At 45.3% G+C, this 144,179-nt stretch overlaps 1 long non-coding RNA gene and 1 pseudogene across 2 annotated transcripts; one reads left to right on the top strand and one right to left on the bottom strand.

Moving 5' to 3' along the window:
- Positions 1 to 21,187: 21,187 nt before the first annotated feature.
- On the bottom strand, positions 21,188 to 34,298 carry LOC128349674 (plasma membrane calcium-transporting ATPase 4-like; annotated as a pseudogene).
- Positions 34,299 to 56,840: 22,542 nt separating this feature from the next.
- Positions 56,841 to 119,640, top strand: LOC128352289 (uncharacterized). 2 transcript variants are annotated; one of them, XR_008320303.1, is made up of 5 exons: positions 56,841 to 56,948; positions 64,082 to 64,169; positions 71,238 to 71,347; positions 115,460 to 115,509; positions 116,421 to 119,640. It is a non-coding gene; the product is annotated as an uncharacterized LOC128352289 (long non-coding RNA). The 2 variants fall into 2 exon arrangements; XR_008320304.1 differs by having other exon boundaries at positions 116,418 to 119,640.
- The last annotated feature ends 24,539 nt before the right edge of the window (positions 119,641 to 144,179 follow it).

Genomic DNA, 144,179 nt, shown 5'->3' with positions numbered 1-144,179 from the left:
TGATGGAGAATCCTGCTTCCTGATCATAGGTGTTTCTAACACAGGGCTTTTAAAGCCCTTTAGCTCACATCTGCACTGGAATGGAAGGTGGGCCTTCACATATTGGGCAGATTTGCCCCAAAGTCCCTTTGAGCTATCAAGGAGCATTTCACACACAATTCAGGTTTTTCACTGCACGTTAGAGTGTAGCCCAATTGATTGATTGATTGATTGATTAAGTGCCGTCAAGTCAATGTTGACTCTTAGCCATCACATAGATAGATTCTCTCCAGGATGATCTGTCTTCAGCTTGGCCTTTAAGGTCTCTCAGTGGTGCATTCATTGCTGTCGTAATTGAGTCCATCTACCTTGCTGCTGGCCGACCTCTTCTTCTCTTTCCTTCAACTTTCCCCAGCACTATGGACTTCTCAAGGGAGCTGGGTTTTAATCTGGGGTTAAAAAATCCACTTTTTGCATCGGTTTTTGGGGACAACTTCGAGTTTGCAGGAAAGCCTCACAGTAAACTCATGGTAAAATATGCTTGTGAAGAACTGCATGGAAATGACCCCCCCCAACACGTTTATGGTGTTTCCCTCTTCAGATGAACGTCACCAAAACCATGAGTAGTGGGGTGAGTGATGGGACAGGACTGTATGTGTGTGTGTGTGTGTGTGTGTGTGTAGTTATAGTTATAGTTATAGTTATAGTTATAGTTATAGTTATAGTTATAATATAATATAATATAATATAATATAATATAATATAATATAATATAATATAATATAATATAACTGCTAATATTATAATGCCCTTATACAAAACAATGGTGCAGCCGCACCTGGAGTTCTGCGTACAATTCTGGTCACCACATCTAAAAAAGGACATTGTAGAACTGGAAAAGGTGCAGAAGAGGGCAACCAAGATGATCAGGGGCCTAGAGCACCTTCCTTATGAGGCAAGGCTACAACACCTGGGGCTTTTTAGTTTAGAAAAATGACAACAGCGGGGAGACATGATAGAGGTCTATAAAATCATGCATGGTGTGGAGAAAGTGGATAAAGACAAATTCTTCTCCCTCTCCCATAACACTAGAACCCGGGGTCATCCCATGAAATTGATTGGCAGGAAATCTAGGTCCAGCAAATGGAAGTACTTTTTCACACAACGCATAATCCACTTGTGGAATTCTCTGCCAGAAGATGTGGTGACAGCCAACAACCTGGATGGCTTTAAGAGGGGTTTGGATGACTTCATGGAGGAGAGGTCTATCAATGGCTACTAGTCAGAGGGCTAAAGGCCACTTCCAGCCTCAAAGGCAGGATGCCTCTGAGTACCAGTTGCAGGGGAGTAACAGCAGGAGAGAGGGCATGCCCTCAACTCCTGCCTGTGGCTTCCAGCGGCATCTGGTGGGCCACTGTGTGAAACAGGACTTTGGACTGGATGGGCCTTGGGCCTGATGTTCGTGTGTGTGTGTGTGTGTGTGTGTGTGTGAACTACTAATAAAGGTGATGAATAAAGCAAGCCCAAAAGAACTTCCCAGCTAGCTGCACCAGGCAGTTATTCGCACATGGCTTTGCTTCATGTTGAGCAAAGCCACTTCGAATCACACTAGTGGCATTAAAGGAAGCAGTCCCTCCCCTCAGCTCTCAGGTTTTGTGTTGATGCAGGAGAGAGAACTTTCTAAAAAAACTACATCTGCATTTCTAAAGAGAGTATCCTTCTTATCATGCTAATGATTCTACATCAGTGCCTCTCCCTATTTGCTCCTGCATTTTCAGAAAAAGTAGCTTTATACCAGCATTTTAAAAATCCGGAAATACACCAAGATAAGCTAGAATTCACAAGACAAAGCCCGATTTGTGTGTGGAGTGGGTTCAAAGATCCTGAAGGGGCAACACACACCGCGCAACACACACACACACATGCATGCACACACATACAACTTTTTGAACATTTTCTGCATCTTGTCATCTTAAATGCAGTAACATTATTGTTGATCTCACCCTGAGTTTTGTCCACTAGTTTATTTTATAGCCCTCCTTTGCTGAATGTTAAGCATTTACTTACTGCACATAAATAAAAAGCCCAGGATACACTAGTCTTTCCTGAGTTCCAGAGTGAACAGCAAAGTCTGTCTTGTCTCTCAGTCATAAACAACCTGCTGTCATCTTAGAATTCAGTATCTGTCTTGTATGGAAAGGGATAGATTCCCTTTGTAAGGGTGTAGGGATGCAGGTGCTGAAAATAATATTTGATAGATCACTGCAACACATTCAGAGCCATGTTCATGTTCATATAGCTTAGTGATGATGGTGACTATTTGCTAATTTCTAGCCTGTCTATTTACCGAAGTACTGAAGGTGGCTTACAACAACAAACTGCAATAACATCAACATGTAAATACACAGTATAAAACTAAAAACACCCTGAAATCCGGTGACAAACAGCACAATCCTAAGCATGTTCCGCCAGAAGTAAATCCCACTGAGTTTCATTGGATTTACTCCCCAGTAAGGGTGATTAGGACTGCAGCCTTAAACCAGGCCTTGACAAATTTTCTTCAGATCTAGGAGCCAGCCCCCAAATTTAGGAGCTGGACCATGGACACTTGGCAAAATTACCAGACTTTAGTGATAGACATTGTGGAGGGGGAGGGTAAATGGAATTCTCTTTTTCCCCTTTAAAAGTAATGTACTTAGAACAGAAACAAGCCTGGGACAAAGAAAGATTTTAATACATAACTCTACTTTGGAATATCCTAGTCTAGTCTCCACAGCGAAATTTCTAGGCACCGTGATTCCCTGGCACCTGGGAGTTGCCAAGTCCTGCTTTAAACAACACATTTAAGCAGTGCACGAACAAAATTCTCACCCTGTCTCAAAGGCCCAAATTCAAACAAAACCGGAAGATGACTGGACAGAGGATCTGGAAAGGTAGAAAGAATCCCAGTAGGCCAATAAAACCAAATTCCAGCAGGGCTGTTATATGGAAACCTCTGCCATTGGATGTGATGATGGCCACCAGTTGGGATGACTTTAAAAAGGGCTTAGAAAGATTCATGGAGGACAGGTCTACCAATGGCTACTAATCTTGATAGCTATAGGCTATCTCCAGGCTCAGAGGCAGGATGCCTCCAAATACCAATTGCATGGGAGCAGAAGTGCCCATCTCTTGTCTGTGGGCTTCCCAGAGGCATCTGGTGGGCCACTCTCAGCAAGAGGATGTTGGACTAGTTAGGCCTTAGGCCCACTCCAGTAGGGCTCTTCTTAAGTTCTTACACAGTAGGCTGTTGCTGCATTGAAGAAACTGGCAGGCACCATGGGGAGAGACTGGCAACCCTGTTTCCCCCAACCAGGTCTCACTAGCATTGTCAACTCTGACTGAAGCTATTCCTGGAGATTCCCCCCACCCCCAAATGTTTCTCATTCATTCATTCATTCATTTGACATATTTATATCCTGCCCACAACGTGCGTCTCTGAGCAGCTCCCAATAAAATACAATTTACAACAAAATAAAAAGGATAAAATCACAATAATTTAAGATTTAAGCAGTGTTAAAGATTATCAAAACAGTATCTAATTAAAAGCCTGGGTGAACAGATGTGTCTTGAATGACTTAAACATTGCCAGAGATGGGGAGGCTCTTATTTTGGCAGGGAGCACATGTCTTTCACAATATCAGGCCATTAAGATCTAGAGAGGATTGCTTTCAGCCATCATCTGGAGTCTGACTGATGCCAATTCCCGGCAACCCCAGGTCTCAGTGATACTCATTAGGCTGGCAACCTCATCCAGAATCAAGTCCTGAGTGGTTGATTTTTTCATTCATCCACCTTGCGTTCATGCGTGACGAGTGGTAAGAGTAAGAGTAAAGAAAGCATGATCATCTGCTAAGCCCCAGCTGGGCAGGATATTTTCTGCTCCTACCACATTCAGAAGCTGAGGATGGAATCTGGCTAGGGCATGCTCTTTCTACCCAGCCAAGGTTTAGCCAGACTATCATGCTCCCTGCCTTCTACCTTGCGTTTTACAAGCACACAATCAAAAATTGGGAGTACGCACAGCTTCTGAAAATGGCTAGGACACTTGAGTGAAAATTGAAAATTGGGGTTGGGGGGAGAGAGGAAATTCAGTGGAAAGAAAAGATATTGCATCGGAAAGACACTAGAGGGCAGTATGGTAACTTTGTAGGACACTCGCATATATCTTTGGAGGAAAAGGACTGCAGAGCAGAGCAAGAAATTTTCCGCTTTCAACCTTCACTTTTGAAGGAAAGCTCAGAGAACAAATAAGACAAGTGAAATTATTAAGAAAAGAAACATATTTGGTAGAGGGCAGTAAAAAGAAACAGCTTCTATTATATCCCCATCTGTCTTGTATCCCCAACCATAACATGGAGAAGTATTTCAAGCACTACACTTCTTACCACCTGGTGAGGAACACATACTGGTACCTTGTCACTCTTAGATATGAGAAAACTTTACCCCAAAGATATTTGAACAAAATCTGTTTTCCCATTTCATCTATGTAAATAAAACTGTTTGGAAATCACAGCCCTTAGAAGGAGAGAATTACTGGTGATATGTGGGACTAATTCATTCTCTCCCGCTCTCTCTCTGCTGTCGCAGCTGATAAATTTGACTATTTGTAAGGCTGGGAGCTCCTTGTATATTGAAGCATGCATCCACCTCTTTGATGCACATAAGAATATCTGGATTCTGCCAAATGAAAATGCAGAGAGCATCCAACTACATGAGCAACTTGGGCACCTTGTTAAAATTGTGATTCTTTTTATTGAGCAGGGGGAGAGCAATTGGCCCTCTCCATCCCCAGCACAGAATCCCTCCAGTGGCTTCTGCTGGTGTTTATCTTTTTCTTTTTTTAGATTGTGAGCCTTTTGGGGACCGGGAGCCATTTTATTTATTGACTAGTTTGATTGTTTATATCAGGGGCGTAGCAAGGTTGGAGGAGGCCCAGAGACAAGATTTTAAAATGGGCCCCTCGCTGATATGCACACACAAACACACTTCACAATATATAGTGCACTCACACTCACATCCCCATTATGAATACGATGAATATCTAGTTCACATTGAATCTAGTTTTTTTACTCTCTGCTCCTGCCGATCTCCAAGAGACTAAACATAATTCATAGGGGGTGCAACATGGGCGGGTGGGGAGTCATGTGATGTGCCTCTGGGGGGCCCCTCGAGGCAGTGGGGCCCCAAGACAACTGCCTCCCCTTGCCTAATGGTAGTTACGCCCCTGGTTTATATCTACAGTATGTAAACCGCTTTGGGAACCTCTGATGAAAAGTGGTATATAAATATTTGTTGTATTCATATTTCTTCATTCCCTAGTGACATGCAGGAAAATGTTCAGTGGTGGTTTCTGGGGGGAAACTGGGGACAGGAGAGAATGGGCAAAGTGCATTTGAGGGGTAAAATTTGTGGAAGGAAGACTTTCAGCTGTTCCTGAGCCCCAAAGTTCTCTTCTCCACCCAAACGCCAGGCCTTCTTCTGCCAACAGCTCATCCGGTGCATTCAGCAGTTTTGCACCAGCTCAGGAAGAGAAGAAGCCATCTTGGACTACTTGGACCATGTGATCAAGGTCAGCCTCTTGCTGCAGAAAATCTGGAAGGCTCAGGTGAACTCCATTCTCCCATCCTTGAAAGAGCTCTTCTCTATTATTTCTTCAACAGAAGAGCAGGAGCCTCCATCGATTGCCTTAGCCAGCGTGGTCCAATATGTCCCACTTGAACTAATGGATGGGATCCTAAGAAACCTTACCAATGAAGACAGCATAACAGATGTACAGATGGTGGTGGCAATTGGCAGGATGACTGAATGGGTTTCTTGGCCCCTGGGGAAGAATACAGACAAATGGGTCACCCAAGTTTTGTCACTAACAGATGCAAGCAGGCTTATAGGAACCTCCCTCCCTCCCTCCCCCTCTCTCTTGCCTGCTCAACCTAGGCCCCCCAGCTGTTTTTGGACTACAACGGCCATAAGCCACAGTGGCCAATAGTCAGGGATTATGGGAGTTGTTGGCCAACATCTGCAGGAGGGCTAAAATTGAACAGCCCTGATCTAGGTGTTACTAAAGAAAGTCATTCTGGGCAGGCCAGCTCCAATTTTGAAGTGGCCTACAAGGTCTCCACTCTGAGGCCCTCTTAGCTGGGTAGAACCCCCCCCCCCCCGCTTCCCTTGGAAGTGGTGCATGCATATTCTATTGATAGATACCTGAGGCATAAGGGAACAAACACGGTGTTTGCCTCCCAGTGCCTGCTGGCTAGAACAGTGTTGTTTCTGCTGCTGAGCCCACAGTACAACCACCTCATTCTTCTACTTGGCAGATGCCCATCATTTTTTGCTCCTTGTTAAGGCCTTAGGGTTATTGCACTGAGGGGGAACAAACGTAGTCGGTGCCTGCTGGCGCCTACGTTTGTTTTCCTGCTGCTTACAGTGTTGACATCTGAATCCCGCTGCCACCAACAAAAGGGTGGGAAGCATCCATCTCGGGGTTGCTGGCTGGGCTCCATCCTTCCTGAAAGGGCCTGGGACCTGTCAGTGATTGCGAACCTGCAACTCTGGGGAAACCATCAGGGGTGGTCTCACACAGGCCTGGGACTCCAGTCTTTGCCTGAGAGTGCCATGTGCTGACCTAAGCCATGACTACTGGGGAGGACCCAAATGAACCTCTGGGCTAGCCAGACATCTAGTTTTCAATGGCCTCACATAAGAACAGCCCTGCTGGATCAGGCCCAAGGCCCATCTAGTCCAGCATCCTATTTCACACAGTGGCCCAACAGTTGCCTCAGAGAAGCCCACAGGCAAGAAGTGACGGCATGCCCTCTCTCTTGCTGTTGCTCCCCTGCAACTGGTATTTAGAGGCATCATGCCTCTGAGGCTGGAGGTGGCCTATAGCCACTAGACTAGTAACCATTGATAGACCTGTGACTGTCCTCCATGAATCTGTCCAAGCCCCTTCTAAAACTATCCAAGCTAGTGGCCATCACCACATTCTGTGGCAGATCATACAAGGAAGACTACAGAACAAGGGGAGGGAAATGAAGACAGAGAGAAACAGAGGAAGAATATGCCACCATTTCATGTACCCTACGCTGCAAGGTCATATGGGGTACAATTGTACTTCTTTTTTATTCACCAGTCTACGTTTTTCAGTTAATCTATCAATAGTTATACACTAGCATGGCAATTTGCAAAATCAGGCCGCTACTCCACTTGCCTTTAACTCTTCGTTCTCCTGGATATTTCATGCCTTTGTGAGCAGGTATTTAGAGGCATCTTGCTTCTGAGGCTGGAGATGGCCCACAACCACCAGACTAGTAGCCATTGATAGACCTGTCCACCATGAATATGTCTAATCCCCTTTTAAAGCCATCCAACTTGGTGGCCATCACCGCATCCCATGGCAAAGAACTCCATAGATTAATTATGCACTGTGTGAAAAAGTACTTCCTCTTGTCGGTCCTAAATTTCCTGACCTGCAGTTTCATGGGATGACCTCTGGTTCTAGAGCTGTGAAAGAGGGACAAAAATTTCTCTCTGTCTGCTCCCTCTACTCCATGCATAATTTTATACACCTCGATCATGTATCCCCTTAGTCACCTCTTTTCCAACCTAAAAAGCCCCAGGTGCTGCAGCCTTGCCTCATAAGGAAGATACTCTGCACCCCTGATCATCTTGGAAATTGACACTTTCAATGAGCTGTCCACCACGACCCCAAGATCTCTCTCCTGGTCAGTCACTGACAGCTCAGACCTCATCAGTGTATATGTGAAGCTGGGTTTTTTTTTTGCCTCAGTGCATCACTTTACACTTGCTTACATTGAACTGAATTTGCCATTTTGTCACCCACTCTCCCAGTTTGGAGAGATCTTTTTGGAGCTCCTCACAATCTGTTTTGGATTTCACTACCTTAAATAGTTTAGTGTCATCTGAGCAGAGGCGGACTTAGCCACAGACCTCGGGGATCAGGTCTGTGGCCTCCTGGGAGGCCTCCCCTGCTACTGCCACGTGCCTGCTGCTGCCTTGTGCCCACCGCTGCCCTGCCGCCCCGTCAATATTTCCCATCTTCACTGCTGGGGTGTGCGTGCTGAGTGGAGCAGGCCACCCCCCGTGGTGGCAGCAGCAGGCGCTACAGCTGGTGGGCTTCTCTGGCCTGCGCGCCTGTGCAGTTTGAGTATGGACGTCACATGCCCTGCTCCACTCGGCTCACCCCCCACCCCACCCCTGCTGGAGAAGATGGGAAATTTTGGTGGTGCGGTGGGGCAGTGGCGGCAGGGCTGTGGCAGGCGAGCAGCAGGGGTGGTGCAGGGCAGCAGCGGCGGGGCAGCAGTGGTGGCAGGGCAGCCCTACAGATCACTTGGAGGCCCCCAAGGAGGTAGGAGCAATGGCAGGGTGAGGGTGTTTTTCAGGACTGGACTGATTTTGGACCTAGGTGTGTCACTGCATCTGAGGCAAGTGAGGCAAGACTTCCCCTTATGGAAGCCATGCTGGTTCTCCTACAGCAAGGCCTGTTCTTCTATATGTTCAACAATTTTTGTCCTTAAGTATGCTTTCCATCAATTTACTTGGCATGAAAGTTAAGCTAACCAGTCTGTCGTTCTTGGATCCCCCCGGATCTCTTTTTGAAAATTGGAGTTACACAATCTGTTTTCCTGTCCTCTGGTACAGAGCCTGATTGTAGGGACAAATTACATATTTTTGCTAGGAGAGCAGCAATTCTGCATCTGGGTTCCTTCAGAACTCCTGGACGGATGCCATCTGGCCCTGGTCATTTGTTAATTTTCAGTTTTTCAAGATAGTTTAGAAAGGGGCAGCATGGTCCCTTTTGGGAGTGAAAAAATGCCCCCTGTGTCTGCCGTCAGATGTGGGTTGTGTGTCTGGGGCTGTGAAGTGTGGTCCCTGGGGGCGGCGGCCCGAGTTCTTTGAACCCATTTGCCCAATTGTGGCTCCACCTGTGTGGAGGCCAGGATGCATTGTCCTGGGTTCCAGAGATCCATGCTGCTACAAGCAGGAACTTGTGGGAGCTTGGTGCAATCGGGAGCTTGGGAGCTTGCAAGAGTGTGGACTGTACTTCCCACCACCTTGCAGGATCATCTGGGGTTAAGGTAGGTTTTGTGCAGCCTTCCCTCTACCTGCCCACCCTACCTCTCTGCCTCCCAGTCATGTGAATAGCCTGATTGATTTAGATTATTCCTGTAGACTTTTACACTACTTCAGTATAAGTAGTTCAAATTGTTTTCAAAAGGTGATATACTCTGGCTTGACTCACTGAAGATAGATGTGGTCTGCCCCCCTTTTTGTTAGGGCCTGCTCTCAACATTCAGGCTGGCTATAGGCCTAATCACAGGGGACCAATAATGGGGGGAAACAAGTAGGGTGAGCTCCTTGACTGGAGGGCACATGGCCCCTCAATTCCATTTTGTGCACCCCATGGACATGTTAATACTAGGCCTATAAGGTCACCTAGGGAAAGCTTCAGGCAAGAACAACATGCTTTCAGACAAGACAATGCCACACCTTTAGCACTGTGGGCTAGTTCAAATGTGGACTAGTTCAAATGTGATGCAAAACCAGGATTGTATCCTGCCTTTGTGCAACAACTCCATGCCTCTGGAGCATGTGCTCCTGCCTCCTTTTCATACATGATGCTTGGAAGAATTTTGCTTCTGATTCTGATTTTTAAAAAGTCAAGTACTTGTCATATCCAAACCAAGCAATCCTGCCTTATCCTAACCAGAGTTCATAAACTTATCCTAACACCCCACCCCACAAAAATCCCCACCCCAAACCAGCCAGAATCTGAACTTGAGACTGTATTCCTCATGTTTATTTATGTTTATTTATTTATTAGAAACATTTAATATACTGCCCACTCTGAAGACTCTGGTCGGTGTACAAAAACATGCAAAGCAAGACAACATTAAAATTACATTCTAAATTAAAAACTAAAGTAACTAACAAAAAAGAAAAAACCAAATAGGTAAACTACAGGGTAAAAGCCTGGCAAAAAAGAAAAGTCTTCAACAGAGATTTAAAAATAAGTAAGGAAGGAGCTAAACGAATCTGAAGGGGAAGGGAGTTTCAGAGAAGTGGGGCAGCAACCGAGAAGGCCCTTTCACACTCACGAAGGCCTTTTCACACTAGCGCCCCAAACCTCTTGGAAATCAGAGACCGACAAAAGGGCCATCTGAGATTATCTGACTGGACAGGATATAACTGGATGGGAGAGGCAGGTCTGTAGGTAGACAGGCACCAAACCCCGCAAAGCTTTGAAGGTCAAAACCAGGATCTTAAATTTAACTCGGAAGCGAATAGGCAACCAGTGCAATGACTGCAGGAGAGATGTTACCCTGACATATTTTCTGGCACCCATGAGTAGGCGAGCCGCTGCATTCTGGACCCATTGTAGCTTCCCGATCGTCCTCAAAGGTAACCCTAGATAGAGAGCGTTACAATAATCTAAGCGGGAGATAACAAGGGCATGGGTCACTGTTGTTAATGCCTGCCGATCAAGGTAAGGGCGTAATTGGCGAACCAGATGAAGCTGGGCAAAAGCACTTCTGGCCTAGGTGGCCAGATTTGGCTTTTAAAAAGCCAAATTCTGGCTTACGGCCCATTTGACTCACAAGTATACCCCTTAGGTTCTGGGTTCTGGCCACAGCCTCCACCTGCTGTTCAAGCAGGAAGCATGAGTCCAAAAGGACCCCCAAATCACGAACAAGCTTCTTTAGGGGCAGTGCCACCCCATCTAAAACAAGGTTCACATCCAGCTGTTGGCCAGTACGAGGGCTGAGTAAGAGTAGTTCAGTCTTGGTGGGATTCAGTCCGAGCTTATTTTGATTCATCCAGACCTTAACAGCTTCCAGGCATCGAGTAAGCACAGAAACAGCATCTCCAGAATGGTCTGGGATGGCAATATACAGCTGAGTATCATCAGCATATTGATGAAATCTCACCCCAAACTGGGAAATTACCTGACCCAGAGGCTCCATATAGCTGTTAAAGAGGACAGGGGCAAGAACTGAACCCTGGGGAACTCCATAAAGGAGTGGCCATGGGTCAGAGCATCTGTCTTCAATGCATACCGACTGGACACACCTGCTAAGGTAAGAATGGAACCACTGTAAGACAGTGCCCTCGATACCCAACCCACACAGACGATCAAGGAGGATAGCATGATCGATAGTGTCAAAAGCTGCTGAGAGATCTAAAAGGACCAAGAGAGGGACACTACCCTCATCAAGGTCCCGAAGAAGGTCATCTACCAGAGTGACCAGTGCTGTCTCTGTGCTATGCCAAGGCCTGAAACCCGACCGATAAGAAAATAACTAGTTTCTTCCAAGACCCTCTCAAGCTGGGCACATACAACCCTCTCTAACACCTTTGCTAAAAAAGGGAGTTTGGAGATTGGTCTATAGTTGTCAAGGACCTCAGGATCCAGGGAGGGTTTCTTCAAGTGAAGGTGAACTATCGCCTCTTTAAGGGCTGCTGGCATGAAACCCTCACATAGTGAGGAGTTAACCAACATGTTGCCTTCTTATCACACTCCATTGTTGCTCTGTCCTCAAATAGCCCCGATTCCAAATTATGACATAAATACTTCATATGCAAAATGTAAGATTCAATTCGGAATTCAGAATTTGGAAATATTTTCTGGTTTATGGGAGGAGAGCTGATCTTGTGATAGCAAGCATGAATTGTCCCCTTTGCTAAGCAGGGCCCACCCTGGTTTGCATTTGAATGGGAGACTGAACGCGAGCACTGTAAGATATTCCCTTTTAAGGATGGAGAATTCTGGGGAAAGCATCTGCATGCTTGCATGCAGAAGGTCCCAAATTTCCTCTCTGGCGTCTCCAAGATACAGCTGAGAAAGACTCCTGCCTGTAACCGTGGAGAAGCCACTGCCAAGCAGTGTAGACAACACTGAACTACCTGTAGATGGTCTGACTCCGTATAAGGCAGCGCCCTACATTCCTATGTTTCTTTCAAAATTTTTAAAATCTTCATCCCAGCCAATATAGAACGAAGGATCGCTTCTGCTAGTTCTTCTCACAGGTATGTGAAGTGTTTGCAAAGGTGCTGGGAGTGTGCTTCCAGCAAAATGAAATGTCTGCTATTGGAAAACACACACACGTAAACCGGTGGTGATCATGGCTGCTCTATGCACAATTAGATGATAAGAATCCATCCTCCCACAATTATTTATTTTCTCCCCCTCAAGTGCGGTGCTGTTGCAAGCCAGATGGGTGCCATTTGTACGGAGAAGGACGCTTTCTCTTGGTATGAAAGAGCTGCATGTTCAGCTGCCCATCTGCTTGCTCTCCATGCGGCTCTGAAATGAAGCGCCCTTTGCATATCTATACCTTTGTTCTGCCTGCTGCTCTACCAGCAACAATCATATGATCACTTGGAATGCAGACTCTTAAAATCAGCTTAGAGAGTGAGGGGGCATTGCATGTCCCTGGTGGATTCTGCCATTAAATGATAGCAAAAATAGTCAAGTGGCAGAATGAGTCTGGGTTAGAAGTCTATTGGGGCCACAAAAGTACTGCATCTTCCAAATCATGCTGCCCCTGCAGAATCCTTAAGTCCCTCACCAGGTTGATTGGGGAGGAGACACTTCCCAGTTTGTTAGAGTCCAGTAATCAGCAAGCAGTGCAACAAAGGAGAGAGACTGGAACTTTGTGACTGGAAGACCAAACCGCTGCTAACTTGGTACCCCTGCTAACTTGGCAAAGAGGCACCTTTTAATGTGGTGATTCTCTTTATTTAGCAGGGGGAGAGTAACTGACCCTACCCACCCCCAGCACAGTACCTCCAGTGACTGTTGCTGGCTTCTATCTTGCATTTCTTTTTAGATTGTGAGCCCTTTGGGGACAGGGATCCATCTTATTTATCATTTCTGTGTAAACCACCCTGAGCCATATTTGGAAGGGCGGTATAGAAATCGAATTAACAACAACAACAACAACAACAGTTTTATTCTTGTAAATTCAGTGTGTGTGTGGGGGGGAGAGAAACTGGGATTTGGCTCTGGGTTGCAGTATGGGGGAGAAAGGTCCAGCCTTTTACCCTGTGCTGTGGCCCTGATTCAGATCACCCCATGAAGCGACTATTTCATAGGGACATAGGAACGTGCCTTATGCCGAATCAGACCCTTGGTTCATCTAGCTCAGTGTTGCCTACACTGACTGGCAGCAGCTTCTCCAAGGTTTCAGGCAGGAGCCTTTCCCAGTCCTACCTGGGAATGCCAAGGAGTGAACCTAAGACTTTCTGCATACAAAGCAGATGTGCTTCCATTGAGCGATGTCCTCATCCCCTATCTCAGATGTAGTGCTCAGATGTAGTTTCCCATCCAGATATAAACCAGGGCAGACCCTGCTTAGCAAAGGGGGCAATTGCTGCTTGCTACCACAAGACCACCTCTCCTTCCCGGGTGGAAAATTTATGAGTGCCATTTCTGTGCCAATATATATAGTTTTACACCATGGTTACACCACCTAGTGATGCACACATCACATATCATGTACTGTACACCATCTAGAGATGCCTTTATCAGGCAGTATAAAAAAATGTCAAACAGGCAGCTTCCTATGTTCTTAAATGGAGGAAGAGAAGTGGGTCCAGGATGGTCACAGGGCCAATGTTCCCTGTTAACAGGAGCCCCAGATGTTGTTGACTGCAACACCCAGCAACCCAGCTGCATTGGCCTTTGGCTGGGGATTATGGGAGGTGAGGTCAACAACATCTGGGACTCTCTGTGGCGGGAGCCGCCAGGAGTGTCAGCCACTGGCCTCACCCTGGGAGCTGGATGTGCCCAGCCACAGCCAAGGCTGCACCTCCCAAAGTCTCAGATTTATGACATCATGGGACATGCACCAGATGCGGCGGACAAACACTCCCTGAGCAGGCCCCAGGAGAAGGCGGTGAGGAAAGGGCTAAGGGGCAGTCTGCTGCATGACCCTGCAGGGTCTGAAGACACTTCTGGCAGAAGGCCTGCCCCATGGGGAGCGTGCCCAGTAGGCCTCAACCCATTTAAGGACTTGATGAGGGCTGGCAGCTGAGGAGGGCAAAAGAGCTTACAGGAGAGACTCTGGAGGCAAGAACTGGCAAGGAGATGGGGAATAAAGTGCTTTCAACTCCCCCCTCCCACAGAGAAACCCTGAGGCCACCTGGAAGCCCAGAACTGGGGTTCAAGTGTAGAATCGAGAGAAAAGAGTTGTGATGTGCAAAGACAAGACAGTGGAGTTGAATCAGGAATATTAACGGTTTAATAAGACAGATATTATTTACAGAGAGTCAAGTGCAGTCTGCCTTCAGTGCTCTTGCTGCTGGCTGTTTTTTAAGCTCCGCCTCTGCTCCAGGACTGGGATAAAAGTAACTAAAGCATCATTCAAAAGCTGGCCTGGATCAAGGAATGGATTAACTCAAAACACCACAACAGGGAACATTGCACAGGGCACCATCCAATAGATATCCTCAACAGGTGGATCTTCCCCACCCATGGTCCTCTGTGGAACCCTTATTTTTAAAGAGCACTCCTTGGAACAGAGAAAGAACATTCATTTACAAAGCAGCAAAACTGTCTCTGCCATGCTCACAGCAGCACATCTGTATGCATCCTCTTCACTGCAACAAAACCTGCCAATTAAATTGGCAGTGCACATTGCCATTGCTGAGTTTTCCATCAGCTTCACTCCGGTCTTCATGTTTGCCTGCCAAGCTGCTAAATATAAAAGTATCTCTTGAGCAAGGATACCAGTGATCAAGATATCCATGAGTTGTGCTCAGCTTTGGTAAGTGCCTGCTGTGATATGCTGAGTCCTTGAAAGTATCTGTTTCAGATTCCCAACTTTAAAATGTTTCTCTACTCTTCTGCATCTTGCCTGTTCCGGACTCTGCTACTGAAGGAGGACGTTGACGGGCTGAAAAGGATGCAGAGGGAGAGCTTTGAGGATTATGGAAGGGTTAGAAGACAAATCACTCTTGATATGTTTAGTTCAGAGAACAGATGAGCGTGGGGAACTATGTTGACAGTTCTGAAATATTTAAAAGGATGTCAGAATGAAGTGATGGAACAAACATTCACACTATCTGTTGAAGACAGGCATAGAAGCCACCAGTTTAAGTACTTGAAACGTTTCTCATAACTTTCAGATCAATCCAGCAAAGGAATGAGGTGCCCAGAAAAGTTTCATTTCCCTCTCTTGGCTGCATTACAGGTACTTATCAATACATACGAATACAGTGAAAACAAAGAAAAATGCATTGACCAAACCCACAAATTAATATAAAATCAAACCAGGGATGGACTCTTTCTCTCCTTGTGTGTCTTGGGGATGTGTATGGAACTGGTTTGTCCTGTTTGGTTCAAATCCAGACCAGATTCAAACCGACCTGGCCTGGCTTCGGGCTTAGATGAACTGGGCCGAACTGGTTCACTGGCCTATTCAAGGGTATACTTGTAAATGGGAATCTGACAAGGATCACCTTTACAAAAGGGGGATTCCCTAACATAAGGTGGGAGGGAGAAGAAGTACCTTTAATTTAAAGCACATTGTGGCAGAGAATCTCTGGAGGAGGCGGCGGCGGTGGTGCTGGAAGCACCTCCAAGCCTGGGCCTACTATGGCCCGGTTTGGACCTCTGCAAATGTGCAGATTCCATTTTTGTGACCTCCACGCATGCGCAGAGGCCATTTGTACCACCACACAGCCAACCTGGGCTGCCATTTGGGAGGCTGGCAGGGGACTAGGAGAAGCCCCTTCCGCCTCTGGAGATTCTCTGCCACTGCCATGGGATTTAAATTAAAGGTAATTTTGCTCACCCCCCTGTCTTATGTTAGGGAATCTTCCTTAACTTGTATTGGGGAATCTTTGGGGGGCAGGGCCAGTTCAAGCTTGGACCACCTGAACCGGGCTGTTTCGATGTCAAGCCCAGCTTGAGTTGAGCTGGCTCGCTCATGCTGTGTGCATGTGTGTGTCCATGAGGCGGGGGGAGAGAGGGAGCGAGGGAGATGGTTAGTTCATAGTGTACTGGGAAGATGTTTAAGGATTTTCCTTTTGAAGCCTTATCATATATAAGTTTGATCAAAACAAAGCTTTTCAGACCATGCAATAGCTAAATTTATGAGGATTATATACATTGCATGTGTTGATGCTTACCTTACTTATCTCACCAGTGTGTCTGCAATGTACTGCTCCATGCACAAAATTTCTACCATAGATCTAGTTAGAGTGGAGAAAAATGATTAATGTTTGGCATAAATGGCTTTGAGTCGGTGCTGCTCATACAATATTTCTACCAGTTACAGCCATGCACTAAATAGTGGGGTAATATCCCCCACCCCCAAAGATACGAATTTGGCTGCCAGGATGCTATCTTTCTTGCATTAGACACAGATCTAATGCACAGACTTCTTTGTTAGCATAATTACATACATATACATGCAAGCTCCTGTGTTATGTCATACTGTAGTGCTACCCTCTAGCATGCCCCCCTGCAAATGGAAACCATATGCAGAGGGAGTGTAGTGAAGTGACAGAGCACCTGCTTTGCATGCAGAAGGTCCCATGTTCAGTCCCTGCCATCTTCAGGTAGGACTAGAAAGAAAGACCCCTCTTTGAAACCCTGGAGAGCTCCTGCCAGTCAATGTACAGCACTAGGCCACTGGTCTGACTCAGTAGAAGACAACTTCATGTGACAGGAAGATGAGGCTACTTCATTTCTCAGTGGTTCATATTACATTTTTAGGGATAAAGGAAATTGCAGAATTTGGAAAGTAGTTGAAATGGGAAAATGCTGACAACTGGGCCCTAGCAACTGTGGTCCCCATGATGCTGCTTTGACTATGCCACATTGGTGTCCTTAAGTGTGCCTGTTTGCTTTGCCCTATGTCAGTGAGTGACCACCCTTTACTTTTTCAGAAGTAAAATTCAGATTTGTTGCATCTGAACTGCCAAATACTGGTTTAGGAGCTGATTTGGAAATGTACATTTTGAAGTGCAAGTTTCCGGAATGGTGATCGGTAGGTCCTTGGATCTCACCGAAATGGCTTTTTTCTCTCTGGTTGCTTCTAACTCCAATTATGTTCACCCAATTTTCATTTAGAAATGCTGGAGGATATTTCAAGACACTGGTTTCTTTTAAAAAAAGGTTGCCCAGCCATATTGAAAGGTACAAGGGGAGTAGATACAGAAGAGGTCAGAGACTGGGAGCATCAAGCTCACAATAGTTTCAGGGGGGAAAATAATAGTAGTTTCGGGGTAGAGGGAACATAGGAACAATAGGAACATAGGAAGCTGTCATATACTGAGCCAGACCATTGGTCTATCTAGCTCAGTATTGTCTTCACAGACTGGCAGCGGCTTCTCCAAGGCTGCAGGCAGGAATCTCTCTAAGCCCTCTCTTGGAGATGCTGCCAGGGAGGGAACTTGGAACCTAGATGCTCTTCCCAGAGTGACTCCATCCCCTAAGGGGAATATCTTACAGTGCTCACACATCGAGTCTCCTATTCATATGTAACCAGAGTGGACCCTGCTTAGCTAAGGGGACAAGTCATGCTTGCTACCACCTGTCCAGCTCTCCTCTGAGGGAAAAGACCTCTGTACAGGCCACTTAACTGGATGGTTAGAATCTGTGGAGAAACTTAAAGGGTTCTTTTATGACCACAGAGAAAGAAGATTTGGGGGCTATTTTTTGTGCAAACATAATGACCTAATTGCCTACTGCAAAGGTTCTCAAACTTGGGTCCCCAGATGTTGTTGGACTACAGCTCCCATCATTTCCAGTCACAATGGCCAAAGGCCTGAGCTCTTTGGAGGAAGGTCATTATGGTTGGGAATGATGGGAGCTGTAGTCCAAGAACATCTGTGGGCCCAAGTTTGAGAACACCTGGTCTACTGTCGTTCTAGCAAAGCTATGAGACAGATCAATGGTGAGAATCCAGAAGGAAGTAAAAGCTATCCAAGATTCCAATACCCAAGGCCAGGTCATTCAGGACCATGGACAGCTCCCAGTGCAAACTCCAAGGAGAGAGGGATGTTGCTTCTACATGGATCTATAAGAACATGAGAACAGCCCTCCTGGATCAGGCCCAAGGCCCATTCGGTCCAACATCCTGTTTTACACAATGACCCACCAGATGCCTCTGAAAAGACCAAGGCAAGAGGTGAGGGCATGCCCTCTCTCTGGCTGTTGCACCCCTGATATGATCTCAGCCCAGCACATCAAAAGCAATTCTGCCACATAATCAGATTTTAACAATGGATCAATGTGAGCAGATTAAGTTCCAAGCACTTAGGCTTCATTTCAGTTGAGTATGATGAAGATTCATCTTGAAAACTGCAGCACGAGAGTCATGTGACAGTACCCAGAGGAACAACGGCTGAGTGGTTGTAGAAAGAAGAGTAACTTACATGTTTGTATTTCAGTAGGCAAGTGGACCTGCTGTTATTATGCTCCACAAATCAAGCACATCTCTCCACAAATCAAATGCAGTCCTGAGAAGAGTTATACTTTTCCTCCCGTCCCACTGGATCAAGCTAGATCAATCATCCACCTGGTATATACTTTATGGTCTTTATATTGCGGAAAATGTTTCAAAAAGTGAAAAGAAATGTCGATCTGTTAGTAAATGCCTGGGATTAAACCTCAACTTATTTTCAAGGTGGATGCTATGAGACAGGAATCGATGTTGGGGATCTTTCTTGCGGCTTCTACTGATTTCAGCCTCCATCCACCCCCCCAGAAAATGTGAGTAGAGGGAGTTTTCACTGTGGTCTGTTCCTATGAATTCCTGAAGAGCAGTGAATATAACACAGAAAGGACAGGGAGACTGTTTGAGTCTTACAAGGTGTTCTTATACCTGCCCTGCACACAAAAGACCACATAAGCATGGAGCACACATTACTGTGACCCTCATACATGACTGAAAATATGTTGTACTCATGATGGCCCAGCCTCCCTGTGACGAAACAGGGGTTTACTCTAGGCTTTCCTGGGATCTACCCTCAGTAAAGAGATTGCTCTGATCCCAGCCTAGGAGCACGCCCCTCCTTCAAGGTAGGCTGCCACCAGTTGAAGACGGATCTAAAGCCACTGACCAGGCTTAGACATGACTTCAACAATCTAGAACTGTATGTTCCAAGCCAGACAGATCTAGATTGTTGAAGTCGTGTCTAAGCCTGGTCAGTGGCTTTAGATCCGTCTTCAACTGGTGGCAGCCTACCTCGAAGGAGGGCCGTGCTCCTAGGTTGGGATCAGAGCAATCTCTCTACTGAGCGTAGATCCCAGGAAAGCCTAGAGTAAACCCCCATTTTATCACACTCCAGTTCATGGAAACACCCTGTAGGGATGTGCATGGAACCAGCGGGGGTCAGTTTGATGGTGGGGGGATAACATTAAGGTCAGGAGAGGGTGCACTTACCCGCCCGCCACATTCCCCCTGCTGGTGCACACTGAAAAACTGGTCTGGTGGGGCAGCAGGGTTCCATTCCACTATTAAAGTGTTCCGGTCTACTCCTTGGACCGGAAGGGACAGGAAGTAGAGTGTGCGCACATTGGCGCGTGCACACACGTCGCACTCACTCGCGCACACGTTGGGCATGCACCCAATGTGTGCACACATGCACATACTACTTCCTGTCACTTCCGGTCCAAGTAGCAGACTGGAACACTATAATAGAAGAATTATATAGAATACAGTATATATACAGTAGGGGTGAAGGTAGAGTCTGTGGTCTAAAGGATTTATTTTTCTATGTATAATTAATTATTATTTTGGTAGATAACTAATTATGCTAAATGTTATCTTGGTAGATTTTTTAAATAATTAGGCAACAATAGTAAAAGGGTTTGTTTTTTTAGCATTTTTATTAAATAATCTTTACTTATAAACAACTATTAACAAGAAAATGCAAATATGTGTAGCCTACTTTATGCCAAATCCACCCCCAGTCCCCTTAGAACTGCAGCCCTGGAGCTAAAGAGCACAAAATATTTAATAGGTGACTGAATGCCTTAAGCACAGCATACACTCACGTAAAATACTATGTACTGTTAATGCCTATAATTCATAGAAGTTTATATACACACACACACACACACACACACACACACTATAATACTATTAATATACTATTAAGAATATATTATATTATACTAATGTTAATAATAATATACATGTTATATAACACACATACACATATACATATACAGGGTATACATATATATCCTGATACAATCAACTTCTATAGTTTATAATAGAACATCACATTTTAATCAATAGATATATATTAAAAAATTGAAGACAAGACTTTTGGCTTCATCTTTCTCACTTTTTCTGAAGACACCTCCTACAAAATGAAATGTAAATGCTCAAGATCCAGTAAAGGTCTACTAACACAATGCTCAGACCCAAACATTAAGATAGTTATATCTATCTATATCTATATCTATATCTATATCTATATCTATATCTATATCTATATCTATATCTATATATGTATGTATTAGCTGGCTTATTATTTTGTTTTTTAATGCTTTTGCCCCTTTATCATCAGTCATTATATTGAGATGCACAAAATGCCTCCACTACCCTACAATGAGTTTGTATTCTGGTCAGGCCCCTGACCCACAGGGGCACCCACTGTGACACAATTCCCATTCACCATGGTTAATAAGGCTGTTCTCATGAGCAGCCTAACCCAGGCTGGGACACCCCAGCCTGAATTAGGCTGCTCGGGTGAAGCACCGGGACTGAAGCCCAGTCCCAGCGCTCCTGTCCAGCCTCATTTTTCTCTTTGCCCCACCTCTTACCCAGGGTTAAGGGCACAAAGGTGCGCTTAACCCCGGTGCCAGGATGGTGTGCGTCCTTGGGCTGCTGCAGCCTGAGCACACACAGAGATGAGTGCCTAGAGCACCTATCTGACAAGGGAATCCCCCAATGCACTGCTCTCATTGTGCGGAGCGGTGTGGGGTACGTGTAGGCCGGGACACATCGTCCCAGCCTCCAGAAAGCTGTGTAGCTCCCAGGAGCACTGCTCGTGTGCATGGCTCAGCCGTGAGGCCAGGCAGGCAAGGGGATCATCTGGGGGAAAGGTAAGTACAGCGCAGCCTTCCCCCTTCCACCCCCACCCGCCTCCCAGTCGTCTGCACAACCTTTCCTCTATTACATCTTCAGCTGGTTCTGCTTCAAAAATTTCCTCTGTTGCTGGCCCCTCACCAGCTTCTTTCAGAAACCATAAATACTTTGGAATACTTACAATCACCTGTTCCCATAATAGTGACCCCATGCCTAGAGAGATTGACATAGTCATAGTGGAGAGGAGAGCTGGTCTTGTGGTAGCAAGCATGAATTGTCCACCTAGCTAAGCAGGGTCTGCCCTGGTTGCATATGAATGGGAGACTTGATGTGTGAGAACTGCAAGATATTCCCCTCAGGGGATGAAGCCACTCTGGGAAGAGCAGAAGGTTTCAAGTTCCCTCCCTGGCTTCTCCAAGATAGGGCTGAGAGAGATTCCTGCCTGCAACCTTGGAGAAGCCACTGCCAGTCTGTGAAGACAATACTGAGCTAGATAGACCAATGGTCTAACTCAGTATATGGCAGTTTCCTATGTTCCTATGTTAGTTCTAGTGTTAGATTTTCTTGTGAGCCTACGAAAGACGTCTATTTTGGGTGGAAAATACATCAAATAAATAACAGATCAGCACAACTAAAGAATTACCCTCCAACTTGAACAATGATGCTCTGTACAATCAATGTTCCCAAAATGACACAACAAAATATTCAATTTGTGAATACCTTTGAAAACATTCCTCATGAACCTTACATGTATTGATTGCATTAAAAAATCTGCATCACAAAGCAATTAAATACAATACAATCATGTAATGCTGTGTTGATGGGCCCTCTAGCAGTGCAGCCTGTCCATTTTCTATATCAAATAACTTTCCACCTGCAAAAACAAGCCTAAAGATAACTACAAGCTGATAAATGGCATGGCCGATAATATTTTTCTGCATTGCACGAGATAGAAGAGGTTTATTTTTACGATAAGGTTTCTGTTTCAACAGAACTTCTGTTGTTTTTTCTGTTGCTAAAGCAAGAAAAGCTAATGTATCCATAATGAGATTGATCCACAGCATCTGAACAGCTTTCAGAGCGGAATTCTGTGTGATACATGCACCTGTAAAGGCAACTATCACTGCTACAAAACTAAGCTGAAACTGAAGGAATTTGGAAATGCTGTCATATACATTCTAACAATGCTTGAGAAATTTGTCATCTGTTAGAATGATATCCAACGCTTCCTTAGCTACATCTGTTCCAGCGATACCCATTGCAAAGCCAACATCAGCTCTTTTAAAAGCAGACCCATCATTCATAACATCGCCAGTTATTGCTACCACTTGCCTTTGTTCGGTGATGTTGCTGTTAACTATTCCTTCTACTAAGCTGTACTTGTCAGTCGGTGAGGACCTTGCAAGCACACAAAGTGTAAGCCAACCCTCACTGAAATGCTCTTCTTTTATCCCCCCTTCTAAATTGCATATTTGTTTATTAAACCTTTCCCCCTCCAGGCATGTAAAAATATCTGCAGGTTGAAGCATGCTACATTTTATGGCTATTGCATGAGCTGTATCCATGTTACCCCTAGTGACCATATGCATAACAGTACCAGCATCCTGACATTTTCTTATTGCATCAGGAACTTCATATCTCACTGGATCTTCAACACCTACAATTGTGATACATGTCAAGTCTTTGATTATAGCATCCTATTGTCCCACTCTGGTTCTGTATCACTCACTGGGAAATTTCTAAAAGTTAGACATATGGCCCGGACTCCCTCGGAGGCCATTGGTTCAATCACATTTGTCATCATGACATCATAGTCTTCTTCTGCAGAAGGTATCGGTTTCCCTGCATCTTTCATTATACAGCAGCACTTTTGGAGGGCTGTTTCAGATCCACATTTGGTGAACATCGGAGAACTATCACCATCATTTTTCAAAACTGTGCTCATAGATTTCCTGTCAGAATTTGTATACTTTAAACAGCTGCTCTTCTGGTATCTTCACCCTTATCACTAGCAATCCTGTTTTAATCCTAGAAGAAAACCCAATAAAATATATTCAGTTTTACTGCCAAATTGACAGGTCAGGCCCCTTTCTTTTTCAGGACGCACTATTTTAGAAGTATACACACAGTTAGTAGCAATACCATTACATAGATAATCCAAAGTAGTTGGATGGATTAAATTAAGTTCAGGAATAACTTTGTGATGTGTGTTACCAATGAAGATTTGGACTCCTGTCATTCTGTTCATGGTTAAGGTTCCTGTTTTATCTGAGCAAATTGTTGTTGCATTACTCACAGTTTCATAGGCATCCAAATGTCTCACTCAGTTATCTCCCATCATTTGCTTCACAGAGTACGCAAGTGAGATGGTGCTTGCAGGTGGAAGGTCCTCTGGCACTGCTGCAACCAGAAATATAACTCCAAAAATAAAGTACTTCATGATATATCGTTAAAGTACTTCATGATATATCGTAGATATAGAGGTTATTCTCACGAATGTAGGAAAGCAGGCAAAGGGAGCCCAGCTTGCTTTCCTGTGGTCGTGGCAACCGCTGGGAGCTACGCAGCTCCCAGCAGTTAGCCTGCTTAAGTCCCCCCTCCCCCCTTTTAAATGAGGTTAGCGGAGCGGGTGCTCTGCTAGCACGATTCTGGCGATTGTGAGTTGCCACAGCGTGGCTCTGCACTGCAGCAATTCATGAAGAGACCCCTGCCAGGAAGCTGTAACATTCCTCAGATACCCACAGGCCCTACCGGCTCCACGACAGAACCAGTAATCATGTGGACAGACGATCTGGGCTCCAGGGGTGCTCGTGTGCAGGGAAAGCGAGCTTGGCCCGCTCTCCCCGCCTGACTCCAGTGTATTCCGTAGTCCAAACATGCTTGTGAATCACAAAATTTGTAATTATAAATCTGCTATAAGTGCAACAACTGTCAACAACAATCGCTTTTTGGCCTTTTGGCTAAGATCAAGTGTAATGTAACAACTGTGAATATAGAGATTGACAGCCCTGCTTTGCCAATCTGAATTGCTAATCTGCTAAATTTTGTTTGTAGAACTGATTTTTCCTTGATTTCTCCTTTTTGTGTGAAGAGTTTATTTATTTATGAGTGAGTTATTTATTTATTTATTTATTTATCATATTTATATACCCCCCTCTCTCCCTTCCTTCCCCAGCTCTCCCTCTCCCTCTATATATACGTATGTATGTATATCTTGTACACAATCCAAATTACAAAACAAACACAAAAACAAACAAAACATTTTCACAGAATAAAAAAAGTTAAACCGTTTAAAATTAATTTTAATTAAAAGCCCGAGACAACAGTTTTTTTGTTTTTCTTCTTCATTTGCTTTGATTTCTGCTTCTTCACCCCCACTTGCCTATATCTACAGAGTCTAAATTATTTTCTGCCTCAGAAGAGACCTTTGTCTTTCTTGGTTTTTTGTCTTTGTCTTTTGTTTTCTCACAGGTCTCCCCAAGTCGAAGTAAACTGAGGAGAATTCCTGTTGGTGATTTTACACCTACAGCTCTGATCACAGTTTCCCCTCCAGAATTGATCTGTGCAACATCCCCAGCCATCAAGTCAGCTACTGGAACCTGGATTACTGTGCTTTGCTGGATGACAATACACCTCTGTTCACTTTCAGTGTGATGCTGCACCCCTGAAATTGTTTTTCTTTACTCCAGTCATTGAAAACGGTTACCAGTACCACACAAACTACTGACAAGAGTATTGCACAACCCTCCACTAGGGATGTGCACGGAACCGCAGAGCAGCGGTCCAACGCTGGTGGAGGTGGCTCTTTAAGGGCGGGCGGGCATGATGTGCAACATGCGCAGTGGGCACATGCGCCAGCGAGCCTACGCGTGCACAGTACTTCCTTATTTCTGGCCAACAACGGGGGAAGGGGCAGCAGGGAGGTACGCTGCTGCCCCATGGATTTTGGGACATTAATGGAGCACCAGTGGGGGGGGAGCAGTGGGAGGGGTAAGTGCACCCTCCCCTGACCTTAAAGAGCCACCCCCACCAGTGTTGGACCGGCAGAACCACAGGTTCTTCAAACCGGTTCAGAGGCCCATAAAGGGCCTCTGGACCGGTTTTGTGCACATCCCTACCCTCCACATCTCCATCTTCTTTATCATCTTCTCCAGAGTCAGTTGAGTGGCATGCTGCGTTGCTTTGTCCTAGTGCCTATACAAAGAATGTCCTAGTTATATGATGGCTGCTAAGGCCATCTAATGGCACAGCAAGGAAGTAACTTGCCTAGGGAGCAAGAGGTTGCTGGTTTGAATCCCTGCTGGTATGTTTCCCAGACTATGGGAAACACGTGTATTGGGCAGCAGCGATATAGGAAGATGCTGAAAGGCATCATCTCATACTGCGTGGGAGATGGCAATGGCAAAGCCCTCCTGTATTCTACCAAAGACAACCACATCGCTCTGTGGTCGCCAGGAGTCAATGCTTACTCGACCGCACAATCTTTCCCTTCCTTTACTCCTAAGAAGCATAATGTCTCATCCTGCAATATTTCTGGTACCAACTCCAGGTATATTACGGTCTGGTTTTTTAGGGTAAGTGAAGGCAAAGTGTGCAGTTGAGTCGATGTCAACTCCTGGCGACCACAGAGCCCTGTAGTTGTCTTTGGTAGAATGTAGAAGGGGTTTACCATTGCCATCTCCCGCGCAGTATGAGATGATGCCTTCCACATCTGTCTATATCGCTGCTGTCTGATATAGGAGTTTTCCATAGTCTGGGAAACATACCAGTGGAGATTCGAACCGGCAACCTCTGGCTTGCTAATCAAGTCATTTCCCTGCTGCACCATTAGGTGGCTGGTTTTTATAGAGGGGATATAGTTTTTCCCAAACACAGCTTTCCCTATATCTAATTCCGGTGAGATACTACATATCCCATCCGTGAGAGAGGATTTCAGCTGTTCACAGCTTTGATTGATGTCACCATAGTTTCCCTGCATTTTCTTCACTGCATCTGTTCTTAATAACTCCATTATGAGCATTACAATTATCCTGCAATGTACTGCACAATGTTCTCAAAAATTAATTGATGAATGCTCATCATAAATTAAAAGTGAAAAAGGACGCAGGGGTCATGGAGGAGGGCACACTCTGTCAGCATGTGTATAGTCATTTTTACAACAGCGCAATTTCTACTTCATTCATGTAACCAGTGGTGGAGCCAGACCGCGGGTGGCCCATGTCCAGCCGCAGCAAGCAGCCCCGCTCACCCCGCACCCCGCGTCTGACATCAGACACGGGGACTAGCCATGCCCCCGCGTCCGATGTCAGATGCAGGGGGCGTGGTCTGGCTCCCGAACAGGGCTGGGCAGCCCCGTTCGGTAGTTAGAGCCAGGCAGCAGCTGCGTTTGCAACTCTTCCCTGCCCTAAAGGAAAGGGAGAGCCGCTTCTGGCCGCGCTGCAAACTCAGCATTGGCTGTCCAACTCCCGAATGGGGCTGCGCGGCCCCGTTCGGGGGCTAGATTAGGGCTGGCACTGTGTTTGCCGTGCAGCCAGGAGCAGCTCTTCCTTGCCTTAAAGGCAGGGAAGAGTTGCTCCTGGCCACTCTGCAAACGCAGCGCCGGCCATTGAACTCCTGAACGGAGCTCTGCTGCCCTGCTCAGGAGCTAAACCAGCACCTCCCGCGTCTGACATCGGATGTGGGGGGCATGTTGGGGCCGCGAGGCATGGCCCCTTGGGGGCAGCAGCCCGGGTTCTTTGAATCCGTCCACCCAATGGTGGCTCCGCCCCTGCATACAATCTATTTTGTATATTTCCATTTCCAGATGGTAAATAGTTTAGCACTTCAGAGGTTATACATTGGATTCAGGGGACTGGTACCTGGTGCATTGCAGTTCGCTATTAATGCCAACATGCATTAGCAGCTTTTAAGAAGGAATTATAGGTACCTCCTCTTCACTGGTATTAGCTTACTAAGTTGTTGTTTATAAAGTTGTGGCATATTTAATCATACTTACTGGTGACTCTCTTTCTTTTCCTGCTGTAGCTGTTAACGGTGGGCACACTGTTACAGTGGGCACACCTGAGCATACACAGAGAAGATTTCTCTTCATTAGACCTATCAGGATCAAGTTGCAAAGAGGCGACCACTTTAGGGTTGCCAACATTCCACTGCCCAAATGAGGGACACAAGGCAGGGAATATGTAGGGGTAATTGGTTGCCTGAGTGCTGTATGTGTTTTTACCACTTTCAACATAAACTATGGTGTAAGTTACAACTTAGATTCCTTCTCCTCTGCTTATTGATATAACCATGGTGAGCCAAACCAGGTGTGATGTAATTTTGTTTTCTAGAGAGGAGAAGCATTTGCTAGCCAGTAAAAATAGGTTTCACACATGAGCACTATCTAGTAGTCATGGCTTGCATGATTTTCATGATCCTGATACCTGGATAATGCTAAGTTAGACAGTCATTAAAGTGTGCCGTCAAGTCAGTGTCGACTCCTGGCGATCACAGAGCCCTGTGGTTGTCTTTGGTAGAATACAGGAGGGGTTTACGATTGCCTCCTCCCGCGCAGTAGGAGATGATGCCTTTTAGCATCTTCCTATATCTCTGCTGCTTGATATAGGTGTTTCCCTTAGTCTGGGAAACATACCAGTGGGGATTTGAACCGGCAACCTCTGACTTGGTAGTCAAGCCATTTCCCCACTGCGCCATTAGGTGGCTTGTCTTTTAATGGCTGTTTATGTTTTTTTGTTGATGTCCCTAATATGGGACTGTTGGCTACTCTAAGCCTGCAGCTCATCAGAACCACAGAGTACTCTAGTAGGGAGGGAGGAGAGAAAGGATTTGGAGTTCATTAATTATTTTGTTATTAGTGAAAATAAGTGGTTTGTTCTGAGCCATAGGTTCTTCCCATTAGCTGAAAAAAAGAGACAAATGGCAACCCATATGGGACAGACAATCTGGGGCTGAAACAAGGGACGCCTCTGCTAATAAGGGACTGTTGGTAATGCTAGACCACTGACTGGTGTCTGTAATTGGAACAGAAAAACAGACACAAGGTACTACTTTGCCAAAGCTGTCAACGTGGAAGGCAAGTTCTGAACAAGCACGAAATACATTTCTCTCTTTAAATCACAGGCTCCCACTTAATGGTTATATTTTTCTTGTACTGTCCTGAAAGTAGGAGGGAACGCGTTCTTGGCATTCTTTGAAAAATATATATTGTGGGCATTTTCTATGGGGACTGATGAACAAAGAAAGAGAGGGTGAGTTTGTGGGGCTGTTTTGTTGTGGGAAGTTGCTTATGCTTGTGTGAGGCTTTGGGGGTAAGATTTTGCTGCCTCTGTCTGCAGCTGGGTGCTTAACACATGGTACAGTGTGGATGTAGCTTGCTGCTGAAGTAAGTCACTGATGAACAGTTTTATTTGTTTGTTTGTTTGTTTGATTGATTTCTATACTGCCCTTCCAAAAATGGCTCATGGGCAGGGGGAAATGGGGTGGAGCTACATTCCTTAACTGTGTGTGTGGTTTAATCTAAGTTTGCTCTCTTAAGAAACATGTAGGTCTGGGAGCTTGTGACCAGATGAGCAAACAGGAATAAGGGAGTTTTGCAGGGAGGTTTATGGGGCTGTTTAGGGACTCCAAGCAATAGGGGCAGTGATGGAAGCATTGTACGTTCTGTAGAGTATGTACTAAGCCTGTACTATCGGATGCTATCAGAGTTTCCGATAAGCATCACCCTGGCCCCCCAGGGTGGGGCAGGGGTTGGTTCCTTTAAAAAGCAGGCAGGCAGGACCTTACCTGCTCCTCCACCACCCCACCACTTTTCTGGGCACTGTGCTTGCTGCTGCAGTGCTGCTCTCAGCAGCCTGTGTCAGCAATCTAGCCACCCGGAAGGGAAGTCCAGGAAGATAGTCCACAATACAACTGGGCTGCAGAAGCGAAACATGGCTCGAGAATAGTTCTCTCTATCTGACTCAGGCTGAAAGCTGTCAACACGAGGGTTGACAAACGTCTTCCAGCGGCTAACCAAAAGCTGTTGACGTACTTTATAGTCCAAGCTGATAACTCTCAGCTGGCAAGGATTCAAGGCCTATCAGCCCTCTGCAAGAGGTGTTTACTTCTCCTGATAGTTTCCAGATGTGTTCTTCATCTTGTGACACACCTCTGCTGTGGAGTCAGTGGGGGTTGCCTGCACAGCTCATCTTCTGATTTGTCCGTCGCTGTCTCTGCTGCCTCAGACTGCTGTGCCTGATCTGAAACATCAGCCAGACCTGCCTCAGCCGTCTCTTGGGAACTGACAGCCGGGCTCTGCCCCTCAGGCACCCCTGCATCAGCTGAAAGGCTGTCAGCTTCCCCTTCCTCCTCACTATTTGAGAGCGAGGGCGTGACAGCCTGCATATGGTAGCCTGTGGACAGTGTTGGCACACACGTGACCACTGCGTATGTGCAGTGGCCAGGTGTGTGCCAATGCCACACAAAGGCTGCTGGGAGCAGTGCTGCAGTTGCTCATGGCACTTGGAAAAGTGGTGGGGTGGCGGAGCTACTGATTACCCGCTTTTTAAAAGGAGCTGACTTCTGCCCCGCTGAACCAGTTCAGATGCCGGCACCCAAACCAGTTTGGCGCTTCTCTTAAGGAGGCGCTGAACCGGTTTGGGCACATCCCTAGAGGCAGATGCTCCTGAGCAACCTGCTGAGGTAGTAGAACAATTTGTTACGGGTTGACTAACAAATAAAGTTGTTTATTATTATTATTATTATTATTATTATTATTATTATTATTATTATTATTATTTCTTGTTTACACAGTCAGACAATAATTATTATTTCTTGTTTACACAGTCAGACACAGGGGCGTAGCAAGTTTGGAGGAGGCCCAGAGACAAGATTTTAAAATGGGCCCCTCACTGATATGCACACACAAACACACTTCACAATATATAGTGCACTCACACTCACATCCCCATTATGAATACGGTGAATATCTAATTCACATTGAATCTAGTTTTTTTACTCTCTGCTACTGCCGATCTCCAAGAGACTCAACATAATTCATAGGGGGTGCAACATGGGCGGGTGGGGAGTCATGTGATGTGCCTCTGGGGGGCCCCTCGAGGCAGTGGGGCCCCAAGACAACTGGCTCCCCTTGCCTAATGGTAGTTACGCCCCTGGTCAGACAGGTGTTATTGACTGGTTTGTTTTATCCAGACATCGATTCCTTCCCAAGGACCTGGGATGGCTGAAGTTTATCATCAATACTGTTGGTTATTATAGATATCATCACAAAATATAGGCTGTTCCCAGTAAAGTTGCTTTTTGTAATTGGCTGATGGTGATTTCTGTGGCCCCTATGGTGTTGAGGTGCTCTTTATTATAGTTGTTTCTGGCAATGTGGGGGATGGGGGTCTTCTGTATTCTAGTTCCAAGTTACCAACTCACCCCCGATCCAGCAATCCCAGCATTGTTTTGGCTTAGCTCCAAGAATGCCTGTAGTCCTATATCTCAGGCTCTCTCCTTTCCCACCTTGGCCAGTAACTGATCAAAGTAGGTACAGACCTGCTCTCCTTGCTCTTAAAGCACCTTTCAAACCATCGATTCATGCATATCCCTAACCATTTATAAAAGTACTTTTAATAAGTTTGTTTTAAAGTTGTTTTGTTTTTTAAAAACCCTTAAAATCATTTTAAAAAACAATGGATTGATTCAAAATCAATACAGAGTCCTGATAACCTGCCCTACATCTATACCAAATTTCAGGCCAAGCCATTCCAGGAATATAAAAGGGAGCCTCTTTTCTCTTGACGAAAATATGGGGCCTTCTAGGAGAGTTGGCACATAGACCTGAGCCCCCAGATCTGTGCCTAATGGTGCCCTATGAGCTTTGATTGGCAGCAGGTCTTTGGAGTTTAGGCAGAGATCTTCTCCAGTCCTACTAGCCCTGACTTGCAGCAGCTTTCTCAGGTTGCAGACAGGGATCTTTTCCTGTAAATTAATACAGATGATAACGATATATGTTTTGCCCTGTAGAATTTCATTTCATCACCTTCAGTTTTTGGCACTGATTGTTTTGGTGGGTTATTTTTGTACTCTAAGCAAAGTTAACTCCTCCTTGTAATACTTAGCTTTACATTAGGCCTGGGCAAATTCAAATTCAAAAATTCTGATTTTATCAATAATCACCCAAAATCTGTAAAATTCTGTAAAATCCAAATCCATTAAAAAAAATTGGGTCAGTAAAGTCAGAGAATTTCAAAATATCAAAATTAATTTCAGAAATACTTTGGAATTTCAGAATTAGTAAAATGGAATAGGATTTTCCCCCATAGAGGTGAATGGGGAAATCGGGGGAGAAAATCACTAAAAATTGCCTGTTGAAGCTTGCCATACATGTGTGGAAGGCGATCAGGGCTCCCTGAAGAGAACTGGACCATCTCCTGATTTCTGGTGAATTTTTGAAAATTTGGGGGAAATGGCTAAAAATGGTGAACTCTGGCTTGTTTCAAGCCAGAACTTTATAAAAACTTATGAAACTGAAGACCCTCCTTGGACCATCATCCAACAGCATGTGGAAGAATATGCCCATCTGCAGTGTTCTTTTTCAAAGCTATGGGTCAATCCCCTGATTTTTGGTGAGTTCTGAATTTTTTATTTAAAAATGGCACACACACACACAAAAGGTGAAATCTGGCTTCCGAAGCAAAAAGGCACCTTCTAAAAGTGGCGATTCTTTTTATTTAGCAGGGGCAGAGTAACTGACCCTGTCCAACCCCAGCACAGCATCCCTTTGATTGCTGTTGCTGCTGGAGTCTATCTTAGGTTTCTTTTTAGATTATGAGCCCTTTGGAGACAGGGATCCATCTTATTTATTTACTATGTATTACTCTATGTAAACCGATGTGGAAGCTTGTCAAAAAGCAGCATATAAATATTCATATAAAAAGTTCAAATTAAAATAACTAACCATTAAAACTACTAAATAGCGAATGTTTTGAATGCTTCTGTTTTTGTGGTTAGAAATAATTTCTCACTTTCCCTGCTAGCCATTAAGGGATTCAAAGGTGTGAAATCCTTTTTAAAAGGTCTGACTATTCCTGCAATGGAGAAGGGAAAGAAAATATCAAAGGGATTTTATATTGAAATAAGCCAGATTTCACCATTTTTAGCCATTTTAACCCAAATTCCCCCAAAATCAGAGGAGGAATCCATAGCTTTGAAAGAAATTACACAGAGTCCTTCCAATGTGGACTTCATGTGTGCCAGATTTCATAACTGTATGCCTATTCATTTCAGAAATATAAAAGGGGGTCAAAAAGGACATGCTGTTGCACCCTTTGATGAAGGCAAAGGGCAGTTCCTCCATATGTTGCTGGAATGATGGGCCAAGGAGGATCATCAGTTTCAGAAGTTTTTGTAAAGTTCTGTCTTGAAACAAGCCAGATTTCACCATCTTTAGCCATTTGTTAGAAAAATTTCAAAAATTCACTAGAAATCAGTGAATTGAGCAATGCTCTTCAAATTCACCACAGGGGTCTCTGACCTTCTTCCCCACATATATGGCAAGTTTCAAGGCTCTAGGACTAATCAGCAAGTTTTTGTGATTTTTAAAAGTTTTCCCCACTGACTGCTATGGGGGGGGGAAATCCGAATTTATGTCAGAATTTGGATTAGAATTCCAAATCTGGTCTGATATCTGACATTGCCAGAGCCCATAGAATCTGAATCCAATACTGGCAAATTCAGATTGGGTTGAATCTGAATTTTCACTACTTTACATTAAATGTCTCATAATCCATGGCACTGTCTTCAAAAACCTTACGAAAATTTTTATTACAGCCAGGAGAAGGAGATTATAATGAAAGTGGCAGGAGCAGAAAACATGATGTATAGAACTCTCCATGAGTTAACAGCATTCTGAGTCTGAAATCCTGCAGGATTCTATTGATATCTGCATTATGGTGCAACATTTCCTGCTGGTTCCTTGTTTTTAATAGAATAAGCAAGAGTACAGCAATTTTCCATTTCCTTTGACATGTGCCAAATGTTAGCTGTGTAACTCTATGTAACTTCATGTAGTGATGGTTATTTTTTCAATAGCACATTTAAATTGAACTGAGTTTATCTTGCTGTAATATCACTCTATTGGAACAGGAAATCTGTACAAACGAACAATGGTTCCTCTGCAATTACAATTAAGGTAGCATAGGAACACTGCCAACCTCCTCCTCCTCCTCCTCCACCACCACCACCACCACCACCACCACCACTTCCCGCTCCTGTTATACTCCCAGCACACCAGGAGACTTTGAACCCCCTGCGTGCCCGCAGGTGAAGCTGCTGACGCGGTCTTGGAACTTAAATGGCCGCTCTCTGCGCGCTCGCCCGTAAGGGGCCTAGACGGCGTCATAATTCTGAGCCAAAGCTCAGAATGCTGCTTCTCCCATGAGATCCCTGGATAGTTAACTGCGTGTTCGCGGAACGCTTGGTCGTAGGCCTCCCTTGAATTGCCTGCAAAGTCCATGAAAGCCCTGTAAATGGTGTCGAAGTACTTAATGAGGGCAGGACCCCTTTCGGGGTACTTCTCGGTGATCACTCCCATGTATATAGGGAACCCGGACACCCAGTTGTTCCAGTTATGCTCAATGGGCTTCCTTTTGGTCCTCTCCTTATCCCTATCCTGCTCGCCCTCCTTGCCTACGGGCTCGGGCTCTTTGAATAGGAGTTGGAATATGTCTATGTACTCCCCCCTCCAAATGCGCTCCTTTACATGTGGGAGCAAGTGGTTGCCAAGAGGAACTGGACTGCCATCGAGGCCACCCCCGCTGGTGGTGGAGGGTGCCGGTGGAGAAGTGGTATAAGCCCCGGCCTGCCCCGCTCCCTCTTGCCAGACCTGATTGCATGTCGTGTGTGGTGAAGCCCAATTCATGGGGCCCGGGAACCAACAGAAGGGCCCTCCTGGAGGACTCCAGGGCAAGCCCCAAGGCCAGACCCCTTTAGGAGACTCACCACCCTGGCCATGCTGGTCCTCAGAGGCGCCTCCTGCTGCAGATGCCGCCCAGTATCACCACTGCGCCCTTCAGTGCCCCCGCTGCCGTTTGCAGCCAACACCGATGCCGTGGCCGTTTCATGCTCATCCTCCGAGGAGGAGTTCGGCTGGACTGGGCGTCTCCTGGGTGTCGCTACGGGTCGTTTCCCTTTGCTGGCCGGCGCCTTCTTGGGGCCCATGGTGCTAACCCCGCCTTATGTAGAAGGTGAGGGGAGTGGGGTTTAAAGGGGGCGAGATGGTGCTCAGCGCGCGGAGTGGGGTGTGTGAGCCCTATGCCGAGAGCGGATCCGAGAGGGGGACCTTTACCTGCTATAACCCACCCCTAGGATGAAAGATGCTTGCGAAGGGGGGACCCCAGCCCCAGCCCACCACCCTGGAGGCCTTATCCCCGGCCTGGACCACCCTGAAGCCCGAAACCCCTAAGCCTGAGTCGAGTCCAACCCGGCTTGCTGCTCAGCCTCTCCAGAGAGTGATCCTCCTGGTGATCCACTGGGAGGGGACGCGGTGGACTCAGCAAGGGTGAAGGGGGGTAGGGGCGCGTGGTGTGCAGGCCTTGTAGCCCAGCCTTCCGAGGGCCCACTCCGCCTGAGCTGGGCAGCCCCACAGCCCCCAGGCAGCAGAGGGGTGGCACTACAGCCCCCAGGCAGAGAGGAGGCAGAGTATGAGGGGGGGCAGCGGGCGGGCGCCTAGGCCCGGCGCCCCGCCAATGACCGGCAGCCCTAACTGGGCCAAAAACACACAGCCCCCAGACAGGGAAGTCGTAGATGCGGCGGGCGGGCACAGCCCGACTCTCCACCAGCCCCACTACCCCGCACAGCACCGAAGGAGGGGGAGAGAAGGCGCCGCGTGGGCACGCTGCCAGCCGCGCCAGCCGAGATCAGGGCCGCGCAGCCAAGAAAATGGCGCCCACCAACCCCTCAAGGCCTGCGTGCTTCTGCGTGCCAGCCTATACAAAGCAGGGGGCCTCCGGCCAGCCGCCTTGCCTTGCCCCTGCCGGGCAGCTCCTCCGTGCAAGCCATGTGCTCATGGCGACACCGGAGCCCCTGCCCGGCACATCCGTCCTCGCTGCTGCTGCGAGTCGGACTGAGCCGGCGCAGGCACGCTGCCGGCTTCTGGCCTCTGGCCCCGCCCCCGGAAGTGGCTTGGGCCAATAGGAAGCCGACCCCAGTCTCCGCGTGCTCCTTTCCCAAGGCGGGGGCTGGGGGAAAATAGCCGCACCGTGGGAAGGCCGGCGAGCGGCTTCATTCTCAATATTCTAAACAAGACTGACACTTGCTTGGGCAGTGTTTCTTTAATTCAGGGATCATCAAACTTGGGTCCCCAGATGCCGTTGGACTACAGCTTCCAACTTCCACAGTCCTCCATTACTCCCTTGGGGTGATGGGAGCTGTAGTCCTACAATATCTGAGGACCCAAATTTGACAACTTGTGCTTTAATGGAGCTCTTTATAACTCACCAGAGGTATTCTGCTAAAACTCTAACCCTGTGATGCAACCTGGATTGGGTTCTTTCCTGGGCAGCATCTTGTCAGAAGAATTCTCAAATGGAAGACTAATAAAAACTGCAGATGGCAGGCAGCATCCTAGGCCTGCCTTCCCATATGTGAGAGAACAGAGAATGCCTGTTGTGACACCATCAAAAAAAGAAAGGACGTATGCTTTTTCATATGCATGTTTGGGTTTTTCTCCTATGTTAAATATATGCAGATTGTAACTAACTATATACAGGTTTCATTTAAATGAGGTATTCTGGAGTGTATGTAATGAGTGGATCTATACCCTACTAAATACATACAATGTTGATTTTTAATACTGTTGTGGTGTCTGTCAGAAACTTACATTACTAATTACTGAATAGTTGGCAACTAGCCAGTTGGTCTCTAGTGTGCCCCTCCACTTCCTGAGGCTCCGTTGGTGGTGCCGCAGGAGAAGGCCTTTTCTGTGGTGGCCCCTTAGATATGGAATTTCATCCCTGGGAGATTCATTTGGCAACCAGTCTCCTTATCTTCAGATATTTAATACCTATCTGATTTTTCCAGCACCCATGATATTGTTTGTGGTTTAATTTTTTGTGCTACTCTTTATTTTTGTTTTTATCTCTTGTTGGATTTGTGTGTGATAACTTTAAATTCCATTCCAGGACATAGCTACAATCGAATGGTGTTGGAGGGCAGGGAAGGAGACAAATGCCCCTGGACTCATGAAGGAGGAGACCCCCACTGACTGAGAAATAGCCCACTCTTCACTCTCCTCTCCTGCATCCCTGGATCAGTGGCAAGCTGCTGGCTCTTTAATGGAGTGTGGAGTTTGTATGGTATTATTTGCATAGGAGCAAGAGGAAAGGCATTTGCCATGTCCATATAGTTTAGGCACTGGTGATAAGAAGGCAAAGGGCCCACAGGCCCATCTTCAATTCTAGTCCAGGGCCCACTTTAACCATGCTATATCCCAGTTCGTAAGCTGCCTTGAGGTTTTGAATCACTGGAAAGGTGGAATAGGATTTTTCTATAAGAAATAAATAGTGATTAATATGAGCAGGCACAGAAGTTAAAATGTCAAGATTTAAAAACCCATCCTTGTTAGTATGGTATGCAGCAAAAAAAAAGCTGTAGAAATGCATCCTCTTCACCTGCTGTTTTTCCTGTGTATACAATTTCTTTCCCTTGTTTTTCTTTCTTCTGAAGGTCTTAATCTTGTTGAATTGCATGCAAGGAAAGCACACTGGTGCGGAGATACTACATCATTTCCTTAACAACGCTTTGTGAGCAGAGCAATTTGCATCGGAGATGTATGATGCATGCACTCTTGAGACTCTTTTAATTATGGGCTTGCCTTCACATTCATTTTACTCATCCATTAGAACAGAGATTAAAAATCATTACAAATAATTAATGGCGTTCATTGGCGTCTTCTTTTTTTAAAATACAACATTTGTTTTCAATAAAAGGAAATGCTTGTAACTGCGATGTGATGATTAAAATGTTGAGGGAATAGTGAGCAAACCTCACCGTCATTGTAGGTATCTCTTGTTTAGCACCAATTTATCATTTTCTGGAAATTATCTTTGATATTATTCAACAAATTATATGCCTGTAGTTATTACACAACCTACTTGCATGATATCACAAAAGGAAGTATGTTACCGTACTGAGAGGCGGTGTCGACCTGTTCACTAGGTTGACCTAGAGCAGGGGTGCACAAGTTAAATGTCCCAGTGGGCTGAAATCAACCATGACTTGGTGCATGGGGGCTGAGGTCAATTTTCATTACATTAACATTATCATTAAAAATATTAATGAAAGAAGTTTTAGTTACTGGTCAATTCCTCCCCCCATTAAGGGACCCATACTTTTTTAACCAAGGATAACGGGCAGAAAATAGGCTTTATTCCTGTTGAGTCAGTGGGGCATCTGGAGTGCAGGCCAGACCAAAATTAATGCTCTCTCCTCTTTCCTTCTCTCCCGAAATTGCTGTCATTTTCAGGCTGCAGTCATAGGCATGCTCACTGGGTAAACTATATTTCTAAGTACACACACATAGGATGGTGCTGTAAGGCAGTTTCCAGTTCTTATGTTGTTGGAGGATACCTGGGCGCCAGTAAAAAAAAAAAGTCCCAGTGGACAAAATCTGGGTTCCAGGCCTTATGTTGTGCAGGCCAGACCTAGAGGGTCACCTAGGGTGCCAGTCTTTGAATCCTGGTTAGCTATACCAGTTAAATGCTGGTTAATCGCAGAGATTTAACCAGGATTGCCTGGAATAAGAACATAAGAACAGCCCTGCTGGATCAGGCCCAAGACCCATCTAGTCCAGCATCCAGTTTCCCACAGAGGCTCACCAGATGCCTCTGGGAAGCCCACAGGCAAGAGACAAAGACATGCCCTCTTTCCTGCTGTTGCTCCCCTGCAACTGGTATTCAGAGGCATCATGCCTCTGAGCTTGGAGATGGTTTATAGCCATCAAGACTAGTAGACACTGATAGATGGCTTGACTAGGTTCAGAATTAGACTCAGTGATTTTCTAAGCTTAGTTCCAGCCCTTATTGGGGGAATTCTTCCTATCAGTAGTCATTAAACACAGGGCAGAACAGCATGTTACACACAAATGAGTATGACACATAGTTGCTTCTTCTAGGAAACACTAACTTCAGGAGGGGGTGATTTGGAGCTCTTTCCACCCCACACGATGTTCTAGATGCATGACTGTGGCTATGCAATGACTAGTGTTATAAACAACGAAAGGTTATAAGCTGCAAGACCACAGTTGAGGGCATTGTAGTCCAGTTTGCTGGACTGAGGCCCTGGCTTAACAACTCAACAAGTGAGTCAGATCAGGCCCGAATGTAAATGTAAGTCTCTAAAACATAAATCAACAGCAGAGGCTTAAAGGGGTGAAAAAGTCCCTGTAAATATTAACATTTTGTATTCTTTATGCTATTTATAATGAACTTTTGAGTTTCCTTTAACAGTGGTCAGTATGCAAATAATACGTCTTTGCTTCCTAAGCATCTTATTAAAATTTGACACATCCTTGTATTCTTCAAATCACATTTTCTCAACAGAATTGACTGACATCTGATATAACAAGGCGAGGACACAGCAGGAGGCGATGTCCTCACAGCTGGAAGCTTCCCCACTCCTGGAGCATGCAGACCCAGAGAGCCGTTTTTTGCTGATCTTCCCTACCTCTGAAAATGCTCTTTGCCTTCCAAAAAATATGTCCCTGGGGGTCACGCAGCCCTCAGGGATGTATTTTCAGAATACTTAGCCACCTAATGGCTCAGCGGAGAAATGACCTGACTAGCAAGCCAGAGGTTGCCAATTTGAATCCCGGCTGATATGTTTCTCAGACTATGGGAACAAGCTAACTACACACCTTGGTTTCCAAGCTTGTTTTCTTTGGCCAAACTGAGCCTTGAGTGAATTTAAGAGGCATATTCAGATGGAAAAGCACAGTGGGAATTCTGAGATTCAGCTGAGGATCCGTGTTGTGTCTGAAACAGCCCTCTGGCTTCATGCAGCTCCCACTGTGTCCTTGCTTTGTTAATCAGGAAGTCATCCACTCTCTAGCCCTAATCAGAAGTTAAATAAAATATGCTGTACTCACATATAGCACCTAACCTGGGCTGGAGTCCCTCTGCAGCCCTGTCACTCACCCCCATCTCTGCGGCCAGGGTGCAGCTATAATTGAGCTGATAGGTTCAAAGAACCCGGGGCCCCCAGCTCCTGAGGACCCCCAGCTTCTTTCCTCCCCATTGTCCCCATTATCTCCCTTATTCCAAGGGGCCACTGGGGAGAGGGGTGAACATGGGGCCCCCTCTCCCCTAGCTACACTCTTTTCTGCGGCGGTCATGGATAACGCCAGTGTTCACCTGTAGAAGATTATGTGGGGTTGCCATATCCAATCTTTCCAAATACGGGTGGCCTAATTTGCATAGCATGCAAATTACACAGCGACTAATTTGCATTTTATTTATTTAATTATTTGACAGATTTGTATACTTTCTCCTCCTTCTCTGCCCTCCCATGTGATGGGATCCAGAGTAAAATCCGGGCAATCCGGGCAGCGTATTTGAAATCTGTGTAAATCCAGGTGGAATTTAGCAGCTGGGTGGAGGAGCCAAAATCCAGGGGCTACCCCCCAGCCTTACCTGGAAATGCCGGGGATTGAACCTGGGACTTTCTGTATGCAAAGAATGTGCTCTGCCACGGAGCTGCAGTCCTTCCCCCAAACTGTTCCAAGGTCATCTGATGACCTTTGTGACTGAGTTGGGATCTGAACCTTGGTCTCCCTCGTGAAAGTCCAATACCCTAGCCACTATACCATGCAGTTATTTTTCACATATTTAATGTGTCTCTCCAGCTACATCCTCTAGCTGTGCCTCTCGATGACAAACCTTCCCCTAAAAACGAATGAGAAAAATGAGTCACCTTTTTTATTACATACTGTAATCTGAATTGTTATGTTGCATTTCATATTCAGCAATGCACTTTTTTTTTGCTTTTACTTAGGGTCCTTCCCTCATAGCTTTTGAGTGATTAGATTCAAAATTGTTGCTTTGCTACACCCCAAAAAGAAAAGAAAAATCAATAGTTTCTCATAGAGCAGTTCACACTGCGGGCAAATTGGTCACTTTAGTAAAGTATTATATGAGCACTTAAAAAAAAAACCATCTGTGGGGCTATGATTGGTTGGAGAGTGAAAAACTGGGCAATGTTATACTTGTCATGGGGGAGCAGCATCCACACAGTAAGATTCCGACCCACATCTCTATTGTTTGTATATCATTATTGGGCAATGTCTAGACTAAGTTAGCCATTACTAAGCAACATAACTAAATCCCAGAAATTAATGGGATTTAAGTTTATCATGACTAACTTCATTCATTTCATTGGTGCTTAGTCATAACTAATGAGTCTGGATGTTGCCCATTATTGGGATTAAGAACATATATTTCATTTCATTTGTTGCTTGTATATATTTCACGTATTGATTTTATATCTTGCCATTCTGCAAGGAGATGCACAAGGTGGCTAATGCGGTCAAACCCAATCACACTAAATTAAGATACAGTCCCAGACAGGACAAAACAAAACAATAGAAAACATGGAAACTTCCAGAAATAGGCATAGGGAACAAGAACGTCGAAATACAGCTTCAGCTACTCGATCCAAATACCTGCGGGAAAAGCCATGTCTTCCCTGCTCAGTGAAAAGCAAAGCAGTGAAGAGCCAGGTGGGCTTAATGGCTTATTAAATTGTGCATAGCCACTTATAAATAATGTATAATTATCATCACGTACATGAGCTCAGAATTGTACATGCATACACTGGAGGAGAGGAGAGCTGGTCTCATGGTAGCAAGCATGAATTGTCCTCTTAGCTACGCAGGGTCTGGCTTGGTTGCCTATGAAAGGGAGACTAGAAGTGTGAGCACTGTAAGATATTCCCCTTAGGGGGTGGAGCCGCTCTGGGAAGAGCAGAAGGTTCCAAGTTCCCTCTCTGGCTTCTCCAAGATAGGGCTGAGAGAGATCCCTGCCTGCAACCTTGGAGAAGCCGCTGCTAGTCTGTGCAGACAATACTGAGCTAGAGAGACCAATGGTCTGAGTCTGACTCAGTATGTGGCAGCTTCCGATGTTTCTATGTTCCTATCTGCACTTTGTGTGCAATATTTGTACAATGAGTGTCCAGTGCAGACAGGTACAGATCTGTACGTAGGTACAGTTAATCATACATTATGTTGAATACAGGAACTATAGTACATTCCGTCTGTAACATGCATTTGAGGGGCCTGTACTCAGGTTTACTTTTAAAGTGAACACAGGTGCAGTCATTCAAACAAACATAGATACGAGTGTACAGATATCTGAACTGAAGTACAACACAACGTCTGAATAAGGCTAGATTGTACACGCAATGAACATGATGTGACTCTATTCCAGCAACCTGTTTCCCTCATCTTGGACCAGTTTTATGACCTCATCTGCTGACTGTTTAAGAGGACAGACACAATGTCCTAGAGTACCAGTTCCTGAGCTTGGGCCCCCACCAAATGCTGCTGGACTACAACTCCCATCATCCCCAGGTCAGGATGATGGGAGTTGTAGTCCAACAACCTCTGGGACTCAAGGTTAGAAACCCTTGTCCTTGCCTAGAGGATAATGTTGGATAAAGCCGACCAAGCACAAACTAGAGCAGTAGAATACCTCGGCCTGTTCTGACTCGGATACAGGACAAGGCAGTAATAAATCAATCAAGCTCAGGCAGTGCATAAATGTATTACATAAGCAGGTAAGTAAACAAGCTCTGTAAATTCTAAAATACTGTAGCCATTTTCACCTTGTCAGGCTGAGACACTCCGGCACAATCAATATGGTGTGTAAGAAAGGTCACCTGCTACCTGAATAAATCCTTTCTAAAAATAAGGGCAAAGTGGCCTACTTTGGTATGAGAAAGGACAGGCATAACCTTCCGTGAGAACGTAGGGACCGAATGACACAAAAAGTGACATTGAAGACCTAACAAAGTGAAAAAGCTGGGACTGGACCCACAGATATAATTTAGGCACTGAATGCGTAGACTCGATTCTTAGTTTTCATAATCCAATCTTTGGGAAACACTTTTTTTTTTTTTTTTGCATTGAAGGGTAAAAGTGGAGGGTGTGGAAGGGTACCTAAGAAAGAACCAGGAACCCATGGCTCTATACACAACTGTCATGTGATGAGCCTCCATACTGAAGCATCTCCATAGGCAATAGAGCAGGGCTGCCCAACTTTGGCCACCCAGCTATTGTTGGATTACAACTCCCATCAACCCTGCTTCTTGGCCACTGTGGCTGGGGAAGATGAGCTGCAGTTCAACAATAGCTGGATGGCCAAAGTTGGGCAGCCCTGCAATAGAGGGTTCCCAGGTATTGAACTGACTTGGCCTGCCCAGATTCGCTACTGGTTCTCCTCAACAGGAAGAACAGTAAAGGTTTCCTGTTTTCAGATTGGCAATTGTGTTGGAGATGAACTTCCAGTGCATTGACCTTTTGTACCAACTGTCCTAATGACCACTAGGGGCATTGGGAGTAGAGACAGTGAGTCAGGGTCTCCCTATCTGTCCCTAATCTATGACTCCTGAACTGACTCTGCAGCACTTCCTGTGCTGAGTCACAATCCTTCCTTTCCTCCTAGAGAGCAGATGGAAACATCTCTCTCTCAGGGGCATAACGATGGGGGGGCAGGCAGGGCATGTGCCCTGGGCGCCACTTTGTTGGGTCACGTGGGGGGCGCCAAAAAGTGCCACGGCCCCCCCCATCCCCCCTGGATCGCGCGGCGGTGGCGAGCGGCGGCAGATCGTGTGCCCCATGGCTTGTGGCACACAGCGGCAGCGTGGGAGTGACCGAGTGAGCGTGGTGGTGGCGGGCGGCGGCGGATCACGCGGCGGTGGCGGGAGTGAGCGTGGCGGTGGTGGGTGGGGCGGCGGCGGATCGCCGAGTGCACAGAGCGACGCCGAGGCCTGCCGTCTGGCCGGGCGTCGCTTCCCAACTGCACAGGCGCACCTGCGCAGTTCATAGAATGAACTGCGCAGGCGCGCCTCGCAGTTGGGAAGCGACGCCGGGCCAGATGGCAGGCTTCCGCGTCACTCTGCGCACTCGGCGATCCACCGCTGCCTGCCACCTCCGCGCTCTCTCCCGCCGCCACCCGCCACTGCCGCGCAATCCGCCGCCGCCCGCCACCGCCGCGGAGTCCAGCCAGGGTGTAGGTATGTGGGGGGGGGCTCAATTTCAGGGGAAGAGCTTGCCCTGGGCGCCGTTTTCCCCCGTTACGCCTCTGCTTCTCCTTACCTATCCACTATGTAGTCTTTTAGATTAGATATAGGTCTTTCCTATCTAAGTGTATTTAACCAATAAATGTTTAATGTTTAGTCACACAAGGATCTCCATGTCTTTTCTCTAAATAGCTGCAATATCCAAACCATCCTCTGCTACCTACTCTGTAACTGGAGTGTGTGCTCATTCCTTAGTGCTCTGCTGTTTTACCTATTGTGGGTAAAAATCAACAAACTCTAACAAATTGATAGCCTGCATAATGATGGCTCTTTACTGGCTCTAGGTTTGTTCTCTCGTTCTGATCCCTCTTGATCAGCTCTGGCTTCCAGTGTTACTCCTGGCTACCTGAGGCTCAGCTCTAACAGAAGCCCTGCCAAACAGATTTAAGGACTGGCGAGGGGTCAGATCCACTGGCCTAATGTCCATTGGCTTTAATTTATCTAAATACACACATGGCTTGTCCACACAGTCATTTGAATCTAGGTTTAATGTGGGTTACTCCCCTGTTAACTGAGCAAAGAGGCACCTTTCTAAAGTGGTGGTTCACTGTATTTATCAGGGGGAGAGCAACTGGTCCTATCCATCCCTAGCACAGTATCCCTCCAGTGGCTGTTGCTGGGGTTTATCTTATGTTTCTTTTTTAGATTGTGAGCCCTTTGAGGACAGGGAGCCATATCTATCTATCTATCTATCTATCTATCTATCTATCTATCTATCCATCCTGCTTTGGGAACTTTTGTAGAAAAGCGGTGTGTATACACACACACATACATACACACACACACACACATATACTGCTTTTCAACAAAAGTTCCCAAAGCAGGATACGAATATGATGAATATATGTATATATATATATTCATCATATTCGTATTTGTATTTGTGTGATTTAGGGGTGTGCACGGAACCGCGGAACTGCGGTCCGGCACTGGGGTGGAGGGTTGCTTTAAGAGCGGGGGGAGGGTTTACTTACAGAGGGTTTAATACTGGCTGCACAAGAACAGGCACTAAGAACAAATGCAATAAGAGCAAAAGTAGAAAAATCAACCACAAACAGCAAGTGCCGCCTTTGTAAAGAAGCAGATGAAACCGTGGACCACCTAATCAGCTGTTGTAAAAAGATCACACAGACTGACTACAAACAAAGGCATGACAAAGTAGCAGGGATGATACACTGGAACATCTGCAAAAAATACAAGCTAACTGGTAGCCAAGAATTGGTGGGACCATAAAATTGAAAAAGTTGAAGAAAATGAAGATGTAAAAGTATTATGGGACTTCTGACTACAAACAGACAAACATCTGCCACACAATACACCAGATATCACTGTAGTCGAGAAGAAAGAAAAACAAGTCAAAATAATCGACATAGCAATACCAGGGGATAGCAGAACAGAAGAAAAAGAAATAGAAAAAATCACCAAATACAAAGATCTACAAATTGAAATTGAAAGGCTGTGGCAGAAAAAGACCAAAATCATCCCAGTGGTAATTGGTGCCCTGGGTGCAGTCCCAAAAGACCTTGAAGAGCTCCTCAACACCATAGGGGCCACAGAAATCACCATCAGCCAATTACAAAAAGCAGCTTTACTAGGAACAGCCTATATTTTGCGACGATATCTATAATAACCAACAGTATTGATGATAAAATTCAGCCATCCCAGGTCCTTGGGAAGGACTCGATGTCTGGATAAAACAGACCAGTCAATAACACCTGTCTGACTGTGTAAACAAGAAATAATAATAATAATAATCCCCTAGTGAGGCACTTGGCCCCCAGTGAGGCACTACCTAGGCGTGGTTGTGGGGCTTCTGTGCTCTGATGAAGGTGAGAGCTATGCCAGAGGTCCAACCATACTGGACAGGTCTCACCAGAGGAGCCAGACAAAGAGTGCCTCTCCCATCAACAATATGCTGAGACATAATTTTAATAAATCTATACTGGATCGGTCGTCGCCCGGGTCAACAAGGACCGTGCCAGGTGCTATAGACCCTGGACATCTGGTGGCAAGTGGGCAACAGGACTCAGGATCTTCAGTTGAGCAACCAGGGATGGAGACTGCAAGGCTACTGGAAGAAACGTTGCTTAACCGAAAAAAATTACGAAAAATGTCAACAAGGAAATAATGATCTGCTATTACAAGTCTAGTCCAACTAGAAGAGGTTATTTAAAAAGAATGTACCAAATTTGGAAAGAGAAGCATCCAGATACAGAAATAACAGAACAAAGGCTAGCAGACCAGAGAAGATTCATAATAAGAAATCAAGTATTCACAGGAGTTGAGCTGGAAGAACTGCAAAGAGCAACACAGACTCAAGATATGGAAGAAGAATTACCACCAATTGTAGAAGTTGCTCAGGAGCAGGTGGAGGAGGTGTTGGAAATCGAGGATGCCACTGTTGCTGAACTGTTTCAAAATCAAAACAAGGCAACTGCCCCTTTGCCTTCACCTCAAAAACCCAAATGCCGTTTAATAGAAAAGCAACAAGAACTAAAGGAAAAAATAACTGAGCACATGAACCAAACAACCACCAGGGTTCGACTTCCAGCTCTAAAAACAGTTGTCAAAAAACAACTTGCTCAGGCATTAAAAGATGTCAATGCTGCACTTGCAGAAATAACCAATAATTTGCAAGAAACAAACCAACTAATGTACAGTGCAGCAACAATAACAACACAAGAGCTCGGATATAAGATCAGGGGACCTGTCAAAAAAGAAAGCAGTACATCACCTAAATGGAAGATTAGATTAGAAAATAAAATCTCCAGGCTTAGATCAGATGCTAGTATATGAAAGACAAGAAGCTGAAGAATGAAAACACCAAACAGTATCTGATCCAAAAATACCACCTAGATTCAAGGAAAATTAGAGAAGTCCTGGAAATAATAAAGCAGCAAATAACAGCAGTGTCAAAGAAGATTAGAAGATACGAAGCCAGAATTACACAACACAAGCAGAATCTCCAATTCCAGTCGAATCAGAGACGTTTCTACCAAAGCATAGAAGGAGAAACTGCAAGAAACGTAGAAACAACAAATAAAGACGAAACAGTGCAATTCTGGGGAAAATTGTGGGACAATCCAATAGATTATAATAAAAAAGCAGGCTGGATGAAAGAGGTCAAAAAATGTAACCAACAAATGCAAGATCTAATAATAACACCAGAATTAATAAGTGAAAGAGCAAAGAAAATTAAAAATTGGACTGTGCCAGGCGACGATGAACTGCATGGCTTTTGGCTTAAACACCTAACAAGCCTTCATAAAGAACTATCAAAACAGTTCAATTACATTATGCAAGGAGGTGATATTGAACAATGGCTAACAACTGGGAAAACTCATCTCATAATGAAAGACCCAGCAAAAGGTGCAGTTCCAAGTAATTATAGACCGATAACCTGCCTGCCAACCATGTTCAAATTATTAACTGGAATAATAGCAGATGAAGTGATGCAACACTTATTAACTAACAAACAGCTTCCAGTTGAACAGAAAGGAAATTGTCCGAACACCAGAGGCACAAAAGACCAGCTGCTGATTGACAAAATGATTTTAGAAAATTGCAAGAGAAGAAAAACCAATCTAAGTGTTGCATGGATTGACTACAAGAAAGCCTTCGATTCATTGCCTCACACATGGATACGAAAATGTTTAGAAACAACTGGTGTCAGCAAAAACATTCAGATATTTATTTAAAAAGTAATGAGCATGTGGAGTACACAGTTAACAATCAATGGCGAGACACTTGGACAGGTTAGCATTAGAAGAGGCATTTTCCAAGGGGACTCACTATCCCCTCTGTTGTTTGTAATCGCCATGACCCCACTTTCACAAATACTCAACAAAACAGGCCTCGGATACCAAACATCTAAAACATCAAGTAAAATCAACCATCTGCTGTACATGGACGATCTGAAGTTGTATGGAAAGTCCCAGTCAGAAATCAAATCACTGCGAAACACTGTCCGTATATTCAGTAGCGATATAGCAATGGAGTTTGGACTAGACAAGTGTGCTGCATTAATAATGAACAGAGGGAAAATAACAAAAACAGAAGGAATAAGAACTGCCCAATGGAAGCAACCAAAAGAACCTGGAAGAGAAAGAACATTACAAATACTTGGGCATTCTCCAGGCTGATAATATCGCATTATTTATCAACCATTATCAACCACAAACAGCAAGTGCCGCCTTTGTAAAGAAGCAGGTGAAACAGTGGACCACCTAATCAGCTGTTGTAAAAAGATTGCATAGACTGACTACAAACAAAGGCATGACAAGGTAGCAGGGATGATACACTGGAACATCTGCAAAAAATACAAGCTACCTGTAGTCAGTCTTTATTAATACAGCCAATGGCCAGAATTACAAAAATAAAATCATTTAGAATTAACAACTTCATTCTGAATAACACCACAAATATAACAGAATTTAGCAACATTGAGTAAGTTCTCCTCTTTACAATCCTTTAAAATTAAATTTAAATAATCAGTTTCAGTTAATCCTGGAAACAGGATAAGTTGAGGTGAAATGTATTTCTTCCTAATATCACTGTAAAATTGGCAATACAAAAGAACATGAGCCGTCGTCTCAACTTCTCCCGATCCACACGGACAAACACGGCAATGATAAGGAATATTTTGGAATCTCCCCTGCAGCACAGCTGTATTCAAGGCGTTACAACGGGCCAAAGTTAAAGCCCTACGAAATTTAGGTACTACCTGTAGGCTACCTGTAGCCAAAGATTGGTGGGACCATAAAATTGAAAAAGTTGTAGAAAATGAAGATGCAAAAATATAATGGGACTTCCGACTACAAACAGACAAACATCTGCCACACAATACACCAGATATAACTGTAGTCGAGAAGAAAGAAAAACAAGTTAAAATAATCGACATAGCATCACTGTGGGGGTGCAGAGCATGATTGATGGTCATTATTTTCCTGGTCTTACGATCTAGCATCTCTAGCTCTGCCTGAGTCCAGTCTATTATTCCTGCAGTGTATCTGATAATAGGTATAGGACAGGTGTTTATGGCTTGTATGGTGTTGCTGCCATTGAGTTTGGACTTCAGGATTTTTCTAACTCTCCTGATGTATTCACTTCAAATTTTTCTTGTAACTTTCATTATTTATTTATTTATTTATTTATTTATTTATTTACACAGTCAGGTGTTATTGACTGGTTTGTTTTATCCAAACATCGAGTCCTTCCCAAGGACCTGGGATAGCTGAATCTTATTGTCAATGTTGTTGCTTTTGTTATAGATATGGTTGCAGAATATAGGCTGTTCCTAGTAAAGTTGCTTTTTGTAATTGGCTGATGGTGATTCCCGTGGCCCCTATGGTGTTGAGGTTCTTCTTCTTCTTCTTCTTCTTCTTCTTCTTCTTATTATTATTATTATTATTATTATTAATTCGATTTCTATACCTCCCTTCCAAAAATGGCTCAAGGTGGTTTACACAGAGAAATAACAAACAAATAAGATGGAACCCTGTCCCCAAAGGGCTCACAATCTAAAAAGAAACATAAGATAGATACCAGCAACAGTCACTGGAGGTACTGTGCTGAGGGTGGATAGGGCCAGTTGCTCTCCCCCTGCTAAATAAAGGGAATCACCACGTTAAAAGGTGCCTCCTTGCCAAGTTAGTAGGGACTAACTGTTGCTGTAAAGTGTTGCCTTAATACTGTTGCTATGACTGGCTGCTTTCAAATAAAGTACCGATGCAATGTGAGAAGTGCCAGTGCTTCTGAAAGTTCAACGAACTCAGCTCCACTGCTGGCCTGGCTCAGTGGTGAGGGCAAATTTTGACAGCCCCCCCTCCAAGAAGCATTGTGTACAACCTAAAAATATGTCCCTGAGGGCTGTGCAATCCTCAGGGACATATTTCTGGGCAATACAGAAGGCTTCTGGGGGAATGGGGGAAGTGGCTGAAATTACACACACATGCTAGGTCTGGAACACTTCAGAAGCACAGGTGCCATATCAGCCAGTGGGTTTCATTTGCCTCCCTTTGCTGTTGGCATGACCTCTGCAGAATGTGCATGCCACTTAGTTTCAACCTAAAAGTAACCGGTGCCACTTCTGCAATTCTAAACTAATATATCAAGTCAGCCAAAGGCATAGAGATCCTTGGAGTTCTTTTAGCTGATATCTCATTAGCACTTACTGCAGGTAGTTCATCTGTATACACTCCCCCCTCCCCCTCTACTTAAAAAATTTTTTAATGGTTGTACCATGATACCTACAGGCCCATTCCATTCCGGAAAGGGAATTGATCACTTCAGAGCAACCACTTCATGCAGCTTTTAAGGACATTACACAATAAATATGTTGGTACAGCTTACGCTTTGGGCATGCTAAGTAGCTTCCTGCACTGTTCCCCACAGCATATCTTAATGAAATGCTGACAGATTGGCATCTCATTGGATAACAGCATTCCGGAACATCAGTCACAACTGACAGCTGTTCAGTAAAAGTGTACAAAATAATCCCAGAGACAGGATCTCCTCTATGGCCTTTCTGCATATGATTTATATGCTAGTTATAGGTGGCAATGGAAAGTCAACGTTTAAAGTACACAACATCTTCAGATCTGGTATACAATGATACAACCATTTGTCACTGCACCATTTTGGTTTCTGACTTATTCAGTGATTAGCAAGGCCACTGAAAATCAATGCCACATACTTGAAATATTAACTCTGCCAATCTCAGGTAATACTCTATGATTATTTAATGTAGATCATGATTTGCACAAATTACACAATTTAGTCCTACTCAGAGTAGACCTATTAATTTAATGGGATTTAAGTTTGCTGTAAGGAAATGAAGTTCCATTATTTCAATAGATCTAGGAATAAGACTAAGTCAAGTTCAAGGCCAATTGGTTCAAAATTGGTGTTGAAATCACTTTCCCCTCTCTTTTTTGGTATGTAAAAAAGGCAAAAAAATTCAGCAGAAATCAAATAGTCAATGACACCTTACCTGACAAAATTGGCTGAATTTAAGAGAACGTCTTCTTCGTCATTAACCCCACCGCCCAATGAGATCATCAGGAGAGGTCCGTCTGCATTTGCCACTGGCTTGTCTGGTGGCAAATCAGGGATGGGCCTTCTCCGTTGCTGCCACAAGGCTTTATAATGCACTCCCTAGTGAAATAACAGCCTCCCCATCTCTAATAGCTTTTTAAAAGTCTTTAAATTTATTTATTTATATTATTATTTCTTGTTTACACAGTCAGACAGGTGTTATTGACTGGTTTGTTTTATCCAGACATCGAGTCCTTCCCAAGGACCTGGGATGGCTGAATTTTTTTCATCAATGTTGTTGCTGTTATTATAGATATCGTTGCAGAATATAGGCTGTTCCCAGTAAAGTTGCTTTTTCCCAGTAAAGTTGCTTTTTGTAATTGGCTGATGATTATTTCTGTGGCCCCTATGGTATTGAAGTGCTCTTCAAATTGTTTTGGAATTGCACCTAGGGCACCAATTACCTCTGGGATTACTTTGGTCTTTTTCTGCCACAGCCTTTCAATTTCAATTTGTAGATCTTTGTATTTTGTGATTTTTTCTATTTTCTTCTTCTTCTATTCTGCTATCCCCTGGTATTGCTATGTTGATTATTTTGACTTGTTTTTCTGTCTTCTTGACTACAGTTATAGCTGGTGTATTGTGTGGCCGATGTTTGTCTATTTGTAGTCGGAAGTCCCATTATATTTTTGCATCTTCATTTTCTACAACTTTTTCAATTTTATGGTCCCACCAATCTTTGGCTACAGGTAGCTTGTATTTTTTGCAGATGTTCCAGTGTATCATCCCTGCTACCTTGTCATACCTTTGTTTGTAGTCAGTCTGTGCGATCTTTTTACAACAGCTGATTAAGTGGTCCAGTGTTTCATCTGCTTCTTTACAAAGGTGGCATTATTATTAATTATTATTATTATTATTAACTCAACATTGTTTTAAAATGGCAATGTCACCCAGAAATGCTTGACACAATAGCCCTATTCACATGTTATATGGAACACATCTACAATCTGGATATAGTGTGTATATCTATAGATTTGTATGCATGTCTACTTATCTAAATGTTATGCTGGATGGATGTACAGCAATATGCTTCTTATTTGCACTATGCATTTGAGGAATCTGTACCCAGGTTCACTTTTAAGATGAATGCAGGTACAGTCATTCACACAAACACATGTATGTAGCACTGGCAAATCTATAACTGAGCAGCTACGCGTCAAGAACACAGACCATCTGGGGCCCCACACAGGATGAAGTCATGTGGAGGCATATGAGGAGCCACCGGAGGCCCTGCCATTCATCACCTTTACAGTGGCCCCCTGTTTGCCCTGCAATTTGCCGCCTTTTGCCCCCTCCCACCTTCCTGCCACTGGCCTCGATATTCGTTGTCATCACCATGGCAGGCTTACTGCTTATTGCCAGCTGCGGCACAATGATATCACAGCCTGGCACCCAGCATTATATTGTGCCATTTCCAGCAAATGGGGCTGCAGAGGCCAGTGGAAGGGGGCCAAAGGTACATGGCAGGCTCTGCAATCTTTTTAAAAATCATTGGGCAGTATCCAGACTAAGTTAATCATTCATTCATTCATTCAATCAATCAATCAATTGATGTATACACCCCTCCAACTCACGTCTCTAGGCGATTTACACCCCAATTACATGATTATTGAAATAAATGAGATCTGGCCAATCTAAGTCCCATTCATTTCAATGGGACTTGGTCATGATTTTGACTTTTGTTGCAGTGGATGATCGGAGATGTAGTCCAACACCTGGAGACCCCTGCTTTAAAGTTAACAGTGTGTGGTGACATTTAGTTGACACCAACTGAGAACAAGTTTAGTCACAACTAATGAAAGTCCTACTGCTTTCAAGGAATTTAGGGCCAGACTATGTAGTCCATTAAGCTCATAGTTTGGCCCTGTGTTTGTGTCTGTTTTACTTAAAGAGCGGCTGTGGAGGAGATCACATTTGGAATCATGAGGTGCTGATTAACAGTGTGCCCCTGAAGCTGCTATTGTGAGGGAAGCTTCCATTGGCACACATGTGGTGCCAGAACCTGTGCTGGGTTCTTCAGCCCAGACAAATATGTGGGCAGGCCGCATTGGAAGTTACATTCCCACCAGTTCGACTACAGCAGAGGTTTTTAGCATAACATTAAAACAAAAAGTGGAATATTCAAAGCCCTTTGTTCATGGTTATTTTGAAAGAATGCAAATCCTTTCCTCTATGGATGCAGAAAAAGGATGTCGTGGTGGGAGCGGACTGTGCGGGGTTGGAGGGGGGAGGATCACAGTAAGATTAATGGCTTACCCTTAGCACTCTGACAGAAGGATAATCTATATCTTAGCAGGGACATCAGGAAGACAAAGGCACAGCAGCAATTTATTGCAAATTAATTATCGATAAATGTTTTCCACAATGAATGGTGTATTGAGATGATATGAGGAGGGAGGGACAGTGGAAGGCACCCTGAAAAGGATTGTGAAGTTAACAAAAGATGAAGCAAGGGCTACCCAGGCACAGTACAAAGCAAGGTTGGGAGGAAGGATAGCTTACAAATCAGGAACTGATAAGACAAGAGTAGGGAAGGAATATCAATGTGTTCAGAATGAAGAATATCATAATGGATACCTTGAATGTCTTCATTATGATGGACAGACTAGACATTTTTAGTGACAGTGAAGCTAAAGACCAACTCTGCATACTAAAGCAGATTGGGGGGAAAGGGCTTGGTTCACACAAGTTCAAGGTAATGGTATAATGACTTTGGCAGCGGCCCGCAGCTAGACCTTTTGGTGCCCCCCCTGCACGCCTGCTGCGGGCCCCCACCCACCTGCCACAGGCCTCCACAGGCCTCCCTGGTTGCTGCTGTCACCAGCTTGCCTCCCTTTGCAAGTTGTAATGTGGTATAATGACGTCATCGCCCTGATGCGAGTCCATCCCAGCGATATCAGGTGCCAGGGCAATGATGTCATCATTCTGCTCTGATTTTTCAAAGTAGCTTCAAAGGTCTGTTGGAAATATAAACCAATCACAGGTCTGGAAGCTGAACCATGGCAAAATGACAGAAGAAAATAACCCCTACACGATGACTGTTCCAGCCATAGATCATTGTAAAATCTCTTCCGCATGCTCCCTTTTAATAAATAAATTAAATGGGACAACAGCCTCGTCCACCAGGAAGGAACCTCTCCTGGCAAATTGCTGACTTGAATGATTTGCATCAATTATGTGTGAAGAGACATAGAGATGGCAACAGTTTTATGGTGTGGAAATGCCTTATTAAAATACCCTTGGTTATAACCTCTGTTTACAGTGCAAGTCTCTGTAGGACATCTCGACATTTAATTAATACATAATTACTATCTGTCACTGGCTGAAGTTTCAAAAACAAATCCTCTGCTCTTCTAAATATCATGCTGAGAACTATTAACATCTTGAGCGGATTGTTGGTACTTAACTCTGTGATCGCCCTTTCCATCACTTCTAGGATTTCCTCAGGTAATTTATGATATTTCTCAACAGAAGGCTAAGAAAATAGAGTAAACTAGCCGACCCTGCACAGAGCATCTATGTGCTCTTTGGGGCCGGCGGTTACCTCTTCCCACCCCACCTTCTGCCCCAGTCTCCACTTCCAGGCCCAGACGCCTCTCCTCCCCAACATCACTTCTCCCCCGCCACACACACTCCCCCCGCCGGGCCTTGTGTCCGTGGCAGGGCTGGGCCTGCCGCTGCCTCTGGTTTCTGTGGCCAGGCCTGCCACTGCCATGCCGACCAATCCTCCTGGGTGCACCTCAGCCAATCAGGTCGGTCCGCTGCCCAGCCAATCAGCTGGGCGCTGGGACGCACATTCCAAGGCGCACCCAGGAGAATTATATATATAGATGATGTCTAGAGATGACAGCTTTTCATAAAGTGATATGGTGCAAGTAGCACTGCCCAGGGTACTAACTGGGTGTACATTCATTTCAGAAGAAATGAACATTGAAGCAAATTGGGCCCATTCAGATTAATCAGAACCAGTGTGGTATAGTGGTTAGAGAACTGGACTAGGATCAGGGAGATCCAAGTTCAAATCCCTGTTCAGCCCAGTGGGTGACTCTGGACCAGCCACTTATCTCACAACCTAACCTTGTTGTAAACTGCCCAGAGACGTACGTTTTGGGTGGTGTAAAAATATGATAAATAAATAAATAAATAATAACCTGCCTCACAGGTTGTTGTGAGGATAAACATAACCATGCATACTGCTCTGGGCTCCTTGGTGGAAGAGCAGGACAGAAGTATAAAAATAATAAAATTACATTTGCATTTGTTCTGAAATGAATGCAGAGAAGCCACAAATTGTATGGATGGCATGTGTGCCATTCATTCCATCTGGTGCCCCTGTTCATTTTCATTTGCCTACTTTCCCGTAGACTTGTGAGATCACTGGCATTCCGTGTGTGTGTCCGCCCATGTGTCCATGTGTGTGTCCCCCACTATCAACTTTGCAATGCCTGGACCAATATGAACCAAATCGGGCACAGTTGTAGGACACATAGGGACATAGGGACATAGGAACATAGGAAACTGCCATATACTGAGTCAGACCATTGGTCTATCTAGCTCAGTATTGTCTTCACAGACTGGCAGCGGCTTCTCCAAGGTTGCAGGCAGGAATCTCTCTCAGCCCTATCTTGGAGAAGCCAGGGAGGGAACTTGAAACCTTCTGCTCTTCCCAGAGCGGCTTCATCCCTTGAGGGGAAGATCTTGCAGTGCTCACACATCAAGTCTCCCATTCATATGCAACCAGGGCAGACCCTGGTTAGCTATGGGGACAAGTCATGCTTGCTAACACAAGACCAGCATAGTTTGTGATAATGTCATCCATCAAAATTCAAAATGGTGGACATGTAAACTTTTGAGGCACAAGTGGGCTAACTTGTGAACCACCAAACCAATTTAAACCAAATTTGCTACAGCTGAAGGGACACATAGGGATGCCTCAATGGCATTATTTGTGATGATGTCATCCTCCCCAATTCAAGATGGTGGAAGCATGGATGTTTGAGGCATAAGTGGACTAACTTGAGAACTGACTAACCAATTTGGACCAAATTTAGTCCAGTTGTAGGGGATAGTGAAAAGAAAGTAGGCAGATTAGTTCTCACTAGAACAACTTGTTGGAAATGGGGCTGGAGATGGGTTCCCTTGAAATGTGGCACAGTGGTGGACTTTTTCTTTCTTTCTTTTAACTAATAAAAGTTAGAAGAGTAGGAGAGATTTGTGGCTGTATCTGGCAGCAGCCATTTCCCCCACATAATGATGTGGACATTGTGTCAGTATGAATCACTGTGGAAATAATAAGAAAGCTGCCACCAAAGCCACCATTGTGCAGATGGCCTGTACAGGGAGCTGCCATTTCCCCCCATAATGCCTTGGACTGATGCAACACATGAAGCAGAAGTGAAAATTTGGGGAGAACCATTTAAATTCATTCTCTCTCATGTTTATACACTGTCCCAAAATTACATCTCTGGGTGATTTACAACATGAAACAAATTAAAACAGAATTAAAGCATTAAAACAATTAAAAACCACAATTCTACTTTAAAACTTGGGTGAATAAAAGTGTCTTTAGAGACTTTTAAAAAGATGTCAGAGATGGGGAGGCTCTTCTCTCAGCAGGGAGCCCATTTCACAGTCTTGGGGCAGCAAAGAGAAGACCCATCCCTGAGCCACTACAAGAGGAACTAGTGGCAACGGGACAGACAGACCTCAATGGGAGATGGAGCTCATAGTGAAGATGTTCTCTTAAATATGCTGGGCCTAAGCTGTTTTGGGCTTTATGCGTTGTAACCAGCACCTTAAATGACAATAGAATTATCTTATCCTATTATCTTAAGACTTGAGTAGGAATTTTAACTAGTATCTGTCTCCCTTTTCCAAAGCCAGGTGGCCAGAGCAGGTGATGGCTCCAAGGCAGCAGATAAAGGGATGAACTAGCTACCTCACAGTTTAATGCTGCAGATCCACAGAAGTGAGCAGTGTCTTCTGGAAAAGGCACAGCCATGTCTCTGCTGTGCTCAGTGCCAGCATCAAATTGTAAAGCCTTTTGTGGAGGAATCACCCCTTCCCACTTGTTTTATGGTTTATTTGTTTTGTGCTTGCCTTGTTCTTTGTCCACTCCAGGCTCTGCATGGGTTAAAAATGTAACAACATTTGATAGCCTAGTCTGACCCGGGGGTGCGGGTGGGGAAATGGTTAGCTGCAGAGTTTTGGAGGGAAAGTGATAAAGTGTTGCTTTCATTGGCAATGGTTGTCTCCAGGCAGAGACAGAAGTTTCTAGCTCACTGAGGGAAGAAACTCCCTGATTGGTCGAGGTATCCCCTTGAAACAGAATATAAGGGAGAGTATACCAGCTAAGGGGGAGGCTGCTGGAGAGAAGGGAGAGCTGAGAGAAGAGAAGAGAGACTGTTTGCTGCTGAGTGTTGTGTGAGTCAGAAGGCTAGACTGCTAGCAGTAAAAGATCGGGCTGAAACTGCTAGGGAAGTTAGCGGTGAGGGGGCTGGTCTTACTGAAGCATGCTAGGCCTTGGTAGAGAAGGCTAGCGACTTGTTTGTATCCCCCCCCCCCCACTCTTTTGTACGCAAAGACTTGGACACAAAGTCTTTTTGGTAGCAGCGGACGGTGAGACTGAGGGCCAGCTGCAGCCAAGCCCTCACACCGTTATTGGACTGTTGCATTTCCAGTTACAGGGTGGGGGCGGGGAACACCTTCTTGCATGAAAAAAGACTAGCATTTCAGGGAGACAGGTTCAGCCTGGCTTTCTTTCTGGCATTGTAACTTTCTGTGTGCATATAGCATTTGGCATCACTTTAAAAAAAGGAAAATTCAGAACTGTGCAATGGTATCCTATATAATAAAGCCCTAGCGTGTGCGCCCGTGTCTCTGGTGTCTGCGCCCGTGTCTCCCTCGGCCGTTCTGGGCATGCGTGGTGCGCGTGCGCAGAAGAGCCGAGGGAGAAACGGCCGCAGGCACCAGGTGGCCATGTTGGCTGGATGGTTGGCCCGGCCACGGGAAGGCCAGAAGCAGCGGCCACGGGACCGGGCGGACTGCGGGGAGGGTAGATGCGGCAGCGGTGGGACCGGCCCTGCCTCGGGGAAAGCCGAGGCAGTGGCATCGGGTCTGGCCCGGCCGCAGGGAGGGGAGAAACGGCGGTGGTGTGTCCGGCCCGACCGCAGGAAAGGGAAAGGCGACGGCAGCGGGATCGGACCAGCTGCGGGGAGGGAAACGGCGGCAGTGGCAGGACCGGACCGGCCACAGGAAAGGGAGAGGCGGCGGCGGCGGCGGGTCCGGCCCAGCCGAAGGAAAGGAAGAGACGGCGGCGATGGGACCAGACCCAACCCGGAAGGGAGAGAAACGGCGGCGGCAGGACCGGCCTGGCCCGGCCAGGGGAAGGGGAGACAGGACAGGGGCGGGACCAGCCCGGACGAAGGAAAACCAGCAGCGGCAGGACTGGCCCGGACCCGCCAGGGAGAGAAACGGCAGCGGCAGGTCCAGCCTGGCCATAGGGAGGGGAGATACAACCCTACTAGTGCCCGTTATTTTAACGGGCTTAAAAAAACTAGTGTGGATATAATTCACATGCATAGTAGGAGTAGCATTTCCCAACATATACATATATGTATGCATATATTGGGGGTGGGGGGGCAGAAAGATAGTGCCGAGTCAGTGTCGACATGTGGTGACCACAGAGCCATGTGGTTTTCTTGGTAAATACAAGAGGGGTTTACCATTGCCTTCTCTTGTTCAGTATGAGATGATACCATTCAGCACCTTCCTATATCACTGCTGCCTGATATCGGAGTTTTCCATATTATGGGAAACACACCAGTGGAGGATCAAACCAACAGCCTCCTGCTCTCTAGGCAGGTTGCTTCCCCACTGCACCATTAGGTGGCTCAGGCATACATACCATATGCAACATTCAATTCTTTTAATAATAATCATTACAGAACAATTTAAAAACAGCATAAAACCAATAACAATTAAAACAGTTTTAAAACCCTGAAAGGCCAGGCCAAACAGATAGGTTTTGAGGGCTTTCCTGAAAGCCTACAATGAACTCAAACTACAGATTTCTGAGTGCTTTCTACAGCCCAGGATCAGCTACAGAGAAGGCCCACCACCAGACATACCGGTGGTAACTGAGACGGACCTCCTCAGATGACCTTAACGTGCAGTGGGGATCATGCAGAAGGTGCACGCTACGGTAACCCGGACCGAAGCCATTCTGTCTACTGGAGAAAATCAGGAATAAAACAAATTCCTACAATTAGCATGCACCACTTTTGCATTTTCCTTGTCTGTGCACACATGCTTTGTTACCCAGAGTCACATTCCATGTCACTTAGAAGCTACACAGAGTGGGCGGTAATCCTCAGAACTGGGAATCTGACTGCACTACGGCAGAAGTGTTATATTCATTGGTAAAGACTCTGTGGGGAGTAGCAGTGGCAGCATCAGGGAGCTGCTTTGGTTAGGGGAGGAGATATGAATACAGGGTCTGGGTTCTAAACTGTAGTGTTTTTGGTTAATCCATTCATTGATCCAGGCCAGCTTTTGAATGGTGCTATAGTTGCTTTTATTCTGGTCCTGCAACAGAGATGGAGCTAACAAATAGCCAGCAGCAAAAGCACTGAAGGCAGACTGCACCTGCCTTTCTGTAAATAATATCTGCCTTGTTACACTTAATATTCCTGATTCTACTCCACGGCCTTGCCCTTGCATACAACAACTTTTTCCTCTGGATTCTACATAAACGAGCCTGAACTACTCACTTTATTTTTCTCATTATCAGTCACTTTTTAACATCATCTAGTCTTTAAAAACATATGCACTCCTGTCACAAACCGTCAGCTCAGATACCCCATAGAGGTAGGTGTGAGGGTGTGTGTGGTAAATGGTACAGTTATGATAGAGGCTGTTCCTGTCACTGGCTCACATCCAAAGTTATTCATGAGCACTCCCACTGAAATTTATGGGACATGTTTAGTTTTACTCAGTGCTAATTTTCTGAAGTTTCACTCAGGATGAGGGGAGGGATATGCTGAGCTTCAGCATGTAGCCAGCCAATCAGGAGCAGAGGAGGAGGGTCTTCACCCTCCCCTTCTGCAGCAGACACAGCTGGAAATCCTCAGATGGGAAAAAAATAATGCAGCTGCAGCAGTGGGAGGTAGGAGGGTTCTGAGTACCCTCTGGGAGCCCTTCAAGTACCCCTAGGGGGACAGGAACCCCCTGTTGGGAACCCCTGATGTAGCATAATACAACCTTTGCATGGGTTTGGAGTTTTGAAATGCACACATGTATGTTTTAAAAGCATTTTTTAAAAGAAGAACTATGTTCTGGTTGTACCTTTAAGAAAGCCCTGGTCTTTGGAGTTGGCTTGCTTGGGGAGGAAACATTCGAACCTGCACCTCTCCAATTGCAGCTGCAAGTGGTATAGTCTGGAGAAATACGTTGCCACTTGATTCTGCTGAATGTATAAGCTGGCCCTTAAATAGCAGCAATCCTCAAAGGAAACCCAGCCAGCAGCCTTCAATAATGCACTCATAATTCAAGGCTAGCTGAGCCATATTTCAGCTGCAAAACGCAAACAGGAGACGGCAGTGTTCCATTCCACCCAGCAGCGTTGCTCACTTCAACTTCCAGCAGGCAGTGATGAATTCAGCTGCTCGTTCCTACAGAACAGAAGGTCATACTTACTTAATGTGAATTACATTTGCCTGGCAGTGGCGACTGAATTGCACATGCATACACAGTGATGCCTTGAACGCCAAAGCGGCTGCCTATCTGCTCTTTTCAGCATTGCTCTGATTCCTAGTCAAAATGTCTGGGTATTGTTCCTTCTCGGGACTAAATTGCTGTGCTAGCAACAGCAGGGTGCCTGCCTTGGAGGTCAGCATACAGCTGTGTTGCGCCAAGTACAATGAAGGGTACTTTAAGCGGCAGCGGGGAGATGCTTTAATAGCTGCTCCCTTACATTGCTACATGACATGTGCCACTCTGTTATTCTCTCTGACTTTGGCCATCCTCCTGCAGAATGCTTGCTTAGGCAGAGTTCTGTGCAATGATACAACCCTTAAAATGTGCTGTTATTAAGGCACCAAAATATTTGACAGTGGGTTTAACCCTGAGGAGGAAATATGCTGATATTTCAACCCTTTTGGAGGGACTTTTCTGTATGATTTTCATGATTGTTAATTCTGTGGAAGCAGTCTTAATTTGTGACAACATTCAGCTTTGGTTCAGATTATGGCCCACATACTGCGCAGTGTCCTGTGGGCAGTTTGCATACTGCCCGCACTGCAACCAGAACTTTTATATACTGGGGGGGGGGCGCCACTGGTGCTGAGTTAGTTAATCCTGTCTGCAGTGCATCTCCTTTGTAGGATGTTGGCTAGTACTAGCCTGTGATAGTTAAGGTCAGTTGGAATGCAACTTTTACTTGTCGGAAGATGTTCTTGATTGTAGAGGAGAGGAATCTCTCTCTCTCTCTCTCTCTCTCTCTCTCTCTCTCTATAGATAGATAGATAGATAGATAGATAGATAGATAGATAGATAGATATGTAGATATAAAGTATAGCAGGTGGGGTCTGCAAAGAGAGGGGTCGTGAGGGAGGAAAGAGCCCCTTCAGGAGAAGGAGGCTGCTGCGGTGTGAATTAGATGAAGAAACAAGATGAACAAGATCTGTTAATTCAGGAAGGGAGGGAGAGAGAGAAAAAACATGAAGGAAGGGGGGAGAAAGAGTGGGGAAGAGCGAGTGGAGGAGAGAGAAAGAGAGAAAAAGAAGGGAGGGCAAGAGAGACAGAAGGAAGGGTGAGGGATGGGCCCAAGCCTGTCGGCAGCCTGAGAGGAATGAGCAAACATGGAGGTACCGGCAGCAAGGAAGGGTCCAGTCAACCACTGCTGCTGTTTGGGGCTACCAAGGCTATTATCAGAGGGAGGCAGGCAGGCAAGGGGCAGGTCTGGGCCTCTCAGCAGCCTGAGGGGAATAAGCGGCCATGGCAGTGACAGCAGCAATGAAGGGCCCGGTCTATCGCTGCCGCCACTGCCGCTCCTGTGGGGAGGAGCATGAACGGGGCTCAGGTGGGGAGGTCTCTGGGGATAGGAGGCTGCAGCTTGGCCAATAGACACCAGCAACGCTGTAGCTGTGACCAAGAGAGGTGAGGGGGATGGATGGAGGAGTGACCAAGAGAGGTGAGGGGGATGGAAGCAATGGGATGGAGGAGGAGGAGCAGGAGTGTAGCTCAGGTGAGGGTGGGGAGATCTCTGAGGTGAGGGGGGCTGTGGCAGGGTGTGAGGGAAGCAATCAAGTACTAGTGCGCAGATGTTCTGTGTAGGTTAAGATAGTTATTATTATTATTCCACTTTTCAATATAAAGACCTGATTCACACAAGTGTTCAAATCGAGGTTTAATGTGGGTTACCAATATTAGCATGAGTGTGTGAACCCATGCCAAAGCATGAAAGAGGAAGGAGCACTCAAGAAATGTTCCTTGGTTTGAGAATGAGCCAATACATTACATGCAGTTGTCCCTGTTTTCATCTGTGAAATGTTGAAGGATGTATTCCGTTGTGTTTCTTGAAAACAGTGGCTCCCTTTGTATTAACACCACTCTTCATTTCTGCCATGAATTTGACAGGTAGGAGTCAATGAACATTACATATCAATAGGTGCAAGGCTGTTTTCACAGTTTCTGACTCTCAGCTGAAACCATTTTCTGGTCTTCTCCAAATAGCTGTTAATGAGCCCTTTCTGCCTCGATCACAAACCATTTGTCAAGTGGTGCATCCAGTTTGCTCCTTGCTTAAATGGCTGATCAATGCTCATGACCCATTTCTTCTCGCCATTCACATACATTATGTTCAACACTCATGCAATCTTTGTACAATGTACACAGGTACAGATCTGTACACAGTTTATTAACACGTTATGTTGAACAGGTTCAGCAGTACACTTCCTATGTGTATCCTGCATTTCAGGGGTCCAGCACCCATGTTCTCTTTTAATATCAACGCATGCACGGTCATTCATACAAACTTGTGCAAGTGAACAGGCATCTGTTTGTAAGAACAACATAATGGGGCTATTCTTACGATCACAAAAATCAGGCTAGGAAAAACCTAGCCCAATTTTTGTGATCGTAAGAACCACCGGGCTCGCAGCCGAGCCCAGTGGTTCTGGAGCGGCTAACCTCCTCCTGTAGCCCACTCCTTAGCCCGAGTTTGCGAAGCGAGCACTCCGCAAACACAGGCTATCTGCTCGTGAGTAGCCACGACGTGGCTCCACGCCGCGGCTACTTGCGAGTAGACCCCCAGCCAGGAGGCTTAAAAGCAGCCTCCCAGCTCGGGGGTCTCCCCAGTATTCCCTGCGTGCTCGCGCAGGGCATACTGGGGCTTCCGGGGGCTGCGCGGCCCCTGCTTCCCCCACCCCCTGCCAGCTCTGTCTTGGAGCCAGCCATTGTGTGGGTGGCCAATCTGGCCGCCCAGGGCTCCCTGCTCGCTCGTGAGCGGGGAGACCTGGCTTAGCCCGCTCTTCCCGCTCACCCTTTAGAACCAGGTCTCCCTGATCGTAAGACCCGGTCCAATGTCTGAGGTACTTCTGGATCTGAACTTCTCCCTGGTGTCCCAGGTTGAGGTGGTGGCCAGAGATGCTTTTTATCAGCTTTGGCTGATATGCCAGCTGCATCTGTTTCTCAAGATGAACAAACTTAGAATAGTGGTACATATGCTGGTAACCTCCAGACATGTCTACTGCAAAGTGGGGCTGCCTTTGTATGTAGTCCGGAAACTCCAGTTGGTACAGAATGCAGCAGCCAGGTTGGGCTCTGTGTCATCTCGGAGAGACCATATTACTCTTGTGTTGAATGAGCTACACTGGCTAGTGACAAGTTTCTGGGCAAAAATGCAAGGTGCTGGTTATAACTTATAAAGCCCTTAACATCTTAGGCCCTGGATATTGAAGAGAATGTCTTCTTTGCCATGATTCCCACCGACCTTTGAGATCTTCTGGAGAGGTTGATCTACAGTTGCCACCGTCTCGTCTAGTAGCTACTCAGAGACGGGCCTTTTCCATTGCTGCCCTGAGGCTTTGGAATGCTCTCCCTGCTGAAATAAGAGCCTCCCCATCTCTGACAACATTTTAAAAGGCAGATAAGACACATTTGTTCACCCAGGATTTTAATTAGATTTACATTTTTTAACAGTTTTAACCTTGTGTTAAATTTTAAATTGTTTAAATGTTTTAATTCTAATTTGTACTGTTTTTATTGTAAATTGCCTGAGACATAAGCTTTGGGCGATATATACATTTGCTAAATTTATGCCCTCTTTGTGGGCTTCTTCTAGGTATTGGCCACGTGCTGGACTAGACAAACCATTGGCCTGATCCAGGAGGGCTTTTTCTACCTTCTTTTTCTATAAGACCAGGTCATGTTGGTGTCCAGGAGCACCTTTCAATAACTCCCGTTAATAAAAGGGCTGAAAAACTCTCAATGCAATACAATTTCATCTCTCAAAGCAATTTCAGTCTTTGATCTCCACACCAACCTCTCTTTTTCAGATCTCTCTTGAACCAGGGTGTGTTGAGCTCCATATGCCTGAATGTCAACTTGCAGTTGTGGAAGTACCTTAACAACTTTAATGCACAAGTGAGTGATATATCAATTTTAAGTGTATTTTTACCACCATAACCCATCAGGATGGGGCAGGCAACATATCCACTAGAAGAAAACAAACAATTAAAAACCAGGACAGGTTTCGTGACATGTTAAAGTACTCAGGAGAATGGCCGGGTGTGCATGTGCCTTTCGTTGGTCCCTTTCCCATTGGTTGCACAACACAATCCAAAGCAACATAATATTATCTTGCTTTATTCAGAATGTTTCCTGAGGGCTTAGAGAGGCTTTTTACTTGGTTGTTTAGACTGAATCCCGTCTGGTCTCCTCTTTGCAGTTTTCATCTGAATGTGTCACTTCCAATGACAGCTTCAGAAACTGCACATTGCACAAACCAACATCTCTTGTAATCCACAGATTGAAGCAGATGTCGAGAACTGCCATATTACACCCCCCCCACCCTGGCCAGGTGACAAAAAAGTATGCATGCACACTTTTATTTTCTTTCCCCTGGTGCTCTTACAGTCCCAATCAATCAATCAATTTATTATACAGGCAGGATTGTGAGGTGACTCAACATAAATATCTCTGCTTGAGCCACTGCCTTCTGGAAATCCAACCTTATCGTTTAGTTATTGTTGCTTGTTACATATTTTTCATGCACTGTACTGTTTTGGGCATTAAATGCTCGGAGGAAGGTTCTGACATAACCTAATGAATAGTTTCTGTGCCATCCTTTCTGCTTTTTTGTTTTAAAGACCAATATGCTCATCCAGGTGGTCCAGGGTATTTAAGAAAACATCTTCTTCACTATGAGCCCCATCGCCCATTGAGATCATCTAAAGAGGTTTCATCTGTAGTTGGCACCAGCTCATCTGGTGGCTAAACAAGGGCCTTCTCTGTTATCGCCCCCAAACTCTGGAATGCACTCCCTGCTGAAATAAGAGCCTCCCTATCTCTGACAACCAGGGGCGTAATGATAGGGGGGCAGGCAGGGCACGTGCCCTGGGCGCCACCCCAGTGGGTCACTTGGGGGGCGCCAAAAAGTGGCTCCCCCCCACCCCCCCTGGATCGCCCGCCGAGTGTGGCGGTGGGCGTGCGGCGGCGATTTGGCGGCGGCGGCGGGTCACCCGCCGAGTGCGGCGGTGGCTGGCGGCAATGGGCTGTAGCGCGGCCCGAGCGGTGGCGGATCGCCCGCCGAGGAGTGCAGGCCTGCGCAGTTGGGAAGTGACGCTGGGCCAGAAGGCAGGCTCGGCGTCGCTCAGCCTGCACTCCTCGGCGGGCGATCTGCTGCCGCCACTCGGGCCGCACTACAGCTCGCCACCAGCCACCGCTGCTGCCCGCCACCGCCAAATCGCCGCCGCATGCTCGCCGCACTCGGCGGGTGACCCGCCACCGCCAAATCGCCGCCACCGCCGGTGATCTGCCGCCTGGGGGGTGCCGCCGTGCCCTCACAGTTATGTGGGGGCCGGGGGGCACCATTTCAGGGCCAGAGCTTGCCCTGGGCGCTGTTTCCCCCCAATACGCCACTGCTGACAACGTTTAGAAAGTCTTTAAAGATACATTTTTCCTTCCAAGCTTTTTAACTAGTCTTGTGGTTTTAAATTGTTTTAAGGTTTTAATTTCTGTTTTAATTGGTGTTATGTTGCTGTAAACCACCCAGAGCGGGAGGTTTGGGGCAGTGTACAAATATAATAAACAAATAAATTCGAGGTCTAAACACGCGTCATCTTTTGCCTCACACCGATGACAACACAAGGCAGAAATGGGAAGGAAAGGGCCACAATGGCATTTAAATTCAATAGCCAGTTCCCTACAGCTGTGTGTGCTGCTGTCTGCACCTCCCAAGGAGACTTCTCTGTCTCATGAGGAAACCCATCCTGAACAAGCTTCAGAGATGACTCCAAGGGGTAATATGGGGTAGAAGGCACACCTGCAAATATTTCCCACATGCCCTTTTACTCCCCCATTCACCAGACTGGACCTTTGCTGCAAAGTGTCAGACAATACAGTGATAGTATGTTATGGCCCCTGTAGCCTGAATTAATTATTTTCAAAGGCTTCTGTTGTTTAAACAGACAGTTTAAACAGACAGTGAGTTCATTCACTCGCTCCGCTACCCCAGAACAAGCAGCAGAAGCGGGTGTAGCCAAGTAGGAAGGAGACTGCTCTATCCTCCCAGGAGCCAGGCTAACCCCTTAGATTCTTTCCTGGCCAGGAAATAGGCTCACCCCAAACTAGTTGTCCCAGAATTCCTCCTGCTGATAAGGCCAAGGTATTAGCAGAGCATGTCACCCCCGTAAGCCATGCAGCCTTTGAGGTTGGTGATCCCAGTCTTCCTAAATAGAGGAGCCCCAGACCAGAGTCCCTGAGCAAAAATGCCTCTAAGGAATGACTAGAACTCCTCATCCCACCAAACATGAGCCTTAGGGTGCTCACCAATAAACTGATCTAGGTGTCCACAGACACTCAACTTGCCCATTGTGACTAGGAGACCTAGCAAACAGTGTGATAATCCCCAGCTAGGTCAATTCACAGAGAGCCAAAATATTCCTACTTGGCCCTCAATAGGACAACCCACACCATGCTCTGGGGAGGGAGGGGAGGACACTGCTCTCAAACCAAATGAGGGGCCTGGGCGGGTATAGCTATCAGCAGTTGGCTGGACCCGCCCACCCAGGCCCTCAGCCAATCGGAGCTTTGCACCAGCCTCATGCTTCAGAAAGATTGGTGGAACAAAAATGTCATGGCCATGACCAGGGCTCTCCTTAGGACGGGCGACCGGGCAATTGCCCCGAGCCCCGCACTGGCAAAGACCCTGCTCTGAGCACACTGCAGTGCAGTCTGCCCTACTCTCTCCCCCAGTCCCGGCCACTTATCTTTCCCCGCAGTCATTCTTTTGTGCCTGTGTGCAGCTTGAAAGGCTCTCAGGCAAAATGCTAGAGCTCCGCCTCTCAGCTGTACGGCAGATGGGTGGAGCTTCCAGAGAGGCCTCCATGCAGGCCTCGCTGAAGCTGAGGAAGGAAGGAGGCAGGCAGAGAGTGTCCGGCACCAGAGCTCTCTGCAGACCCTCTGCCCTGCCCTGCCCAGCCCAGCCCAGCCTTAGTAATGGAGGTATGATGTGATTTTGTATGATGTGATTTTGTGGTTATCTCCCCTTCTTGAATATTATTTATTTATTATTATTATTATTATTATTATTATTATTATTATTATTATTATTATTATTTTGATTTCTATACCGCCCTTCCAAAAATGCCTCAGGGTGGTTTACAAAAAGAAATAACAAATAAATAAGATGGAGCCCTGTCCCCAAAGGGCTCACAATCTAAAAAGAAACATGAGATACACACCAGCAACAAGTCACTGGAAGTACTGTGCTGAGGGTGGATAGGGCCAGTTACTCTCGCCTTGCTAAATTTATGGATTTACGCATTTATGGATTGGTTTGCCATACATATGGCTTTGGTACTGAACAGAGATGTAGGTCGGTGTGGGAGGAATATGTATATTTAAATGGAAGTGGATTGGACAAATGGTTGGTTTTTAATTTTTTTCTTTAATTTAAAAAACCTCATTCAAAAAGTCCTATAAGTGGTTTGCTTCATTGCAGAAAGTTACTAAAATGCCTGGAACTGAAGGCCCCCTTAGACCATCATTCCACCCCCGATATGGAAAAATCTGCTCTTTGCCTAAAAAAGGGTAAAACGCCCCCCTTTCTGCCCCAGCCTTTAGATCACCTGTCCTGGAATGTCTTGGCATAGGGCTTTGGTATTGAGCAGAGATGTAGGGCAGGGTGGGAGGAATATGTATATTTAAATTAAGTGGATTGGACAAATTGTTGTTTAAAAAAAAACAACACCATCCAAAAAGTCCTATAGGTGGCTTGTTTCAAGGCAGAAAATTACAAAAACTTCTGAACACAGTCTCAGAAAATTAGAATATTACATGGAACCAATAAGACAAGGATTGAAGAATAGAACAATATCGGACCTCTGAAAAGTATACAGTGTACTGTGCTTGATTGGCCAGCAAACTCGCCTGACCTGACCCCATAGAGAATCTATGGGGCATTGCCAAGAGAAGGATGAGAGACATGAGACCAAACAATGCAGAATTGCTGAAGGCCGCTAATGAAGCATCCTGGTCTTCCATAATACCTCATCAGTGCCACAGGCTGATAGCATCCATGCCACGCCGCACTGAGGCAGTAATTGCTGCAAAAGGGGCCCAAACCAAGTACTGAATACATATGCATGCTTATACTTTTCAGAGGTCCGATATTGTTCTATTCTTCAATCCTTGTCTTATTGGTTCCATGTAATATTCTAATTTTCTGAGACTGTGGATTTGGGGTTTTCATGAGCTGTACGCCATGATCATCACAATTATAACAAATTAAGGCTTGACTTATCTCGCTTTGCATGTAATGCGTCTGTCTCATATATCAGTTTCACCTTTTAATTTGCATTACTGAAATTAATGGACTTTTGCACGATATTCTAATTTTCCGAGTTTCACCTGTATTTTAAATTAGAATTTAAATTTTAAAATGTGGTTTTTCATTATGAAAAACGATTGGTTTTATACTGTCTTTATGGTGATTTGTCTCTGTTCCCTTTGGTTTACTTTGTGGTGTAGTGGTTAGAGTGCTGGACTGGGATCTAGGAGACCCGAGTTCAAATCCCCATTCAGCCATGATACTTGCTGGGTGACTCTGGGCCAGTCAATTCTCTCTCAGCCTAACCTAATACACAGGGTTGTTGTGAGGAGAAACTTAAGTATGTAGTACACTGCTCTGGGCTCCTTGGAGGAAGAGCGGGATATAAATGCAAATAATAATAATAATAAAAATTCTTATTTTAAAAAAATAAATTAGAAAGGACTTCATATATACATCTGAGGCTAAATAGGGTTTAAAAATATAGTTTCTATTAATATGGGCTCATTTTGTATCACATCAAAAACTGAGTATTCTGATTTATTTTTCCATAAGTATTTTACAGTTTTGTTTTTCTTTATGATGAAAAATCAGTGTTTTACCATTTTTACCCTAATCTTTATCTAGGTATAGCTTATATTACTTTATATTTCTGTTTTATTAACATGCAAAGTTTGCGAAGTCACTTTTATGTATTCTTGGTTTTGATGCTTCCTTTTCAATGCAGTGCAAGGTTTTTTGTTTTTTTTGTTTTTTTAAAATTGGGAGTCTATAATACAAAGTGCAGAGACTGCTTGGCCTCCCAATTGTGCAGCTTATCTTGCTCCTTTCAGAATAGATATCCTGAAAACCGTGAAACGGAATCTTGGATGGACTTAGCCAGCTAATGAGACAACTTCAATAAAAGCAAAAGTGAGAAAGTACAGGTCACTGTTAGCATGGGTACCTTTCTCCATGGCAACAAGGAGAAAAACGGGAAAGTTGTTCTTGGTGAGGAGGAGGAAGGAGGAGGTGTCACACACAGCCTGTTCTGTTGCTACAGCGCTTTGGACACAACAGATGATCAATGGAGATATTTATAGATGAGGAGAGAGTCACCTTATTCCTGTAATCTACAGTGCTCCTTGTAGAGCTATAGGAGTGCTATGAGTTGCAGCTAAGCATTACACACTCTCAGGAACAGTAATATTTCAGCCATATACCCGCTTAGGAGCTACAATGATGTATGGCATAGTACATCAGATTAAAAAAAAAAGATTAAACAAGGCAAGTCAGGCACTAGTGTCTCCAAGAGATAGTTCACACAGCCTAGCCAGGAATTGATGTGCTCTGTTGTGGCTTAAATATAATCCCATAACTGCACTTAACCAGTTCATCCTAACAAAGATGAGTGGGGTTCGGAAATAGTGCACCGAGGAGGAAGTATCCATCTTTTAAGGTATACATGGCAGGCGTTTCGCTACTTAGTTTGCAATCATACTGTTCTTGTTTGTTTATTTATTTAACGTATTTATATACCACCCAAAACTTATGTTTCTGTCAGTTTACTATAAAACAGTACAAATTAAAACAACATTAAAATATTAAAACACTTTAAGTTGTAACACAATGTTGAAAACGGTAAGTCTAAAAGCCTGAGTGAACAAATGTGTCTTAACTGCCTTTAAAAAAGTTGTCAGAGATAGGGAGGCTCTTATTTAAGCAGGAAGTGTGTTCCAAAGCTTTGGGGCAGCAATGGAAAAGGCCTGTCCCTGAGTAGCTACCAGACGAGCTGGTGGCAGCTGCAGACGAACCTCTCCGGATGATCTCAATGGGAGGTGGGGTCATGGAGAAGACGACATTCTCTTTAATACCCAGGAACTAAGCTATTTGGGGTTTTATAGGTTATTATAACTACCAATGGAATATGCTCTCTGCTGAAATAAGAGCATCTCCTCTGTTTGTTTGTTTTCATTGTGTCCTGTGTATTTTAATCTGTGTTGACTTTTAAATATTATTTTGAATTTTGTACACCGCCTAGAGATGTACATATCGCCGCCGCCACATGCACACAGGCAGGCAGTAGACAGATGGCAACACAGGCTCTCATTCTGGGCCATCTGGGAAGTAGGTATTCTCTTTCTCTCCTGCAGTGCTTCTGGCAAGCTGAGGCCACAGGCAGTGTTCCTATATAGGCCCGTAGTTGGCTAATCTGGGCAGGTGGTACTCAGAAACTGCTGACTCACCCGGGGTCCTGGTCCTGCACAAACTCCCCAAAGAGCAGCAGCAGCAGCACCCACAGTCCCACAGGTCAGACAGCAAGCAGCGGGCACCAAGCAGGCAGGCAGGCAAACAGCAGCTGTAGACAGATGGCAAAATGACTACTTCACTTTGCCTCATGAAAGTACTGCCCCTGAGCCCTGTGACAAGGCTAATGCCTTAGCCAGGATGAGAAAAACAAGAGCAAGCTTCAACAGACTGTGCATGCCCTTCCCTCTCCTCTACAGAGAAATTCTGCTTCAGTGGAATTCCTTAGAACCATTTAAAGAACTGTTGTGTCCCCTAAAAGGCACTGTCAAAATATGTTGGACATTTGGACTTCCCATGTTTATGCATCTTTTTTGAAGTTTTCCTTTCCCTTCTTTTGGACCTGTTTTTGGTCCTTTTCTTCCTTGCTTCAGTTTCATCTTCATAGCAGTATGAAGTATGGCAGAGAGAGGTGGGAATAAACCGCGCCTGTGCCCCTGCTCTTCCTGTATAGGCCACCACTGCTTCATAACACCCCTGTGAGGTAAGTCATCATCCCAATTTAAAACTTAGATGGGGTAGCTTGCCCACCTATGAAAGTCATGCTGAATCCATGTCTCCCTGGTTGAAATTTGCCACTTTCTCCAGCAGACTTACCAGATGCAAGGAACTGACATTATAGACACAATATTTTTGTTAATGAGCTCGTTGTAAAACTATTGGTGGACTTAAATTAATCGACGTGGACATGAACCATTGTAATCTCATTAGAGTTAGTGTAAGTATGTCATACAGAGGTTAATCAGGGTCGTGCAGCATTTTCAGTGTTTATGTAACTGTTCCAGAAGCATTTCCTAGAGACTGAACTGATGAAAACATATTTGCACAAATAGCAAAAAGTAATGGGAGGCATATTATAACAAATCAACTGATTGTCAATGCAAAACTACTTGGAATATTAATGGCTTCTCCTTTTACAGATCTACAATTTCCACTAATTGCTATGCTAGCACCATGCACAATTTTGTTTTGATTAGCCTTCTAGCTGGAATCCCATTTTGTTGTCACTCTTAAATATACAGAAAGCTTTTTGAGAGTGCACCAATAAATGCCTTTAATTCAAATCAAACCACCAAGCAGCTAAGATGACTAATGTGCTTGTAAAGGGATGGATCTAATTATTGCTTGCATTTGTATATTTTTCTCTTCCTCGCACCCCCCATTTGTGATGGATTTTCTCCCCCCAAAATAATAGATTACTATTATCACTGACTGTTTTGTTGCAAAGATCTTTTTCAGGACGGCATTACAGATTCGCACACTGAATATGTCATTACTTAAAGTCTCAACTTGGTGTATGAAGAGTTTTAAATGTGCCATAATCATGTATAGAGCAACAAGCAGTGAATTAGTTGTTCCCTGTTTGGTGCTCAGTTTCTTGTATCTTAGTGAAAGAACTGGAGTTTTAATCCTTTTTCTTCTCACAACAGCGGGAGACTTTAATCTCCAAGGAGACATATTTCAGAGCAACAAGACACAAATAATGTTAGGCAGTATGGCAGCCTCATAGCCAAATATTTCCACGTTAAACAAAAGCTGTTCTGCTTCAGGAGACAGAATTAGATACAGGCATCAGGTCACCAAAATAAGCTGGCTAGAAAATGTGTCACAAAATCTGCTTTGCTCTGGTGCATTTCTGGATTTGCAGTTTTCAATATCTCACTTCTGATAGCTAGTGCTGAGATGAAATCCACTCCCTCCTCCATCATTTGCCATCGTAGTCATAAGATAGGTAGTTGGGGGTCATTCTGGCCATTTGGTGGATGACACTCAAACAGGGGTGAAGTGTGGGGTGAATTTACTAGTGGCCGCAGTTGCACTTCTTGTTTTTGATGAGCATCCACAGGGCTGCAGAGAGAGAGAGCAGGAAGCATTGCTGTCACTTTGATTGTTTCATGATGACACCACATGATGACATGATGTCATCATGAAGCCAAATGAGAGTGAGGGCAATGAAGCCAAATGAGAATGCGGGCAATGCTTCACTCTGGAATCTTGTGGGTGAAAAAAATGGCATACACTCTTGGAGCACAATATTGCAAACTAGGTGGTAGTGGCAGCAGCAAAAAATATACATGTATTTATTTATTTACATGTATATCTTGCTCTTCCTCCAAGGAGCCCAGGGTGGCATACAAGTTTGTGTTTATCATCACAACAACTCTGTGATGTAGGTTAGTCTGAGAAATAAGTGACTGGCCCAGAGACACCCAGCTTCAAGGCGTAATGGGGATCTGAACTAATCATTTAATCATAAATGGCTTACATTAGGAGAAAGATCATGACAGCTTTTAAAAAAGAACCAGTCTTCTAGATCTGTTGTGCAGGACTTGATAATTGATTCTAGAGCTTGGGCAATTCCAGAGCTTCGGGTGGGGGCATCACCAAAAAAGACTGTTCAGTAGTGGTCACTAGAGTTAAAAGCTCTGTCTGAGCTATTTCTGAAAGCTGTCCTGCACTGAGTCCCCCAGTAAGTTGATTATTGGATTACTGGGATGTCCAAACCCATCCTAGAGAGTTGGGAACCATAGACTGAGGAACCACCAAGAAGTTCTCACCCCCAAATCGCAAAGAGAGGGGAGAGACATATGAAAAAATGTGCTCCTTCTAGTATCTGGTCTTAAGTAGCGTTCTCTCCAAAAATCCCTTTAGAAGCTGCTCTTGGGCTCCAAAACAACTTTGTAGGGAAAGCTGTGGAATGTAGTCCACTTCCCAGGGCTCCCCATGTTCCTTCTAAGATGGCACCAGAATGCTGCAGTGCTCTGTGCTCTTTAAGTGGTCTTTGAAACAAGTAAGAGTTTCCCCTACTAACTAGTGGCGGAGGGAGGCCAATGGCTGCCTGGGTTCAGTCCACCACTGTGGCCCCCTAGCCCCGCCCCCTGCATAAGCATCTGACATCAGACGCAGGGGGCGAAGGTTAGCCACGCCCCCTGGACCTGACATCAGGCGCAGCCTCATTTGTGAGCAAGATTGGCCAGCGCTGCACTTGCAGCGTGGCCAGAGTGACTCTCCTTGCCTTTAAGAGTTGCTCCCAGCCATGCTGCAAATGCAGTGCTGGCTGGATTTAGCTCGCAAATGGGGCCATGCGACCCCGTTTGCAAGCAAAATTGGCCAGCACTGCATTTGCAGCATGCCCAGGAGCCACTCTAGCCACGCTGCGAGCACAGCACTGGCCGGTTTTTGCAAGCTAAACCATGGGGCCCCTGTCTGGTATCAAATGCAGGGGGTATGGCTGGGGCATGAGGCGTGGCATCTGAGAGGTGGCAGCCCGGATTCTTTGAACCCGTTCACGCAATGGTGGCTCTGCTCCTGCTACTAACTGAGCAGAGAGGCACCTTTTTAAAGTGGTGATTTTCTTTACTGAGCAGGAGGAAAGCAACTGGCCCTATCCAACCTCAGCACAGCACCCCTGCAGTGGCTGTTGCTGGTGTCAATCTTATGTTTCTTTTTAGATTGTGAGCCCTTTGGGGTCAGGGATCCATCTTTATTTATTTTATTTATCTATTGTAAACCACTTTGGGAACTTTGGTTGAATGTTTGGTGTATAAATATTCATCATCGTTGTCGTAGTACTAATAAGTTAGTTAAGGAGTTGTCTCCCACATGTAGGTGCATGTTAGGAATGCTTGCCTCTGCATGGTACCAGGTGGTATGTACACATCATTTGGCTTTGGCTATTCAGCTCCAAATCTTTGCATAGGCCTAGGCTCCACTTAGTGATCAAAGTGTTGTTCAATAAATGTCTGGTAAGGTTCCAAAAGTAAGCAATGTAAGCCTGTATAGTCCTAGCAAACCATGAGTGCTGCCTAACGTTTCCAAAATCTCTTGTTAAATAATGATTGTGATAAGAGAAATGGCAGGCTGGATAGCTTTTCAAATTGATTATCTTATGAAAACCAGTTGCCCCTGTATCAGTCAAAAGAATACAGGTATACGAATGATGATAAAGCATTACTAATGTCATTCTCTAACAAGCAGAAGATTTCTGGTTCGATATAAGAAGATGCTGAAAGGCATCATCTCACGCTGCATGGGAGGAGGCAATGGTAAACCCCTACCAAAGAAAACCACAGGACTCTGTGGGCGCCAGAAGTCGAAATTGCCTTGATGGCACACTTTAAGAACAGCCCTGCTGGATCAGGCCCAAGGCCCATCTAGTCCAACATCCTGTTTCGCAGAGTGGCCCACCAGATGCCGCTGGAAGCCTACAGGTAGGAGTTGAGGGCATGCCCTCTCTCCTGCTGTTACTCCCCTGAAACTGGTACTTAGAGGCATCCTGCCTTTGGGGCTGGAGGTGGCCTATAGCCCTCTGACTATTATTATTATTATTATTATTACATTTATATCCCGCTCTTCCTCCAAGGAGCCCAGAGCGGTGTACTACATACTTGAGTTTCTCTTTCACAACAACCCTGTGAAGTAGGTTAGGCTGAGAGAGAAGTGACTGGCCCAGAGTCATCCAGCTAGTATCATGGCTGAATGTGGATTTGAACTCTGGTCTCCCCGGTCCTAGTCCAGCACTCTAACCACTACACCACGCTGGCTCACAATGACTAGTAGCCAATGATAGATCTCTCCTCCATGAAGTTATCCAAACCCCTCTTAAAGCCATCCAGGTTGTTGGCTGTCACCATATCTTGTGGCAGAGAATTCCACAACTTGGTTATGCATTGTGTGAAAAAGTACTTCCATTTGTTGGTCCTAAATTTTCTGGCAATTTAGGACCTTTACTTTACTAATGTCATTCTAGAGTACAGCATGGCCGTGAAAAGGCTCAGAAAAGTAAACTTTAAAGACTAGAACAATCAGGGACAGGAACCTTCCAAGGAACAGAAAAGCATCCTTGATATCTCCCCCCACTCCCTAAATGGCCATTTCAAAATGATCCAAACTAGCTATACTTAGTACTCTTTAAAATCTTCTTTTCTTTCTTTCTTTTTATTTTCTGGTTTTATTAGAAAAGATTTTCTATAGCTATTGGAGGAGAGATTAATTAAGAATATGTGATGCAGATAATTTTGTCAGGTGTATTTGCACTCTTTCTTATTTTTAATAGGTATTAACACTGCAAGCGCTCAGCTGAAACAGCCGGTATGCTGGGGAAATCTAGGATACACCTCAGTAATCTTCAAGTGCCTCACTTTTGATTCACCTTGCTAGTTGTTTGAAGCAGATTGCTTATTTATTTATTTATTACATTTTCATACCACCAAAAACTAGCATCACAGGGCGGTTTAAGAAAAACTTTAAAACCGCTATTAAAAACAAGCAATTAAAACAGTATAAATTAGTTTAAAATAGAAAAGTAAAATTAATAATAGTTAATGTTGTTTAAAATAATATCTGTAAAAACAAATTATTACTAACCAAAGCCTTGATTAAATAAATGCGTCTTGAGAGTTCTTCTAAAGGCTGCTAAAGATGGTGAAGTTCTCTCCTCGAGCTGATTTCAGAGTATTGGGGTGGCTATAGATGAGGCACGACCATGAGTCGCCACCAGAGGGCTGGAGGTAACCGTAGGCTCTCTTTGTTTATTATTTATCTGTTTATTTATCAAATTTGTACACTACCCCAAATTTTCATCTCTGGGCGGTTAACAACAACGTAAAACAAGTTAAAACATACACAAAAATCTTAAAACCATATAAGCAATCTAAAAGTCAAACACAGATTAAAACTTAAACATTTTAAAAAGCTTAAAAAGCTTGGGTGAAGAGGTGGGTTTTCAAGTGCTTTTAAAAAGTGGTCAGAGATGGGGAGAATCGTATTTCAGTAGGGAGCACATTCCACAGTCTCGGGGCAGCAACCGAGAAGGCCGTCCCCGTGTGGCCATCAGCTGAGCTGGCAGCAGCTGGAGACAGACCTCTCCAGATGACATCAATGGGCGGTGGGGCTCATAATGAAGAAGACATTCTCTTAAATACCCAGAGCCTAAGCCATTTAGGGCTTTGTAGGTTATAACTTGCACTTTGTAATTTGCCCAGAAACCTATTGGCAGCTCGTGTAGTTCTATCAGCAAAGGAGTAATATGGTCTCTCCAAGATGACCCAGAGACCAACCTGGCTGCTGCATTCTATTAGGGGTGTGCATGGTCCGGTGGGCCCCCGGTCCGGCACGGGGGGGACTGTTTCTTTAAGCGGAGGGGTGGTAGTACTTAACCCACCCACCCCGCCGCCGCTCTTCCCCCTCCGGCCCTCGTCCTTTGTAAAATCTTCTTGGGGCGGCAGAGTTCTTCCCTGCCGCCCCTGCCCCCGTTGTTGTTAGTTAAGGCTTTAACGAGACGAGCACTAGCGGCGCGCATGCGTCCTCTTCGGCGTGCACACTCGTCTCTGATGCTGACACGTGCGTGCCGCATACGTCACGGCGCGCGTGCCGAGGAGGACGCATGCGCGCCGCTAGCACTCGTCTCGTTAAAGCCTTAACTAACAATGACGGGGGCAGGGGTGGCAGGGAAGAACTCTGCCGCCCCAATAGGATTTTACAAAGGACAAGCACCAGAGGGGGAAGAGCGGCGGGTGGGGGGAAGAACTACCACCCCCCCCGCTTAAAGAAACAGTCCCCTTCCGTGCCGGACCGCCGGAGCGGTCCGGCGGTCTTTTCTATTGTGCCGGACCAAAACCGTGCACACTCATACATTTTGTACCAATTGGAGTTTCCGGACTACCTACAAAGGCAGCCCCACATAGAGTGCATTGCAGAAGTCAAGTCTGGAAGTTACCAACATATGTACCACTGTTTTGAGGTCGTTCATCTCATAAACTGGCCGCAGCTGGCGTTATCAGCCCTTATACAAATTTATGGTGCGGCCACATCTGGAGTACTGCATACAGCTTTGGTCACCGGATCTTAAGAAATATATTGTAGAACTAGAAAAGGTGCAGAAGAGGGCAACCAAAATGATCAGGGGCCTGGAGCACCTTCCTTATGAGGCTAGGCTACAGCATCTGGGACTCTTTACCTTGGAAAAGAGGCAACTAAGGGGAGGCATGATCGAAGTGTATAAAAACTATCATGGAGTGGAGAGGGTGGATGAAGAGAAATTTTTCTTCCTCTCACAACACTAGAAACGGGTCACCCCATGAAACTGAAGGTCAGGAAATTTAAGACCGACAAGCGGAAGTACTTTTTCACACAGCGCATAATTAATCTATGGAATTCCTTGCCATGAGATGTGGTGATGGCCACCAGCTTGGATGGCTTTAAAAAGGGCTTAGACAGATTCATGGTGGACAGGTCTATCAATGGCTATTAGTATGGTGGCAATGGGCCATCTCCAGCCTCAGAGGCACGATGCCTTTCAATAGCAGTTGCAGAGGAGCAGGGGCAGGAGAGGGGGCATGCACATACCTCTTCCTGGGGGGCTCCCCAGAGTCATCTGCTGGGCCACTGTGTGAAACAGGATGCTGTACTAGATGGGCCTTTTGCCTGATCCAGCCAGGCTGTTCTTGTGTTCTTATAAGCCGAAGCTGATAGAAAGCCACTCTGGCCACTGCCTCAACCTGAGATACCAGGGAGAGGTGTGCATCCAGAAGCGCGCCAGACTGTGTGCTTGTTCCTTTTGGGGAAGTGTGACCCCATCTAAAACAGGCAGATAAAAATCGTCTCTGGAGTTCTGACCCTGCACAATAAGTACCTCCATCTTATCTGGATTCTTTTATGCCCTTCTGTTGCTGGCCTAAGCGTGGGATTGCTGTTAATCGTTCCAAAATCTCAGTGGCTAAGGTCATTCACACAACCCGATAAGCAGTGTTGGAAGGGCTGGGGGGTGTGGAGAGGCAGGATCACACCCACCTTCCTCACAGACGATCCTGTTCTTTCTTTTGACTGTGCAGCTCATATGAACTGGCACCCCTCTACTTCAGTAATAGCCCAGGTAAAATACTGGTGGGGCAGCACTTGGATTGGGCCCAATCCCAGAGCTCCACATGAGCAGCCCTACCCAGGTAAGGCTGTGCAAGCTGGGTAGGGCTGCTCATGTGATTAGCCTCACTGTATATGTACTGTCCTTGTGTGTGGGGTGGGTGGGTGGTTTGCCTTATTCAAAGCTGCCTTATTTAATTGTAAACCATCCTGAGCCATTTGGGAAGGGCGGTATAAAAATCAAATAAATAATAAATAAATAAAGGTCATTCACACAATAAAAAAACTGTGATCTACCCAGATTTAGGAACTGTGTCCCCTGGGGGGATAATGGGGCTGCTCTGGGAAGAGGATCTAGGTTTCAAGTTCCCTTGCTGGCAGCATCTCCAAGATAGGGGTGTAAGAGATTCCGGCCTGCAACCTTGGAGAAGCCGCTGCCAGTCTGTGAAGACAATAATGAGCTAGATAGACCAATGGTCTGACTCAGTATATGGCAGTTTCCTATGTTCCTGTGTATGTTCCCAATTTTCAGTTGTGGGAAGCAAGGTAGGAGGAATACCTGGGTAGAAGTGATTGTGTGGAAGCAAGGTAGGAGGAAAACCTGGGTAGCTTTTCCTCCTACCTTGCTTCCACACAATCACTTCTACCCAGGTTTTCCTCTTACCTCGCTTCCACACAATCAAAAATTGGGAGCACACACAGTCCCAAACCATGATAGAACACAGGCTGTTCTCATGAGCAGCCAAGCCCATGTTTAGGCAGCTAAGCCTGGGCTTGGCTGCCAATGAGAATTGCTGGGATCCACGCAGATCCCAGCCGTGCCGTGGTGTCAAACTTAGCACTGAAGCGCGGGTCTTAGCTGAGATTAAGGGTGCCCCTTACCCAGCTGCCGGGATCGTATATCAGCGAGGGCTACTTGTAGCTCACTTTGACACAGAGACGGGGACCTAGAGCATGTGCTGCACTGTGGGATACCCAGAGGCCAGGATGAATCCCAGCCTCAGAACGATCCTCCTTGCTCCACACTGTACAGAGCAGCACGGATTGCGTGGGAGCACACTCTGCGCTCCCACCAAGCACAGGATGATTGTCTGCGAGGAAGGCAAGTTTTGCAAAGCCTTCCACCTGCCTACCTGGTAGGTCATGTGAATGGCTCCAGTTTTTGATTGTGTGAATGACTTCATAGGCTTGTTCACACACTCATTTGAATCTAGGTTTAATGTGAGTTATCAACACTGAAGTGATTGTGTGAACCCATGTCAAGGTGGTTTATCACCCAAGATGAATCTGAGATGCCTGCCTTTGTATGGCTTCACACAGTCACACTAATATCGGTAGATTAAACGTAGATTCAAATGATTGTGTGAACAGGCCCAATGTATTGTGCAAATTTTCAACATCTTTCGCTAGTGCAAGGACTAGCCTGGAACAGGCATTCCTTTCTTTGAGCACTGTCCTTGTGCTGTGTCCTTGCCATCTTATGATTATTTTCTTTTTTAATGTAAACCGCTTGGAGAAATTTTTTCTAAACTGAAATGTGGTATAATGATAACAACAACAACAACCATAACAATAATATTACTGCCCAATGAAAGCAACATCAAGAAACTGGAAGAGAAAGAACATTACAAATACTTGGGCATTCTCCAGGCAGATAACATCGCACACACTGAAGTTAAAAGAAAAATGGGAAGTGAATACATCAGGAGAGTTAGAAAAATCCTCAAGTCCAAACTCAATGGCGGGAACACCATACAAGCCATAAACACCTGGGCTATACCTATTATCAGATACACTACAGGAACAATAGACAGGACCCAGGCAGAGCTAGAGACGCTGAATCGTAAGACCAGGAAAATAATGACCATCAATCATGCTCTACGCAGTGATGTAGATAGGCTATACCTCCCTTGCAGCTCAGGCGGAGGGGAATGCTGCAAGTCCATCAAACAGTAGAGGGGGAGGAAAGAGGCCTTGAAGAATAGATCAAGGACAGTGAAAAAGATGCACTTAAAATTGCCAATAACAAGAAACTATTAAACACCAATCAAACAAAGCAGGCCTACAAGAAAGAACAAGTCAAGAGCCGAGCAGAAAAATAAGCCACTACATGGTCAATATTTGCATAATATAAGTGGAAAATCAAACATCATCAAGACCTGGCAATGGCTTAAGAATGGCAACTTGAAGAAAGAAACAGAGGGTTTAATACTGGCTGCATAAGAACAGGCACTTAGAACAAATGCAATAAGAGCAAAAGTAGAAAAATCAACAACAAACAGCAAGTGCCGCCTTTGTAAAGAAGCAGATGAAACAGTGGACCACCTCATCAGCTGTTGTAAAAGGATTGCACAGACTGACTACAAACAAAGGCATGACAAGGTAGCAGGGATGATACACTGGAACATCTGCAAAAAATACATGCTACCTTTAGCCAAAGATTGGTGGGACCATAAAATTGAAAAAGTTGTCGAAAATGAAGATGCAAAAATATAATGAGACTTCCGACTACAAACAGACAAACATCTGCCACACAATACACCAGATATAACTGTAGTCGAGAAGAAAGAAAAACAAGTCAAAATAATCGACATAGCAATACCCGGTGATAGCAGAATAGAAGAAAAAGAAATAGAAAAAATAACAAAATACAAAGGTCTACAAATTGAAATTGAAAGGCTGTGTCAGAAGAAGACCAAAAGAATCTCAGTAGTAATTGGCACCCTAGGTGCAATTCCAAAACAGCTTGAAGAGCACCTCAACACCATAAGGGCCACAGAAGTCACCATCAGCCAATTACAAAAAGCAACTTTACTGGGAACAGCCTATATTTTGCGATGATATCAATAATAACAACAACAATATTGATAATAAAATTCAGCCATCCCAGGTCCTTAGGAAGGACTCGATGTCTGGATAAAACAAACCAGTCAATAACAACTTTGTAAACAAATAATGATGCTGATGATAAATAAATAAATAAAACATATTGCCTGTTGGCTTGCCTATTGGCTTCTCAGAGGCATCTGGTAGGCCACTGTGTGAAACAGGATGTCCAAACTATGACCCACATGATGCACCATGTTTATTTATGTATTTATTTAAAGCATTTATACCCCACCCCTCCAGTACATTACTGCTCGGGGCGGCTCACAACATTTATAAAACAGTTACCATATAAAATCAAAAGAATACAATTATCCAAGTTAAACAAGTTAAAAATCCAAGCTAACACCATGCTGGTGTTCCTCATTGGCTGGTACTACTCCACATGTGCAACCTACATGTGCAGTAGTGATGCATGTTGCACAACTAATTAAAATGCAATGCCCACACTAGTGCAGCACTACTTACATTGTTTCCACTGTAAGTAGTGCTGTGTAAATGGAGGTGTGCTGTTAAAAGTAGTTGTGGAACTGTGCCCCTGAACAGCACTGGTGGGGTTTGGTTCTATGCACACAGCACGACTGACCACTTGAGAATTCCAGCATTGCCTTGAGCCTCATGTAGACCAGTGTGTACATTGTAATGAGTTTGCAGTCATGAATGACAGCTGGCCTGCTCTTTTGTTAGGCAGATCACGGGCCTGTTTCTATTTCTGAAGGTGAGCCAATGGTTGCAAGATCATCCAGGAGAGGAGAGCAACCCCTCTTAGGGATGTGCGTGCCGGCTCACATCAAGCCAGGCTTGACATCGAGTCGGGCTCAACACCGAGTCAGGTTTGACATCGAATCAACCCAGTTCAGGCGGTCTAAGTTCATACCAGACCACCACTCCAGTTTGAAGAACTGACTTGCAGGCTGGCTTTTGGGGTATACTTGTAATCTGGCTAGGATTCTGGCTGTAAAGGGGATCTGGATAGGAACACACAGAAGTTTGAATTGGGCCACAGCTGGCCCGGCCTATCATTTGCAAGGTGGGCGGAGGGGTTGGAGCAGCCCCTGCCGCCACCTTGGATGTCACCGCTGTGGCTACCTCCACCATCCCCGCTGGTGGGAGAGTAATGGTAAATATTCCCCTTTTGCCACACACCCATTCTTAGTCTAGGCAATCCCCCTTTACTTGTAAAGGGATATCCTAGCCAGATTCCCCTTTACAAGTATATTCCCTGAGCCGGCCCATAAGCTGACTCAGCCTGCTTGATGGCTGAAGAGTAGGGGTGTGCACAGAACCGCGGAGCTGTGGTCCAGCACTGGGGTGGGGGGTTCCTTAAGGGCGGGGGAGGATTTATTTACCCCTCCCGTGCTTTCCCAACTCCGGCGCCCATATTTCCTTTAGCAATCGGGGCGGCAGGATACCTCCCTGCCACCCCTTTCCCTGCTTGGCTGCGCACGCCCCCGTATTTCCTTTAGCAATATGGGCGGCAGGATACCTCCCTGCCGCCCCTTCGCCCGCTTGGCTGCTTGGCTTCTTAAAGCCTTTTGCAGCCAAGCGGTGAAGGGGCAGCAGGGAGGTATCCTGCCGCCCAATTGCTAAAGGAAATACGGGCGTACGCACAGCCAAGCGGGCCAAGGGGCGGCAGGGAGGTATCCTGCCACCTCGACTGCTAAAGGAAATATGGGCGCACGCACAGCCAAGTGGGGAAAGGGGCAGCAGGGAGGTATCCTGCCACCCCGATTGCTAAAGGAAATACAGGTGCCGGAGTTGGGGAAGCACGGGAGTGGTAAGTAAACCCTCCCCCGCCCTTAAAGGAACCCCCCACCCCAATCCACCCGAAACCAAACTGCCCATGTCCGGACCGGTCCAGAGGCCTGTAGAATGGCCTCCGGACCGGTCCGGGCACATCACTACCGAAGAGGACTTTTGTTTGGCTGAGCCTGGACCGGGCCAATTCGGTCTAGATTGAAACCTAGGCAGCCGAACAGCCATCTTGCACACCTCTAAGCTTCATTCCCTAAGGGGACTATCTTACAGTGTTTACACATATAGTCTCCCCAGGGTGGACCCTACTTAGCAAAGGGGACAATTCATGCTTGCTACCACAAGACCAACTCTCCTCCCTATAGGCCAGCTCTCCAATGCAAGTAAATGTTATTTGGCCCACTCAGAACACATAATGATAGGAAAACCAGTTCTGTTCATAACACAGCTTTCCATTTCTGCTAATTCAATTATCCATTGATCTATTCCATATGAATATGCCTGGCACTTTAAGAAAAGGAAATCTGCTTCACGATAAGGTTCGATCAAGCTGCAGATTACCATGCCTGGGAGATAAAAAGCAAAAAATAATTAATCAGTTAATTAAATAGAAGACTTTCAAAGCCCAAAGATAGGGGAGCCATGCAGCTGCAACACTCAAGAAAAAAGAAACTTGTGGAGAGGAGATTTTCATTGATGTTAAGATTATAAAGGTCTTAGGGAGCAGTTTGTATGCTAAAAAGCAGGGGGTCATGCACATAAGCTCCTTAGTTGAAGGACAGAAATCTTCAAAATTAGTTCTGGATCCTTATAAATCCCTAGTATCTACTTCTTGGCTGCTACTTTGACAGAATTAATCCTGAGTGCTCTGCAGCATCTTATTAAATATACCAATGCCTTTTCCATAGCCCTCTAAAACTGTGCTGCAAAATGTTGCATCGTTTCAGTTTCACCGGCTACTAATAGTTTTCTAATCCCTGATAGTTCCGAGCTCTCCATCGCAAAGGTTCATGGCATCCTTCCCTAGTGGAACACAAATACATTAAGGGTATTCACATGACCCGTGGGTGAGCAGGGTCCAATTCATCTTCCCCCCAGATGATGCTGTGCCTCCTCTTTGGGTATGCGGCTGCATGCCCACATGATCTGCGCAGCTTGGAGCATCGCGGATCTCTGGAGGCAGGGACACTGCATCCCAGCCTCTGGACACTGCATCCCAGCCTCTGCATCCCAGCCTCATTGGGTGCATTGAGCGCAGTGCACTGTGCAATGAGCATGGTGCACAGGTGCTCTAGGTGTTAGAAGTGAAGGACTTTGTGCTGTCTCTTGTCTCAAAGACAGTGGAAGACAGACTAGTGAGTCAGAGGGCTAGAGCGTCAAGACATTGGTCATCCCTTCTCTACTACTCTGACACTATCCCTTTGGAATGTAGATTGTTACTCTTAGGGACTAACTTCCTTCCTTCCTGCTTTGCACTTCCTCTCTCCCTCTTCTCTTCCTGCTCCTTCTACCTTGCAACATGCAAGCTCCTCTCCCCTGCACCATGTGTGCAGATGCAGAATCCATCTGCATCCAGCTAGCTAGCTAGATTAGAGATCCTAACTCCTCACTTTCCTGTCTAGAATGGAGTTCTCTAATAAATACCATTTATATTGATTTGAAACTATGAACTGGCTCCAAGTTACTTTACTCTCAGCATACACGCATGCCTAACTAAATTCCGCTGTGTTGTGCCTCTGTGCTCTCTGCTATAATGAAAAAGGGTTTCTCTTACCAGAGAGAATTCCCAACACTAGGTGCCCATCTCTGTGTGCACTCAGGGCAGGTTTCAAGCAGCCCTAGCCTACACATGATCCCAGCAGCCGTGTTAAGGGCATGTAGTGATGGGAAGGCTTTGAGGGAGGACTAGACCTCACTTAGAGCAACTGCTGGGAGGAAAAAAGCCCGGGAAATTCAAAACAGAAGGACCAATTCAGAGGACTAGGTGGGAACTACACACTCAGCCCCCTACTGGAGAAAAGAAAGCTTTGGTCAGTTAGTTCTGTCCCAGGAGTGTCGTGAGTGCTGGCTGAGAACTGCTGGGGGAACCGATAAGGGCTTCATTGGTGATAACCAACACTTTGAATTTTGCCCGGAAACATATCTACAGCCAGTGCAGTTCTTTTAATATTGGTGTTATGTGGTCCCTTCATGTTGTCCCGGAGACCAATCTAGCTGCCCCTTTCTGTACCAATTGTCGTTTCCGGACTATGCACAAAGGCAGCCCTACGTAGAGTGCATTACAGTAGTCAAGCCTGGAGGTTACCAGCACATGTTCCACTGTTTTAAGGACATTTACCACCAGAAATGGAAGTAGCTGACATATCAGCGGAAGCTGATAAAAAGCACTCCTGGCCACTGCCTCAACCTGAGAAACCAGGGAGAGCTTTGGATTCAGGAGTACTCCCAAGCTACGTACCTGATCTTTCAGGGGGAGTGTAATCCCATCCAGAACAGGGATTATTGTTGAGAACGAACTGTCGGTGAGTACTACCTGTGCTTCTGCAGAAGCCAGGCACTGAATTCTTTTGACAAAGAAGACTGAAATGGTGCATTTCCCCTGTCTTATCCATCTGTATTTCAAGAAAATGTTTTCTTGAGCGCTAGGATACTGTGGTCAAGTTGGTCTCACAGCATGAGAGACAGAGTTGGTAAAAATCATTTGCAAACACAAGGTGAAAGGTTAAAATCTTATATCTATTTCTGAAAGAGCTGGAAATGTTATGATCCCTATCAATGGAGAACCGCAGCACCTGCGGGTGAGGGAGAGCTACTGGCAGATTTGGAGTAACATGCAGATACACCGGTTTCACAAAAATCTGAAGAAAAAGAACCTAAGGGGGCAACCCCCTGTCCAAACTACCCCACTGTTACTCAATTGAGTGAAATGTTCGTGAACTGAAGGCACTTAACAGGCAACCAGGTGGGAAGAGGTAATGAAACTCAGCTATGCAATGGTGGGGGGGGGGGATGCAGTGGGGAATTTCTCAGCTTGAAGAATACTCTCAAGAAAGTCGCAACCCCTTCTGCTTCTGAGAGGGAAAGGTGCCTAAAATTCACCATGCTCAGGCATAGGCTCAAGTAAAACATGAACACCAGCAACATTTTGTTTCAGGTCCATACTTGTATATTTTATTCCTTTCCATCATCTCAGCCACAACGGCTGAATGCCCCTATGGCCAGGGATGATGGGAGTTGTCGTCCAACCATATCTGGGGACCCAAGCTTAGGAACTCCAGACATAGGCAATGCTAAGGTAGGAGAACAAACCAGGGGCAGAGACACCATTGTGTGGTAGGGTTCAAAGAACCCGGGCCACTGTCATGGCTCAGACTTCTGACTCAGAAGAGTCAGAGCAGGAACTGGAGGATTCGCCTGCTAGTGAGGGCTCAGAGGCACAGCAACAGGACTTGGCAGGGAGCCCAGACTCTGGAGCTGAGGATTCGCATGACAGACATGATTTCTGATGGGGAGGAGCCTGGGATTTCACCTGTCTTGAGAAGACAGCTCAAGAGGGAGGCTTAGTGGAAGTCACGCAGGCGCAGGAGATCACTAGAGAGGAAGCCGAAGTGCTGACTCAGGGAAGCCTGATTGACTGCTGGTTCTCTTGAGCGATATATATTTGGTAGTCTCTCAATTGCTCAGGTGCTGTTTGCAACGTTTGCTGGCTACAGACAGTGTGCCATTGAATTCCCAAACTTTGTCCGAGTTCCAGTTTGCCTTGTTTATGCTTCCTGCTTTGTTCTGTTAAATCCTTGCTTCTGTTGTCCTTCGCTATTTTCATTCCTTTGCTCTGTGTTTTCTTTCACTTATTACTCAGTTATTGTTAGAGTGGGGTACCTAGTGCAGTTCAGGGGACTTAATTCATTTACTGTTTTTCTTTCTGAGCCTTTTATTTTTCACTCGTGCAGTTCCGCTGCCACTTTCTGTTAACTCACCGGGGAGTGCTGAAGGGGGTTGTAAGGGTTAGCCAAGCTAACAGATTTACGACAGCCACCAATGAAAAGGGTGGCCGGTGCCCTCTGTGCCTGTGATGTCATGTACAACGGGAGCATGGCCCAATAGCCAGAGGGCCCACCCCAGCCTTCTCGATCACATTTCCAGCCAGTGTGTGCACTGACTGGCTGGAGGAAGGGAAAGGGAAATAAATTCAGCCATCCATCCAACGCTGGCTAGAAATGAGCTTGGGAGAGCTCACTTGACATCACGCACAAAGGGGGCTTGGCCCGGGCTCTGATGAGCCCATGCAAGCTCCCAAGTTCATTTATAGCCAGTGTTTGGTGGCTGGCTGCATTTATTTCCTTCTCTCTCTATCCAGCAAGAGATGTGCTGGGAGAAATGCCAGTGACGGAGAGAAAGGGAAATAAATGCTTCCAGTCAGAAAACGCTGGCTGGAAATGAGCTTGGGAGAGCCTGAAGAGTCTTGTTGGAGCCCAGGACTCCCACTTTGTGCATGACATCATGCGCGTGGGCGATCAGGCCACACACGCTTTGCACAGGTGCCACCAGCGGGAGAGACACAGGATGCCCTTCCACTGGCAATGCCACTGGGACAAATGGTCTGATTTCATAGAAGGCAGGTTTGAATGTTGGTAGCCTTGAGCCCCCTAGTGCATGGGCTTCAGGGGCTAAGACTGAGAGGATGAAGAACCCCCCCATTTTAAAAAAATGTTTAACTCCCTTTCCCTTCTCCCCAAATTCCTTTTCACTCCAGCTGAAGCCATTCCTAGAGATTCCTGCATACCATTTCCGATATTCTTCACAATATCAAGCCATTGGAATCTCTAGTACTGTTATAGTTACTGGGAGATTGATGCTGATTCCTGGAGACTTCAGGCCAACCCTATGTGAGATTCCCTACTTGTACGAGTTTTTCCTAAAACAAAACAAAAAAACAAGCCCAGTACTGAAGAGAATTATTTATAATACTAGCCAACCCTGTACAGAGTATCTGTGAGCTCTTTGAGGCCGGCGGTTGCCTCTCCCCACCCCCCGCTTCTGCCCCAGTCTCTGCTTCCGGGCCCAGCCACCTCTCCTCCCCACTGCCACTTCTGCCCCTCCCGCCACTTTCTTTCCGCCCTCCTGGGCCTTGCCTCCGCAGCCGGGCTGGGCTGCTGCCTCTGGCCTCCACGGCCGGGCCACCACCATGGCAACCAATCCTCCTGGGTGTGCCTCATCCAATCAGGCGCACCTGCCGCCCAGCCAATCAGCTGGGCGCTGGGATGCACATTCCAAGGCACACCCAGGATAATTATATATATAGATATCTGGAAGGCCAGTGAGGGAAAGGGCAGGCCAATCAGAGAGGTGAAGCAGTTATTTCCATTTTTGTGGGGAGCAGAGTTCAATGGCCTGCTGCTGCAATTTCACGAGGAAGTCCTTTCCCCCCACCCCTCCCATGTCTGCTTTTCAGTCCAGCATTACAGATGGAGGAGACCTGGTGAGAGTTTGAAGGTCTGCCAGGAGAGAATCATTACAAGGAACAAAGCAAGCCCCTGTGGGCCTATTTTGTCTTGAGTGTGTCAGGGAATACTTCACATTAATCAGGGCTGAGGATCAAAGCAAAGCAGAGCTGCTATAAATATTCACTCTGGGTCAATATCACGAACTGCAAACCCACAGTGCAGTTCATATGGAGCTTTGACCAGGCCTTAGCAATAATTTATGTCCGACAGCAGATCGCTGATTCGAAGCCATTTCCCTGTGTGCTCCACCACAGAGATACAGCAAAACAAAAGAAGGATGCCTCCTACCATGAAAAAGTATTCAGATACTCTTTCTACCAGTAGTGGCCAGTGTGGGAGCCACTTGGGGGGCAGCGAGAGGCACCTTTAAGCATAAATTAGAAGGTGCTTACCTCCGCTGTCGCAGCACCTACGAGGTGCTCCAAGCTGCAGTGTGCCGTCCAGCACTCCCTGCAGTGGGGGATTGACTCTGCCACTCACCTGGCCGCCGGTGGGAGATCGGCTCCACCAGGTGAGTGGTGGAGCCGATCCCCTGCTGCGGGGGTGCAGAAGGGTGGGGCATTACAGCTTGGATCTGCTTGCAGGTGCTGCAGAAGTGGAGATCAGCACCTTCTAATTTGTGCTTAAAGGTGCTTCTCACCACCCCTGCCCCCCACGGTGCCCCTTCCAGCCGCTACTGATGTCTACTTGAATGTAGCATCCCCGTTTTCACACCAAGAATCTCTGTAAGTGTGTCCCCCTCCAGTATTGCAAATTGCTACAGAGCTTTTAAAAGGGCAATTTAGAAGTGCATGATGGTATGGGAGGGAGCATGTGCCACTACAACAGACACCTGTGCATTTTCCTTGTCTGTATGCTAGGGCAAGATCTACTATTGGGTGATCACGTGCCGCAATCATGGGCCATGCAATGGAGCCAGGACCAGATGAGCCATGTGCTGCCTGCCTCGGCATCTGCCCACCATCTGCCTTCCACCTTGGCTGGTGGCAGCAAAGAGCCACTGAATTGACTTATGATGTCACCTCCCTGAGACATGTGCCAGGTGGTGATGTCATTGGCCCCATGCTGTCTCTTTGTTGCTGGTGGTGTCAGGGAGGGAGGTGGGTGGCTGCAGAGTGAGGGAAGCAGCCGCAGGTGGGCATGCAGGTGGAGTCTAGTGGTGGCAGTGGTGGGAGCCAGCCACTTCTCTATGCTAGTGCTGTGCACACATACTTTGTTGCCTAGAGTTGCATTCCATGATATTTGGAAGCCTACAGAGAGTGGGAGAAACTCTTCAGAACTGGGAATTTGACAGCACTTTTGGAGAAGAGTGTTATATTCACTGGAGAAGACTCTGTGAGGAGTAGCAGTGGAGTCTGTGGGAAGTGCTTCTGGCAGGGGGAGGAGAAATGGGTGTGCTTGATCAGGATCTGCATTTTAGAGGAGTCTGGACTACTCACTTTACTTTGCTCATTGTTATCAGTTACATTTTACATCATCTAACATAATGTAACTTTTGCATGACTTTGATTTTTTAACCTCACAAATGTTCTCTTAGAACTGCATGTTTTTTATTTTAAGAACTGCACATTTTGTGTCTGGCTGCACTTAAATTTTTTTTAAAAGTTCTGCATTGCTAAGACTCTTTCGCCTCTGCTTTAGACTGCATTCATTTACACTACAGTTGTCTGTCCTGCACGGGCTTCTGAAGCAGGTGCAAAGATCTGGCTATCTGCTGCATGCTGGATCTGAGAATCAACAGAAGTGAGATTCCTAAATGATCAGAGTTCAATCCACAGATTTTTCTGACATAGTGTGTTACTAATTTGCCTTTTTTTTGATACTTTAAAAAAGGTAATTAGTGTGGGCATGTGCATTAGAGTTAGCAGAAGATAATACAAACTGGGGTGCAGGAGAGATGTATTGACACATAAATTATTATTATTTATTATTATATAAAATATTTCTATACCGCCCAAGACTTTCATCTCTAGGCATTTTACAATTAAAATCATTTAAAAGATTAAAAACATTTAAAACCCAGTATTAAAATTATTTAAAACTATTAATTTAATTAAAAGCCTGGGTGAATAAATGTGTCTCCAGTGTCTTTTTAAAAGTTGCCAGTGATGGGGAGGCTCTAATTTCAACAGGGAGCACATTTCAAAGTCCAGGGGCTGCAACAGAGAAGGCCCGAGTAGCCGCCAGATGAGTTGGCGGCAGCCGCAGGCAAACCTCTCCAGATGATTTTAGCAGGTGGTGAGGCTCATGGTGAAGAAGACATTCTCTTAAATACCCAGGGCCCAAGCTGTTTAGGGCTTTATAGGTTATGGCCAGCACCTTGTATTTTGCTCAGAAACGTATCGGTAGCCACTGCAATTCCTTCAAGACAGGAGTAATATGGTCTCTCCTAGATGACTCAGAGACCAACCTGCCTGCTGCATTCTGAACCAACTGCAGTTTCCGGTCTATGGACAAAGGCAATCCCACATACAGCGCTGATAAAAAGCACCACCTCAACCTGGGACACCAGGAGAGGTTTGGATCCAGAAGCATCCCCAGACTGTGTACCTGTTCCTTCTGGGGGAGTGTGACCCCATCCAGAACCAGCAGATCAAAATCGTCTCCTGAGTTTCGACCCCGCACAATAAGTACCTCTGTCTTATCTGGATTCAGCCTCAGTTTGTTATCCCTCATCCAGCCCATTACTGCCTTCAGGCAGGCATTTAGGGAGGTTATTCCTTCTCCTGAATGCACATACATGAACATTAAGGCACCATCTAAGCCTTATTCATATGTTACATTCAATGCACAGACAATATGTGTGCATTGTATGCACATAGTTATTTGCATGTTATGTTCAACACACATACAGTTGTACACTTCCTAGCTATACCTTGCATTTGAGGGGGCCAATATCCAGGCTCACTTTAAAAGTGAACACATGTCATTCATACAAAAACCTTTACCTGTGCAGACATCTGTACCACATAAAACATTATAGGCCTGTTCACACAACCATCAATATCAGGGTAGAAGGCCTTGTATCCTGGTTTGCATGGTTGTACAAAGCAGCGTAGCTCAGATTTTGTACTCTGCTCTTAACCAAGGTAGGAGGACAGGAGAGCTTTCCTATCTTTCTTTTCTGGTTGTGCTGTTCCGCTCACCTTTCCTAGCAGGCCTGGAAATAATAGAGCCCTGTGGCTCCAGGGGCTGCCACCTGTGAATGATCACTCTATGATCCTATGCTTGCAGCCGCTTCAGCAGGGCTGGGCCTGCCTCCTGTTTCCTCATAGCCAGAGGACAGCTGCTGATGTCAGTGGACTTTCCAGTCTACTGGCAATCAAAGCATGTTGTAAAGGTTTGCAAGGGCTTCGGAGGATTCTCTATGCTTCCAGCTCCCTCTTTCAACAATGGATGCCATGCCTGGCTCATTCATGTATTTCCTGGGTTTTCTTATCTAAACAGAGGTTCTGCTTGTGTGCTGCTACTGGGGTAGGATCTCTCTAACCATCCAACCCACTCACCCCTACAGTCATGTGAAAGTCCCTAATGTCTGAATAGGGCTCTTGTATACAGCCATTTTAAATGCAGCAGATGGAGGTGTTGGTTATATGGAGAGGGACCATAGCTCATTGGTAGAGCATAGAACTCCCATGTTGGTCACATCTAGTTTGGTCCTGAGACAAACTGCTGAATATCACGCAGGTCTGATGAAATGTTGTGATAGCAGTGATGGTTAGAGTTAGAGCCTGGACTGTCTCCTCCTTTATACAATTATGCATGGTGTGGAGAGAGAGACGTTAACCAGGGGTCGTCATGAAATGGATTGCCAGGAAATTTAGGACCATTAAAAGGAAGTACTTTTTCACAACGTGCATGATTAATCTATGGAATTAACTGCCATGGGATGTGGTGATGGCCACCAGCTGGATGCCTCTAAAAGGGGCCTAGAAACATTCATGAAGGACAAGTCCATCAGTGGCTATGAGTCGTGATGTCCATAGGATAACTTCAGGCTCAGTAGGATGCCTCTGAATACCATTTGCAAGTGATCATCATCAGGAGAAGGAGCATGCCCTCACCTCTTGCCTGTGGGCATCTGGTGAGCCACTGTGGCAAACAGGATGCTGTTTCCTATAGTGGCCTCTTGGGCCTGATCCAGCAGGACTCTTCTTACATTTATATGTTGTGCAGGGAACTTCTGTGCAATAGTGCAGTACTGAAAATCCCCATGACCATGCAGATAGATGAATTTTCCTTGCATCTGTGCAACCTTGTTTGTTGCACAAGGGCAACGTTAGTCAGGATTTCAGCCAGGGTCTTTGGAATCATCCCATTTGTATTTTAACCCAGCTTTTATTTGTGGGTTTGAGAGAATGACCTACCTATCATACTGTTTTATATTTCTGTTTAGAAATTGAACTTCTGAATGGGAAATTGAATAGCATCCACCATCATGGACATTAGAACCAATTAAGATAATGCTAATTACAATTTTCCCAAACCAGTTTGAGCTATAAGAATTTGCTTGAGGGTTTTTTGGTGATTTTTTTTGGGGGGGGGCTAAATTTATTTCAGCTCTACACCACTGCTCTTCCTGGTGCAAGTACTGGTAAACTTTGCTTTCAGTAAATTATTTTTTGTTAATCTTGGAGATGTTGCAGTGTTTTTACATAGTCTAATTCTTCCCAAGTTTATTTTAATAATGCCCATTACCGATGGAGAGAGAGAGAAACCAAAACCCTAGCCCTAACAACATCTTGTTAGCATAAAAATGAAAACGTACCACTCCGTGTGACATTTCATTTACAGGTTGGCAAAGTGAGCCTGTGATGAAAACTAATTCTGAGAGAGTTCATGTCACATATAGCTAATCATAAATGAAATGTCATGGTCGACTACCAATTGCTCATTACCTTAATGAATTCTAATGAGTCCCCATAAACCAATTATTGGAACCAAGGTTTGCCATGATAATGGAATTTTTCTTGGCATTAGTGTTCACAATCCACTCCATGATACGCTTGTGAAACAGAGAAGAATCCATAATAATAAATGCTGCTAAGCCTGTCACTTACACATCCAACAGGATGAAGTGGCAGAGTAGACTGTACAGACTGCAGAGAGAGATCACATTTTTAGCCTCCTTTCCAGTAAAGCTTATGAGATCACCCGGCATTCTGCATGTCCATGTGTCCGTGTGTGTCCATGTGTGTGTCTTCCCCTATCAACTTCGCAATGCCTGGACCAGTATGAATCAAATTGGGTACAGTTGTAGGGACACATAGGGACACCTCAACGGCATCGTTTGTGATGATGCCATCCACCCTGAGACAAGTTGGTGGATGCGCAAACTTTTGAGGTGCAAGTGGGCTAAATTGTGAACCACATAACAGATTTGAACCAAATTTGCTACAGTTGTAGGGGCACATGGGGAAACCTCAATGGCATAGTTTGTGATGATGTCATCTCCCGTATTGAAGGAGCTACACAACTTGTTTGAACTCTTCCCTAGGTAAAAATCAAAACCAAAACAAACCCCTTCAGGTAGGAAACTAGCACAGTTGGAGAAGACTGGGCTAGACTCTTTCACTTTGATAACCTGGCTTTCTAACTGCTAGACTTTAAAAAAGAAAAGAAAAAGGAAGCTGCCTTATATCGAGTCAGGCCCTAGGTCCATCTAGCTCAGTACTGCCTAAACTGATTAGCAGCAGCTCTCCAAGATTTCAGGCAGGAGTCTCTCCCAGCCCTACCCGGAGATGCCAAGGATTGACCCTGGGACTTTCTGCATGCAAAGCCGATGCTCCACCACTGAGCTACAGCCCCATTCTTGAAGGGGAATATCTTACAGCAGACAGTGCTCACATGTAGTCAAATGCAAACCAACATGAACCCTGCATAACAAAGGGGACAAAGAGTTGTCCTCTTTGCTAAGCAGAGACTGCCCTGGTTTGCATCTGAATGGGAGACTACATTTGAGCACTGTAAGATCTTCCATAGGGCAGGGGTGGGGAACCTTGGCCCTCCAGCTGTTTTTGAACTACAGCTCCCAGATGATGGGAGTTGTAGTTCAAAAACAGCTGGAGGGCCAGTGTTCCCCACCTCTGCCTTAGGGGATGGGGCTGCTCTGGGAAGAGCATCTGCATGCTTGCATGCAGAAGGTTCCAGGTTCCCTCCCCGGCAGCATCTCCATATAGGACTGAGAGAGATTCCTGCCTGCACCTTGGAGAAGCCGTTGCCAGTCCATGTAAGCAATACTGAGTGAGATGGGCCAATGGTCTGATTCACTATAAGGTGGCTTCCTATGTTCCTAAGACCAGCTCTCCAGCCATTAACAAACAGGAGCATTCAAAAATAGTAGCTGGTGTACAGAACAAGGAACCATTGGTACAGTGAGAGAGAAGTGTAACAAAACTTCCTAACTGCACTGTTGCAGCAAGGAAGTGGTAATTTCTGACACCTTTCCTTCCAGAGGAGGAAGCCCTCCATGACATCTGAAAATATGTCCCTGGGGGTTGTACATCCCTTGGGGACATATTTATGGGCGGCACAGAGATCCTCCAGAGAAAGCAGAAGAAAATTGTCAAAAATTGCTGCTTCCTTGCTGCACTGGTTCAGTTAGTTGAGAAGTTGTGTTAGACTGCTCTCTTGTTGCACCAGTACATCCTTGCTCTGTTCATCAGCCACTATCCCAAGCATGGGCTCTGAAGTGGTACATTCTATCATCCCAGAATTCTACCACCTTCTTTTCACCTCATTCCACCACTTGTATAAACTGGGCCTTAAGTTCTACTTTTTCGCATATGAATCCATTCATCTCAAATTGATTGCCTGCATTCATCGTATTGGTTTCTATTGGAAGCTTTCCGAAATGGTTTCCACTCTAGTCAACAATTGCAGAGCTCTCGTAATTTAATCGAGACATTTCCTTTCTGCTTGATTTACTGTGCTTTCTATTCCATGCAACGAGGCTTGAATAAAATAGCATAAATCTCCCAATGATTAGAAAATGTGATCATTTATTACCTGGACAATCAGTTTATTTAAAAGCGTAATTACTTTGCACCTCGAGAATTCTTTTCACAGGTAAGATAGACTACAAATAATTACCCGTTCTCCTCTGGTGAAATTAAAAGTCACACAAGGCTGCTATCTAGTTGGCATTTGTGGCTTGGCAAGGGGAGGGCTTTGGCTTCAGGTCAGAGTCTATAAAATGTTGATGTATTTCCCATGGCCCTGCAGATGGGTAGGGTTTCAGAGCCCTGGAAGGTCTCCATATGACAACACTGAAGATCACCCAGCCAGAAGGGTGTGAGTGGGTAGGTTTCCTGCCCATGTGGTTCTGAGATATAAGAGCAATATGGGGAGAAATCAGGGAGAAATGGTTTCCATGCTGTAAGGCAAAGTGTGAATTGAACCTAAACTGTCTTTATCTCAGGCTGCATCTGAGCAGTCCTTCCCAGTGCATGGAGTAGACTTCATTTCCAAATTTCCAGATGTTTGGACTGATTAGGAAATGGCACCCTACTTTTTATTTAACACATTTTAATACTGCCCCATATGCTAGTCCCTGTGTGGTTCACAATCTAAAAAGACAACAATTAAAACATTAACACAATTAAAACAATGTAAAAGACAGATAAAAACCTCTAAAACTTTAAACTTTAAAACCAGAAACATAAAGCCTGACTAAACAGGTATGGCTTCAGGTCCTTCTTAAAAACATCCAGAAAAGGGGAGGCTCTAGTTCCATTAGGAAGCACATTCCAAACTCCCGGGGCAACCCTAGAAAAGGCCCGGTTTTGAGTCACCACCAATTAAGCTGGTGGCAACTGCTAATGGACCTCCCCAGGTGATCTTAATAGGCGGTGGGGTTTATGAAGAAGAAGGTGTTATGTTAAATACCGTGGACCCAAGCTGTTCAGGGCTTTATAGATAATAACCAGCACTTTGTATTTCACCCAGAAACTTATTGGCAGCCAGTGTAGTTCTTTTTAAATGGGTGTAATATGATTTTTTTCTACTGAAGAAAACCACATGGCTCTGTGGTTGCCAGGAGTCGACACTGACTTGATGACACAAATTTACTTTATTGTCTCCTTGTGTTTCTTTTGCCATAGTTTATGTGTCTTTCTGTTCTCTTCATTTGGGCAGGACTTCCATTTTCTAAAGGAAGTCTTCTTCCCTTTTATAGTTTCCCTGACTCTACTAGGGGTGTGCACAGAACCGCCAACTGCGGTCCGGCACTGGGGTGGGGAGGTACCATTAAGAGCGGCGGGAGGGTTTACTTACCCCTCCCACTGCTTTCCCGCTTGGCGCCATAATGTGCACAGTAATTGGGGCGGCAGAACAGCTCCCTGCCGCCCCTTCCCCGACGTTGCTTAAAAAAACTCCCAGGAGTCCTTTGCGCGCGCGCGCACGTCACAGAGACGTGTGCACACTCGTCTTTGTACATAGCATTGGAGACAGAATGGAGCCCTGTGGAACCCCATACAATAGCTTTTGTTTTGAAGAGCTACAATCTCCAAGCAATACCATCTGGAACCTACCCAAGAGGTTGGAGTGGAACCACTGCAGTGCCTCCCACTCCTAACACTTCAGGCGCACCAGGAGGATATATTGGTTGATGGTACTGAAAGCTACCAAGAGATCCAAAAAGATCAACAGAGTCATACTCACCTTGTTGATTCCTGTGATGAACATGCAGAAGGCCGACCAATGCTGTCTAAACCCCATAGCCCACCAAAGCCAGTTTGAAATGGATCCAGATAATCTGCTTCTTAAAGAGTGCCTGGAGCTGAGACACCACCACCCTCTCAAACACCTTGCCTAACCATGGGAGGTTGGAGACAAGCCTATAATTGCCTAAACCTGAGTGATCCAATAAAGGTTTCTTCAACAGTGCTCTAATAATTGACTCCTTGAGACAAGGAGGCATCCTGCCGTCCCTCAGAGAAGCATTAATTATCTTAACAAGATTTTCTCCAATAACTTTTCTGTTGTAAACTGCCCAGAGATGTAAGTTTTGGGCGGTAAAACAATGTTTAAATAAACAAACAAACAAACAAACAAACTTCCCTTCTAGTTCGTATAAGCCATGTAGGGCAAGAATCAAGAGAACAGATAGTAAGGCAAAATTTCCCAAGCAGCTTGTCCACATCCTTGGGAGTCACAAACTGACTGGTGCTGGACTAGGACCGGGGAGACGCAAGTTCAAATCCCCATTCAGCCATGATAATTGCTGGGTGACTCTGGGCCAGTCACTTCTCTCAGCCTAACCTACTTCAGAGGGTTGTTGTGAGGAGAAACTTAAGTATGTAGTACACCGCTCTGGGCTCCTTGGAGGAAAAGTGGGATATAAATGTAATAAATAAATGAAACTGAAACTGATCCAATTTAACCGTACAAGAGGAGCTGCTGGAATTGCCACAGTAGGCTGCAGTAACTGTAGTCTAGTTCACTAAAGTATGAGAGATTTTATCTGCAAAAAAACCCTCATTAAAAAGTCACAACAGGTAATTGATGAATCCAAATTCTTATTCATTCAAAGGAGGAGGAGCATGTACTAAGCCTCTCACAACCCTAGACAACTCCGCTGGATGTGAGCTTGCAGAAGCAATGCAGGCAGAGAAGAACAGCTTCTTTGCTGCACGCATTGCCAGAGCATAGATTTTCAAATGCACTCTGTGTTGTAATCTGTCAGATTCGAGACAAGTTTTTCTCCACTTTTACTTTCTCCACATTTTTCTCCACATCTACTTTCCCACTTCAGCCCCCATTCTCACCTTCTGATGAGAAAAGATTATAAAATAGTACAGTATCCAGTAGGGTCATAGAAAGCTGTTATCTACTGAGTTGTTTATCTAGCTCAGCATTGTTTGTTGTAAACTTCCCAGAAAACTTAGACCCTACAGAAGTACTAAGAGTCTGCCATGGGCATAGAAATGAGGAGATACTGTGTTAAATGGCATCGGATTTGCATTCATGTGTCCCTGGAAATTAGTAGGGCAGTTCATATTATTGAGCTGTACGTGCTTCTATTTTAAATTTTTATGGTTTTTATCTAAAAACCAGATCCGAGGCTTGATCTTGATTGTGAGCTAAGCCCCACCTGGGTTTGGACAGTTTCCCTTCCTACTTCGATCTGAAGCTAGGAATGGAAGCTGGATAGGCTGTGCTGGTACTACCAGATGGGGATTAGCTCATGATCCAGCTCCCAGCCTCCAACCTTGTTTTTATCTAACATACAGGCCACATTCGCATGTGATGCAGAGCCAGAGTTTAAGGCAGCAGAGGTTGTCTTACCATGATGTCTGAATGCATGCAAGGTGACCGACCTGAGATTTTGATTTTGAAACTCCAATCTGAGGTTCCACGCAGCCTGCATTGTGTCCGAATTTGGAACTGCAGCCTGTATTTCCTTCAACTGGAATTGAGGGAAGAAGCTACTCCCTCTCTCTGGCTGTGATTGGCTGTGTGGGCTGTCCTTCATGCCAGAAGGAAGCCCACACAGCCATTTCCACCTCTTTGCATTCTCACTGATTACCAAGAGAATGCTCTCCATTACATCTGAATTTGGACAGGAGAGCAGGTGGTGTGGGGAGCGGAACCACAGGTCCCTTGTCCCCCATTCCGAGTTATGTGCAAATGCAGCCATTATCTTAAAGTGTGTGGCTCCCAGATTAGAGCTGGAGGCTTCTTTGTTCTAATACCTCCCAGTTTCCTGCAGATTGCCATCAAAAACAATAGTTCAATACAGATCCAAGGTTGGGACAGAAAAAGAAGTGTGGGGTAGAACTGAGAGGACGTTCCCTTTCAGAAAGCAATATCCTGCCTACAGTCATTCCAAACCTTTTTGTTACAAACACAATAAAGACAAAGTGGTGGGCAATTGCTGAAGCAAATTGCACCAGAATTAAAAATGCTGCTTTTACACATTAGGATCACTTACAAGCCACCTAATGGTGCAGTGGGGAAATGACTTGATTAGCAAGCCAGAGGTTGCCGGTTCGAATCCCCGCTGGTATGTTTCCCAGACTATGGGAAACACTTACATCAGGCAGCAGACTATATGTTTCCCAGACTATGGGCATCACCTATATCAGGCAGCAGCAATATGGGAAGATGCTGAAAGGCATCATCTTATACTGCACAGAAGAAGGCAATGGTAAACCCCTCCTCTATTCTACCAAAGACAACCATAGGGCTCTGGTTGCCAGGAGTTGACACCAACTCGACGGCACACTTTACTTTATCTAGCAATACACATGGTCATTAAGTAGTTTTATGTTTTAAAAATCTTCTATTATACTTTCCTAAATTATGTTTGCAACAATGGAAACATTGCAACTGTCGAAAATGTCCAGGTTTTAATGAAAGGGAATAGTTTAGACAATTCATGTATCTCCCATATACTAGTATTTGCCTGAAATGTAAATGAAGGCATATCATTATATGAAGACCTGGCATAGGTCCTGCTTCTTCAGGGCAGGGAACTGAGCCCTGTGCTGGCTAAGCCTTGCCCTGGTCAAACTTAGACTTGCTGGTGACAGTGGGGCTCATGGCACAAGTATAGGTTTTCTGTGTATAAAAGTAGTCAAGAAAACTGCCAAACTGTGTTCAAACCCTAGCCTTACCCCTCACCCCAACCTCCACACTAATATTAACCCCCACACTAATGCTAATGCTAACCATACTCCCAGCCCCAGCACTAACTTTCATACTTATGCTAACCCTAACTCTAACCCCTGCTTTTCCAGTGGTTTCCCTGCATTTTCCCGGAATAAATTTTTCCCCTCCCCCGCCCCCTTTTAATGGTGTGCGTGGAGCCTGGAACCTACCTATGAAAACAGCGTGTTTCTATATTCTGTAGTTTGGCCTGGGAGTTTCATGTTACTCAGTCAGTCAGTGAGGCCCAAGCATTTATAGTGCTCGTCAACAAAAAAATTCTCAAAGAGGTTTACAGAGAAAAAATGACAACAGGAAGAGGTCTTTTAGAGTAGTGTTCCCCAACCGGTGGCACTTAACTCCTCCCCCAAATTGCAGCATACTGCCTCATGCAAATCCAATTGAATGAATGGAAGGTTGTTTCACACACAAGATTCCTGTACATATGAGCACAGACAGATATCTGGGCACATACAAGTGAGCTATCTGAATCAAGATGAGTGTTGGGAATTATTAGGAAGAAATGAGAAGGAAATGTGGGACAAAGGTTTTGATAGTGAGCCCAAAATATAGCTAAGCATTAGATCTTATCTATGTTATGGCATCTGTATCCTGTCTTCTTCTCAGGAGCATAGGACAGTATAGCTGGAAGTTATTCTGTTTTACCTTCATAGCAATCCTATTGGCTAGGTCAGACTGAGAGAACTGTCCTATGGACAAATTATGTTCAGAACTTGTATAACGAGTGTACAGTGTACACAGATACAGTTATTCATGTGTTATGATGAACATATACTTCCTATCTGCATGATGCATACTAGGGGCCTGTACCCAGGTTCACTTTTAAAATGAATGCAGATACAGTTATTAAAAAAAACACCCATGTGTGAGTGTACAGAAAAGTGTACATTCGTACAACATAAGCCCATTTCAGACATTATTAGGAGAGATGCTGTACTTGCATACAACATCTTACATAGGAACACAGGAAGCTGCCATATACTGAGTCAGACCATTGGTCTATCTAGCTCAGTATTGTCTTCACAGACTGGCAGCAGCTTCTCCAAGGTTGCGGGCAGGAATCTCTTACACCCCTATCTTGGAGATGCTGCCAGCGAGGGAACTTGAAACCTTCTGCTCTACCCAGAGCGGCTTCATCCCCTGAGGGGAATATCTTACAGTGCTCACACTTCTAGTCTCCCTTTCATATGCAACCAGGGTGGACCCTGCTTAGCTAAGGGGACAAGTCATGCTTGCTACCACAAGACCAGCTCTCCTCCTAAAGTGGGTCCAGATGTCCTGCTTGCCTGTCTATCAATCCCAGCACTTGTCCCATTAGTTTCAATATAATTGCTTCTGAGTAACTTAATCTGGATGTAAGCCAGTGACTTGAGTAGCCTGTCTCAAAACTGTGACATTTTAAATGCGCGTGTACTGATATATACATAAAAATGTAAATTTATGTATTACACTTAAGGATACAGGCTTCTACATACACTGCCTCACATCCATTAAGCTGCACAGAAGCAAAATTAACTCAATGGGCTAATTTTCTGAAGTCTGTCAATCTGCCAGAGGGGAGGGGTATGCTGAGCTTCAGCATGTAGCCAGCCAATCAGGAGCAGGGGAGGAGGGTCTTCACCCTCCTCCCTCCCTTTCTATAGTGGACACATCACTGAGGATGTGTCGGCTTCAAGCTGGTGACCTTCAGATGGGGAATATATAGTACAGCTGTGGTATGGGGAGGCAGGAGGATTCTCGGAGCACCCCTTGAGGTCCTTCAAGTACCCCTAGAGGTGCTAGTATCCCCTATTGGGAACCCCTTCTCTAGTAGTTTTGTGCATTGAACAGGAGTTTGGACTAGACGACCTCCAACTCTAACATTCTATGGCTGACATCCTGTGGAAAATTACTGAAAGTAATCCCATTGAAATTAAAGAGACAAGCGTGATCACTTTCACACAATGTATAACCAACCTATGGAATTCTCTGCCACAAGACGTGGTGTCAGCCAACAGCCTAGATGTCTTTAAGAGGGGTTAGATAAATTCATGGAGGACAGGTCTATCAATGGCTACTAGTCTGAGGGCTATGGGCCACCTCCAGCCTCCGAGGCAAGATGCTACCTCTAACTACCAGTTGCAGGGGAGCAGCAGTAGGAGAGAGGGCATGCCCTCACCTCTTGTCTGTGGGCTCCCCAGAGAGATCTGGTGGGCCACTGTGTGAAGCAGGAAGCTGGACTGGATGGGCCTTGGGCCTGATCCAGCAGGGCTTTTCTTAAGTTATGAAATTATCAAAGTAGTCCCACTGAAATTAAAAGGACAGGATAAGAAATGCTTAACTTGTCGTTTTAATTTCAGTGGAACTAATTTGAGTAAATACTAATTTTCCTCTCCACATCTGCCTATGAATCTACCTGCTCTCACACTCCTGCCTGGAGAGGTCTACAATGCATCACTGGTTATAAAGGATTTCAGCGGAACACTTATGCCTCCCGAAGGTTTTGTTAACGGGGCAGGTAGCAAATTTCCCAGACTTTCCTCTCTGTCTTTTATTAGCATTAAGGGCTTCTAAAACAAATGGTGCTGCTATGCTCCAAGAGTTTCATCTGATTTTCCCCTTCCAAACTGTTCCAGAAGACTCCCCCACCTCCACCCCTCGAATCTACGCTGGCCCTTGACATTTTGCCGGGGGAAACTGTAGCTGATCACTTGCAAATCTCAGTTTGTCTAGAAAACCGAGGCTCATTCAAGCTGCTGAAGTTCTGAAATTTATATGGGGAAGTCATAAAGAGTCTCCCCCAGGACTCTGAGATTCGATTTCCACCCCCCTCCACTCTCCAGCAATGATAGATGAGAAAATCAGATTTCTTTATCAAGTGAACTAGATCTGATCATAAAATTATTCAAGGCGCTGGGGACTCGTGAGAAGAGGTGAGGCTGTAAATTCATTGTTGCAGCTTTGTACACAATTATGCTGCAATGACAAAATCATTCCGTATCCTCCTTTATGATGATGTGGCAACCCAGGACTTTAAACACCTTAATTGACACAATAGGGAACAGCCTATGATTGAAAAAATGGCACGACAGTGAAGCTGGAACATTAAATGGGGATGTATGAATGCCCTAAAGGTTTCCTCTGCAATTTTCACATCTGATTAAGGAAGCTTTAGAACACTCTATGAACATACTTTTAAAGGAAGCATCTTTATAAACAATGAATCCTACAGAGGTGCCTTTAGTAAAATTCATCCCTTGTGATAACTTTGCACCTACTTTTGTTAAAACAGAAAATTGTTCATATATTTCTACATATCTTGACACTGTTGTTTTTGGGTGAATCATTGTACTTGGATGTAATAAGAGACTTGGTCTGATCCAGAGAATGTGAATCACTTTAGTTTGACTTTTAAAAAATGTATTCACTCAATACATTTACATCCCACCTTTCTTCCACCATAAGTGGTGTAGCTGGGGTTTGCAGGTAGTCACCCATCCAGGCATTGGCCAGACAGTCTGCTTAGCTTCAGCAAGGTGAGTGGCATAGCCAACAATGGATAAGGGAGGACAAATACCCCTAGGCCACCAGGGTCAGGGGGCCAACATGGCACCCACTCATTCTTCCCCCAGGCCACACCCCTTGCCCTCTTCTTGCACCAAACTGGTGAACGAAGCGCTCGCCATCTGGGAGTGCAACCCCTTGCTTGCTCCTTCCTAGTCTGGTGAACAAACCGCCCGCTGGGTGCATGTTTCCCCCCTTCGCTCAGAGTGAGGGAAAGCAAGCAAGCACTCAACTGGCCCTCCTGCTTGAGTACATTTCTGTCTCTCTTTGACACCGCCCTGATTTCCTTCTGCATCTCCCAGTCACTGTCCGTGTTTTGATCAGGTGGGCCTACACCAAACGTTTGCCTAAGTTCTCTAAAAAAACGCCCTAGCCTCCCCTCCCACTTTTCGAACAGCATGCAGCTGCTGCTGTTTTAACCCACCTGGTCTACCTCCAAAGCAGCTAAGCACTTGTCTTGCCTATCCCCTCCTTTTCTAACCAGCCTATTCCTCTGATTTGTGCTTCACCCAAATCCCTGTTTCAGGCGCAATCCCCACATAGCATTGCCGTGCTAGCAGTTAGTTCAACACAGAGACTCGCTAGGAGTCACGCTTCCCCAAACCCGATGGTTACCCCATTCGTTTCAATGGTTCTTATTGAATGCATTATTTTTCTGTGTTGATATTCATGCAAGCGAGTTTAGTCTCTCAGATCCCCCACTTAATGATTTGGTTTATTAACATTACAATGAGATATCTATTTGATTGATTCTGCCAAATGAGATTGTGTATGCTGATTGCTATTCAATACATGTTGTATATTTTGCATTAGAAGCTTGTTGTCCCATTTTGTATCATTACCACATCTGCACTCAGGTTAGCCCTTGCTGTAAAGTTCCCACACCATACATATGTCTTGCCCTACGTGTCATAACACCAAGTTCTTATGGAGCGGAGAGCTGGTCTGGAGAGGAGAGCTGGTCTTGTGGTAGCAAGCATGACTTGTCCCCTTAGCTAAGCAGGGTCTGCCCTGGTTGCATATGAATGGGAGACTTGATGTGTGAGCACTATAAAATATTCCCCTTGGGATGGAGCCACTCTGGGAAGAGCATCTAGGTTCCAAATTCCTTTCCTGGCAGCATCTCCAAGATAGGGCTGAGAGAGATTCCTGCCTGCAAGCTTGGAGAAGCCGCTGCTAGTCTGTGTAGACAGTATTGAGCGAGATGGACCAGTGGTCTGTCTCGGTATATGGCAGCTTCCTATGTTCCTAGCTGCCTGATACCATGTACCCCACTACTATTTGTTTTGATTAGCAGCAGTGCAGTGTGCTAGGGCCTCAGCAGGGCTGAGAGGCTCCTGCCTATCTGAAATCCTTTTAATTGGAAATGGAAATACTTGAACATGGCCTTCTGCATAAAAAGGAGCCCATTCTACCACTGAGCTATGGACCCTGCCTTCATGCTACCCAGCTGGAAGCTCTGAACATGAATGGATTTCTCTGCATTTATCCCACCAGTCAACTTGGCCTGAACTGATACCTATTTGGGCGGGGGGAGGCAGGGACTCATCTGCAAAACAGATGAACTAGATGAACTAGAATGGCTGTCAGCTGTATCTGTCCATGAGACAGATCCTAAAAAGAGGGAGGGATTAATCCATAAAATAATTTAACTTTCTTTGTTACAGGTCTGTGCACACGAGGGTGTCTGCTATGAAGCACAGGCAGTAGGACAATGTGTAGTTACTATTTAGTAGCATGATAGTTTGCCAGGTCAATTTATATTCAATGGCTTGCTCACGTCTCCTACATTCATGAATGTTTGGGGGAGCGAGAATTCATATTGATTTTTTTAAAGCACTATTTTTGGTTCTATTCCTAGGAATTGATTCCAACAGTCATTTTACATTATAACTCAGGACAGCTAAGTAATCTCCACACGAGTGGGTTCTCTTTAACAGAAATTAGCTCTAATGTTTCATCTTGATTAAATATGGCAGGCAGGTTGCTTTACTGTTTGCATGGGAGAAATCTATTAGGTGCTTTATAAATTGCAAGTAATAGAGAAATGCCATTAATTCCTGAACTCCTTGGTGATGAATATACATTGGACGCTAATCATAAGTGTTCCATTCTTCCACTGGCAGTGGAATAGCTTATTTTAGCTTTGGACTTGGTGCCAGTGAAGGATGTCACATTTTATGCCCACACATTGAACACAGGAATAGCATGGTTTTTAACAAGCATGTGTGTGTCAGAGTTGGGTTCAAATCAGAGTTGGATGCCTCTTTCTACGACCCCACCCTCTAAAGGGAATATCTTACAGCAGCATAGGCGTAACTATAGGGGGGCAGGGGGGGCACGTGCCCCGGGCGCCACTTGGCAGGGGGCACCAAAAAGTGCCCCCGCCAATTTGCCGGGAAAAAATTTATTTTTTATTTTTGCAGAGCAGTCCCCTCCCCCGGTCCTGGCGCCGCCCCCCCCCCCCGGCATTGCTCATCCAGCACTGGGCGCCGCGGCGTCTTCATAGACCAAGTCTCTGACTCTCACTCCCCGGCGCGCCCCGCCGCCTCGCCACCAGTCGCGCATGCGTCGAGAGGAGGACACGCACCAGAGCAAACTTCCTGAACAACTCCCTCTTCTGAACAACTTCCTGAATGCCCGAACCAGTTCCCCTTTTTGCTCATTCAAGTCCTTCCTCCCGTATAATCTAACCACGTTTTAACTGAAAAGGTTCAGGGAGGGGGAGATGGGGGGATGTGGAACCTTGGGTTCCACATCCCCCCATCTCTCCCTTCCTGGACTTTTTCACTATGTAATGCAAGCTAATTTAATTATATGTCATCATCAAAATGGATTCGCTGTTTCAGCCCATCAGGAAAGTCTAAACCTCCACCAATTTAATTAACCAGACTGAAAATCAGATGAACAGAGAATGTTTTAATGAAAGGTGGTATATAAATTTAACAATAAGTAAAACTATCATTAGGAGCAATTAGCGATTACTTAAACATTGGTGCTGCCAAGCAGTTTGTAAATAAAACTTGAAGCCCTTTGAAAATAAGCTGGAATTAATTGTAGGTTGGGCAGGGGGTGAAAGTATATACTTCTAAACATTTATTGTTAAATTTATATACCACCTTTCATTAAAAACAACCCCAAAGTGGTTTGGTTTTAGTCATGGATTTTAATTTTAATTGCTCTTTTCGTCAATGTGATGAAGATTAGTTAAATCTGAGTGGTCTTAGGCAACCAATGTTGCATCTGAAATGCCATTTCATTTTTTATTGTCATAAATACTCTCCAACCAATTTAAATAGCAAAGGTATATATTATCGCTTTATTCAATTGCAGGGAATCTCAAAAAAGCAGGATTTGCAACTAAGGCAGTGCATATCTTCTCTAAAATGGCCCTTTTATAGTTTTTCTAACTTTGAAATCGTAACATAAAACAAAGCATAAATGCATAAATGCTTCCCCCTCCATTTGAAACCTTTTCTGGTGTAAATAGCGCGCGGTTTTGGAAAAGGGGAGTCTTTCTTTAACAGCGGGAGAATAAGGAGTCTTTAGCACTATCACCCTAGTCCCTCGAATTACTTTGGAGTCCTTGGTTTTCGTTTTGTTAAAATACGGTCACTCACAAGGGAAAGTCAGGAACAGAACCAGGGCGTGAGGGAAGGGCATCATAATCATAATAATCATCATTGCATCATAATTCTGATGTTTGAGATACAAGCCAACTTCTGATGCATCATAATTCTGATGTTTGAGATACAAGCCAACTTTTTGAGGAAAAACCTAAGTATGTAGTGCATTTTGAAATTTTTGGTAATTTTTGTATTTTTTTTAATTTTTAAAATAAAAGTTTTCTGAAACATGTGTGTCAGTCAGATGTATGTTGGGGGGGCGGTGGGGGGGGACGCGGCGGGGGGGGGCGCAATTTCAGTGCTTGCCCCGGGCGCCGTTTTCCCTAGTTACGCCTCTGTACAGCAGACAAGGCTCACATGCAGTCACCCATCCAAACACAAACCAATGCAAACCCTGCTAAGCAAAGGAGGCAATTCATGCTTTAGTGCAGGGCCAGCTTAATCCCATGATCAATCCCAGGATTAATTGTGGCTAGTCAGATTAGAACTGCTATTCTAATATGCTATTAGAACTGCTAGTTGGATTAGAACTGGCCCAAGATATTTCAGAAACGGTGATGCATCAAATGTTTCCTTGCCCCACAAACCTGGTGGGGCCACATCCCCTTCAGAACTGACCTTTGCAAACTTTGAAAGAGTTATGGAGCATGAGGAGAGGAGAGCTGGTCTTGTGGTAGCAAGCATGACTTGTCTCCTTAGCTAAGCAGGGTCTGCCCTGGATCAGAGGCGTATCTAGGGAAAATAGCGCCTAGAGCAAGCACTTAAACTGCACCCCCTGTCCAAACATCTGACACCCATCTTTCAGATAACTTTACCTTAATGTCAGCTGAAAAATACAAGTCAAGCTTGTTAATCTTTTAATCTTTCAAAAACTATTTAGCAGTGGACGTAACCAGACCACGAAAATGCTGAAAAACTACAAATTTCAGTATACTGGGTGGGGCTCATGAAATACCCAAATATTATGCGGAGGTGTACTTGGAAAAACTAAATAGAAGTGCCTGTCTAATTCTCTCCTATGCGTTGTAGCATCACGATTACAAAAGTTTTTAAAATAAATGGAGAATTTGACTTTTCCCAGATACTCTGAAAATAATTAAACAATATGCAGAGTAAACTGTGTCACTGCTTGGAATATATTCTAGTATTTCAGAAAGACAGTTAAAATGAGAGAAAGAGCAAGAAACTCCCAGTGGGCCTTAACACTAAGGATTTCACATTGATTCAAAGACAAACTCACCATTAATAGCCATATTATTAAGACATCATATTTAACTCACTTATCACAAGAAGCTAAGTAAGAGCAAATGGATACAATCTTAGCTCATAAACTTCAGCTCAGTATTCACAAGCCCTGATTTTCTGTACATAGTGCCAATCTGAATATGTGTACAGTGACTTATAATATATTATTTTAAAAAAAAAATTACCTGTAGCCCCTTTGGGGGACTTCCTAAAGGCTGTGGGGGGTCTGCAAAGTTTTCCCCTCCTCCCACTGGCCTCCAGGGCCTCATAGGCACCATTTGAGCATGTGCAGTGGTCATTTTTTAAAATATATATTTTTTTAAATGACTGCTGAAAACAAAATGGCCGCTGTGCATGCTCAAATGGCCTCTGTGAGACATGGCATGCCCCAGGGTCTCACAGAGGCCATTTGAGCATGCCCAGTGGCCATTTTGTTTTTGGTGGCCATTTTTTCTTAATTTTTTAATTTTAAGAAATTGCGCCCCCCTTCAAGTGGCGCCCGAGGCATGTGCCCTGCCTGCCCCACCCTAGATACGCCCCTGCCCTGGTTGCTTATGAATGGGAGACTTGATGTGTGAGCACTAGAAGATATTTCCCCTTAGGGGATGTAGCTGCTCTGGGAAGAGCAGAAGGTCCTAAGCTTCCTCCCTGGCATCTCCAAGATAGGGCTGAGAGAGATTCCTGCCTGCAACCTTGGAGAAGCCACTGCCAGTCTGTGTAGACAATACTGAGCTGGTCTGACTCAGTATATGGCAGCTTCCTATGTTTCTATGTTCCTATGTGGGGAGGAGGGGAGGTTGCCAGCACCTTCCTCTGCAAGATTCCAATAATAGGGCTTTTCCGATGATAGTGCCCCAATAATTTGCTACCCAAGACAACTACTTCACCTTGCCTGATGAAAGGACCACCCCGATGAAGCTGGAGCCTAGGAACCTGGCTTGACACGCAGAATTGTGTCCAAACACCACCATTCATTTCGACAGAGAGGGCAATTCTGTGCACACATCTTTTTATATGTACATGGCTGACCCTCTGAAATGGATGGATGCCTGAGCTGAGCTACAGGATAAGCAGAATTGGTGCCACAGCTCTTGCAAGAATGTACAATGCCTATTTAGGCTGCATGTAGGCTTATTGATTACCAATTTACTGATTAACTCCCATGAGGTCTAGCTACTAGGAGGGTTTGGTTCATAGGGAGTTTACTATCTGGATAGCCATAGTAAGTTAATAAAATCCCTATGACTATCAGGATAGTCATAGGGAGTTAATTGTTTAAATTGATAATCCATAATTCCAACATGGCTTCAATTCTAATGAATGACTAACTCCCTGTTTGTAGAAGGTCCAGGCATAGTTTTTTCCTCTGCATGTATTACTTTGCATGTAGCCTTCTCTTTGACATGCCAGTTTTCTGTATGCAGAGTCCATTTCGCAAAATCAACAGAGCCAATTGTTTGTTTCTGTAGATTTAGAATAATAGGGACGCAAGATTTCTAATGGAGGGAGCTTGGCATGCAAATAATCTGATGACATTTTGATATGGGCCCAGCCTCCTTTGAGCTCACTCTGACTCAAAATATGTTTCACGCTCTGCCTCCACCATTACCCCACTCTCCATGCCAGTCCTCATCTTCCCCAAGCACAAACCATACTTCCTTGGGACGGGGGAGGAGATAACAAGTGGCATGGAAGGTTCACTTCCATGCAGAAGAGGCTTGCATGTACTTAAAATGGTACATGGAGTGTAATGTCCTGCTGGGGATCATGGGGCTTGTAGCTAGATCAGAACATAAGAACAGCCCTGCAGGATCAGGCTCAAGGCCCATCTAGTCCCGCATCAGCACACATCCCTGTTTCGCACAGCATCCTGTTTCGCACAGTGGCCCACCAGATGCCGCTGGAAGCCACTGGAAGCCGCTGATGCTGCTGGAAGCCACAGGCAGTAGTTGAGGGCATGCCCTCTCTCCTGCCACTATTCCCCTGCAACTGGGAGAACTATAGATAGATAACTATATAGATAACTATAACAATAAGCCCCGTGATCCAGGGCAGGAAACAACATGCTGTGCATCATGCTCAGCTTGTCAGAACTTCATGGGGTGAGGCCTGATAGTGGTCAGAAGGAAGAACCAGGGGCAAATATGTAGGTCAGTCCAAGATTCAGGTCTGGAAACAGCAGGTCAGCAAACAGAGGGGTCAGACTGGCAGTTGCATAATCAAGGTACCAATGGGAACTTCCTTCCCAGGGCAATAAGCAGCTGCAAGAGTCTCCAGTCTTGGTTGTGCAAAACTTTCACTCAAGTTCCAAGTGGAATCAAAATCCTCATGCAACAAGCTTCCATGCTACTTCCTAGTCCAATCTTATTATCCCTACATATGCCAGGCAGGGACCTTGCATAATTATTTGCAGCGCCACCTGCTTGCCAGCTGTTCAATTTCAAGACGAACCCACCCTCTACTCCTGCCAGCACAAAAGTAGTAATGAAAACAGGTGGATGCATCTTAGAATGCAAGAACTGGACATCAGGTGGTACTGTGGAAAATCATGTAAGCTCCTTGCTCAGCATCTGCAAGATCATTCTAGAAAGAAGCATGCAAGGATGCACGGTGTGTACAGGGATTAAGATTGTACATGGAACTTGCATGAAAGTTTTCATGCAATAGCACCTGCATATCTCCGGGATCAGCTCTCTCAGCCAGTTGTATTCCACCCTGTGATGTCTTCTCAGCTGGCCCTCCTTAGAGTCTCGGGCCCTGGTGTAGTGTGTGGTGCCTGGGCCCGTGGGAGGGCCTACTCTGTGGCTGCCCTTCTTCTTTGAAACACTCTCCCCCCCCCGATTCATTCAGCCCCCTCCCTAGCTGATTTTAAGGCCCTTCTTAAGACCTACCTGTTTCGCCAGGCATTTGCCCGTTAATTTTTTTTAAAAAAATTATTGGTATTGTTGTTGTCCACTGCCTAGAGTCTTTGGAGGAAGTAAATAAATATTGCCATCTGGATAGACATTTGGAGAAAATAAAACAAGCATGTCCATGCCATGGATGTGCTCACCACACTGTATAGTTTGTTGCACAGATACAAGAAAAGGTAAGTTGCAAACCTTGAAGACCAGACCAGCAGCTCAGGTCTGTGGTCTCAGACTGTACCTTCATTTCAACAAGGTCAGAGGGGGACTGTGCTCAATAAATAAACATTGTTCCCATCCCTTAAAGCAGCGGGGGCAAGGGCAAGCAATGGCAGCTAGTGGCGGAAGGGGGAAGGGGCGAGGACAAGTCGCATGTGAGGGCCCTCAGAGGCCCCCCATTTTTTATTTAATTTATATACTGCCTGACTCCAAAGGTTCTAAGCGGATCACAAAAATAAGCAAAACAAACACAAATAAGACAAGCTGTTTTTACAACGTAAAACAATTCAAAACATTCACACCTTTTCAGGATGACTCTGGGCAGTCCTGTTTGGTTCGGTTTGGGGAGAAGCGTTTCATCGAACTATTTTTTTAAAAATCCTTTTTTTAAATTTACCCCCTGTGGGGGGCTTCTCCAAGATGGTGGTTGGGGGTCCATGGAGGTTCCCTCTCCCACCACCAGCCTTTCTTTTTGTAAAAATCACCTGGTTCGGGCATTGTTGGCCCTTTCTGGGCCTATTCCCCTGTGCGACTGCCATTTTGGAGGCTGCCATGCCTGCACAGTGGGACCCTATGTGGCCTGGCAGTGTCCCACTGTGCAGTTATGACGGCCTCCAAAATGGCCACTATGCCAGGGAACAGGCCTGGAAAAGGCCAAAGATGCCCAAACTGGGCAATTTTACAAAAATTTCACAAAAAATTTTCCTTTTACAAAAAAGAAGGCTAGCAGGAGGAGGGGGAACCTCTACGGACCCCCCTCTCCAAGAAGCCCCCACGGAGGTGGTACAGTAAAAAAGGGGATTTTTTTTTTTAAAAGGCTTGATGAACCTCTGATCTGTGTGTGTGTGTTCGGTCCGGGGTCGAACCCAACCGGATGTGGTTCAGCTCGACCCAGAATCTTCAAACTGAACTGGTTCAATATTGAACTGGTTCATAGTCAAACCTGTTTGAGCACCCCTAGTTGCTAGCACACACCCTTCCCCCAATTTCTACTTTTGTGGTGGGGTGGTGGTGAGGGGATATTTCTGCCTCTCCAGAAAACTTGACATATTGGGCAGAACGCCTGCTTCTTGTAGTAAGTATTTATTCGACATTGATACATCTTACCAATTGCTGTACTTCAAATGCCCTTGTCTGTCTTCGGATTCATTTTTCAATTTTATTTTTTTTTAACTTCCTTTGGTTTTCTTTGTCATATCATACTGTCGCCTTTTCTCTGGGCTTCCTTCCAGACATTTCCGGTGGAAATTGGCTCCTAATTTTTAATTAAAAGAACTTGTGTTTGGCCCATAAATTAAAAGGCTCTTGCATTCTTTTTACTATGGCCTGATTGGGGCAGTAAGATAGTTGTTAAAACTATAGGGCAGCACAGAACTGATTCCCACCCCTCTCTTTCTAACAAGTTGTAGTACTGTTGCCAGGAACCCCACATTTCTACCATTACTGTTCTCAGTTGAATGGCATCCCTATAGCAAATTTCCTCCTTGCTAGATTTTCCAGTTTTACAGTAAAAAAAGAGAGGGATTTTTAAAAATGTGCAAGCAAACACAAAATGTGCAATTAAAAAAAGTTCTGAAAGACCATTTGTGCAGTTCAAAAACTAAAGAAATTGTATTCTGTTAGATGATGTAAAAAGTGACTAAGAAGAATGAGACCAGTAGAGTAGTCCAGTCTCCTCTAGAACCCAGACCCTAATCAAGTGTACCCATTTTTCCTCCCCTTGCCAAAGATTCTTCCCACAGTTTCCACTGCTACTCCCCACATAGCCTTCATCAATGCATATAACACACTTTGCTTGTTGCCATAGTTCTGTCAAATTCCCAGTCTGAATATCTCTTCCCACTCTGTGCAGGCTTCTAAATGTCATGGAAGTGACTCTGGACACAAAAGCATGTGTGCACAGACAACGAAAATGCACAAGCACCTGTTCTAGTGGTACATGGTATGTACCTCTCATAATACTAGAACCAGGGGTCATTCTATGGAACGGATTGCCAAGAAATTTAGCACTGACAAAAGGGAGTACTTTTTTACACAATGCATAATTAACCTATGGAATTCTCTGCCACAAGATGTGGTGCAGCCACCAGCCTAGATGGCTTGAAAAAGGATTTAGAATAATTCATGAAGGACAGGTCTATCAATGGCTACTAGTCTGAGGGCTATAGGCCACCTCCAGCCTAAGAGGCAAGATGCTTCTGAATACCAGTTGCAGGGGAGCAACAGCAGGAGAGAGGGCATGCCTCAGCAATTGCCTGTGGGCTTCCCAGAGGCATCTGGTGGGCCACTGTGTGAAACAGGATGCTGGACTAGATAGGCTTTGGGCCTGATCCAGCAGGGCTGTTCTTATGTTCTTGCTATATAGATATTCTGTGCTATATTTAGGAGCCTAATCATCTAAATGCTTTCAGATTTGTAGGCTATATCAAATGTGTAGCTCTCTTTTCTTAAAATGTGCCATTCAGCACATTAAGTTCAATAGCAGTGCTTGTGCCAAACTATTTTTTACTCCTGAATCTACTCTGCAGAGAATTGATTCCCAGTTCATATGTTTCGGCAGTGGTGCAGGGGCCTCTTCCAACAGCTGGCCATCCCATGAGGAGTGGTGCAGTGCTGGCTTCAGGTGGCCTGCATGGGAAGGAGAGGAAGTGCTGCCCTCTGCAGATGCCACCCCACCTACCTACCCGCTGCAGACTTTCTTTCTCTCTGTCCACCACCACCACCACTGATGTTCTCCCTCCCCACTCCAAACTGGTACCACACACCAGCCGCCACTGCAGCAGCAGCAGCTTGTCCTCTCTTTCCGTTAGCCTGCATTCAGGAGTGAAGGTGAGAAGTGTTGGAAGTGAAGGACTATGTGCTGTCTCTTGTCTCAATGACACAGGAGGACAGACTAGTGAGTCAGAGGGCTAGAGGGTCAAGACATTGGTCATCCCTTCTCCACTGCTCTGACACTATCCCTTTGATATGTAGATTGCTAATCTTAGGGACTTCCCTCCTTCCAGCCACTTCCTTCCTCTCTCCCTCCTTCTCTTCCCTTCCTTCTACCTTGTAACATGCAAGCTCCTCTCCCCTGCACCATGTGTGCAGAGATGCAGAATCCATCTGCATCCAGCTAGCTAGCTAGATTAGAGATCCCAACGCCTCACTTTCCTATCCAGAATGGAGTTCTCTAATAAATACAATTTATATTGATTTGAAACTATGAACTGGCTCCAAGTTACTTTACTCTCAGCATACATGCATGCCTAACTAAATTCCGCTGTGTTGTGCCTCTGTGCACTCTGCTATAATGAAAAGGGGTTTCTCCTACCAGAGAGAATGCCCAACAAGAAGAGTGGTGGGCTAGAGCGTTTCCCTACCTCTTTACTTTCTTTTCCAGGAGGAAGAGGAGAGTGGCAATCAGAGAACCAACTGCAGTGGCCGTAGTGGGTGAGTGGCACCCGCCTGTAATGTGTCCCAACTGGGAGGGAGAGAGGTTTGCTTTTAAAACGAATGCACGTACAAGAACATGCAGATGTAGAGACACCAGTTGCGTAGTAGGGAGGATATCGGTGGCCTGTGTTCTCACAGGCAGTGCCAGCCTGTAGCAGTGGGATCCCTACCCTGTGGTGTGTTCCTCCTGGCAGTGGCAGCTCCTTCTCCCCCAAGCGATGGTGTGCTCCATGTGGCATGGTGCTGGGGAAGGGCAGCAGCGCGCTGGTGGGGATGGGCAGCACACTGGGGGGTGGGAGGAGAACCTCCCTGCTGGTACCTTCCACACGCACCCTCCACAGCTGCTTCCTCAGGGCATGCTCTCTCTCTCTCTCTCTCTCTCTCTGGCACAGCCTCCCCACACCACAAACATGTGTGGCTCCCCAGGGCGTTTTTTTTGCACAGGGCTTTTAAAGCCCTTTAGTTCGCATCTCCTCTAGAATGGAGGGTGTGCATTCACATATTGGGGAGATGTACCGTGAAGTCCTGTGAGTTGTCAGGGAGTGCTTCACACACAATTGGGGTTTTTCAATGCGCCTTAGAGACTGTGTAGCCCAATTTATATCCGGGGTAAAATAATCCACTTTTTGCATCGGTTTTTTGGGACAACTTCGAGTTCTCAGTAAAGCCTGGCAATAAACCTGTGGGAAAGCCTGCTATGTGAAAAACACCCAGGAGTGGCTGGCCAGTGGTTAGGGGAGGCATCCCCAGAGAGAAGCGAGGTGGCTTCAGAGTCAAGAGGGCACAGATTCTTTCGGCCTGTGTGCCCTATTAGAGCTCTGCCTGTGACAAACACCAGAACCCACGTGCAACATCATGTCTGAATGGGGCACCCTTATTTGGAGACTGACATATTTTTTCTCCAGTAGGTTGCCAGGTCAAAAGATCTTGTGCCTCTCAAAGTGGCACAGGGAGGAAAGTTCCACCAAATGCTGTTTCCACCATTGATTGCAAGACAGGATTCGGAGAGGCCATACCCAGCAACTTTTAGCCTTCTTTGCCACTCTTAAAGATACAGGGACTGGAGCTGGAAACCCTGTTCCCCACCCCATTTGGGAGGATTCAGATTGCCTCTTTTGCTCCCTTTCCCTTACAGCTCTGTCAATTAGAGAGCTACAACCAAATAAGCTATTTTAGCTACATGACGCCTTCTTTGATTATTTTTTTTTCAGGAAAGCTTTAATTTCAACAACATGTTGGAACTCAGTGATGAAAGGGTCCAGGTTCACTAATCACTGTTCACCATGTTGGCTTTGATCTCTTCAAGATCTCTTCCCTCTGTTCATTATAATCTTCCAGAACTGACATCTCCGAGGGGCCTGCAGGTGTCCATTCATCAATGAGCTCAAAGTACAGTATGCAACATAGGGACTGATTGTACTCATTAGTTCTAGCTCACTGTAAAGGAAGGGATGGGAAAAGAGAAATCCCACAGAGGCATTTGATTTTACCTCCACAGCGCCTGAACTCTTTGTGCCTGTCCATCTGGTGCTCCATCTCTTTGCCAGCATAAACATTTTGTTCACAGAAGTTATTCCTTTAATCTTGCTAATAGTGTACTCATGCCATGTCCACGCCCTATTGTAGTAATTAGTTGACTGTTGTCATGGCGACAACTGCAGGTTTGTGGCCTGCTGGCAATCCAGTCCTCTCCCAGCGTCGCCTCATTGCCATTTGCCACTTGAGGCATTGTACTACCACCTCAAGTGGCAAACTGCACTTTATTGCAACAAGCTCCCCTGCCCTCTTACAGCCCCACCCCCAGGCAGGGATCAGTGCTGACAAAGCCCCGCCCCCAGCTCCACATAGGAACACAGGAAGTTGCCTTATACCAGGCCTGCTCAACTTAGGCCCCCGCCCCAGCTGTTTTTGGACTACAACTCCCAAAATCCCCATCCACAGTGGCCAATAGCCAGGGATTATGGGAATTATAGGCCAACATCTGCAGGAGGGCCAAAGTTGAGCAGCCCTGCCTTATACCAAGTCAGAAAATTGGTCTATCTAGCTCAGTATTGTCTACACTAACTGGCAGCAGCTTCTCCAAGCCAGCAGCTCCTTCAGCCTCAGAGGAAAAATGCCTCTAAATAGCAGTTGCAGGGGAGCAACAGCAAGAGAGAGGGCATGCCCTCGGCTCTTGCCTTTGGGCTTTTCAGGGGCATCTGGTGGGCCACTGTGGGAATCAAGATTCTGGACTAAATAAGTCTTGGGTCTGATCCAGCAGGCCTGTTCTTATGTACTTATGTTCTTAAGGCTTCAGGTAGGAGTCTTTCACAGCCCTGCCTGGAGATGCCAGGGATTGAACCTGGGGGGGCTATTCATCCCTCAGGGACATATCTGGGGATGATCAGAGGACTTCCAGGGTCAGGGGAGGTAATTGAAATCCAACCCTGCTCTGTTGTGAGCAAAGGCGTATCTAGGGAAAACAGCGCCTAGGGCAAGCACTGAAATTGCACCCTCCACCCCCCCAAATATCTGGCACCCATCTTTCAGATAACTTCACCATATCAGCTCAAAAATAAAAGTCAAGCTTGTTAATCTTTTAATTAACAAATTATGGCACTAACTGAAAATTATAACTGCACCTTACTTGCTTTCACTGATGCAAAATGCTGAGGCAGCACAGATATAGCCTTCTTCAGAAAGCAGGAATCACACCTATCAGCTATTCTGGAGACTGGATGTAGTCCTTACATTCCCTGATCAGCATGTTTATTACATTCCAAATCCATCAGTGTGTATTAGCAACCCCCTGCCCGCCCCCCCAGCTGCTATCTGCCAGCAAGCAGCAACATTCACATTTTTTATATCCCACTCTTCCTCCAAGGAGCCCAGAGCAGTGTACATAAGTTTCTCCTCACAGCAACCCTGTGGAGTAGGTTAAGCTGAGAGAGAAGTGACTGGCCCAGAGGCACCCAGCAAGTCTCATGGCTGAATGGGGATTTGAACTAGGGTCTCTCTGGTCCTAGTCCAGCACGCTAACCACTATCAAGGCAGTGTGTGCACACCTGCATTCGGAGTGGGGCCTTACAGCCTCAGTGCCTCCTCCAAAACACAAGTCAGCCTACATGCACATACAGCTACAACATGCAATAAAAACAAACAAAAAACTTGAGCAGGCAGGGCTATTGCTGAGGAATCTCAAGGTTAGGGCAAGGAAGAGAGAGAAACTAAAAAATTAATTCTTAAGGGGTATACTTATGAACAATTCTGGAATGTTAATCAAACTGTTCCCTCCTTTCCCCTTCCAATACATCAGAGCAAACAGCATAGGAAGAGAGATTTTGTTTATCCATGTGCCCATTTTTAAAATTTATATTTACACTTATATCCCTCTCTTCTTCCAAGGAGCTCAGAGTGGTATACATGGGTTTTTTTATCCTCACAACAGCCCTGTGAGGTAGGTTAGGCTGAGAGATACATGACTGGCCCAAAGACAAACAGTGAGATTCATGGTTGAATGAGGATTCAAACTCAGGTCTTCCCGATCCTAGTCCAACACTCTAACCACTACACTATGCTGGCTCTCAGGAAAAGTCACAAAGAAATCCATCAATTACACTTGTATTCATCTGCCTCATAGAAGCGGTCTCTGCAGATTAAGCTTTTTAAGGTTTCTTTTGGTGACTGCATTGTTTATGCACATTAATACAAGTCTATTTCTACATTTGTGTGCATGCCTGGCAGTAAATGAAAAACCTATTGTAAGTTCTAGAAAGTGTCTTCAACTTTCAGATGTAAAACAATCTTTTTCACTTACATTTACAATTACAAGCCTTTTTCAATTACACATGATTTACTGCACATTTTAATAGTCAACTCTTTTAAAAGATAAGACTTAAATCACAAAATCAATTTTTAACAAACTGGTGCTGCTGGAAGGGCAAGCCAGCACAGCTAAGTACCTACTCTCCTCTCCTCCCCTCCCCTCTAACCCCCTCTAACAACAGAGCACAGAGAAAAGTCCACCCAAAGAAAGGAAGGTGGGATTTGAGCGGGATGGGGAGAGGGATTGCCTGCAGAATGTTGCTTACTGAATAAGGACCACACCTTTGAGTGAAGAGCTACTTTCACACAGCAAGCCTGCTTTGAAATGAGACTGAAGTGCTGGCTCCAGCTCTTTAGAGCTTGAGGCCACGCCCCCTTTGCATGTGATATCATCACATGATACATCACATGCAAAGGGAGCATGGCCTCAAGCTCTAAAGAGCCGGAGTGAGCTCTTCAGTCTCATTTCAGGGCAGGCTTGCTGCCTGAAAGCATCAGTTTTGCCTTTCTTTCCCTCTCTGGAGGGAGTGAAAGGGGAATAGAGGTTTTCAGGCAGCAAACGCTCCCTGAAAGTAACTGGAAAGTCAGTGCTCAGGGAGGCTGGGGGTGCAGGCACAGGCCCTCTGCCCAGGACTCAGATCTCTGTCCTTGGCACTGCGTGAGTGGGGCAGCAGCGGGCGCCTGCCGGGGCAGGGATTCCCCCCCCCCAAAAAAAATCCTAAAAACACACACACACAACTGTGGTGATTGGGCGTGGGGCATGGCAGGCACTTGGCGCCCTCCTGCAACTGGCGCCTAGAGCATGTGCCCTGCCTGCCCCACCCTGGTTACGCGCCTGGTTGTGAGAGCTGGTGCTGAGTCTGTTGATCAAATCTACTGCATTGTCCGCCACATCTCACAGAGCACTGGTTCTTCATTAGGTAGGATGTTGGCCATTGATTTTTGCTTTCGGTGCGTAACTATTGGTCATTTATTTCTCCCATCTTCGGGCAAACGAATTATCTTGTTTTCATTATTTTCTGTGGCCTTTAGTGGGGTGGTTTTTTGTGGTTTTTTAAAAGGCATTCATTGTTTTATTGCTGCTCATGTTGCTTTTACTCTCTATTTTTTAAGATCTTAAGATGAGTTTTATTCATTTTACAGCACCATCCTAAGCATGTGTCAGAACTGAACTGCATTCAATGGTGCTTACTCTTGAGTAACAACATTTAGGAGTGCAGCTGTAGCCTGTCTAATCATATTTTGTTACTGCTTAATTTTATTTCCTAAGCAACTTTGAATATTTGTTTATAGAAAAGCTGCCTAGAATTGTTTTATAAATGAATTAAATAAAAAGTGAGTTCTTTGATCAGCTGGACATATTCCCAAGCAAATAAGGATTTGGAGTGCAGCATTAGATAACTGGACAAAGTATTTATAAAATATTTTTCTATTAACACAAAATCTTTGAGGTGGGGTCCGATGATCCAACACAGTTGAGTGATTTTGCTCCCTGAAGTACCAAGCTGTTAAATCAAATTCCATATATTGTTCACTGTTAATGTTCTCTTTGCTTGCATCCATATATTCTGTTTGCACAATCCAATTCCATTGCTGAGATACCACTGAGAATTTAAACTGCTGCAGTGAGTTCAGCTAGCTCTGGGGTTCCTCATTTAGGCAAAAGTGATAGGCTATTATTGGTGTGTGATGGTTTTGTTCTTACAGTGGCATCTTCTAATGTAAATAGCAATTTTGGTTCAAGCCAATCAAATGGGGATTCAGGGAAAACTAGATCACACGCTGAGCCAGAGGGGAAAAATTATAGTGCAGATGAGCATTATATCAAGGAGAACGGAAGAAATTTTGCTGACAGTTTCATTCAATACTACAAAGATGCACCCAAACAAGATGAAATCCAGAGAATTGTTAAAGAAATGGTTATGAGATTGAGAGACTGATTTGGGGAATACATGTTAATATAGAAATCTAGTGACAATCCACTGGAAACATTTCAAAGCCGGAGTTACCCACTTTTTCTGGCAGTGCGGCACTTTTAGTTACTGTATCATCAAACCTGATAACACAAAAGGCATGGGCAAATGATCTGCTTACTCTTATGCTTGGAGCTTTCCCCCTGAACACCTTGGGGAAGGCACATCCCTCACTCAGCCCCTTCCAATCTCTCCTTTGAACCCTCCTCTTCCAAGATACTCCTTGCTTGATCCCTTCAGCTTCTCCCACAACCGAAACAAAGCTCAAGAATGTGCATCTGCCTTTGTATAGGCTTCCCTGGTTGCCCATGTTTCACTCTTGCCTCCCCTCTGTTGAGATGTAGTTTGTACTCTCCTCAGGGCAGAGACCTTTCTGTTTGTTTGTTTTTTGTCTGCTACTCTGAAAAGCTTATGGATGGCACAATAAAAGTAGCAGTAGCAGTAGCAAGAGTCTCTTTCCTGGGAAAGCTCCCTCATGGGGTGAAATGAGACAATCTCCTTAGGTGGTGCATTTGGGGGCCTTCTGGTGTGTGTGTGGGGGGGATTTGAGCTTTTTGGCCCCCTTAGTTGTTTTTTTTTTTGTTCAGCTTTTTGTGAAACCGATGTACCTGCAGGCTACCTCAAGTCTGCCGACACTTCCCACTTGACCACAGGTGCTCCGGTTATGTGTCCATAAAGATAGCATTTTCATCTCTTTTCGAAATAGCTATAAAGATAAGTGAATTATGAAGCAGAGAGGATTTCCAGACTGTTTAGTTACATATTTGGGCTTCCACCTTCAGTGAAAAGGTTGCAATTTGCTGAAACATTAAACAGGTTTAAAAGCACTGGCCTGATAGCTATGCTATGAAATACGGGGATCTCCCTCCCCAGATCTGTTCATCAGGTACTAACTTTGTTATTGTTTATGTGCCAAGCAAAAAGCAATCTTCTTCACCTTAGCAGTACTTTATAAAGTTTTGCTGGCTCATATGCCTCAGTTTTACTGTTGGTAATTGTGTGCATTGGTTAGTTTTATTTCTTTAATATGGTTTACAATTCCAACCTGGGGACCATGGTCAAAAGGCAGGATAAAAATATTTTAAAACAAATAAATAATAGCAGTCCTCCATTAGGAACACAATTACTTTGAAAATGACATTTGTCACATTGTTTTATCCTTCTCTCTTACCTCTCTCAAACCTAGCTTGCCTGAAGTATGGCACGATTTTGTCCGTTTTTCTTTAACAATATCCCAGAAGCCTGCATTTTGTCTGCTAAATAACCAGAAACAGCAAGGCAAGCTACTGCTGTTTCAGGTTTGATTTCTTTTCTATTGTATAGCCACAGCATGTATTGTTCTCTTTTTGTCCTGGAATTGTAACCTAATTTCTCTAGTGCGGGGGAAAAGCTACAGGCTCACTAGAGCTAGTCCTTCTTAAACTGTGGCTGTTAAACCCAGCTTTCTCTTGCATTATTTTCCTGACTCATCTTTCATTTTAAAATAAAATATGACCATATCATCCTAAGTGGTCACCTAATGGCGCAGTGGGGAAGCAACCTGCCTAGAGAGCAGGAGGCTGTTGGTTTGAATCCCTGCTGGTATGTCCCCAGAATATGAGAAACACCTATATCAGGCAGCTGCGATATAGGAAGGTGCTGAAAGGCATCATCTCATACACACAGGAGATGGCAATGGTAAACCTGTATTCTACCAAGAAAACCACATGGCTCTGTCGTTACCAGGAGTTGACATTGATTTGACGGCACAACCTTTCCTTTTTATATCATCCTAAACATTCTACAGATGTTGAGGTCTGTTTGTAGCTGTTTTACCACCACAGCTATATATATATCACTTTTCAACAAAAAATCTCTCAAAGCTGTTTACATAGGAAAACAAATAGTAAATAACATGGTTCCCTGTCCCCAAAGTGCTCACAATATAAATGGAAGCATAGGGTAGACACCAGCAACAGCCTCTGGAGGGATGCTGTGCTGTGGTTGGATAGGGCCAGTTGCTCTCTCCCTGATAAATATTTATTTATGTATGTATTTTTATTTAGCATATTTTTATACCGCCCAAAACTTATGTCTCTGGGCAGTTTACAACAAGATAAAAACAAAAGTAAAAGATTAGTTAAAAACAAAAACAAGAAATTTAAAACACAACAATTTAAAAATTTAAAACAATATTCTAAAACAGCATTAAAAACAATCAAAACAATGTCAGTTAAAAGCCTGGGTGAACAGATGTTTTTTTAAAAATTGTCAGAGATGTGGAGGCTCTAATTTCACTAGGGAGCCCATTCCAAAGCCTCGGGGCAGCAACGGAGAAGGCCCGTGCCTGAGTAGCCGCCAGACGAGCTGGAGGCAAATGCAGACAGACCTCTCCTGATGGTCTCAGTGGGCGGTGGGGTTCCTAATGAAGAAGACGTTATCTTAAATACCCAGGGCCCAAGCTGTTTAGGGCTTTATAGGTTATAACTAACACCTTGTATTTTGCCCGGAAACATATCAGCAGCCAGTGTAACTCCTTCAATACAGGAGTAATATGGTCTCTCCTAGATGACCCAGAGACCAGCCTATAGAAGAGAATCACCACTTTTAAAATCTCCCTCTTGGCTCAGTCTGTGGGGTGATTCCCAAACTGTTCCATAAGAGGGCCTGAAGATGGTTCCCTGCCCCTATCTAAAAAGGAACACAAGGGAGCCATCTGCAACAACCGCTGGGAGGGAGGATACGGTATTCTGGGGTTGGAGAAGGCCAGTTGCTCTCCCCCTGCTTAATATAAAGGGAAGCACCATTTAAAAAGTTGCCTCTCTGCCTATTTATGTGGCATCTGGGGGCAGAACAGATGTGGCGTGTAGCACATGCCATCTGGTCATATTTCAATAAGCTTGCTGTGTGCATTGGCCCATTTGCAAACGGTGTCCCTGTGCCAGCGAATGGCAGCCCAGGTGTGGTGACTGTGACAAGGTGCTTGTCGAATGTGCACATAGGTGAGTGCTTTAACCCGGGTTGTGTCTCTTGAGGCTTTGCTAAATGTTTTAAAGTATGAGTGTAGTAATGGTGTGAAGGCTTACTAACTGATAATGGATAAAGCTGGGGAAAGCAATGGGTGAGTAGAATTAAACTAACACACAGGAGACCCTCAATTAACATGGGTTCTTCGTCTGCGGTTTCAGCTATATTTGGAAGGGTGGTATAGAAATGGCTCAGGGTGGTTTACACAGAGAAATAATAAATAAATAAGATGTCTCCCTGTCCCCAAAGAGCTCACAGTCTAAAAAGAAACACAAGATAGACACCAGCAACAATCACTGGAGGTACTGTGCTGGGGGTGGATAGGGCCAGTTACTCTCCCCCTGCTAAATAAAGAGAATCACCACATTAAAAGGTGCCTATGCCCAGTTAGCAGGGATTTATTATTAAATAATAATAAATAATAATAAATATATACCTGGTTTCCATTATTGTAGCCACAGTGGGGTGAATTTCAGCCATTCATGATACTTGTGTGTGCATTTGACATTTCCAGTGGCATTTCTGGTGGCATTTCCGGCTTGGAGGCACTTCTGGAGGAAATGTGGAGCCATATTGGAACATTTTTTGTGGAATTTGGAGGATTTTTTTGTTTGTTTGGGGGGCCATTACTGAAGGAATTGGAGAATTGCATTGGCCAAGGTACAGTCTGTACTCTGTTATTTCTGTTTCCCCCTCATTTTTCATTTTTTTAGCACTTTTCAATGTACTGAGGAACCTAACCGCATCATTCCTATAGGTGCAGGGTTTCAGTTATCGTGGTTTCGGCATTCGTGGTGGTAGCCGAGAACATAACCCCTGTGAGGGGCCGCCTGTATAAGAATTTGGAATAAGAATAGCACACACACACACACACCAGCTAGTAGGTGGAGCTGCAACCTACTGCTGTTAGCTGATGGGTTATCTGCTAGATATGATTATTTTCTGTTTTTGTTCTCTGCTTCAGCCCATGTGATTTCCTGTCATATAACATCCTGTTTTCATTGAAGATGCCATGTTGCACAGTACTGTTTGCAGTTTATAGCAGTAAAGCTTTCCAAAGAAATTATTAACTCTGTATGTCTGGCTGATTTGTTAACTGCTAACAAGGTTAGCACACAACTCTGAAAATTGTTCCCAGCACAATGCTGAAGAACAGGAAGCTAGCACAACTATTTATTTATTTACTTATTTACATTTATATCCCACTCTTCCTCCAAAGAGCTGAGTGGTGTACATGATTATATTTATCCATATAACAACCTTGTGAGGTACGTTAGGCTGAGAGACAAGTGACTGGCCAAGAGTCACCCAGTAAGTTTCAGAGCTGAATAGGGATTTGAACTTATGTCTCCCTAGTCCTAGTGCAACACTCTAACTACTACACTACATTTATATGATTTTGGATGGATGGATGTTTGACATGAGCATAAGCCTTCAATTCCTAGTAATAACCTGTGTGTGTTTATGAAGTTGGGGTGAGGAGGAGAGGGAAAGCAGGGCTATATTCAGCCGTATGCTGATCCATCTGTACGCAATATCTATATTATTAATTCTCCAAGATGGGACATGCGTGGGGACGTGGTAGAAAGGAGGCGATTGGCTGACAGAGTTTGCAAGCAGAAGCACCTGATTGGGCAGTGGGGATTCCATTTGCAGATAGGGAGAAGGAGCCTGTGAAAGCAGAAGCACGATGGTGATTGGGCAGTGGGGATTCCATATGCAGATAGGGAGGAGGAGCCTATGGCACTGTGGTGATTGGACAGTGGGGATTCCCTATGCAGATGAGGAGGAGGAGCCTGTGATGCTTAAGGTCAGTTGGGATGCAACTGTTACTGGTCGGAAGATGCTCTTGATTGTAGAGAAGAGGAATCTTTCTATATAAAAGGATAGCAGGCAGGGTCTGCAAAAAGACGGGTTGTGAGGGAGGAAAGAGCCCCTTCTGGAGAAGGAGGATGCCGTTGTGTGAATTAAATAACTCAGGGAGGGAGGGAGAAAAAAAACATGAAGGGAGGGGGAAGAAAGAGTGAACGAGGGGCGGGGAGCGAGCGAGGTGCGGGGGGAGAGTGAGCGAGCGAGGTGTGGGGGGAGAGCGAGCGATGTGCGGGGAAGAGCGAGAGAGTGAGGTGCGGGGGGAGAGTGAGCGAGGTGCAGGGGGAGAGCGAGCAAGGTGCAGGGGGGAGAGCGAGCGCGCGAGAGCACTGCGGAGGATGCCACAGGCTCAGTGCACAACTGCACAGATGCTCTGTGCGGGGTCAGCTAGTATTATCATTTATTTTAAAACATTTGTATCCTGCCTCGCCAAATGTGATCCGAGGCAGCTAATAACCTAAGGAAATATAACAAATAATGAAAACACAATAAAACAACCTCATCAAAAGGCAGCTAAACTAAGCACACAGTCCACAACCAAAAGACCCCCCTCCCCCAAATTATCAGCCAATCACCAGCCATGCACACAGTCCACAACCAAAAGATCCCCTCCCCCAAATTATCACCCAATCACCAGCCATGCATCACACTCCTCAAAGGCAGAACTAAAAAAGCTAACCAGACCGCTTTGGAAGGGTATTTCACAGACTTAGCACTATGACTTAAAATGCCCTGCTCCTCATGGAGGCTCTCCACACACTTCAGAGGGCACGGAGACCTAGGACATAGCCTCAGTTGACAACTGAAGCATATGGGAAGACATGGAGACAGATTCTACCATAGCATTTCCGCAGCTACATGCTGTGATTGAATTTAAACCAAATATTACATCTTATTTATGTAATACAATTCAAGTGCATTGAAGGTGATATGTAACATGAGAAAGACATTTCCTGTCCTACTGTGTGCTCATAATCGGCAAAAGATGACAACAGACCCCTGTGTGTCATGGTGAATCAGGTTTCCTGGATGTCCCAAATTCATTGTGTTGGTTTCTGTGCTATAATGTCAACCAGCATGCCACCATAATTTCTCCATTAAAATCACACAACGGATAGAGGAACATTGCAACACTACAAAAAGGCTGGTTGCCTAGAGAATTATTTACATTTGACTTATCTTTCCATAAAACACCTGGTTTTTCATTGTGCCAGGTGGAGACCAGATGCCTATGGAAGCTGGCAGCATTGTTTCATGTGTCTCTGGATGCATATTCCTAGATGGATGTAATGTATGCTGGTGCATGCAAACACAATTCTGGTGCATGCAAACACAATTCTGGTGCATGCAAACACGATCTCTTTAATCGGGGACTTCATGTGTGTGGCCCTGGTTAGAAATGTTGAATATCCACACAGCCCTGTGGGATGGAGATAGGGGTGAAGACTGAGATTCAGTCTCCCTTCACTCTCTTCCCCTCTGGGAGGACATAGATAGAGATAGAGAACATGCTTTGAATGTTTCACACTCCCTGCTGAAATAAGAGCCTCCCCATCTCTTACACGTTTTAAAAAGGCAGTCAAGACACATTTGTTCACCCAGGCTTGTAATTAGATACTGTTTTAATAGTTTGATGGTTTTTAATAGTTTTAACGTTGTTTAAAATTTTAAATTGTTGTAATCTTTTAAACTTTTTATTGTTTTTATGGAATTGTAAACTGCCCAGAGACTTGCATTTTGAGTGGTATATAAATATGTTGAATATAATAAATAATAATAATAAACATGGGCCACCACCATCCTCCCTACGCTACGGCTGAGAATCTGAAGAGCTGCTGCCAGTCTGAGAAGACAATACTGGGCTAGATGGACCAATGGTCTGACTGAATATACAGCAGCTTCATATGTTCTCTCCCCACCAAACAGCTATTGCTTTGAATTGAAGCTTTTATCTTTTTACTCATGAAGGTGCTTGGGGTTGTACTTTCTTTGTCAATGCAATAGTTGTATTTTCATTGCAAGCTGTTGAAGAAAATATCTGCATTGTACGTTTTTGAAAAGCATATTAGAAACGCACAAAAGAATAAAATGTGTGCACTGGGGAATGAAATCCTTGCCATACCTATTTCTTGTACCTGAAGGTGTTTCTGTGTTTTCTTAAGTAAGTTTTTCTAATTACGTGATTGCTTGAAGTTAAAGAACATATCACCAAAATCCCAGTTTAATTAGAGCAGTCTTGTTGAAATTTAATCTTATGTCTGTAAAATCTTACTGGCCATTTCTGAAATGCTTGGAATATCCTTTTGCCACAAAAGTAGATTTTTTGGTGATCCTGCGAAAGCATGCTCCTTTACACATTTCATTCGTAGCTCCGGACAAGGGAAATTAGATTTCCCTTTTAATTTCATCTTGGTTCTGTTTAATTAAAGTTCCAAGATTTGTTTTGTCTTTGAAAAATTTATTTAATGGAAGAGTTCTGGTAAATCATTCAATAGGAGCTTGAAATTTTCCAAGCTATGAATAAATTTGTAAATGCTGATGGTTTCAGAATGCTAAATCTCTGAGAGACATATTCCTCTCTTTGCCACGGGGAAATCAGAAAGACAATTTCAATTCATACATGTATTTTTTGGAGGGAGATTAGTGAAATTATTGAATAATTTGGGTGATTAGTTTTCTTTCCTTTGATATCATATCTTTCTGCAGTAATGCCTCCTTTTCATTCTCATATGAAGTGATAGAAAGATTATTCACTCTTTTACCCACACATGCTCCATCACGAACAGCCACGGTTAGGAAACATCAACACTACACACACAATTTAAGTTTTCCCCAAAGAAGCCTGGGAATTGTAGTTTCATGAGGGTGCAGATAATTCTTTGTTCAGAACTACAGTCTCCACTCTCCAGGGTTCCCTGGGAGAGGAACTGGTGAACCAGTTTATGGCTAGTAAGATATGATCCTAGTATTTGTTTCTACTTTCCCCCCCAACAACCGTGGTACTTTAAAAAAAATTATAAGTCTCCTGAAAACTAGGTGTATCAACTGATCCCAGTGCTGATCCCTACTATACTGAATCTCAGTCAGTGAAGCTCATTCAGTGATGGGGCTACAAGCAAGGTCTGAGATGCTGAATGAAGAGCCCTGGCAGATTCATAAGGGTGAATGCAGTCTGACACATCATCGGCATCGGACATTCTGATGCACAGCCCTAGTTACAAGTGCATACATGAAAAATGGCCGAATCTTCAACTTGTGTAATGGGGTTCAAACATCTTTGGTTACCCTTCCACCATGCACTTTGAAAGCCCAGCTTCCGAAAATAGTTCTATCAATTAGTCTTTTGTTCTCATTGTGGGCTCCTATTTTGTCATGTCTGCCTTTATCTATTAATTTCTGTGAGGTTTATGGAGCAAGAACTGTCATTTCACCATGTCTTTGAACAATACCTAATAAAATTGTCTCCCAACCCAGAGATCATCCATCATGTAAGAATCATAAAACCTCAGATTTAAGAAGGGAGGGGGAGTTCACAACTTCAAAATGCTTATGGCCAGGCCATCAACTGATTAAATATTTTTAGTCCATTAGGCATATCCCCCCCCCATTTGATTTTAATTGATTGGGCAGCTAATTAAAATAAACCATGTAAAATCCCATTAGGCTGATGTGTTGAGCATTTGTAAATCTTAGCAATAGTTTCTCTCAATGTATAGTACAGTTGGGTACTGCAAAAAGCGTCTAGGATCCTGCCTTAAGTTGCAGCAGCAGAATTAGTAACTTAGGGTCAAGACTTCATAAGGGGTGCCTGACTTTGGCCTTCCAGCTCTTGCTGGAACACAACTCCTATCATCCCTGACTATTGGAGCTGCAGTCCAACAACAGCAAGAGGGTGAGTCACACTCCCTCTGTCAATCCCCTAGCGAAGGTCATCTACCTGGTTGACCAAGGCTATCTCAAATCCATAGCCCACCCTAAATCCAGTTTGAAATGCGTTTAGATAATCAATTTCCTTCATTACCACTTGGAGCTGGCCAGCCACTACCCTCTCAATCATCCAACCATGGGAAGTTGGAGCCTGAATTATAATTATCCATCACCAGGGGATCCAGAGTGGATTACAAAGGAGCATGGTTAGGTTCAGTGGGGAGTTGGAACTACTACACCATGAGGCCTGAGAGCTGACAGGGCAGCCAGAAAGGAAAACAGTAATTAAATTACTAGACTCCCTTTCTCTGTAACGGCATGCTGGCCTGCCAACACCAAATCCTCTATCCCCCAACACTACTGAAATAGCTGCCTCAATCTGATCAAACATGCCCCCTGCTCCATCCTTAACAAGAGAGCCTAAACGCATCCCTGTGAGCAGCCTGGCACAAACCACTCAAACAAACAAAAACTAAAACTTAAAACTAGAGGACTGTGAACATAAAGTATTGCCTACATTGAGTGGCAGCAGCTATGCAGGTAGATATTTCCCAACTCTACCCCTCTTTCAGGTGGATATTTCCCAGCCCTACCTGGAGACGCCCGGGGTTGAATCTGGGACCTTGTGCTTGCAAAACAGATACTTTCCCACTGAGCTATAGCCTGGTCCTGTATCACAACCCTTGGCTGGTAAACAAGAGAGGAGAGCTGGTCTTGTAGTAACAAGCATGACTTGTCCCCTTAGCTAAGCAGGGTCTGCCCTGGTTGCATATGAATGGGATATTTGATGTGTGAGCACTGTAAGATGTTCCCCTCAGGGGATGGAGCCACTCTGGGAAGAGCAGAAGGTTTCAAGTTCCTTCCCTGGCTTCTACAAGATAGGGCTGAGAGAGAGTCCTGCCTGCAGCCTTGGAGAAGCCGCTGCCAGTCCATGTAGACAATACTGGGCTAGATGGACCTATGGTCTGACTCAGTATTTGGCAGCTTCCTATGTTCCTATGTTCCTAAACTAGCCATGTGTTTTCTTCTTGGTGGTCCAGAAGGCGATCATTCCTTCCATTAAGAACCTTGAACAGACTCAGGGACCCATGCACCAGGCATAATGATTACCATAAACTTGAATCAGTCCTCACAAAAGTTGGTAAAGAGCTGCAACCAAGAACTGTTTTGCTACATATAATAACCACAATTTTTACCTGAAGCCAGTTTGCTCAGTTCTGTATTGCTAACCATCAACATCTGAGCTGTTTTAATGGCAATCTACAGCACATCTCTGCAGCCATCTCATCTAGTAGATCTTTGGTCCTCAGATGCTGTTGGACTACAACATCAATCGCCAAAGGCCATTGTGGCTGAGGATGGTGGGAGTTGTAGACCAACATCTGGGGGTCCAAGGCTGGCAACCCTGTGTTTATCATTTATTATTCTATGAGCCCATTCTCACAATCTGTGAGAAGGGCTTAGTGGGCAGAGAAGAAGGTTTCATTACCTTCCCTTCCCTGCAGACGATCCACGGAGGGCGCTGGGTGTGCAGATCGTGCACCCAGATGATCCTCCACTACCTCTTGCAGCGCGGAGAGTCGGGCTGGAATGTAATATTCTGCCCCCCCCCCCGAACTCCCATAATGCACCCCGTGAATGTGTGGTGCATTGTGGGTATCCCCCGGTGCCAGCTGGGAGCCTGGCAGTCAGCCACAATTTTAAAAACGGGGGCTAAAGGAGTGCTTGCTCTGAACCACATTTAAGCCACTGGCTCTGTAGATGGGTCTGCCGCTGACGCAGTGCTGGCAGCCACATGCCTCCCACTGCTTCTCACGAGCAATCAAGAAGAGTAGGCTTCACCGCCTTAGCCCACTCTTGGCTGCTTGTGAGAACAGCCTCTATGCAAACCACTTTGAGAGCTTTTGTTGAAAAAGGTATCGTAGTAGTAGTAGTAGTAGTAGTAGTAGTAGTAGTAGTAGTAGATGATGATAATCTTTGAAGCCCATTCCTTTTGCAGCCACATCCAACTCTCAAGTGTCCGTCCCAGGGAAGCTGTAGCTATTCTCAGCACCTCTCATCGCTGCCTCATTTCCCTTCCTCTGCCAGTGAGAACAGCTGCACCTCAAGGTGGAAGATACTGCTGTACCGATCATAGGCTGCATTCAGCCAGGTTTCCATGGTTCCATGCTGCTACGGTATTGCCCCCTCCTAAAAATCAAGCACTGCTATTTATAGTGTAGTATTAATTACTAAGCAATAGCGAAACTGACAAAAGAGGGTTTTTTGCAAAGCGAAATGCAACCCCCACATACTGTAAAAGTAATCTACCTTGGGCTATATTCAGTTCAGGAGGAACAATGGTATTTCCACTCCTCCTTTAGCACAGCTTTTAGAAGGGAGGCTCTTGAATGGCTTCAGCCTTCCCAAACAGAGCTGTGGTTTCCTCCCAGCCAGCTGCCACCGCTTAACCATGTTTCCAGTTCAGAGCTATGGACATTCTAATGGCAGCTAGGCAAGATGCCTCCTCAGTGTATAGCAAGGTTGAAGTGGGCCCTGGGACAAGAAGTGAAGGTGGGCCCCTGAGCCCCCTGCTGCCTCCACCCCCACTCCCTGTATCTTTGCTGCAGAAGAACTGTAAGTAAATGGTGAAAAACCAGATCTTTTCTACATGCCCTTTCTCTTGCTCCTACACAAATAATATAACACACACCCTACACTCCGATCAGGAGCCAGCAACTTGCCAATAAGTCAGAGAGGCAGGAGGGGAAACCAAAGAGCTGGCTGTTTCCCAGCCAGTGGGGTCCCCTCCCTCATGGGCCAGGGGACATTCACACACACCCCGCCCCATTTAATTATAGGTAACCTCCAGCTAGTAACCTCCATGTTGGACTGCTGCAATACGCTCTATGTAGCACTGCCTTTGTACATAGTTCAGAAACTTCAGTTAGTTCAAAATATGGCAGACAAAGTGGTAGCGATGTGCGAGTTGGATGCTAGCATGGTTCAGTTTGAATCTGGACCAGATCTGAGCCACCTTGGGCGGCTTGGGCTTGGGCTCGACTGAGCCCAGCTGGTTCCGGTTCAGCCCACGAGCCAGCCAAGCCGATTCGCAGGCCAGCTCGGGGGTGGGGGGTATACTCATAAAGAGGTATCCGGCTAGGACCACCCGAACCGGGCAGCTAGATGGTGAGCCTGGCTCAGTGTGAGCCAGCTTGCACATCCCTAGTCTCTGGGGTATCCCAGAGAGACCAAATGAATGAATGAATGAATGAATGAATGAATATCTTACAGTGCTCACATGTCTCCCATCCAAATGCAAACCAGGGCAGAATGTGCTTCGCAAAGGGGACAATTCATGCTTTACCACAAGACCAGCTCTCCTCTCCAAACTGCATTTGTGCAATTCTTGTGTTTTGTGAAAGAGTTCTCTTGTGCAACATTCCATCACAAGGCAGTACAACATTCCATCGTCACGCAGTACGTTAGCCAACATTACTAGGAGGAAGAAGGGCTGTTGTTCAGCCAAAATATGGCAGTGCCGCTGATGGCGGCTGCAAACAGCAGCCAGCTTGTGCACCAAAGGTAAGCTTTGGGAAAGTCTTTTGGAAAACAACTCCCCCTTGCCCCTTTTCATGCAAAACACGTGCACTGGTGAGCATTCAATGGATCCCTAATTTCTAGCTTACCCCGGCCTCTGCTTTGCTGATGGTTCTTAATTAAAAGTATGACTAATAATAATATGCCACCTTTTTGAGAAAGCAATTAACCAGCTTGAAATAAAATTGTCTGGGGGGAAATGCATCCTGTTGGGGGAGGGGGGAATGAAATTTGTCATCCCTTATTTCAAGGCAATTATGTCCTGCAATGAAATTGTCTCTGATTTCTTCAAAGCACCTCTTATTTATTACCAAATAGCTATTGTGAATTTGTTACACCCTCTCCTGCACTGTGTGAATCCATCCTGCAGTTTCTGATCTCTCCCCACCACCCGCCTTCTGTACGTTGTCCAGACTTGAGACAGGCTGTTCCTGAATTCATTACCGTTAGGACAGTAGATCACTTTAATGATTAGCAGCAGTAGTCTATCATGGATGGAGCATTTGCTTCCTTGTAGTTTAATGCCAAAGGAGCACAGGGCTCCAACACTGAGGATGAAGTCTGGAAGATCTATAGACCCTGCTGAATTATAATCCCGCCTTGCTGCAGGGAACACCGAAACAATGCTCCATGTGTTTTCTGTGTGTGTGATCGCAATGCAGGGAAAGCCGCATACAACCACCATGTTGCCTGTGCCCAGTAGCATAACGATGGTGGCGTTTTGCAGCTGCCTTGAAGATGGATGGGAAGGAAGACGCATCTCCATTCGCACCCTGCAGTGTCATGCAATAGATGCTTTGCATTTGAATGAGCCGCATATTGTGAATACTTCCAGATACTCATTCACATCTAATCTATACAAAGAGAACCCATCCAAAAATAGAATCCCTATGCCTGCAATCCCTATATGGATCTCCCTTGGTGGAGTGGGACAACGGAGAAAATAGCAAATACCCCAAGCAAATGCTGGTGTGATAGGGACAAACATTTTGCTCTGCATAGGCGGTCAATAGAATGCAGCTAATTTGTTTCATTTCAATGCATTGTCTGCCTCACTCTGTGGACTTAGGGCAGCTAACAGGATATTAAGGTTGTTCTCACAGCAAAATCAGCTGGAGCTTTCCCGAACAGCACGTTTTACTGTGGGTTTTCTGTGAGGTTTTACTGCAAGGTCAAAGTTTGCCCCCCCCCCCCCAACTGATGCAAAAAAGTAGATTTTTTAACTCCGGATATAAATTGGGCTACACTCTAATGCATGATGAAAAACCCGAATTGTGTGTGAAGTGCTCCCTGATAGCTCCCAGGGACTTTGAGGGGGAAATTGGGCCAAGATGTGAATGCACACATATTGGCCATTCTGGAGGAGATGCAAGGTAAAAGCTCTGTGTGAAAAATGCCCAGGAGTCAAGCCTGGTAAACAAACTAGAAGCCAGGTGTCAAGCAATAAGCTAAAAGGTCAAGGACAAAGCCAAAGGACAGAGAAGCCTAGTGGCCAAGCCAGAATGACCAACCACACCACACCTGTACTGTGGATACCTTGAAACTAAGGCATGACTTGCTTCGGACAGGGAACCACAGACTCTTCCTTTCAGTGGTGTAGGGAGAAAGCTGGTGGCCCCTGTCCAGCCTGCTGGTAGCAGACCCTTGCCACCGAAGCCATGCCCCCTGATTGCATCTACAAACAGGGTCATGTGGTCTCATTTGCAAGTAAATAGTAAGTTAAAGACAGCGCTGCAGCTGCTGGAGTGCCTTTCCCTGCTTGTAAATGCAGGGAGACACATTCCTGGCCAGGCTGGAAGCCCAGCACTGGCTGAAGCTGCTCAAAAAACTTGAGTGTCTCCCTGCATTTGCAAGCAGGAAAAGTGCTCCAGCAGCTGTGGCGCTGGCTTTAACTTTCTATTTACTTGCAAATGGGACTGTGTGACCCCATTTTCAGACACAACCACACCCCCTGCACATCTGACGTTAGATGCAGGGGCACGGGTGGGCCGCCAAGTGCGGCCCCTGAGCGCGGTGGCCCTGGTTCTTTGAACCCCCCCTGTGCAATGGTGACTCCACCGCTGCTTCCTGTGATATGGGGAACCAATGGTTGATCTTACATGGCAGGGCTTGCCTGGGGCCTGGAAGCATAAAAGCAACATGCAGAGCCTTAGCCCAGTATATATATGTAGTAGTAGTAGTAGTAGTAGAAGAAGGAGCAGCAGCAGCAGCTGCCTCGTTTCTGCCTGAACATAAGCTACCATGGGAGGATCACAGGGTCTAGATAACAAACCTTCTTGATACATTGATTGTACCAATCTCAGCTTGTTTGCATAGCCACAATGGAAAATATGAGAATTTTTTCTCATATTTAAAAGTGCGAAGTTGTCATTACTCAATACAGATTTTATTAAATAATATGAATATTGCAAGTAGGGGTGTGAACAAAACTGGTTGGGCTGGTTTGGTTCAAGTCCGGACCAGACTCGAACCGAACAGGGCATGTTTGGTTTTGCACACGCCCGAACACCTCCCAACTTGGCTCGTGTTTAAGCTAGCTCAGAGGTTCTAAATGTGATTTTAAAAAACAACACAATGCTGGGTCAGGGTCATCCGGCGGCCTCCGGATGGGAGGTTCTCAGAAGGTTTTCCCTCCCCTGCCAGCCTCCCCTGGTCTTCTGGCCATTAAGGCCCATTTCCAGTCTTTTTTGGCCCTCCCCGAGCTTATGGAGGCCAATTGAAAGGCCACTGTGCATGCACACTGGCTATTTGTCTGCTGCATGATGGCCTTCAAAATGGCCACCGCGAGCTGGTAGAGGGTCGGAAAGGCCCCAAAGAAGACCGGGGAGAGGCTGGTGGGGGGAGGAGTAACCTTCTGAGACATCCCCCTGCCTCCACGGCAGCATCCCCCAAAGGCCACCAGATTTACCTGCACCTGGTGGTCAGTTAAAATAAAACAAACAAAACATTTAGAACCCCCAAGCCGGCCCCGGGGGGGCGGGGGTTGGCTCGAAGTTGAGCCGAATTGAACTGGGCCCTGTTTGGCTCGAGGGTGAACCAGTGAACAGGCCAGGTTTGAAGGTGAACCAGCTCGAGCTGGTTCGCACATCTCTAACTGCAAGGTTGCCAAGAGAATGCAACTAATGGAAGGCCTGAAATGTTTTGGTAATTTGGCTGAGGTATAAAGGCTGCAGGCCGAGTATGTAGCAGAATTCCTTTCAGGGCCTTTGGGGCCTTTTGGCTTTTGTTTGACTAATAGTTTTTCAGGATGAAGGGAAGCTTCTTTGAGAAGCTCTTTCTCTTTCCACTTTCCCTTGTTTTCCCGTCTAACTTCCGAGACTTTTAGAGTCTCTTAAGCTTGAAGACTGGTAGATATCAAAATGTATTTCTTTGTATTTTGATTATTTCTTTGTATTTTGACTGTGAATCTTCTTTAATACTCTCTATTGCTGGGAACAAATAGAGCTTTCAAGGGACCTAAGCAGGAGGAGGAATAGGGTTGCCAACATTATGTTGCCCGAATGTGGGACAAAAATGGGGATGTGGCTATCTCAGGGGCTGGACTGCCATTTCTGCAAGCGCTGGCTTGGCCCCTTGTGGGAACTCCTTGTAGAAGAGTTCTGTGGTGCATGGACACAAAACAGGTTTGCCCAGTGACCTGTAGGGTGAGAGAAAATCCTTGCCAGCTCTGCAAATGACCCAGCATTGATACTTGCTGTTATTGTGCACTCAGCAACCTTCCTAATTTCTGTTATGCAACATGACATTTTTTGGACACACAGATTGGAGCTCTGCCCACTCACTGCCAAGCAAAGCTTTTTAAAACAAACAAACAAAACATTTGCTGAGAAATGGGGCAGGTACTAGATTGAGGGGGAGATGACTCAGGGATACAAAAGGCCCTCTAGTCCACAGGGACCTAAATGTCTCAGTTGGCTGGCTGGTCAAATTCCTGGTTCTCCGGCAATGGCAGGACAAAGATTCAAACAAAAGCAAACCCAGGTGGCTCTTTGCAAAGTGCCTAATGGGGCTAATTCCCTAGCACTGCTGTGTTTTGCTTGCCTTTTTTACATAGGCATTTCTCACATTGGCAGGAGAGAGTCTCACCTAAACAAACAGCAAAGCATCCTCACACTTCAATCAATCAATCAATCAATCAATCAATCAATCATTTTATTTACGGCCGTAAGCCAAACAAAATTAAAACTTTAGACAGTTACCATAGATAAATATACAGCATAAAATAACTAAAAGATACACAATCAGCCTCATAAAACCCCATGACGAGAGGTCAATTTCATAACCCCATATAAACATTTAGCAACAAGTTTAGTAATACCCACATTAACATAAGCAAGACATAAATTAAGATAAAATGAGTCAGGCCTGCTTGGGAACTGATCAAATACGAAGGGGTCAATAATTATTTCCTTGAGTCACGAAACAGAGGGCATTACAAAAGCACATGAGCAACTGTTTCTAAACAGCCCTCTCCACAAGAACCTAGCCCCAAAACAGGGGAATCCTTGCAAAACCTTCTAAGGAGCAACTTGTTTATTAGCATTGCCCAAGTCTCTCTGTCTCCCCCCACATACACCCCCCCCATCGTTGCTGTCATTATGCATATGTTTTTTGGGAACCCAGGCACATCCTTTTCTGCCTGTCTGCACCACTCCTCCTCCCTGAGTGAAATCTTCTGGCAGTAGAGCCAAAGTATGGGACAATGGCATCTCAGACGGGACGACCATTTCCTCCCATAAATACAAGGTGTCCTGCATATTCCGGGACTGTTGGCAACCCTAGGAGGAAGGGAGTTTGATTTAACTGCATAGTTGTATGAAGCTTATCATGTTGCATTGAAAATGTTTCTTTCTATGTTTCTTTTCCATACATGTATCTCAATTCTTTTGTTCAATTTTTTCTTAATTTCTCTGTCAGATACTTACGGTCTGAATAAACCGCTTTAATTCATTTCATTAAAACCAGCGAGTCAGTATTCTGTGAGTTTGTATGTGTACCTCTTCATTCATTCATTCATTCGATTTCTATACCGCCCTTCCAAAAATGGCTCAGGGCGGTTTACACAGAGAAATAATAAATAAATAAGATGGATCCCTGTCCCCAAAGGGCTCACAGTCTAAAAAGAAACGTAAGATAGACACCAGCAACAGTCACTGGAGGTACTGTGCTGGGGGTAGATAGGGCCAGTTACTCTCCCCCTGCTAAATAAAGAGAATCACCACGTTAAAAGGTGCCTCTTTGCCAAATTAGCAGGGGTAACTCGGTAACTCCAAGTTACTTGGTAACTCCAGCCACATGTTCTCTCATTGGTTAGCCACTGAGGCAAATAAAGGACCTGATTTTCACCCTGCTGCCAGGCCACTCCTTCTTCCGGCCTCTATGGTCAAGATGGCTGCCAGCAGTCCGAGCACAAACACGATTGGTCAGTGAGGTAGGAGTTGTGCACGCATCCTCCTACCTTTTAGCCCCAGGTTTAAACCAGAGCTACCTGGGGGTTGAAACGCCAGGACTGGGAGTGATCCCAGAGCTGCACACAGCCAGAACTACCTGGTTCTATCCCTGTAGGGCTGGTTGTGTGAATGACCTCATTATATCCAGGTAAAATATCTGCTTAAAAAAAACTTTCATTGAATGAAAATCCAACTAAATAGCTCTTGGTATTGCTCCTGGTATTGCTTCTGGACCTCTGTGGCAGCCAAAAATATGTCACGTCTCAGGGACATGTTTTCAGGTGGCATAGAGGGTTTCCTGCATAAGGGTTAGGGTGACAAAATTTGCCCTTCCCCACTGCACCTGTGCAGTTAGTTTGGAGGTTCTGTTAGGCTGCTCTCTTGCTGCCCCAGTGCGTCCTTGCTCTGTATGTCAGCGATTTAGGATTAATAAGGTGGGATATAAATATAAATAAATATGTTTGAGAGGAGTAACTTCAAAAGCAAAACACTCTTGAGATTTCCATAGATATATTTTTTGCCTCAGTTTTCTTTAACCCTTTGACTTCTCTATCATGGAAAAGATCATGATAGTTTTAAAATAGATCACTTTGCATTGCTTCCTCATAAAATATAATATGGCATCTGATGATGAATTAAATGAAGACTAATATAGGATTTTCAGAGCAGTCATAAGGGGGTCTGTGGGCACATTATGAACCCAGCTTCACAATTTGCCTTACCCGAAACATATCAGCAAATCAAATGATGTATCTGGCCTTGGTCTTGTCCTCTCTTTGGACATAAGGCAGACTATTCACTCTTTTAAGTTTAATTCTCCCCCCCCCCAGTGCATTCATTCATAGATACAATCATCTTTCATTTTTGATGGTGGTGGGGGAAATCAAACATTTCTAGAACTGTTGAAAGGCTTCTCTTGGAATTGGAAGGTGTGTATATGTGTGCTGATGAAATGGGCATTAGTCTATGCATGGTATTCATAGTCAGTTTCCCCCCATTCAAACTCAACCATTCTGAAAAGCTTCTGAACTGGTTTTGCCAGAGTTTACCTGGGTGCTTTCCAAATGACAGCTTAAAATTGCTTCACAACATAGACGCTTGGTGTGTGTTCGTATGATCTGGGTTATGACACTGTCTTGCATATGAGAACATTTGCACACCAACAGCGCGAATCAGATTTTACTCTGATGTTTCAGGCATACAACGTTGTATGTGGGAGAGAAAAAACTAGCTGTTTTGTTGTTGTTGTTTTGCTTGCTTGCTTTGTTTTCCCCAATCTCTGCCTCTCAGCTTCCCCACACACCCTTTCCCTCTCTTCCTCCTTGTGGTGTGTATGTGTGTGTTGCTCCTCTCTTGCTCTTCCTCCACCTCCTCAGCACTCTCTAGAGCCACTGCCTCTACCCAGCACTCTACCCAGCTGCTGCTGCCGCCGCTGCCACACTGCCTCCTTTTGCCTGAGCCCAGCCATGAACCCCACCGAAGGGGCAGCTCAGGAAAGGGCAGTCCCGGATTCCAGGTTGGATGCCTTTTTCAGGAGAGGGACAGTGGTGGGGGCCAGGGAGGCACGGAGAGAGCCTCTCTTGCACAAAGTCACTGAGACTTAAAAACAAAGAAAGGAGGAGAGGGAAAGCCGCTCCCTCCTCCTCTTCTCTCTCGTTCTGTTCTCCCCAGGGCACTTTCTATATTAGACTCTACAACGGGGTCACAACATATCTCTGAAGTGTGCTTCCAAACTTCCTGTGTTGTGACACCGCAGTCCCTACGCTGACAGCAGGGTGCCATTCACATTTCCAATGCCTTGTTTCGGATTTAATCGATGTGATTTAGTGCTATAACGTTGTATGCCCAGCGTGAAAAGGTTGCTGTATTTTCTGGTTGTTAGTTTTCACAAGACTGCTCCCCCTGCTGGGCGCTTTTCTATTTATGTTTTGAATGTGATTTGCCCATACCAAAGGATTCTGCTGCTGTTGAGTGGGTAATCTGAAAAGCGCCCTAGGCTACCCCACTGCAAGGCAATCTCCCTCCCTGATTTGTCAGCTTCATTTGAGGGGTTGTTTCCTCTCCTCCTGCTTTCCCCTCAAAGCAAATCGGTTTATTGTTTTGAAACCAGCTAGGGTTAGTGTAGGATTTTCAACCACTTCCTCGCTCGCTCACTCTTGCAGTCTGGAAAGTGCCCTGGAGAGAAAGTGTACATCTGTTTACAGAGCAATTAAGGCACAAGCAAACAGCCTCTTCTGCCCTTGATATCTCAAGGGATTCAAATGGATGGATTTCACCATTGAACTGGCCACTGCCTTTGCATGGTCAAATTCTGAATCTGCTGATGATTCACTCATGGTGGAATCTGCTGATGATTACACTCAGGGGGTAAGACAAGAACTCAATTTCCTTTCTCAGTTAGAGAAGAGGCACTGGTACTCAGAAGTTTGCTCCCTGTTTAAGCACAGCTTTCTTTTGTTAGATGTTTGTCAATGGTTTGCCCAAGCATAGAACGATACTCGGCTGGCTCCAGGTTTTCAGTGACATCCATTATGAACACAAGCAGCTGGGCAGGGCGTTCTTTTATGACACAATTCTCAGCTCACACTGGTGGCTAATGAAAGCATTTCTTCTTTGGTTGCTCATGAACATGGAAAGGAATAATATGCCACAGTCTTTCTAGATAAGCTAGCATCTTGCTTTTGAAATGCATAGGTTTCCCCATTGAACATAAGAACAACCTTGCTGCATGACAAAAATCCATCCAGAATTTGTCCAGATCACCCCAAAAACCCATAGGAAAGGTAAGATGGGGTCAGACAGTCCCTGTTATCCATCCCCAGCATCTAGGACTCAGAGATAAGGGGTGTGCATGGAAGCGCTTTGGCTGGTTCGGTTTGAATCTGAAACAGATTCAAACTGACCTGGTCCATGTCTGGCTGAACTGGGTCCAGTCTGGTTCAACCACTGATCCAGTTCGAGGTGAACTGGTTCGGGATCGGGACTGTTCGTGCACACCCCTATTAGAGATGTACTGCCTCTGAAGTAGAACAGATCTAAATATTTCCTTTCATCTCAGGGACAGACAGGAAATTTGAGACCTGTTTGTACGGTTTTTCAGGGAGGTGACTTACGGCTGTTGGGTGGCAGCAACCGTGGGTGTTCTTTTTCTTTTCAGTTTGTGCTGTGCCTTTGCAGGCAGCAACAGAAGCCGTGTTGGAAGCACCCAGCCTCTTTCCAGCCGGTTCCTCCATCTGGCTGCCGTTATTGCTCATGGAATGCTCTTGGAAGGATTACATTTTCGCGCTCTTTATTTATTTATTTATTTGAAACATTTACTATATCGCTCACTCCGAAGACTCCGGGCGGTGTACAAAAACATGCAAACAAGACAACATTAAAAAATAACTTTCTAAATTAAAAACTAAAATAACTAACAAAAAAGCAAAAGCAAATAGGTAAACTACAGGGCAAAAGCCTGGCGAAAAAGAAAAGTCTATTCACACATTATGCTCACCACTCCAACAACAAATGGACAGTGTATGCACATAGGTACAGATCTGCACACAGGTACAGATATTCACATGATTTCGTGAATGCAGGTACAACAGTATGCTTCCTATCTGTACCCTGCATTTGAAGGGGCCTGTACACTTGTATAACATAACGTCTGAATAGGGCTCATGATGTAGCATCATTCTGAGGGGACTTCCAGGGGGGAAATGAGTGGCTGACATTCTGCTCAAGGAAACACTGGCAGCTGGAGCACCGCCCGTGCATGTGTAAACACCACCAATGGGGCTGTCCTGCTGGGCAGTAGTGCTCCATCATAAACACGTGTGTTGTGCAGTTGTGGTCATGGAATGCTTACGATGGAGCACTGCTGCCCTGCAGCACAGTTCCACCAGCGGTGTTTACAATGCACTGGGGCCCGGGCGGTGCTCCAACTGCCCATGTTCCCTTGCACAGGATGTCAGCCACTAATTCTTTCCATGGAAGTCTCCTCAGAATGATGTTACATCCTAAGTCCTCTTCAGACATTACGTTATACAAGGCTACAGATGTCTGTATATGTTTTTGTGTGAATGTCTGCACCTGCATTCATTTTAAAGGTGTACCTTGTGCAGTATGTCAGCCAGTGACTGCACTGACCTCCAGGCAGATGTTTAGTGCTTCCACTTCCAGTGCTACTTTTGCTGCTGCCCGAAGAGGCACAGCATAAACAGGAGGTGGGTGGGGAAGGAGTCCACCTTTTTTTATTTTAACCCTAAGTGTATGTCATGAAACAAAACCGATTGTTGTTATTGTGGGGTGTTGTGTATATCCCATAAATCCACATTGTGTAGCCTTCTGCTGTACTAGTACTTCTCAGTTCTGTATTCTTTATGCGTTGTACTAAAGGAGGCACAAAAGCACCTATTTATATGCCAAGGGCAGACAAGGCCATGAGACATCCTAGGTTTTCTTCTCAGGGGACAATGGTGAGTAAGGGGCATGGCACAAGATTGGCATGGCATTCTGGAAACAGAAAGGTCAGCAAAGAGATATCTTGCAAACGTTGCAAAAGCAGAAAGATGGGGCCATCAAGTTGATACCAAGGACAACAGAAAAGGCGTGAATGGACTTTGAATGCACCCTGAGCTATGTTTGTTGGTCAAACACATCCAGGGAAACCCTGCATGCAAGCATTAGTGCATTTATGACAACGGGGCAGGGGAGCTTTGCATCCAAATGGGAAAAACTCATTCCCGCCTGAAAGTTATCTCTTGCACTTTTTCATCTACAGAGACTGAACCACATATGTTTACTCTATGATATTTGTGGGTATTTTGTACTGGGGTGTCAGTGACAGTTGTCCTAAAAGGACAATGTTACAGAATTAAAAACCTTTGAGCCCTTTCTCACAATATGGGAGCCAGCGTGGTGTAGTGGTTAGAGTGCTGGACTAGGACCGGGGAGACCCGAGTTCAAATCCCCATTCAGCCATGAAACTAGCTGGGTGACTCTGGGCCAGTCACTTCTCTCTCAGCCTAACCTACTTCACAGGGTTGTTGTGAAAGAGAAACTCAAGTATGTAGTA

This window comes from Hemicordylus capensis, chromosome 3, assembly GCF_027244095.1.
Source record: "Hemicordylus capensis ecotype Gifberg chromosome 3, rHemCap1.1.pri, whole genome shotgun sequence".
NCBI lineage: Eukaryota > Metazoa > Chordata > Lepidosauria > Squamata > Cordylidae > Hemicordylus > Hemicordylus capensis.
The sequence above is the reverse complement of the archived record's forward strand: the minus strand, read 5'-3'. Positions and strand labels throughout refer to the sequence as shown.